Below are 108,456 nucleotides of genomic sequence, written 5' to 3'. Positions count from 1 at the left end.
ATTCTGAACAACAAAGAGATAAATGACAAAAAGATATATTTTGGATATTGGATTGATGAAGAAAAGTTACACACAAAATGGAAATAAAAAAAAAATCTATATAAAAAAAGACAAATTAGAAAACAATTTTTTTGGTGATAGAATATATATATATATATATATATATATATATATATATATATATATATATATACACACACTTATTTATTTAAAAAAAACAAAGCATTAAATTAATATCAGAAAAGACATGAGAAAACATGCCTTGTTCAAGTTCGTATTAATGTATTGTTTTTGAAATTATGTTTTTTAATTCCTATGAAAAATAATTTTAGTCACATGACCACAAGTGGACCACCTGTATTTAAATGTAAAGACATCATGAGGGTATTATGGGTGCTTCCATTTTACACCAGCCAATCAGAACCTTCCAAAGTTTTCCTGCCATTTTCAGCCAGCCAATCAGCATCAAGCTTCTTCAGCAGCTCACCTGCTTTGCGTTTGCTCATTACTCTCTTGAGTTTGAAGCCACCACAGCCTCTGCTTGACTTGTGGGTTCTTTGTTTCCTTTCCCACCTGTCGTGTGTTTGACCTGACTGGACCGAGCTCTCGAGGATCCCTGGAAGCTGAGCTAAGTGCTTTGTCTGGTCAAGCTTTTCTCATTGTGTTTGTAGCTGCTGTGTGTCGGAGTGAAGCTGAACAAAGTTGGTTCATGTTCCTCAAACTTTCCTGCTGAAGTGTCTCTTAAACTGCACTTGACTGACTGACTGAAATGACTCATCATAACCTCCGTTGACTCGCAACACTCGGTGTGAACGTCAAACCGTTACCTACACAAGCGAAATATCAAATGAAGCTTCATTTGTTGTTAGTCACTTGATTTCTTCCGCTTCGACTCGTACTGTGAAACCGTGCTGCGCTGTCACTGGTGTTGATTCTTCTTCATCCTGTTTGTGTATCTGCTGGAAGATGTTGGCTAGTCTCACTCTACTCCACAGCTGCCAGTCTGCTTCCTGAGAGACCAACTGGACCAACTCTCCCCTGCCTCTGGACCACCAGGCTCTGACGGTCACGCCGGACAGCTCACCTCACGCTGGGTTTATTGTTAGAATTCCTCACTGAGTCTTCCTGTGAAGCTAATCTGTGCTTCACTCTCTAGATCCTGAGGGAGCTGGACACTGAGGTGGGGTCAGTTGGAAAAGACCTGGTCCCATCAAGCTCCCCCTCCTCACCAAGCTTCTTCCACAGTGAAGTATGATGTTGCTGCTGTGAGAAGTTATTCCTACTCATGCTGATGTCGGCACATTTCAAATGCTAGATCTCCACCTTCTGTTCCTTTAGTGACCCTGGACTACAGCCAGTCCTGGATTGGTGACCTGAACCTTGAGAACCTGGAAGTTCCCAATGCCTTCAACGCCATCCAGGCCCTCACTGCTGAGTGTGGAGGGCAACAATGTGGTGACCTACAGCTTGGACTCTTCAGGAAACACTGTTCATTTCCACTCTGATTTGAGCTCATGTTTATTTCCAGTTCTTGGACCACTCGCTCTACTTCTTAGCAGTGACCCAAGTCTCTCTCCTGGCCTACACAACTGCCAGTCTGCTTCCAACCACAAAGTTCGATGCTGGATCTCAGCAGACTCTGGACTTCTGAGCTCTGACTGGAACATGGTCTCACCAGGAAACTGGTCCCTGCAGCTCTGCTGCCTTCACCCACACACTGAGTCGCTCTGTAGAATATCACTCAGATTTAGCTTAAACCTTGACCTTAAACTGATTAGTGTCATTCTCTAGCGACCTCTAGATTCTATTGGGGGAAATGTCCTGGCTCCACTGGACGTTCTTCTGTCTAGCATCCCAGGAATCAAGGCAACACTTGTCTGGTCCTGTCGATGCTGAGCACCTCTGTCCTGATGGTTTCTCCTGCTTCACTTTGGTTCCAGGTTTGGAAGGTGAGTCCATCCTTGCTTCCTCCACTATTCTGTCTCATGTTACTCAATATTTGGACGGTGGTCCACACATGGCTCCTCTCACGCCTCTTTGTCGTTACAGAGGAACAGGTGGATCCAAATGGAGTCCTGTTTGACTGCCAGCTTCAGCAGCAGCTTCTGTTTTTATCTCCAACCACCCGGTACTGGAGTATAAATCCTCACTGCAGTTGCTTCTGTACTCCAGTACTGTTGTGACAGAGTTGGTCAGGTTTTTGGTCCACTTGAGATACTACTATGATCCATCCAGAGAGGATGGACCACAGTAGACACAAGATAATCTTCAAACCTTCTGCTGCGTGATGACCCGGGTCACTGAGCTCTCCCAAACATCTCTTTTATATCCAGTGATTCATTACTGTGTATCAATGATATCAAAGGTTTTGGGCCCAAATACTGAGCCTTGTTGAACTCTGCTCTCATAGTTCTGGTGCTGTTCCATCTGCTTCTAAGGTTGAATACAGTTGTAGTTCTGCTCTGTTCCTCTTGAGCCACAGCAGCTTTCAACACAACGCATGAGGTCGACCTCTGGCTCTTAAAGGGTTTTCACTGGAGCTTCCTGGTCTGAGACCTTGAGCAACACCGCAGTACAGCAACGCCCTTCATCTTCTCAGGTTCAAAACACAAGTCACCACAGCACATTGAAGTCTTGCTCTGAAGACTCAGTACTGCATTCAGCATTTCTCTCTCCTCTGTGGCAGGATTTTTTCTAAGATGCTTCTTTTCCTCTGTAATTTGAATATCAGTCTCTCTCACACCTCCACATCATCAGCAAACCATGGTCCATGAGACTCCTTTAACCATATCGTCACAGCAAACAAGAGCTGAGCTCTGGTCTCTCTCACCTCTGTCCTCATCCAGATTCTTCACTACCCTCACATACTCCTCTCTGACTGCTGACATAGACTTTCTGGACAATGACAACTGCTGCAGCTCTCTGACCTCCATCCTGTCTTCAGTATTGTTCAACAGTGAATTAAGCATCTTTTTTACCCACTTCATCACAAAATTCTCAGAGCAAACTGTGCAAGTTCTGTATTAATGCTTGTGGCAGGTGGATGTTTCTCCACCATCATCCCCCAAAGCTCAAACTGTACCTTCCCTTCCCTGTATTTCATGAAATCTCACCTATCTTGTTTGTAGATCTGAGTCACAGGTGGTCATAGTCTTGCTCCTCAGAGCTGAAGGGAGCTTCTTGTTTGTGTTTTCTATTTCCCTGTTTCAGGTGCTTGTGTGTTCTAATGACGTGAATCTGTCTCTACAGAACACAACTAGCTCTACTGCGTCGACACAGTTGAAATATATTTATTCCCTTCATCCTCACAGTGAGTTACACTATACTAACTCATCACGATTCACTGAAGACTTGACACCACACTCAACACGTCCTCTGTATTTCAGTCACACTCTCTCCTACTGACTCCACTCAGTTCCCATTGGTCTGGTCATGTCTTGTGTCACTGAGTAGTCTGGCTGTAGCTTTGTTTGATGCTTCTTCCTGGCGCTGTTGTGTTCATATATGAGCTGCTTTGTCCTCCATAGTTTGTCTCACATGCTTTTGCTGTAGGTTGAAATAAAAATGTGTCCTATAATGTTCAAACTGTACTCTTTCTTTGTTAAATAAATTCAAGTTTTGAGTCATGTCTTATTTTTGGGACACTTCTATTTTATTAAATCATTCAGATTCTTTCCCTACATTTGGGTCAGGGTTTGTGATTTTCGGGGTACCTGTGTGATCCTCTTCTACTGTTTGTCAGTTGTTTTTTTTTCTCTCCCCACATTGCTTTGTTCTCAGAGCATCACCCTGACCGTCCTCCCAGCTGCCCCTCCATTCCTGCATCATCTGCCTGCTCAGTCATGTTCTCGCTGTGGAGGTGAAGGATCCACAGGACATGATGGTGTGAGGTGTTTCTGCTACTGTTGCAAGGGTACTGATCATAAATGGCAGCTTCATGAAACAGATATGAAGAGACACTTCTGCTCTCAGTTTCCAGGTCTGATGGAGGAGCAGCAGGTGTGGTTCTGGTGTCTGAGGTTAGGATTTGAGTTCAGGTTTTGTTCATGTAAGATTAGGATTCAGTGTTTCTACCCTGTCTGTATGAGATGGCAAAGAGATGCAGGACATCAGTGCAACTCTAAATTGAATGAAGCCATCTACCTCTTGTGTCATTTATGTGCAGCGCATCTCGACACTGCAAACATGGTGCAACATGCAAGGATGAAGATGGTCAGCAGAGTCGGCTGGTAGAGGCATGTTGGTGTCCTGCTTTCCAGGAGGGCAGTAACTGACTGACTGAGCATGTGAGGGACCTTTACGAGCATGTTTTCACTAGAATCTATGGGTGGCAAAAATAAGCCTTATGTTACGTGTTATGAAACCTGCAGTTCTCCCAAGCGTTTTTATCAGGATTCCAGAGTCCATTAGGGTGACGTGGCTCACTGGGGAAGATGCACGTGTCTGAGGCTCAGTCAGTGCATGGACCTGGGTTCAACTGCACCACAGTGCTCAGGTTTTGGATGCAGAGTTGAACTGGTTCACAGTGCAGCGGAATGCGAGTCGAGTCCACATAGGAGTGACCTTTCCAAGGATTTTGAGTTTTCCCTCTGACACTTTGTTCAGCTGATGACGATAGTTGCAGCCCGAGTGAGTTGCTCTGTGTGGCCAACTAGCTCACTGGAGTAAACAGGTCTGATGCAGAACAGTGCAGTCGACACCTGCTCAGGTTCAAGTCCTGTCTGGGACACTTTTAGATGAGAGATGTTTTCTCTTTCAACCCAAATGTCTATGATAAATGTGCACAGAGCGCAGGACCAAATGTGACAGTGAACTGGTGGAGTGGATAGAGTCAGTGGCAATGTATAAACGCTCTGACGGGTGAAGCGTGGGTTCAAGTCCCACTCCCTCCCTCACAAGCTGGATGTACAGTGAATTAGGGCAATGTATAAACGCCCCCCGTGTGGGTGGAGTGGACCTGTATTGTATAACTGTATAAATGCCCTAAACATTGCCACAGTTCACTTCTACTCAAGCTTGCAGGGAAGGGAGTGGGACTCGAACCCACGACACATCAGGGCATTTATACAGTGCCACTGACATGGTCCACTCCACCCACACGGGGGGGGCGTTTATACATTGCCCCAGTCCACTGTATATCCAGCTAGTGGTGGAGGGAGTGGGACTCGAACCCACGCTTCACCCATCAGAGCGTTTATACATTGCCACTGACTCTATCCACTCCACCAGTTCACTGTCACATTTGGTCCTGCGCTCTGTGCACATTTATCATAGACATTTGGGTTGAAAGAGAAAACATCTCTCATCTAAAAGTGTCCCAGACAGGACTTGAACCTGAGCAGCTGTCGACTGCACTGTTGTGCATCAGACCTGTTTACTCCAGTGAGCTACTTGGCCACACAGAGCAACTCACTCGGGCTGCAACTATCGTCATCGGCTGAAAAAAGTGTCATGGTGAAAACTCAAAATCCTTGGAAAGGTCACTTTAACCTGGACTTGAACCCATGTCTATCAGGGAAGACAGATGACTGTGGGAAGACTTATCTCAGTGAGCTACTTCTCCAGGACATCAGGCTGCATTTGTCCCAAATATTTCATGAAACACTTGCATTCTGCTCCACTGTGAACCAGTTCAACTCTGCATCCAAAGCAATTACTTCAGCACTGGGGTGCAGTTGGACCCACATCCATGTGCTGATGACAAAAATGAGACAAGTGGTAGAGAAGCGTTTTCATTTATTCGCTTTAGTGTTCCACTGATGTCCTGCATCTCCTCTGTCACCGCAGTGGTGGAAGAGAGCCACGGCACCAGGAACATACAGGCCTGTGACCCGATTACAAGAACAAAAACCTGGATTCAGATTGTAACCTGAGATACCACAACTACACCTACTGGTTCATGCAGGTCCACTGCTGCTCCATCAGACCTGGAAACAGAGCATCTCTGAACAGATACAACTTGCGCATTGACTCATTTAAGAGAAAGTACCTCCAACAGCCAAGGTTTTTATTAAAAAAAAAAAAAAAAGAAAAAAAGGGAAAAAAAAGCAATGACCAACAGGGGAAGAAGAAAAAAAAACAAAATTGAAGAAATGACAAAACACTCTTTATTTCACTCCAAAGCATGTAGCAGCTTGAACAAACCAAGACTATCTGCTCCTGATAATCTCTACATAAAGTACATTACATACAGAAGAAAAAGTCAGTACATAAGTACCAAGACATCGACCAAATGCCAAAACAAAGGTCACAGTTAACACTGCAACTTCTACAGCTGAACTTGAACACCCTTCAATGCAGTGAAGCAAAAATCAAAATGAGATGAGAATCCTGGTGATCTAAACACCATCACATCAAAGTAATTTGTGCTTCGTAGGGGAGAAATGTGGACAATGCAACATGGTACAAAGATCAGTGGACAAAGCAGTTTATGAAAACTGTAACAGACACCAGGAAGATGCTCTGCTAAACTACTCGGTCACAAAAAATCAAAGGGAACCGATGAGTTCAAACTCTCGTGTGGTGGTTCTTTATCAAAACAGATTCACTTTATTGATCCCAGGATGGGAAACAAGAGGAGCAGCATTCAAACAGGTCAGAAGAGTCATAATGTACTGAATGTAAAGGACAGGATGATAGTGTTTTGAATTCAACAGGCAGATTGAAGATCACATGAGATGTTTTACATTTATTTCAGTTTATTCTACTGCATAGAAGAGAATGGTCAGAAAAGGAGCAGGATGAAGAAACAAGTGTCTAAATGCAAGGAAATAGAAAACAAGAGGTGACCATCAGCTGAAGAGCAGTGGTCCTCAGCTGGTCTGGCTATAGGACCTTTCATTCACCCAAAATGACAAGACAAAGTTCAGTTTGAGCTTCGAACACGACAAGACTTCGAGAAAGGTGCAGCATAGATGTTGGCATTGAGGACATAGATGGTGTGCTACAAGTTGAGGATGTGAGTGTAGTGTATGAAGACATGGGTGAGGAGCAAGAGACAAGAGTGCTAGGAGAGTCATGGACCATGATGTGGAGGATGCAAAAGTGTTCATGCCAGTCACCTGACAAAAACCATTTCAGAATACTGAAGACAGGATGGAGGTCAGGGAGCTGCAGCAGTTGTCATTGTCCAGAAAGTCTATGTCAGCCGTCAGAGAGGAAGTTACTGTGGGAGGAAGTGAGGAGTATGTGAGGGTAGTGAAGAACATGTATGAGGACAGAGCTCAGCTCTTGTTTGCTGTGGTGATGAGGTTGGAGAGGAGTGTCATGGATCATGTTTGCTGATGATGTGGAGAGGTGTGCGAGGCATTCAAACAAAGAGCACATGAGTAAATATTAGTTATATTACCACAGAGGGAAGAGATAGTGGACATGGTGAATGCAGTATCAAGTATACAGAGCAGGACTGTCAAAACAAAAATAAATAAATCACTGACACCTGAGAGGATGAAGAGCATGGATGTACTTCAGTGTTGCTCCAAGTCTGAGACCAGGAAGCTGTTGTGAAAACATGTTTAGGAGCCAGAGGTCATCACCTCATGAGTGTGTTGAAACCTGCTGTGACTCAAGTGGAACAGAGCAGAACTGCAACTGTATTGAACCTTGGAAGCAGCACCAGAGCCGTGAGAGTGGAGTTCAACAAGGCTCAGTATTTGGCCCCCAAACCTTTGATATCATTGATACACAGTAATGAATCATTGGATATAGAAGAGACAAAGTTATGTTTGGAAGAGCTCAGTGACCCGGGTCATCACGCAGCAGACGGTTTGAAGATGGCAACCGGACCAAGGTTCAGACCTGCTGTTAAACAATGAGAAATGTTGAATGAACATGGTTTCAAACGCTGACTCAGCAGCCAGTTTTGCACAAGACATCAATGTGAATAAATATACCATGTGAAACAGTACCAGAGTACAGAAGCAACTGCAGTGAGGATTTATACTCCAGTACTTGGAGGTAAAAACACATGAAGACATTTGACCACAGTAACAGACCTGTGCACCTCAGAATCAAAGTCCTTTATTCAAATAGAAGCTGCTGCTGAAGCTGCCAGTCAAACAGGACTCCATTTGGATCCACCTGTTCCTCTGTAACGACAAAGAGGCGTGAGAGGAGCCATGTGTGGACCACCGTCCAAATATTGAGGAATGAATTGAAATTGAGGAAAGAATAGTGGAGGAAGCAAGTATGGACTCACCTTCACTTTTTGGAAATTCTTAGTCTACTGGGGCAGGACACAACAGGAGCAGAGAAGACAAGACTTTCACCACAGGAGATTCAATGACAGAAGAACCACAACAGCAGTTTCAGTCTACTTCAGTTCTTGGTGGAAGAAACTGGTATGTTCTTCAAGACCACCCGAGATGGGACTCAAACCTGGAACCAAAATGAAGCCGGAGAAACCATCAGGACAGAGTTGCTCATCACAGCCAGGAGAAGAATGTCACCAGAAGACGGGATTTCACTCTGCAGCATTGAGCAGTGACCTACCTGACAGATCTTGTTTTCCCCTCTGACCGAGTTTTGGCTGATGAGAAGGAAATGCTTGTCTGGAGCTCAGCCACTCCAGTTTTGACACTCAAGTTTCATGTAGTCAGTCCAGACCAGGATCAGTGCTGCAGTCTCTGATCCTCCTGGGGTCCACTCTGAGGCCAACATCATTATTCGTCACCATAGAAGGAGAGGTCTACATTGGCTGAGAAACACCAGGTCCATCACAGAAGCAGCCCACAGTTGAGATGCTGAGCAGGTCCTAGGAAAGATGTCATGAACATTTGAGTTTGAGGTCGGCGAGATAGGAAAGGATGGAGTCAAAACAAGTGGACCGTTGATTCCTGGAATGTTGGGGAGAAGATCCTCCAGGTGGAGTCCAGACATCAAACAGAAGCTCAATCAGGAAGAGTCCATGATGCAGGCCACTAGACTGTTGCTCTCCACACTCCGCAGTGGTGGCCTGGATGGTGTTGAAGGTGCTGGGAACTTCTGGTTCCTCAAGGTTCAAGTCACCAATCCAGGACTGGCTTTGGTCCAGAGTCACTGGACTGGAATAAAAGGTGAAGAGCTAGTATTTGAAATGAGCTGGAAGAACTCCTTATAGTCACCATCATACTTCACTGTGGAAGAAGCTCAGTGAGCAGGTGGAGCTAGACGGGACGAGGTCTTGTCCAACTGACTCCACCTCTGTGTCGCCAGTGTGCAGTAGGTGGCGCTCCTCACTCCCCATCAATGTCAGACTCAGGACATCCAAGAACTCCTGGAAATAGATCAGGTTGAAACTCAATAGTTTCACTGTGGAAATGAACAGAATGTTGCCCCAGGTGGCTCCACATCACTGCAGACGTCCACTTTAATGCCAATCTGGCGGCAAGTCAGTACATCAAGTCATCTCCCAGCAGTTTGGTCAGCTGAACTTTGACCTGGGCGTCTGCAGTGACAGAAGAGGGAGAGACCAGTCTGCTGCTACGACACTGGTACTGGTTGTGTGTGAAGGATCAAACCACAGTGGATGCTGAACTGCATCAGTGTTGGGTTCTTCCAGCGTGCTCTTGAGCCTGCAGGTTGAAGGATACTACCGTCAGTACTTATACTTTACTACCCCTTCAATACAAGTTTGAAGCCAGATACTCAACTGTAGCTACAGATGGACCAGATCTCAGCTGAGAGCCATGGAGGATGACCTTCAGTTCATCGGTGCAGCTGTGCAAAGAAAAGCAGTTGGTTCGTTCGCTGCAAAGGAGTTTGAGGAAAGGAAGGAATGTAAAAGGTGGACTCACCTGTGTTAGAGTCACTGAGGAGAACAAGTGGAGTGTTGATTCCTGGGATGTTGGAGAGAAGAACCTCCAGTGGATCCAGGAGGCTTCCCCAAGGATCTAGAGGGCAGTAGAGAGCAGCACAGATTAGCTTCACAGGAAGACTCAGTGAGGAATTCTAGAGATAAACCCAGCGTGAGGTGAGCTGTCCGGTGTGACCATCAGAGCCTGGTGGTCCAGAGGCAGGGGAGAGTTGGTCCAGTTGGTCTCTCAGGAAGCAGACTGGCAGCTGTGGTGTAGAGTGAGACTAGCCAACATCTTCCAGCAGATACAACAGGATGAAGAAGAATCAACACCAGTGACAGCGCAGCACGTTTTTACAGCACGAGTCGAAGCGGAAGAAATCACGTGACTAACAACAAATGAAGCTTCATTTGATATTTCGCTTGTGTAGGTAACGGTTTGACGTTCGCGCCGAGTGTTGCGAGTCAATGGAGGTTATGATGAGTCATTTCAGTCAGTCAGTCAGTCGAGTGCAGTTTAGGAGACATTTGAGATGAGAAAAGCTTGACCCGACAAAGCACTTAGCTCAGCTTCCAGGGATCCTCGAGAGCTCGGTCCAGTCAGGTCAAACACACGACAGGTGGGAAAGGAAACAAAGAACCCACAAGTCAAGCAGAGGCTGTGGTGGCTTCAAACTCAAGAGAGTAATGAGCAAACGCAAAGCAGGTGAGCTGCTTAAGAAGCTTGATGCGGATTGGCTGAGAGGGGAAGCAGGGGACGGGAACTGAAAAAATGGCGGGAAACTTTGGATGGTTCTGATTGGCTGGTTTGAAATGGAAAGAAGCATCACTGGTCAATAGATGAGAGACGCTGCAGAACCCATGACGCCGCTGATGGCTGATCTTTTAGCGTGTGAATTACACATATAACTTCTTTTCTTTGGCTGAAATAAGTTAAATATTGTGGCTTTTATGATATAAATTTTATCATTTTAGTGCACAATTGAAGAATTAGACATACAATAACAAACAATAATAATTATTATATATCTAAATGTATCTATTTCATATTTTTTGGATGAAGATTTTTAGTTATTCTTCAGTTATATCTTTATTTTTTATTTATTTTTCTTCATTTGAATATTTCTATTTTATATAATTTAGATTTTGTGAAATATCTTTAATAACTTCCCTTTTTTATTGTTATTATGATAATTATATTGAGATTACAATATTTGTCATTTGTTGTTATATTTTGGTGATTTGTTCATGTATCACTTAATTTGGATTGGATTCATTTTTCCTACATTTTCTGTTATTTTCGTTTATTTTCACATGATAATTATTCTCCTAATTCCCCCAGGCCTCATCGCTCCTTATTTAAAGTCAACGCAACACAGTCGATCTCGACTCATGTGAGATGAATATGGAATTCAACAAAGAGACGCAAACACTCACTATTTGCTTTACTTCCAAGAAATACAATATTGTGCACAATAATGTTTCTACATTCAGATGAACATGAATATTTATGTCGGTGGATGGTGCACACCAGAGATTCTCCCTCCAAGGAAACATAATGAGCGAAAATCAAACAACGCCGCGACTGGTTCTCTTCCAGCTTTTGTTTCTGCTCTTGTTTACCCCACTGAGTGTTGTTGTGATATTGTTTTTGATCATTTCAGGAAACAAAAAAAAACACTGCTTTGCTCAGAGCTTTTGGGCGCTTCACTTGAGCTTTGACTCATGTTGCTTGATGGGACACAGACAAGAAGGAGGAGGCAGGGTTGAAGGCACCAGGGGTCAAGCTGGGGCCACCTGGCCGGATGACAGTGATGAGGTCTGGGTTTTGGACACGGTGGAGGCGTCTTCGTCTCCGAACGGGTTTTTCCCACAGCAGACCGTTGTGATCATGCAGTTTCGGAACTGGAGGAGACACACAGTCACATCACAGGCTCCGACATCGCGCTCGCCTGGAGGCCACCACGCACCTGTTTGTTGAGCAGGATGTAGATGATAGGGTTGTACAGGGCTGCGCTCTTGGCGAAAAAGGCCGGCGCCGTCATGAACTCTGGTCCGAACTCCGTGCCCTGGTTGGCGAAGATGTACCAGGCCACGCTGGCGTACGGCACCCAGCACACCAAGAAGGAGATCACCATGACGATGACCATGCGAGTCACCTCTCGCTCGGCTCGCTGGGTCGTTTCAGACTCCTGCTGCTGAGCCGCCGCCTGGAGACACACACACACACACACACACACACAGACGCTAATCTGTGATCCGAATGCAAACACAGAAGTCAATGTGACACAGGAATGTAAACGAGGATTACCGCGAACAAACCTTTTAATCAGCTGACTAACACCCAAAAGTTGACTCTGGCTGCTCTGACTATTCTGATCCTCTCGCTTGTCAAAGGTGCACAGTGGAGAGTGCGTTCCACAGCCATTTGAAACCTGCTGTAGTAACACCATCAACCTTGATACACAGACCTGATGCAATGATCGGACCAGGCGGATTCTCCAGTTCTGCTTCAGTCACTGTAAGAACTGCTCCTTTATTTAAATCTCTTCATGGTTATGAATAAATGATGTGAGCTCCATTATTAATGAGGTCACAGGGCGACACAGTGAGTCGGCAGTCTGTCTCCAGCTGGAGGTCGTGAGCCGCCATGTTGGCACAGATCTGCCCTCCTGAAGCGTCCTTGAGCCTCTAAATCCCTCAGGTCTCCAGAGACTCGCTGCCCCCCTCTCCTTCGGTCGACGCGTGATATACAGGCTCTATCTTCTTAAAGATAAACAAGGTTCAGCCCGGCTGGTCGTAATACCGGGCCGGTCTTACCGCTCGGACGGTGCAGAGCAGCCGGCTGTAGCAGAAGAAGATGATGAAGAGAGGGATGCAGAAGTGGAGGACAAACATATAGATGACGAATGAGGTGTTGTTGATCTCCGGTTTGGGAGTGTAGTAGTCAATTCCACAGGAGCACTGCATTCCCTCCGGGATGTACCTGCAGCAGCACAGCAGAAAATAACGGAATAAAATTGTAAGAAAGTTCGACCCTTAATGTTGCTGAGAAGGTTACAAGCAATGAGGCAGTACCGGGACCATCCAAACAGAGGCGGAGCAGCACAGGTCAAGGCCATGATCCAGGTGAACGCCAGGCCTGCGATGGCATGCTTCTCTCCAAAGCGGAAGTTGGTCATGGGTTTACAGACCACAATGAAGCGCTCGATCGCCAGCACCACCAGAGACCACAAGCCGATCTCTCCTGCGTCAGAAAGAAGTTGAACCAGGCCAGAAAAAAAAAAGTTTTTGAATCATCTCTTACCTCCCAACGTGGCGAAGAATCCCTCAATGTTGCAGCCAGTGACCCCCAATTTGAAGTATCCATGCAGGGCCGTGTACAGAGTGACCGTGAAGCCGCCCACCACCATGAACAGATCAGCCACCGCCAGGTTGAGGAGCACGTAGTTCAGCGGTGTCCTCAGCTTCTTGTGTTGGACGGTGACGTAGAGAGTGAGGAAGTTGATGGGGAAGGCGGTGACGATGAGGAAGAGCATGTACGCCGCCACCAGCGAGTACTTCCAGGGCTCGGCCAGGTAGTACTGAGGGAACTCGAAGGGGCTGCGTACCAGCCCCGTCTTGTTGGACATAGGGACATAGAAGTTGGGTCCTTCTGTGCCATTCATGGTGAGCTATCCTCCGGGACACACACTTCACAGAGGGGGAGAGTGGATGTGAGAGTGCAGCCCCCTGAGGGAGTGAGGCACCTTTTAAGAGTCCGGCGGGATTAAGATGGAATTAAGACACACACAGAGTCGCCCACACTCACACAGCCTCCAGAAATAGCAACAATACGTTCAGCATTTTCAGGGTCCGGGGTTACAGCTGCGGCGCCGGCCAAACCCATCATTACTGTCACACGTATCAATGCATCATCAGCAGGAGATGAGAGCAAGCGGCCGCTGATTCAAGGCCGACAGACTGCAAATGAAACTCGGGCTGCAATTCCACTTATTTGCATCCATGGAGCTTAATCCCTTAAAAAAAACACATAATGAAGAGCTCCATTTATACCCTTAAATGTAATCAGAACCACTGAGGCATCCTGCTGCTGCTGCCGACACAAATCCCAAAAGTTTCAACTCAGAGGGAGAAAAAGTTTAACAGGGAATTTTAAAAAAATGTTTATTTTTTTTTAAGTTCATAGCAAATTTTAAAAAGGATTAAAAAGCAACAATGACTTTACTTCAAGGTCACAACAACTGCAGCTGACTCACACATAATAATCTGTTTAAAAACACACTCCAAATGTACACGGTTATGAACGGGGTATTCTTTAAAAGGCAGCCGGTGCCGATGTAAACGTTAAAAACTTGAGAGGCTAAAAACAGTCTTCATATATTAATAATTTTAGTTGTTTCATGATGAAATTGACGGCGGCGTGAGGTAATCTGATCCCAACAATCCAGTTGGGTTGATGCGACGTGTGCTGGTGTCAGCACAAACACCCACTTCACCGACGGGGTGGGTTGAATTGATGACCGTCTTGTTGAGTCGCCCTCAGCTGGGCTCGTCGATGGGGCGCCTGCAGTACGGGCAGCAGTTGTGCTGCAGCACCAGCAGCTCATAGTCCTCACTGTGAAACATCTGCGACAAAACAAAGAGTGAGCTTGACCCCGGACGCTGCGCATGCCACCTGTGTGTTTACCTTGAAGCAGGTGGGACACATGGTGATGCTGACGTCGGGCAGCAGCGAGCGGAAGTACTCCCACTTGAGCGGCCGAGGCCAGCGCTTGATCAGGACGTCCCGGCGGCTCATGGAGCGCAGCACCGAGCGGCTGACCTTGACGGGGACGAAGGTGGAGCCGCCCTGCTGTTGGGGACCAGACGTGAACATTCTCAGTTCCATCACAGTCCCCGTCCTCTGACCTGCTCCAGCTGCCTCATCTGCCACTTCTTACCTCAAAGCTCATTTTGGCGGTGAAGGGATCTTCCTTGGCGGAGTCCGGGCCGTCGTCCATCCGCAGCGCCTGCAGCTCTGGTTCACGCAGATAAAGAAGAACAGATTGGAACTATTCGGGGGTTCATCAATTATTCCTTAAAGCGGGCGACTCCCACATGTTCAAGTTGATAAGTGTCAATCGGCCGCAGCTGTCAATCACAGGCCATGGAAATGGCCCTTGACGCCCTTGAAAGTCTGAACACTAAAGCAGGTTAATCCCCACGCCGGGGCTCTCGGTGTGTTAGTGTCATTAAGCAGAGACAGGAGAGCTCCTCTAACCCTATTATCTGGAGAGCTAAGATGACTTAGCTCTGACAGCTTTACCAGCAGCACTGAATCCAGACTAAACATCTTAGACCTGTCACCAGGCTGAGGAGGGGGCTTCCTTCTGCAGAGCCAGGGCCGCGAGGTAAGACCGGCAGACGGCCGCGTTAATAATTCATCCGCAGCCTATGAATCAGAGGTGTCGTGCCGGCGGGATGATCAAAGGATACCACCATTGTCTATATCCTGCCAGCGTGGCCCCCCCCTCTGCTCCGTGTGAGGAACTTCCAGATCAATCAGCGACACCGCCTCCTCGTCGCCGACGCCGTCCTCCAGGTAGAACTGGACCAGGGGCAGCACTTCTGCACACACAGAGACGCCCAGCATGAGCCGCGGGGACAGATGGAGGCTGCGGCCTGACACCCACCATATGAGGAGGCAGAGTAGATGAAAGGCTGCCGGCAGTTGATGCACACGCTGCCCTGGCTGTTGAGCAGCGGGTTGTTGGTGGAGCAACGGTAGCACATCATGCCGTCGATCAGGTCCTTGAAATGAATGTTTTTTTTTCTTTCATTTGCAAAAGAACAAAAGAGTTGCGGGTTCAATTGCAGCGTCTCGGACAAACCTCGCTGTCGTGGAAGGGTTTGGAGCGAATGCTGAGGCTGCCCAGCTCGATAGACTCCTGGAAGCGCGAGGGAACATGCAGCTCCTGGAGCTTCTCGTAGGAGTAACGGGCCAGTTTATACGCCCGCAGCTTTCCACTCTGCTTGGCCAACGCGTACAAGGTGTTCCTGACCGCCTGGTTAAGGAAAGTCCGGAAACACACCAGCCCACAGGACACTTGATGACACTCAGGGAATAAATAATTACAGAAAAACTGCAAATAATGCTGAAAGTTTTGGTGGAAAATACTTGACAAGGCCCTACATTATACAATATAACGTCATAAAAAAAAAAAAAAACCTCCATGATGAAAGAAACTAAATGACATGGAATTACTGAGGGGGAAATCATTTATAAAAACTTCAGAATGAAAGCCGAAACACATGTTCGAGACAGTTAGAGTTCCCCCATAAATGGCCACTAGGGAATCAAATATTAAAATGTGATTAATCGTGATCAATTAATCATAAAACATGTAATTGCTCTGGTAAATTTTTAATAGAGTCCCATCCCCATTATTAAACTGTCTTCGGACAGACGGCTGACCAATAAAATACGTTAAAATGAGACCAATTTCAAAGCCTTATGAAATCAAGCCTCAGGTCATTTTGCTGTTGTTGCTGTAGGACTCTTCTGCTGCTGTGGATAATGGCCTCCAAAAATGAGGTGTCATGGTGCTGCCTCGCGTGAACACGGCGGGTCTCAGGAGGTTAAAATGGAGATTAGAGCACGTGTTTTGGAGGAGCCGAGGATTATTGGCTCCATTCTTTAGCAGCACTTCCTGCGCCCCTTCAGTCTATCACCAGCAAATTGTTGCTTATTTGTATTTATTTGGCAACAGATTGTTAGGAGCGGCGCTCCGTCATTGGCTGTGACAGGGCCATGATTTGCAGCTGCAGCCGCTCCGTTCTGGCAAAGTGATCTCTTGTGCTCCTCTCGACTCAGCGCCTCTTCAGCTCCTCCCACACACCCAGTTCTGCTTCACGGCTCGAGCTGGTGATAAATGCGCGTCCTCTCATTGTGGAACTTGTTTAGCGCAGCTTTTCTGTGACATTGTGTTTCATTGTTTTTAGCCCGGTTAATAAATCCACACGGGAGGAACGTGTCAGATTTGGTCAGAGTTCAGGGCGCCGCCTGCAGGGTGTCCTCGTGTCTGACTGAGGTGACATGGATGGGGTTGACTTTGTGAAGAGTTGAGCACAAAGTAACACACAGCCGTCTGTTAGCAGCAGCAGCAGCAGCAGCAGCAGGAAGGATACACTTTAGAGATGCCTGGTGGAACATCTTTGGTCAGATTGTTCAGGAGAAACCTGCAGATGTTGAACAGCGTCTCAGGCATGTGGGAGCTGAAAGGCTCGTCCTGAAGAGCAAAATAAATAGTGAGCAATGTCATTAAAATGAAAGTTGACATCAAAAACCGCCAGATGTTTCAAGCGATTCTCAACAGACAGAATTGATTCCCTCCACGGGGGCTGCACATCAACATGAAATATGTAGCACTGGCTAGCATCACAACGTTGCCCCTATCGCTGCAACAACAAACACCCTGAGACCCTGACACAAGCCAGGTCACCCCAAAAGTGCTCCAACAGACAGTTGCTTGTTTTCATAAAGGCCATGCTTTATAGAGCCCCATTGAAAGCACAGCGATCAATTAAGCAGCAGGTTGCCATGGCGATGGACGCCAGAGTGGATTTCAGATAAAGGGTACATTTTGACTTGCAAATGAACGACAAAACACACAAACACACTTCAAGTTGACCAGTTGCAGGACTGGCTGTATGTCGTCGATGCTATTCAGTGTCAAACAAACCAGGGACTGAGGCGTGTTTTGGTTAGGCCTCGACGCTGAAAATGATCTGAAAGTTGACCCTAAATATAACACACAGTTCAAAACACAACAGAGAATCGTAATGTATGGGGGACACCCCACTTCCTGCTTCAAGTGAAGGAGGTGCTGAACGAACCCTTCACCCATCAGACGATGGAAAGAGAGCAGATTGATGCAGACCACTGCAGAACAGTGTGGGCTCATGATAAAGAGCGCCACAGCCAACGCAGTATCAGGTACCAAAACTGAAGTACCAGACTGGAAAAACAGCTCCCCTGATGTATGGCAACAATAGCAAATGCCAGGCGCGTAAAAACAGCTTCCTCTGAATGATTCCAAGAGTGAATTGGGTATAAAAAAAAAAAAAAAAAAACAAAAGTCATCAGCTGACAATCACTTCTCACATGCATCTTTGATACGTCTTCGATGACAAACAAGCCTTTGCTGGTTCATTTATCACCCATAGTGTCGCAGCCATTAGCATACATCAAATTCCCGAGTGGATTTTCAGACACAGCTCGGCCCAGGAATGTGATGTCTTTTGTTCTGTCACATTACGTTTCCTATCTGCCGACAATGAAAGGACTGCTTTATAGATAATGAAATGCAGCTGCTGCTCTACTCCACGTGTGCACAACATGTCTGGAGCAAACTGAAGGATCAGGCTTTCCTACCGCCTGAGTTATCAGCCTTAAAATGACTTCACTTAGTAGGAGCCATTCATCAAAATCAACTTCATTCAATTGAGCGATATATCAATCTGGAGCACCTTGATATGATTATAAATCCAGTCCCTCCGTTTCAACACTTACAGTGTAGCGCTGGATGGACCGGTAGACGTGGTAGAGCTCGGCGAGGTGCTGGAAGCGTTCAAACTTCTTCAGCATCTCCTCTCTCTGATCTTCATTCTCTGCAAAAAGCAAACGCATCAATGCAAACAAGCCGCTCACCCCGGAAGAGCAGGGCAGCCCTCACCTCTGGCGATGTCCAGACATTGCATGGAGAGCATCCAATAATAAAACCCCGCATCGTTGAACCTGTTCTCCACCACGGCATTGTGGGTAAGCTGTTCCAAGACTTTCACAGCCTCAGTTTGCCGCCCGGCTTTGTGAAACGCTGAAGAAGCGAGAGGAAGGAGGAGGACTGTAATTATAAAAGCTGTCATGTCGCGTTACTGAATTTAAAGTGGGAAGCTAACACTCGGAATTATTTTGGTATTTCTCGCCACGTGCCAAGAGATTGTTTCACACTTGGCGGCTGTGTCTCTCCAAGGAACAGGACGCAGCAGATTTTTTAAAGTAAATGATTGTTTGTGTTTGACAGAAAAAGTCTTTAAGAAGTTGTCTGTGATTTTTACCATCCATCAGTTGGAGCTCATTTGCTAGACAGAGAGATAAACTCAAGAGAAATGATAGCAAAAGAGGGGAACATAAAACCTGCAACACCTCTGGAGCACCCCCCCCCCCCCCCCCCCCCCCTCGAAATTACCAAGCATCTAAATATCAAAAGTTCCTGTTTCGAATGCACAGCGGGTCTTTTATTAGAGAAAATCAATAAGGTGGATGTTAATCCGGAGTGACTGCATCCTTTTGCATCAGAAGCCACAACAAAGCACATCGACTTTAAATGCCTTAATGGACATGAGCGCTATTCTTTATGCTATCGGATGATAATTGGAAACAGCTTGGAGGAGCAGAACCCACCAGCGGCTCGACCTCGAAACCACAAAGGAGGTCAAAACATATCACTGCGAGAAAAAATATATATCAACAGCCCAAGCCCAAGAAGAAAAATGAGTTGCAGCTCTGAAGGAGCGTTACACAAACACTGGTTTGTAGTGTGTTCCAGGCAGACCTCATAAACACCTACATGATGTCATGGAAAACCCATTTTAACCTCATCCGATAATAGATACTGGCCATTATGTAAGTTGCAATCTCTTGACATGGAGCAGAACTGTTATGGGAGGCTTGTGTTCTCCAAAATGGACTCAAAACTAATGTGGCTGCGATTAGGTTTCACTGTTTATAGAAAGAGAGACACATGGGCTTCAAGCTCCTCACTTCGCAGGCAACTCCAAAATGCACAGTATTGTCACATGAACTTTGAAGTTTTTTCCAGAAAGTTTCCCTCCAAAATAGTTTGCAAGCAACTCAGCGTTTCAGTCACAGTATGTGATAATGTCAGGGCAGAATGCTTTGACCACAACTGGTGTCACTGGTGGGATAGAGTCCGGGGCACCAGCAGAGGATCATGTGAAGAGAAGCAGCCTGTCAGGCTGAGGATTTGGCCTAAATAAATGTTGCAATTCGTGGGCCAGAATGAGGTCTGGAGGCTGTTGCAATCTAGCAATATGGTGAATCAGCAATGAGAGGCTGCGATAAGGTCAGGGCAGAAACCGTTTCCCTCTGTCTCTCTAAAGCTGTTAGCAGTGTGTGTGTATATGCTGTGTGTGTGTCTAAACATGTCATCTATAAGGTGGAAAATGAAAACTTCCACCAAATCTGTTGATAAAACCACGCACTCAGCAAGACACATGACCACCAGCATATTCCAAAAACAATCAAGCCTGTTCAGTCATGTATGACATGTTGAGACAGGCGGAGGGAGATTATGTGGCGGGGGAAATATGCCTGCTGCGATCATAATTATAAATCTATGAGCTGATTAGAACAAGGGTTACAGTTAGTCATCATCATCAGAGCTGCTTGTAGTCCTGGTGATTAGAGGCGAGCATGCATGTCTCTCCGCTAACAGCCGTCTCAGCCCCAGCAAAGAGGATCGTGTTTTACAATAGATGCCGTCCAAGAAGCCTCGCAAAGTGTCTCTGCTTTTATCGCTTCCAGATGAAAACATTGGCTGGCGTTTGTGACTCTGGCTGACAGCAATGGCTTTGGACACAAACAACAACACAGGAACCGAGGTATTTCATATAGAATAATGAGAGGCGACGGCTCGATACCGCCTCACCTTTCTGCGCCTCTTCGAAGCGGTCGTTCTCAGCCAACCACTGAGCGTACGGCACGAAGACGTCATTCCGGAACTGCGGGTGCTTGTCCACTAGCGAGAACGCCTAGGAAACAGAACCAGGCAATTTCAGACCATAAAAGTGACATGCTGACATCGCCACTTTTTTCAGCCCTGTAGATTGTAACAACATCTGAGCGCCTTGGGCAAACTTCAGGGAGTCCAGCGTTGGCATTCATTATTCAGAGAGACGCACATTACCTCCAGTCAAAACATGGCTGCAGCATTATTAATTACTGGTGAGCGGAGAAAGAGTGAGCTCACTTGAATCTACACATAATTAAAAGCGCTGTTTCAGTGACAGCATAGAAAGAAAGTCCCTGATGTGCCCAGAGGACATGTGCCTGCCGTCAGAGGGACTGATTCATGCAAATGACAGCAGCAAAATCCTCAGCCATGAAAACCACTCTTGTCAGCCCCAACTGGGGAAAAGCCCGTGTGACATCGATGTCTCCGGCCATGTGATCCACTGTTTAGGTCAGTGGAGCCTCCTCAGCCTTTTTTTCCTCTCCCTCCGAGGCGCAGATAAATATCCACTCACTCTCTAGTAAAAGGATTTAATGTTCTGTTTCAGAGTGTCCATCACCATTGGGTCCCTCCTTAACTGGATTACAGGCTGCAGATGGATGAAATAAATATATTTTCTTCAAGTCTCAGCAGCTTGCTGTGATGGAGGAATTTGATCGAGTGTCTTTCCCTGTGTAGGATCATTCGCTCTGAAGAGTTAACATTCAGCAGCGGCTCCTTCAGCAAACACAAGGCACGCTTTACAAAAATGAGGAGGAATAAAAGTGTTGAGCACAGTAGCAGTTCACACCCTATTGCACACCTGGAGGGTGATACGTTACTGTCTAATGACCTGCTATATATATATATATACGCTGTCCTGTGCGGCGCAGGTGAGACGTGCGGGTGTGCAAGTGTGTCGCACCTCTTCCCAGTGCCGGGTTTCCACATGCAGCTGAGCCAGCGCCAGCAGGTCGCCCATCTTGGAGTAAGTCTCTGAGGCGTAGCCGTGGTGCTCCAGCTTTTTAAAGTAGAACGCACACTTTGCCAGCAGCTCACGTTCAGCCTTGTCCAACTTACGGGCAATGTCAATCAGCCTGGAGGAGGAGGAGGAGAGTGAGAGGAGCAGAAATGGCGATCCAATGATCCCCAACAGCAAAGTCGCAGGTGACTGACGGTGCCGCTAAACAGAGGGTTATTAATCAATTTGACTGGTGTCTTCCACTAAATACTCATTTCCCTTGCACAGACATGTCTGCATAAATGAGAGCTAATGGACAACTGAAATCAAGTCTGCTTCAGCTGATGGATGCTGAACCGTCATGAGCGTTGCTCAATTAGTGCAGATCACAATGTCATTTAAATTCCCTTTCCCAGGTATCCTGGTCGTGAAGGAGGTGAAACAATCGGACAAGGGCGTTACATTGAGAATACACCTCAGAAGTTCCATGCACCAAAACAATACGGTTTAGAGTAGGGTTGGCCGATATGGACAAAAGGACGTCACACTGCAGTGTCTCTTGAAACTGTTTTATGATGAAACTTATGAGTGGAGTTTGTCTCCTCCATATATAGTTATATAATAGTTACCCAAGTGTAGAGATGAGAAATTCAATGTGTCACGTCTCTGGTAGAAGCCGCTGGTGTCTGACAGACTGTTCTGCCAGTTTTATTTAGGGGTCAAGTTGAGCTGTCTGTCTGCTGTATCTCATGTCTCTTAACAGTTGACTTAAACTATGGACCAGTCTGGATTTCCTTGATGATATTGAAGAAATGTACGAAATAATGTGAATAAATGATCATTTAGTCGAATTCTATTCTCCAAATCATGATACCAAACTGTCATTTGTCTTGTGTGATGAAAAAACGTTTTGCAATTCTCTCTCCTAAAATGGTTGTTTCCCATTGCCTTATTGAAGATTTCACTAATACTTTTACCGCTTTAGAATTTGTTGATGGTCCCTAACTGATGCCAGGTTGTAGCATTAGTGCTGCCTGTGAGAGTGTGTCTAGTATCAATGAACCATAATCGGGGATGCAACTATTTTCACCATGGCGTTTGGCCGAGACGCCAGCGCAGCGGGAGACCTGCATGTGTTTATATGAACCAAGGCAGACGGCCATGTCAAAGAACCTATGCGGACCACTCCATAATAAAATAAACACGGATCCGGAGACTCAGAGTGGACCAGTGTCATTATCAAAGGTTCCTGTATTAAAACATTTTCAAAACTACGATCATGAACCAAAGTCCACCACACTCTCCGCACTAACACATGCCGGTGTCGGCTGTCAAACGCTGCAGAGATGGAGATGTTCATGTTCTAGTGTGCAGGTTCAATGCAGCGAGTGAGGTATCGTGAGATGCACCATTTGTCATCGTGGAGATTGTGTTTGGTGCTGTAGCACATTCTGGTTACATCTGAATGTATCATTTCACTAGCAAGATATTCACTCCCATCCCTCTACAAGGCAACGGTGGTCCGGAGCTTTGCCCAGACAGGTCGCAAGGTCACAGATGAGAAAGATTCTGTGCCATCAATTGAGTGTGGAGTGTGAAACTCCACACAAAAATAACACCATTAGGTATCAATAATATTCATCTCAACTGCGCCTCAAACTTGCTCACAAAATACATCCATCATTTTTGGAATAAATTACTTGGTTCTATTTATCACTATAACAGACACTCCAAAGCTTCAGAATTCTTATGAATTGGCTTTTATCTTTTCCTTTTACTGCTGCTGCCGAGCCAAAGTTTGACTGTGTAGATTTATTTAAATCAGCTTGGATTTGCATGCCGACTAGAGGAGCCGTGTCTGAAAAGATAATTGTTACCATCCTTTTTCATATTATCCTCCATGCAAACCTGCTCATTTAGAGCTATTCTCGTCTTGCGCAGTTAGGTACAGTTGTAATTTGATGTCTAAAACATAGATTGGGAATAATGACTGGTTCATCTGAATGGATTTGTTTGCCGGACAAAAGAGGAAGACACCTACATGTCGACCCAGCCGTGCTCCCCGATAATGTCGATGGCCTTGAGATGCTCTCCTGCTGACAGGTACATCTCCGCCGCTGCACGAGGCTCTTTGCTGCTTTTAGCCCAGTCTGCCTGCTTTGTCATCAAGATCCGGGAGCTCTTTGGGTCTGTGGCACCGACAAAATCCTGCAAATATCGTCAACATAATCATAAATCACTCATTACGATCTTATTTAAGAGTCACAAACTTCCCTTTTAGAGCAGAAAACCACCGAAGCAAAACAAGGCAGCCGCAGTGTTGCCACATCCCCAGACCACCAAGGCTGCTTCCTGCCTCGCCAGCTGCTCTATTGTGAGTCTCTCTTGCACGACAAAGCTCCTCACCAGGTGAGCTTACTTATTATAAATCAGACAGCATAAATGTCAAGAAGCGGGGAGAGAAGCCGGACCTTCTCCAGAGTCCCAAAGCATAAATGTTGACCAGATGTCCATGTAAATATACAGCAGCCACATCAAACACTTCCACAGCCACAAATACAGTTAAAAAAAAGTCATGGATGTCTCATCTGCCTCAGAAATGTGAACAAGCTGCTGGTGATCAAAGTGTCCCTCCACTTGTAAACAAAACAGTGTCTCAACTCCAGCTGACCCTGTCATCAAAGTGTTCAGTTGAACACAAATACTTTCCTTGTTTCCCTCCAGTTCCACAGGCACTGCAAGTGCATGTGTTACAGAAGAACATGTGCATTAAAGCATGGTGCTGATCTGGTGATATATGTGGAGATTCCACAGCGAAGAGATGAAAGACAGACGGCGAGGGGCGGCTGTAGAGGGCCCCAACTTGGCATGGAAGCACACAAGGACGAAAAACACATGCTCCCAACGCTAGGAAACACCTCGGAAGTCTTTCAGTCGATCGCGGTATAAATGCACATCTATGATTTTGTCAAGTGAATCACCTTGGCGTACTCGAACATACGGAGGTCAGTGTACATGCTCAAGGCTCTGGATTCCTCGCCGGTGCGTTTGTAGAGCTTGGCTGCCTCGTGGAATTTCCCCTGGTAGGCATAGACGTCTGCCAGGAACAGCTCATTGTTGCTCTCACCTCGCTTCTTCCTCTCCTGCAAATCAATCAACACAATCACTGGCAGCAGTATAGTCACACAAATCCGGGATAAGCAAGTGAAAAAAAAAAGTTTTGTTTTCCGCGATATCTTTAAGGAGAAGAAACTACAGAGTGTTTACATTTGGCCATATGTTCAGAAGGAAGTTGGTTAAGGTGATCTCATGCTCAGTGACCAAGTGAGTCCCAGACATTTGCTCTTCAGTCGGTAGAGAATATGACATTTAAATAGAGTCACATAATCCAGGGACATCTCTAGACCAACGGGTGTGATTTATATTGTGCTCGCCATATAATACGTGTAATTACAGCAGCTGCCTTAAAATTGATCAATTCTATCAATTCTATTCTGGTATTCAGACCCACCGGCTGAAGCTCTGTTAAAAAAAAAAAGCCAGTATCCCTGACATCAATTTAGCGCCATCATCACTTTCAAAGCCTCCCTTTTCCAACACTACTTAAATCATTACCTCAATGCTGTTGATGAGCTCCAAGTAGCGCAGGTCTCTGATTCGAGTAAAAGCCTGATGACAAAAGCCAATAATTATAGTTGAATTATGACATTTAGGCCTTGTTTGGGTGAAGAGGAGCACTGCACTGGCCTTCTTAGCCGTATCGAAGTCGAGTCCCTCCAGGGACTCTGTGGCCAAATCCCTCCAGTTACTGTCCGTCACACCCAGACAGGCGATCTGATAGGCCTCCTTGAACATCTTCTTCTCCAGATACTGATACATTGGTGCCGACTAGCAACATCAGAACATAAAGAGTTATGTAGTAGTGGACATCAACAGGTGCAACAGCACAGAATAAGAGAAGTTTGACATGTGAAAATATGACTGGGACGCCCACCTGAGGCACCTCTACCGCTGACATGGAGTAGACGTGCAGACAGAAGATTTTGGAGCCGTTGTATCCAACCATAAAGCCCTGCATCTTCTGCTGATGAACAGGGAAATTGCTGGCCTTGATATTAAGGTAGCCATTGCCAGAGAAGCACAGCATGTCCTCACACTGGGTGTTCCAGGCCACGCTGTTAGCGTTGGGCTCCTACAGGGAGAACACAGAAGCGGAGGCGGATAAAGGAGTGTAGATGAGGAACAAGGGCCAGAGGTGACGCAGCAAAATAGACCTAACAAGAGGAAATAATAACCTCTGTTCGAAAGGCTGTACTTCATATCTTTCCTTGTGTGAGCAGAAACTACAGCAAGAATGGTCTTATTTTCAACTTGGATCACTCTGAGTTCTCTGTGTTTCACTTTATCAGGAGCAGCTCCTTAACCCCACCCGAAAAACATAATCCACCGGTCGCTGACCTGAAAAAGCAGTTCTTTACTGTTGATGTCATAGACAAGCAGAGTATTGTGTTCATCCACCACAGCCAGCTTATTGCGCGAGGCGCTCATGTCCAGGCAGCGCACAGATGTCGTCAACTTCAGCAGCGTGATGGGGAACGGGTTGTCAACGAATATCTTCAGGATCTAAAGTAAAGAGAAGAACAGCAGGGGCATGGATGAATACTAATGTTCGGTATTTTCCCACAAAACTTCAGCAGCACTGGCTTACTCATCAGAGTGAAGGAGTCTAAGTTTACTCCATGTGGGAATGTGATTTCTTGGAATACTCACAGCTCCATTCTTCAGCCCGACTAGCAGTCCTTCTCTGCCTTGTGGGCCACCGATCACTTTGATATAACGAATAAGGGACTCCATCACCCATTCTTTCTCTTTGACACTGTTGAAGGACAGACACTGAAGCCTCTTCTCCTGTACATAGACAGACACAGATATATAAATATTTAGAAAGACTAGACGGACAAAATGTTCAATCCTGGACATACAACACCATATTTCGCATCAGGATCCATTGGTTAAAGAGAGTGGGAGCCACGTTGAGCTTGGTGGCAACGCAAGACTTAAATTATGAAGTTCATTTGTCATTCAGTCTGCACCACAGAAAGCAAATTCTAACTACAGAACATGCAGTTTGACATAGCAGTACTCCTTATCTGCTGTGAACTTCCGATTAGTTTGTACCAAATGGCGATAGCTGAATTGTGACAGGGCACATTTGTTTGAGAGAAAGAGAAAAGACATCTCTCCATGGGCCAAACACCTTGTTAAACACCTCACTGCTGCCTTCCTAAGTAGCTATTGCAGGTGGTTGCAGCAATGAAGAGGCCTGGGGCGAACCCCATCACATCTGCACTCCAGTTTCTTGGACAGAGACATGCACTGAGGATCGCGGCTGAGGCGATACTCAAGTCCCTTTACTGCCGTATTTATGCTTCAGCCTGAACTGTAGTGTAATGTCGCACGTAGATACTAATGTGTTCTGAAAACCTTTCGCACTTGGTGAAAAAAATACTTGCTACTTGATATGCAGTAAGGCACAAAAGAAGAGTGCAAAGCTATTAGGAAGAGCAATGGTTTGATTTGACACAGCCCATACAACCACAGCTCATTCATATAAATGCCGGCTGAGGCTTGAAACGTGAGCACGCATGTTACAAAGAGATCTGAAACACCTCTGTCACACACAGACAGATTTAAAAGGAAATAAACCCGGTGTTATGGCTGCTCCTCCTCCCATGCAATGTCTGTCAAGCAGACACAGACAAGATCCAGAGAGAAAGCCCGAGAGACACCCCGTGGTTCGACACACACTGGTCCTCTCTTCCTTCATTAAACAGTCTCGGTTTATTCGGTTGAAAAGGGCGGCAGTGAAGCACAGCACATGAAGAGTTGGTGTAATAGGAAGCATGTTTCTAAGCCTTACTGAGTTCCGTCAATAAGAGGGCAGAAAATCAGTTCCACACCTGACACAGGATGATGTGCTGAGAGCAGACGACAAGCAGGTTGCATTCAAACCTCCTGCAGATCTTCTCCTTGACCCGGTAGTGCATGTCCGAAGAGTCATCCGAGTACAGTTCGTAGATGAGGATCTTCTCAGGGAGCTGAATGGCCAGACGATTCCTGTAGATGGCGATCTTTTTCACAAGCTCCCGACACTTGATCCTCACTAAAAAAAATACATACATAGTCAGTCCTCTCAGAAACTGAAAATGAACTACAGGAAGTCTAAAAATGAAAAGTCTATCCATATCGACTCACTTAATTCTAAACTGTATCTGCGGAGACTTAGCAACGCTGTGATCTGGAGCACGAAACAGAGCTTTGGCTTTTAAAATCCGATTATAGAACTTTCATTATCGTAGTTTAACTTCGCTGTAGTTTAAGGAGTCGGCATGCCTCACACACTTCATCACATAGTAGACTATGTGGTTCAGTCCAAACCCTGTGAAACTCAGGAACAAGCTGTCAAGTATTCCCTGATGCCATGTAACAGTCGAAAGCACCATAGATATTCCGAAACTCTGACGGACAGAACGCCTTAAAATGCAGAGACTGAGACACCAGACAAGAGGAGAAAGTAGCTCCACGAACATGAAGGAGTTAAACTTTCTATTAGCATAAATGATGCACAAGAAATGTATCTGAAAAAGGTTCCATTAGCATAACACCCAACCAAACGGCACCTTTTTGTTCCGTGATGAGATGCTGGACGATGACATCAGTCATGCTGTCTCTGTAAGCATAGCGGTCCTTGTAGAGGCCGTGAACTGTACTGAAGATAAGTTGGTAGCAGCAGAGAGTCCCATCCTGGCAGCCCAGCACCTAGATAAGACATCACAACGTAGCAGCACATTCTATTAGCACCTTTAAGAAAGTGTGGGAGAATGTGATTTTACAGCATTTACATTCACAAGTGAAGAAAAAAGAGGAGTTCATCACAGTTATAGTGAGGTTGTTACACAAGTTTTCGCTCTTAAAAAGGCAGTTGTTTATATGATTTCATGATATTTTTACATGATGCCGATGGGACTCACCACAAAGTTGGAGTCAGGCTTCACCCGACACGTCCACACCCAGGAATTCTGCTCTCCGATGGTGCCGAGCCGGACTCCATCTTTGGTGTAGAGCGAGGCCTGCTTATCAGAGCCACCCATGACAATGTACTCTCCCTTGGAGAAGTAGCTGACGCAACAAGGGTCATAGGTGAGGGTTCTGTCCTTGCCGATCTAAAAATGACAAATAAGTGGGCCAGATTAGATCAGGAATTCCTCACATAACCCGGGGGTCCGTCCGAAAAAACCCTGGCTGTCTGCTTGGAAACACTTCAAAGCTCCCTTTATGTACATGAAAAGATTATTTGTTTGAGAAATGTTCTTTATTAGGAGGCGTTCAAAGTCCACATGGACAGCAGGATTTTCTTTTTCTGCATCTGTTTCTCTTCACTGCCTCACAACCAACTGTACTGGCGTCTTCATGGCAAACACTTTACAGCATTCTAATCAAAAGAGAATGTTCAATTAAAAAGATAAACAGGCTGACAACAGAATTTGAGTCTTGGCTGTGATGGATGAGTAATGAACGGAGTACTTGCGTTTAATTACGAAACAGCTAATAGAGAATTAAGAAGGGTAGGGTGGGGAGGGGGAGAAGCTAGGTCACCAAGATATGATCACAAACAGATTCTTAAGAGCAAAGCAAACATTCAAATCAGTTTGGTGATAGAAAATGTTGCACAAATGACTGGTGAATACACGCAACAGAGGCGAGGACTTTGCACAGTGAATTCATGAAAGAGGAAAAACTAACATGGAGGAGTTTGATCCTCTGAAACTTTGGAAGTTTAAATATGCACAGTTCCATTCAAACACAAAAACACAGCGGATAAACACACTTGCCAAACAGAGTGGATCAGAATGTACAGCTTCAGATTTGTAACTTCACCTGCTTCCCACTCAACTGGTAGAAGGACAGCTTCTGACCCCAGTCTGCCACCGCCAGAATGTCACTCTGTTCGTCTCTAGGATGATAAAGCAGAAAAAAGACACTGTTTTTGACCGCACATCACAATCGGGTCTGGAAACAAATTGGGCTCTCATATTTCTCCTCACAACAAACTCGGTCATTTATCAATAAAAGCTTTACGTGATCATTCCAAGGATAAACGATTTGTGATGCTGGATTTTTCAATCACTAACAACCACAGAATCTTCATAATGCAATACCTTGGAAGACCTCTCCCATGGGTATTTTCTGAATCATCCTACCTGAAAAATCATTCAGTCGTGTATTGCAACAGCTGAGCGCCCGAGTTTGGCCGACAGAGGCATCAAAGAACAGACATAGATGCTCCAGGGCATAATAATCACCATAATGATATTCGCTGTTCTGTGATGCTTCCATTGAACCAGGCTGAAGTCCAATGCTGCCACCTGCTGCCCATAATTGGTCACTTACAGAGGAGGCAAAACGAATGCAGCCTTTTAAGTGAAGCATTCCAGAAATAAAATATGGTGTAGATTAGTGATTCTTAACCATAGGGCCGGGGCCCATGGTTGGGCTGCAAGCGCCTCCTAGAGGGCCACTTAAAATGTTTGGGGTTTCACACCTTTGAGCCGTGAGACGCTCAGTTTTAATACATAAGCCACATGAGGTGGCAGTAGTGTGTCACTGAATTGACCTGACAGCTGCAAATCTGTGATAGTTGACCACAATGGGAAGTTCTTGAAAAGAAAAATGATAAAGAAAGTGATGACACCGTCCCCGACTGTAAAAACTGTTCATGAAAGCACCCGTTGAAGCGGTTAGGAAAATTAATTAGCACATTTTATGGCAATACTTTCATCGACACTTTACTTACATCTTCTTTGGATTTTAAACAAATATATCATTTATATTTTATGATATTTAGTCATGGTTTTATTTTATTCTGAATTTTATTCAGTTTTTCCAATTTTCTAAACAGTTTGCATCAAGTGTATTTTTTTTCTTCTTTTATCCTTTCGTAAATTTGATGTATATGGCTTGCACCTGGTTCAGCTGTTGGTTGGCCTTTTCAATGACAATATTTTGCGATGATCAGATGGTTTGTCATGTGACTTCACAAGGCTTTGTTTACGTGTCAGTAGATTAAATATGATTGTTGATCACAAATGAAATCTAGAGTAATATATATATATATATATATATATATATATATATATATATATATATATCCTCATGTTCACCAAGATAACACAAGTGTGACTAACTTTGAGGGGTTCCATGCAATGGACCAGATGGGTGATGAGGAGCCTCCTGGTCGTTCTATCTTAACTTTCTCTTCGCCATTTTTGTTCCGAATGCTGACCACTCCATTCATCATGCCAAGGGCAAGATACTGGCCATCGTTTGTCCACCTAAAAAGACACACAATTCAAAAATGAAACAGTAGCACACCAAAAGTAAAATAGATACTGCTGGAATAGAAGTGTCACCCACCCACAACATGTTATTTTGCTGTTTACTTTATGCTTATTCACAGACTTCTGCTCCGGAGACCACAAGCCTGAAACACAAACACAGCCAAATCTACACCACCTGCATTATATTTGACATGAAAAAAAAAAAAAAAAAAACCATACCGAAGTCCCCAGAAGAACATGAAGCAAGTTGATGCGTGACTGGATTATAGGCGATACACTGAATAGAGTCGTTGTGACTAAATGAAAAAGAGGCAGAAAGTTACGAACTAGTCAGAGCCTCAAAAACCATTCGTAAGAATAAAAATAAAAATGGAAAAATGACATTGAAAAACATTACAAAACGTACGTATACTTCAAAATTCCCTCCAAATTTGAAGTCCATATTATAATGCTTTTGTCTGCGGATCCTGATGCAAACCGTTTACCTGGTAGAAAAAGCAGAGATGAAACAGAAAATAACAACTGAAAATAAATGTAAAAAAAAGAGAGAGTAAAAAATATTCACCATCTTTGGCATAAGCCACACAGTAAACAATGTCTTTGTGCCCCTTTAGGGGATAAACCATGGCTCCATCTGATGTATTGTACACCTGAAAGAGACAAATAAACTGTCAAAATGGGCGACAAAATGAAATGAGGAAAAAAAAGGTCTTACCAGAACCCGAAGGCCGGCTGCAATGATAACTTGGCTGCCATCTGGCTTGAAGGCAAGGTCATAAACGCTGGAAGACGAAGTTATGATACGGTATTTTATGGACGTGAATACAACATTCTAGTTGACAATACATGTGAAAATAAATACATGTGACAGGTTGGGCGGAGAAAACAAACGACACGCAAGGTAACGCAGAAAAAAAACAATAGAACACCGTGGATATTTAAAGAGCGAGGTTTCTCGATAGCAAGCGGTGGGTTTAAGTCCAAAATTCAAAATTCAAAGACACGTTCCGTGAAGATGTGAAGCATCGGAGAACAGTGCACACGCACAGTGCAAACGCCCATAAAAGGCATGAAGCTACGCCTTACCCAGCACGCAGAATCACGAATCTTGAATGTTTCTAAACTCGTTGATAAAGACAATGTCTGCTTGGCTTGTTGTTTGAGACTATAACCGCGTGTACTGTGATTTGATGCTAATGCTAGCTAGCTGGCTGCGGGTAGTTTACATAGCAACCGCCGTTGCTAACCAGCTAGCGTCGCTTAACTGAAGTAGCAAAGTAAGCGCAAACATGCTGCCCCTACCATTGATCTCGAATTGTCTCCTTCCATGCCAGGACAGCTCTCATTTCCTCTGTTTAGCAACAGATATAAAGTGACATTTATATCAACAAGTGGCTCATAGTGCAGCCAGCCCGGTGGTGAGGACGCGCACCCACTGCGCATACTCCAATAAATACTTCCTGTAGCACTTCCGCCATATTTCACTGTTTACGTTCGCTACGACATGGAGGCAACGCCAGCAAGCCTTCATTCACCAATCAGATGATGTTTTTCTGCTGATATGTCAGCCGGTAGTTTTAGCACCTCTCATTGCCTCGTTGGTTTAACCTATTGAATTGCTGCTGATGTGAATTTAAGAACAAATCGAGGGAAATGAGTCAAACACAGCCAGACCGGACGCAGTTTCGGGTTCAACCTGCTGACAGTGATGACCAGTCTGAAGCTGAAGGAGATCAAATGCCCCTCGGCTGGACTCGAGAGGTGAAGCAGAGGAAATCAGGCAAAACTGCAGGCAAACTGGATGTCTACATCATAAGGTTGGTTTCACATCATTACAATGTGACACAGTATTCAGTCTTAAAACCTTGTTTATATATTCTGTGTCCTGCTTTCAGTCCTAATGGGAGAAAGTTCAGATCAAGAGCGTCGCTCCAAGCATTTCTCTCAAAGCAAGATGATGGAAGTATCAACATTGACCTCTTCAAATTCACCACTCCAAAGCAGAGGCCATCAGTGGAGTTACCGTCATCCCAAAAGAAACAGAGGCGGAAGAATCAACGACTAGTCAAGGAACATTGTGCAGGCGCCCTACATCCAGCTGACATCACATGCTCGAATGACAGTGACTGTCCTGGTGACATGAAGTCTTCAACTGTGTTGGACATGAGCCATGACCTTCAAACACGTGGTGCTCAAAACCTGCTCATGACAACAGAGGACAATCGCAAAACGCAAAGGAGCCCTCAGAGAGTGGGGCTGCTGAAAGAGAAACTTCTGAGACTTGCTGATTCTGTAGCCCAACCGGAGAGCTTGGGTAAAGAAACACAGCCATGTGATGTCGTGGCTTTGGAGAGTGAGTGCGAAGAAGGTGAGATCCAGATTCACACTCCAGGTAACAACAATTCTGATCCGGCGGTTGGGGCTGACAGCCGTCACGATCTGGAAGAGGAGGCAGCATTACCTGACATCACTGGGGGAAGCGGTACACTGGAGAGGAGCAGCCAGAATAGTAAGTGTGATTTTCACTGTCTTGACAGCTTGTGAAAGAAACACTTTTATTTCCTCTGCTTATATTTTATCACTGTAGTGATAAATAGGTTGCATTAAACAGACAGCAGGCCTCTATTTATTACAAAGAAATATTCAATGATTAACAAATAGATAATGGATTATAAATAAAATGGATGTTTTTCATTTGTTTACAGAGTCCAAAGGCTTCAATGACAAGCGAAAAACAAGTCCATATTTCTGCAGAAAGGCTCACCAAGATGGTAGGTAAATATCAAAGGTATGTAGTCGAACTTAAATATGATCTATATTCGGGTCGTGTCTTAGCTCTTAGCCCGCCGAGAAGGAAGGTCTTTAAGAAGTGGACCCCACCGCGCTCACCTTTCAACCTGGTTCAGGAAACCCTGTTCCATGACCCATGGAAGCTTCTGGTGGCGACTATATTTCTGAACAAGACCAGTGGTGAGTGGTGACTGGCACTTTAAAACAGCACAGGAGTTTTAAATGTTTCCAATATTTCTACAGGAAAGATGGCCATCCCGGTTCTTTGGCAGTTTTTTCACAGGTACCCGTCTGCAGAGGCGGCCCGACAGGCGGACTGGAAGCCCATGTCTGAACTCATGAAGCCTCTTGGCCTTTATGAGCTCAGAGCCAAAACCATCATCAAGTTCTCTGGTGAGTACCACAGAATCATGTTCCTCTAGGTTATTTCAAATCTGTGCCTTGTTTTCCTCTGCACAGATGAATACCTGACTAAACAGTGGCGTTACCCAGTCGAGCTGCACGGGATCGGGAAGTATGGTAATGACTCATACCGAATCTTCTGTGTGGAAGAATGGCGAGAGGTGAGTCAGTTATGATTTCATCGTCACGTGACTGTAGATTTAATGCATTTAATCTGTTCAAGGTGACACCAGAGGATCACAAGCTGAACAAATATCACGCCTGGCTTTGGGAGAACCATGAGACACTTGGAATCTGACGCTGTTGCCGAAGAAACCAATGCCACAGTCGTTTATCAACATTGCATTATGATGGAATTTAATATACTGTTTTAAAATACTGTGGACGCATTGGAACCATAACACTGTCATGTATGGTTGTTTTACTGTTTATGTAATTAAAATATTTTACATATCAACTCAATAATGTTATTTCAGTATTATCACAAAGTAGGCTAACACTCCAAAGGAAAAGAAAAGCAGTGGGCCGCACATATCGATGCCACACCTCCCATTTCCATACATTTTTTTTCTACCTAATATTGATGCTTTTTTTTTACATAATCTGTACTACATGTACCGAGCTCAAATGGACAGCAGGTGGCAGTAGTGTCACATAGCTCCTATCGAGACACATGAAAGACATGAAGAAGAGAGTCAGCATTTTAAAGTGAATGAAAACACATTCAAAACTAATGTAAATCCACATTTTGCCAGCATACGTCACATGGAAGTTGGTCTATTAAAGTGTTATTTTGTGTTTTCGAAAGGTTTCTGCCTGAAAGTTTCAATGAAAAGTTTGGGAGTCATTGTGCTTACAAACACACCAGGAAGCGTTTGCGCGCTCACTGACTCTGTTCTTACAGTAATTCAGGCCAGTAACTATTGAAGAATTTCACATCCGTCATTGAGATTAAAAAAAAAAAAATGAGTGAGTTGAGTTTGTTGGTCACACCCATGTAGAAGCCGGAAAATCTCCTCAGCCTAAGTCAAGTCAAGTCAACTGCCTGTTCTGGAGCAAAAAAAAGAAGAACAACCAATTCTTGCGGATTATTTAAATAATGAACGTGCTTCAGTGACGTGCATCTGGCTGCTCATACACTCTGGTCCTTCCATGGTCACAGCTGAGCGGTCTCCCTTTTTGAGTGCACTGATGCATGGCTTAACTCTCCACACTGCAGCTTTCTTTTGGTGACCTGACTCCCACGGCAACTGTTACTAAACACACATTGTGCAAATTCCGAGCCTTGAGGGACGAACCGACTCATTTATCGATGAAAAGGTAAGTAATAATTCACTAGAATTCTATGTACTGGCAACAGATTGACTGGAGAGATCCTGACTCAGAGATAAGGACCTGGCAAAATGATACTCCGTGAGTAAGCAGCTTGGTATTCAAGTGCATCTACGCTGAGTTGCTTTTGTTTATTTTGGTTTTTTACATCACAGCAGCCATCACTGCAGCTGCCACACCCGTGTGTGCACCATCAGAACCACGATGCCCTTGTGTTAACCCCCTTAGGCTTCCACTGATTTCCCCCTCTGACCGTTTGTGGAGCAGTACACGGGTATGATGACAGCAAACATCAGTCTTACTACTTGACTGAACACAATCCTTCTCAGAGCATCCCCAGACTGGACCCCTTACATCCACCTTTAGTCCACAAACGCACCGTCAGTCTGGAGACTCCAGCTATTCACCACCACAACCACCAGAGAACCCTCATCATGCAGAAGAGAGAGTATAACAGGTGGATCGACAACCGCAGTGTCCTGAATTCCTCGAGCTTAAACCAGTTCTGTTTCAGGTATCATCAAGTGTGGAGGAAACCCTTTTATGGGAGCAGCGGTGAGAGAGAAGAGTACAGGTACAGATGAGACACCAGGGTTTGCTTCCAGCGTGAACAAAGAGTTGCCTTCTGTCTGCAGGAAAGAGCTGCGTGAGCATTTAAAGAAGCAGATGGAGGAGAAGTGCGCAGCCATCAAGCTGCAGCTGACAAGCAGGGTCAAAGAAGCAGAGCACCTCCGAGAGGTCGACCGCCTTGACCTGTCCAGCGACAGACAACAGAAGGTCCAACGCAGAGGAGCAATGTTCATCTACAGGGATGAAAACAAGAAAGTAAAACCCTTTTTTTAGCCTCATAATGGGGGGGTTATCAGGTTACCAGAACAGCCACTTGAAAGTGTTGAGGTTTATCTCTTATCTCTGTGGTTTGTTTAGCTAATGGAGCAGAGCTGGAGGGACAGAGCTCTCACACGCTCACAGGAGGTCCTGAGGGAGAGACAGCTGCTGCATCTGAACCCCATCAACTGGAGCGGGACACTAAAATAAGCATCTGAAGATTTCACCAACGTCGTTTTAATATTGCTCTCATGTAGAATTGAGAGGAGCAACTGGAGTTAACATGTTTTGGAGGAATCTTTTTTGTTTTATTGGATAATCATCCACAATAAAAATTAACATTGCAAAATCTCCAATTAAAAAGTGACATTTTTATTACGATCAAAACAATCCATATCCCTCATCTTCAACTTCTGGACAATAAAATGGCTTGCATTTCCATGACTAGATGACACACAAAATAATAAATAGTGGTGATGTGGGTGGAGTTTTGGTTTCCCATGCTAAGGAAAATAATAGAGTCCATAATGCTAACCCAAGTCTTGCATGCATCCCTTCATGAAAGATGGAAAACTTTACACCTGGCCATTAAAAAGCATAAATAATGGGCGTGAAGAAGGCAAAGTCTTTGATTGTGAGCTTTAGCATTAACACATCCAAATGCATAATAGACTTCAACAATCAGCCGTCCTCTCAAGTCACCAGCAGGAAGTCAGTGCTAAAAATGACCGGAGCCCTTCAAGTCAAATCCCTGATAGACTCAGCCTCCATTATTGTCCCTTCAAGATTCCATCCAACATGTCGTCCCCTTTCTCCGTCAGCCAGTAGCCCGCCATGGCTGCTACGCCGCCAATAAAAATGGCGGTAAAAACCATGTCCCCTTTAGCCGCCAGAGTGGCAAGGGCGCAGATGACGACGCCGAAGAACATCTGCTGCAGTACCAGGACCTCATCGTCCGTCATGTCGTCAAACAGGCCCTTCTCCGGACCAGCTGCGAGGTGAGACGCGGTCAGTTAAACCAGTGGGCTTCATGACGGCATGATAATGTTGAGTTGCTACCTGGAGGTTTGTTCTCCACACAAATGCTGTCTCTGCGGATGAAGCCGTCGGCACAGTCGCAGTGAAAGGAGCCCACCTCATTGATGCAGGCTTCATTGAGTCCGGGGCAGGCTATCGCACCTTCACTACATTCATCGATATCTGTGGGAGGAGCCAAATATTAAATCAACACCAATGATATCTACTAGTGATGGGTCGATGAGGAATCATGAAACAGTGGTGCAGGGTTGTAATTTTCAAAGGCCAGTAGATGGCGCTTAGAAATGATTTGGTTGTATTAGTTCATGTCCAAGCATTTTACAGCAGACAGTGCCATCTGAAACCTCATCAACCCTTTCATGCTGTTTCATGAAACCTCATCCACCTATCAATAGTATTTACAGAACACAAAAACCTACCAAGACACTTGGCTCCTTTTAGTTTATAGCCCCGTGCACACTTCTTACAGCGGGCGGGACCACTCCCCATACAGCCCACACAGGCCTGGTCACAGCCTGCAAACACAGATGGTTACACTTGTAGGGACATTGTGAGGTTTCTCATTGCCATCACCCTTTCCCCAGCCTTCACCCAAAACCTTACCATCAAAAAGAAATGGCTAACCATAACCATGACTCTGCACCAAACCTAAACATAATTATAATGACCCAGTCATTTTGACTGGTCCTCACAGGGTCATGCCAAATGTGCCCAAGTGTTTTTGTCAAGAATTGGTCCCGACAAAGTAGGATAACCAAGCCCACACAAGACATACCTCGGCATTCATAGGACCCGTCGGTGTTGTGACAGTAGGTGTTGGAAAGACAGCGAGCCAGTTCAGTACCACACTCATCCACATCTGCAAGACACAACATCGATCAAAAACACGCCGCACAAGACGTGTTGTCGACACACTCACCGACACACTTGTTGTCATGAAGGAGCCACCCGGGTTTGCAGTCAAGACATTTATAGTCCTCCGGTCCGGAGCACTTTTTACACGAGTGGTAGCAGGCTGCAAAAGAAAATAGCACTTTTGGAGTCAGAGCTTTGAATGGATGATGTCAGTTTAAACAGGTCGCACCTGAACAAACCCCGGCGGAGTTATTCACGCTCCTCTCTCTGAAGTAGCCGTCAGCACAGCTCTGGCACAGATCACCCGAGTACCCCGGGTCACAGACACACTCGCCATCGCCGAGGCGGGTCCCCTCGCCTTCGCAACGGCCGAGACCACCACAGACTCCACCGGAACCAGATGGGCATTCTGTGAGCGTAAGGTTATCGGTCTTCACTTCAATGAAACGGAAAATAAATCAGTTTTTGAATCTCACCTTTGCATTCAGGTCCGAAGCGCCCAGGTGGGCAACACAGTCTCAGCTCCTCAATGCAGAGCCATTCAAACAGGTCAGGTGCCTCCTGCTGCCTGCAAGACACACTCACGCTCAGACATCTCCGTAAAGAGGTCGCTTCACAGCGACTGTCAATACCTGTGGAACCACCACGTCTCCACCTGATCCTCTATCTGCTCCAGCAAGCGGTTGCATTCAAAATCTGCTTTCTCACACGCTGACTCCACGATCTCAAGGAGACGGGTTTCACTGAAACACAAGGGCACGTTACCAAAAGGCAAAACTCCAATGCTTGTAAATGATAGGTGTTTATTACCTTCTGGCATACTTGGCGAGCTTCTCTTCCTCCCAGGCTGTGTTTCCTCCACCAAAGTTCTTGTTGGAGGTTCTCTCTAACCCCTAGATATTGTGGTAAACAAACCAAAAAAAGAACAATCTATACCAAGAAGGAGACAGGGGTGAAATGTATTTGGTACCTTGAGAAAACTCTCAGTGAGTTTCTTGCAGGTCTGGCATGGAGCTGTGTGAACGTTCCCCACAGCACTGAGGAACACCATGGCAGGCAGGAAGGGGGAAGCCCACCACATGATGCTACCGAATGACACCCACACACACACAGTAAAGATTCATTTATCCCCTAAACATGTGATTACTTGAGCTGGAAATTACTTCTTATTATTACAAGCTTTATTTTTTAAGCAAATATATCACTATTGTCGCCAAAAAACAGTTATGCCGCGCGTTTTAAAGGCAAACAAGAATGGATGCTCTTTAGCTCAGCATCAGCACCAGGCTAATTTAGCTCATGCTACAGCTAGCACGTAGCTGAGTGACGTTGGGAACAAAAATGACACAATCTTTACAAAGTTTTTACGCGTGACTACAACGACGACATGGTCCAGGCATAAATAATATCCGCGGAGTCCTGGAAATGGTGGTTTGAGCCGATAGCTAGCCGAGCACTACCTCGTTGCAAAGCTCCTCTGTTGTCCCGTCCTGACTCACAAGCTGCAGACCAGAGTTTCATATTTCGGGTTTCAGCCTAACACTGCGCCATTCTGGTTCAGCAAGTCACCGCGGATACGAGGGAAGGCTGACAAACAAAAAGGTACAATACAGAGGCGCTGGAAGAACACGGGTGAATGGAGAGCTCCCCGGTTGTTTCTCTCAATCGGGATCCGAGGCTCCGCCCAAACCATCTGGGTCTGAACCAGGTCGCGTTGATCAGAATTAAAGAGGGAGACATTTGACAAAAGATGCTGTCACTTCAACTTCCCCTATAATAAATAAGGAGACCACGATTAGTCTCCAAACAAATAACATAAATAATTCAAATAAAACATTCATATATATATATAATGGTTCAGGTTTATTTATTTTTTTAACGCAAAACAAATGCATAATAAAACATATTCACACATGTATTGACTTGCACATAGTGCTTACATAGTATAGTGTAGTGTGTTGAGACCTTCTCACAGATGACTGTTTACACTTCAATACACTCTGACCTGAAAATATTAAGGTGGAGCTACATGCTGAGTAAGATTTTATGAGTGTTCTAATAAAGAAGAGGCGCTGATTTCCTGATGTTATGATCAAATATTTCCAATATTTTCCTCTCTCAGCTGTCTCAGTGTCGTCCTAGGGGCTTGACTCTGGACTGGAGGAGGTTGAAACTGAAACAAACTGCAGAGGCACACTTTCTGCGGCATCTTCCAGTCCGACCCCGACACAAGTCTGGGGCATGCCTGCCATACGCAGCATGGTGCCCCCCGCTGTGAACCCTGACACTGATCGCGCCAGTGCTTGTGATGCCCTCCGGATTCCTCCCGCTCTCTTCCTCCTGGCTGAGGCGGTGGACGTTTGTCGGGCACCAGCCAGCTCCGTTAGAAAACCCAAGCTCTGGGATGGAAGACTGTAGACGTGAAGTCCACGGAAAAGTTCTGGGATCATCTTGCAGCCGCCTGGAGGCTCCGGTGGAAGGGATTCAAACTGCACCAGCATGAAGCGCTCCCCAGCTCGGCCTTGGAGATAGTCCGCCAGGATGCAGCTGAGAGAGGCGCTGAAAACATCCAAGCACGGAGATGTCCCCGCGTCCAGGCTGCTCCTCTTCTCCCTCGGTGTGCTCCTCTCCCAAGCGCCCCACTCTTCCGCCCTCACCCAGGCCGCCTTGGAAAGCACCACTACGACTTTGCCTCCTTGCCTTCGCAGGCGATCCAGTCGAGAGTGCAGCCACGGCACCGGGCCCAGTTCACTGAGCTCTCTCTGGCTCCACAGATCCAGAGACACACTGAAGCCCAGAGTCTGAAGGGACGAGCCCAGATGACATACCAGCTCACACAATGTCTGGTCATTGGCTGGTGGGTAGAGCAAGATCACATGACAACCACCCACGGCCCCTGGCAGAGTGGAAGGGATCAGTCAGCTTGAATAATTCCTTCTGCCTTCAGAGTTCATGGACAGCTTACCTTTAACGTCACTGTCTGTCAGCCACCGGCACATGTAGTCTGAGGAAAAACGCATAACAAAATGTGATTCTTTCCCAAAACAGAAACCAAAAATAAACTGACCTTTGAAGACACCCTGAATGAAATAGGCCACCAGTGCAGTCAGGCATATCAGGAACAAGCCCACCAGGAGGAGGAGACTCCACCTCCACCGAGTGACTGCAAAACCAGTGGAAAACAATGAGCGCAAAATGAGCGTCGCAGTCGTCTGAATAATTGTACCTTGGAATGGACACAGTGGCTCCTTGAACGTCTGCATGCCTGCCACTTTTATCTAAAATGGAGAAGTGGTTCACAGATCAAGTGACACAAGATCTCAACCGTTTAAGTTACCTGGACACAAAGCAGAGGGTGGGCAGTCCCATTAAAAGTTCCAGAAGTCTAAAAACAAATCAGTGTTATTATCAAAAAAGAGCCAAAATACTGGCCCATGCTGAGTGAAGTTTTACCCAGTGTCCTGTGCGTGTGGCCCTCCAGTCTGCCCGCAACCTCTGCCTGGAGCCAGTGACCTCCTCACAGGCACCATCTGATGGGTTTCTCTTACACAGCTGCAACTCAGCCTCCAGTCTGCATGGAGCAGTCACGTTCCAAATGAGGAGGAGTCCCTCCCCCATCACCTGAGCCTCCACCACAGTCACCGACACGTTGGCCAGCATTCTCTCAAGGGCCCCTAGAACAGAAGGTTTTCAGGGAATCTGACGACATCACAGAGGCACCCTGAACCCACCTGGATGCTTTCTGAAAGGGCACGTCTCACTTCGGATTCCTCTCCTCTCCCACCACGCCTGGAAATGTTATCACATCTGTCACAGCTCTTTGCAAACAAGATTACGAGAGACACATTACCTGGATACACAGACATGGCACGATGACGTCTGAAGAGATGTCGAGCACAGGTTCGCCTATAGGCTGCCAGACAACAATTATTTTATTTTTATTCAACGGCACTTCCTGTTCTTTTCTTCTCACCCATTTCAGAGCGCGTCCATGTATTTCATTCCAAACCATCTGATACATCAGCTCTTCTTTTCTGTCCATCATGTTCTCCACTTGTAGCCGCACCACATTCCTCTGTGGCTCCTTCACCACATGAATTCTTGGGACTAAAATTTATGACAAATATCACACAAAACTGATACAAAAAATGTACTTTTGTGTCTGACCTGACCTACCCTCACAGTCTTTGACATTCACCTGAAGGTTCATGGAGCAAACTGTGAAGGGAATGTGTGCACACAAATTATTATCTCACTTTGTGGAACTACTTTTATCTCTTAAAGTGCGGTGCACATTCCACGCAGCGGTAAATATATCTGTGACGTGATACTTCATTCAAAACAGACAAGAAAAACTGGAGTACAATGGAACTTATTCAAGAAGGAGCTATCTTTACCACGACTCAGGTCGACCACTGCACTACTGTAAATACATCTGTGAGACAAGGCTTATTCCATGGTTAAAGTGAAATCTGTATTTTGTTTTACTTCTGTCAATATTTATCCTTTCTCCTTTTACCGATGACTCGCATGAACATCGGCAGCATTTGCCTTGGATTATTACTCTCTGCAACAGCATTAGAATTAATTTTGATTATAAACTGAAAGTAAAGTAAGAAGCTGAAGCTTGATATTATATATATTTGTTCCAGTATTGTCAAAGATCAAAAGCAGTATTGATATTTATATTTTATTTACCTTCTTCTAAAGTTGGAATCGTGATGTTTCTTATGTGCTGCGTTGTTTTCGAGTGAGACACGGAGATCACCACTGGACTGCCAAAAAACACTGTCTCTTTAAGGTGCAACTGAAACCAATAAAAACAAGACGCGCATCAAAGTTAAATCAGAATCGAGTGACATCATGCCGCCCGTACCTGCTGAGCCTGCGCCGGCTGCCGTAAACCCGAGTCGCTGGTCTTAAATTCCAGAGTCTTGCAAAATTCACCGTCGCCCGGAGAGCTGCGGCAAACTTTCACTGTAGAGAAGAGGACGTTATGTAACAGTCAAGGAAACCTGAGAGTTTTTTGCTCGATACCTTTCGGTTCAGGTGGCACCCTATGACTGCTCCCTTCCGACCTTTGACCTTCCTCATCATTCCAAGAGCTCTCCACCTCTGCAAAACATGTTTTTTAAGATGCAATACTATGTGGTTCCACGCAGAACCAGGAAGTAAACATGAAAAGAATGCCTGGCATTTGTTTAAGAACTAATAAAAAAATGTAAGGTTTGGTTGAACACCAGCTCTTATGAGCAATTTAACATTGAATTTATCAATTATATCTACAGCAATAAGGTCATAATGCAGTCAGTTTAGACATCACCACGATAACTAGCCATCAGTTCTAAAGCAGAGGGATTATATTTTCCCTGCTCACCTCGGACTGTGATGGTGATTCGCAGACAGGGCTCACAGTTTTGTCGTGTCTGGCAACACAAGATGAAATTCAGCTCCACTTGCGTAACTTCCACCGATTCATCCAGATCCAGCACGGGGACATTGTACATGAATTCTGCAGACGGAACCAGACGAGGTTACTCTCGGTGGAGGCTAAGGTTGACATGATGAATTGTTAATGTACCTGAGCTCACATGGCAGTCGGTCAAACCCTGCAGTTGAAAAGACAAAGGAAAACACGTCAATGAACCCCAGAAGGGTTGTAATGACACAAGTTAGATGGATCATAAAGCTGCTAAATGCAATGAACGCAACACAATGAATCATTAAGAGGTTCAAAGTGGAGTGTGAAGAACCCACTGTCTTGACCCAAGGATGACATCATGAGCAAGAATTGACGTGAGCGCACAAGTGTTGCTGTGTCATGTTATGTGGTCTTCATGTATGAGTGGCATGTTTTCAAATGTGTGCGGCAGAGTGTGTCGGTCATACTTGTGCGCCCGTCAGTATTGTTTTCAATGGTGCATGACAGGTTTGTAATTGTGTTTTCATACATGCATGCACAAGAGATGTTGGGGTAGAGCTTTCACTGCTGCCTGGTTTGTGTTTATACGTGTGTGTGCGAGAAGAGGTATAAGTTTGTGTTTGAGGTTTCAAGTGTGCGCAAGAGAGGTTTAAACAGAGGATATGTTTGTCACCTAAGGGTTTGTGATCCACACATAATAAGATAATGCAGTTTTTATTATAAAGTAAAAGTCAAAATAATGCTATTTTCACCTATTATGGAATGGATTTGGAGTTCTAATTTGGTCAGATTAGGTTGTGGTGACTGAAGAAAGTTCTTACCTCGGTACAGGTGAGAGTCCGCGGGTCGTCATCAATGATGATTCCTCTGGCTGTGAGCAGGAGCAGGACTAAAGCCAGCAGGACCCTGAGACCCATCTCCAGGTGATCCTCATCAGAACCACGCACTAACTGCCGGAATATTTAGTTCCACTCACGTTTTGCCTGTGGAGGCGAGAGGGGCCGGATCATGTTTCGCCTCCTCACACCGTCTCGTGTGTCGTGCGACTCTTATCAGAAGATGACTGAGTTGGACTCATGTCACGTGTTTATCATTAACTACTTGTCCAGCTGGATGTAGGTCAGTGACAGCTGCTCCATAATCCAGCAATTATGTTAGTCATTCACTGAAAAATCAGAGTCAAAATGAAAGAGGTTTGGATGAGGTTGGCAGTGTGAGCAAACATGAAGTGATAATCCAGGTTTTTCTTGTTGAACTAGACCTGCCAGGTCTGTCATGGCTAATCCATCTTGATACGCTGTTGCTTCTTGTTCAACTACATGCATGATGGAGTTAAATAAATCATTTGACTGCAAATTTGGACCAAAGGTTCTACTGAAGACAAACTAGAGCTCTCAGTTCTTTCAACAAGGTTTGACTGTCACATTGCGGTGAACACAGATTTCAATTCAACCGTGTATGAATGATAAATAAAAAGCCATATGAAGTGCTTTATATGAGCATAAAACTGAATAAATAATTTCTAATAAAATATGAAAAATAAAGAGGTGTTTTCAGCAGGACAAGCAAGACAACGGTTCGACTCTTTTGAATATGTAAAACACTGGGACAGAAGAGAGTTCCTGCTCTCATGTTTCCACACGTGTCCTGCTGAGATACGAGATAACAGGCGAGAATCCGAGAGTCTTTGTTTTGGCCACTGTTTCTTCAACATCAATTTCAGGCGATTGCGTTTTCAACCTGCGCTCCAGCTGACGCGAGAGCTTTAACGACAGCATCTTCAGCAGGAGTCTCGTCCAACAGCGCCCCCTGCTGCTCACGTGGCTTCTTGTCCCTGCAAGCTCCTGAAGTAAACCACTGAAATGCTGCGGTATGCAAAAGCATGGGAAACTTCGGAATAGTTTCGGGATGTCCCTCCTGTGCCCGAGACCTTCAAAGTAGACAATGGAAACTCGCTGAGATTTACTCTCTTGTAGCGCCCCCTTGAGGCAGGAGAGTGCAGCGGTGAACACCGGCCTGATGACTGCGGTGTCAGTAGCTTCATCTTCTCCTCCACACTTGTCCTTCTCCACCTCCTTCCATTTCTGATACGCCTGTTTGGCCTCGGGACTCCAGATGATCAGGATGCTTCCATCTGCTTCCTGGACTGCATCCCACTGGCCGTACAGCCAGGGAAGAGGGCCCAGGTCGGCCACTCCAGCTCTACTTCCTGATGGGCTTGAGGAATTTTTGCTCCACAGAGTCATGTGTACCGTCGCTCCCAGCTCCCCCTCGAGGACGGAGGCCAAAGCGCACACGGCGGAGATCTGCGGCAGCTGATCTGATGAACACACCAGCAACACAGGCTTCTGGATGTGGAACCAATCTGGAAGCACAGAATATAGGACATAAATATTCAGTAACTGAACCATAAACTTTCCAAAGTGGACTGGCCTGCGGTGCAGCCGGCAGAAGAGCGGCAACAAGTCACCAGAAGGACTAGGATGGTGAAGGCAAAAAGAGCTGCCACTGCGAAGAGGCTACGTTTGCTGGGTGAGTCTGGAAAACAGAGAGTTTCTCACCCTACGAATTGACACAATAAAGCTGTTAAAATACTCACAGTCCGGACACAGAACCCGCCTCCCCTGGAGTGCAGGGTCGGACCGCCACACCTTCAGACACAGCAATGCTTTAGGGTTGAATTGCACGCCATGGTGATGGGAATCTCACCTGCACACACGGCTTGTCTGCTATAGCGTGGAGAGGAACCACCAGAGTGTCCTTTCCTTCCTGTGAAAAGAGCGACTCTGGTGACTCCTCATAGTCACCGTGACTCCGACACCTACCAGCCGGACTGTGACCACCGCTCCTCTTGCTGCGCATCGTCCGCTTCGGAGGACGCACAGTTGCGCTGAGAAGGCTGCTGAGGAGGGCGACCTGAGGTGCACAGACACACTCCGCTGGCTGGGCTCGGCGGAAGCCTCCCAGGTCGAGTCGTCTGAGGGCAGACACATGTTCACACGGGAAACAGCTGGAATCGTGCTTTTGTTGTCTCACCAGCAGTGAAGTTGCAGAAGTTTCTCTGGCTCTGGTGCAGAGACAACTGCAGGGGAAGAGATTAGAATCAACAGATCTGGACTGAATAATCCAGCTCTCACCTGCAGACACATCTGAGGGTGTTTGTCCACGGAGGAGGTGTCGTACGTCTGTAGGGACGATCTTTTAGCATCTTTCCACAGATCGTGGCCAACTCTGAGTCACTTACGATGACTGAGCCGATTTTCGTCCCCTTGAGGGTTGAGTTGGACACAAGTGTGCAGAGTTGTGCCTCATGCATCCAGCAGAGGGAGGCAGAGATCTGCAAATTGTTAGTAGGACACAGCGCCCTCCACCGTAAACTCGAGTCAAAGGGGGCAACATCAGAGGAGTGCAGAACATCTCTGGCAGCTGCGGAGACGTTTTATTATATTACTATTCAATTATTGATAAGTAGTAACAAACAATAAAACATATATCTTTAGATTTATATTTCAGTTTCTATTTCGTTTTAGATTTCAGATTCAACTCTTTTCCTGAACTCACCATCAGGACTGTTGACAAAAGGACACATGGAATTCCTCTTGGCATCAGCGTTGGTGTAGTAGACCTGAAAACACACGTGGCATCACAAAATACACACACACTGATGAAGAATTGCCGGCAGAAAAGTACCTGCACACAGATGCAGGGAAGCACATGGGGCAGATGGAGCAGGGTGGATGTGGCGTTCGCTGGATTCAACTGCAGAACAACATCAATTCTGATCAATTTAAAAATATTCACAAGACACTTTCTATTTATATGAATGCAAAAAAACAGGAAGTCAGTTGTAAAGGAGAAAAAAATGGGTCCAGTTTTGGCATCCACACTTACAGTTAAAGAACGCCCTCCGGCACAAATTCCATGTTGATAACACCAACGTATTTTCACCTCTCTCTCTGTCTCCACGGTAACCAAGATTGATTTGGATGTGCCATTCACTGACAGGTGGAAGTTCAACGGGGGAGCTGGGAATATCATTTGAGATAAAGACATTAAATAGGATTTTTGTTCAGCCGGACTCCAACGACAACAAGGTTTGATGGGGCATAGATAAGAGATCGAGACTTGAGAGAAATGATTCAACTCACCTTTCGGTTTCTCCCTCTAAAACCAAGAGAAATAAGGAAACAAAACATTAAAAATCTGTCCACCCTCCTCTATTTGTTCAACCAATGACTCATTATTAGAGGCATTTTCAGATCGAAGAGGAAGCTCCAAAAGAAAACATGAAAATGTGAAAAAATAAAAACAGAAATAAAAAAGTTGCCTCTTGCATTTCAACTCACCTGAATGGCTTCTTATAAAACAGCAAAATGTCATGTCGCTTCATCTTATCATTATATATATATATATATATATATATATATATATATATTGAAGATAAATAGAAATAGGCCCCTTTGACATATGACAGAATTTGGGTTTTAAAAAGGAAAACACTGCAGTAGTATATTAATATAACTGTATATTATAAAACAAATAAATAACGCAATATTTATCGTAAAAATGTGAGTCATCCAAACATCAAATTTCACTGTACACAAATTCACCGAACCTTAACTTAACCATTACCTACCGGGTTGGTGGACTGAAGGGGATCTAATGTAGACAGAAATATCACAAGTGCGAGTCCAACAACGAAAAACATCTTCAAAAACGCGGTTTTCATACAGCTTTTGGTTCAGAAAATAGTTTTCTGACGTGTTTGCCAACTGAGCCGCTGTTCCATCATGACACCGAGTTTAGCCCGGAACTTTTAAAGAAGAGCACTCAAGTCGGTTTACAGTGACGCAAGAGTTTCCTCAAGTCATTTCTCGTGAGCTTTTTTTTTTTTGTTGTTGAATACGAGTGTTCATGAAGAACATCTGATGAACAACCGAACTGAGCCTCCAGCTAATTATTTTAATTTTGATATTGTTTCTGGAAGAGCGTTACCGGAAGGTGCACAATGTCCACTTCCTGTTAATCCCACTGTTTACATAGCAACGATTTAGCAGGTGATGGTCGCCTCTCGCATTTTAACTAACAAAATATACTGAGCTAAAACAGAAAAGTTACATTTAACGAAGGGCTCTATTTTAAGTCTGTCTATAGTACACGACAGCAGTCACTTGCTTTTTTTTTTATATTATTTTGATGATCACCCGTGGTCAAGTGGTTCAAAAATAATAATATTATAACAATATTTCTCACTAATATTTGTGTTTACTTATAGAGTAGTACTATGTGAAATATGACGCGGAGCTACCTTGTCTGGTTTGCCTGTTTTGGGTTTTAAATGAGGTCACTGCACAGCGGAACCCACTGACGGAGGTTTTCCACATCTATCAGCATTTCTTCTGAACAGGAAATGAGTCAAAGAGATGGGTTTTTCCGATCTGGGGGAGGAGCGATTTTCTGGGGGATGGATCAGGTGAGCTAAAAGTGTTCTCCAACCTGAGCTTACCTTTGACTTCAGACCTGCAGACACGCATGTGCCAACTATGCGCAAATAAACTCTGAAGAAGCATAAAAACAGACTTTAGAAAAAAACTTTTTTTTTATTAAAGTTCTATATTTATGCAATCTGTTATATAAAAAAATTCTACAGCCACCAGTCTGGAACTAAAAGACAGTGTTCAAGTGTATAATCCACAGAGTCTGTGTGGAAACGTTAAAAACTGCCATGATCGACTACAGAGTGATGAGAAATGTGATGTCCACAATGAGTGTTAAACAACTAACTGGAATAAATAGAAAAAACAAATATCTCACCCACTTTTTAGGCTGCAACAGTTTCTGCTTTCGGTCATGATCTGTTTGGGTGATGGCGTTCGCAGCTGCTCCCAAAGTGTGTGTGTGTCGGCATGCATTATCCAGTTCGTCAAAACACAGGTCATGGTTTTTGCGCATTACATTGCTTCCAACTTCTGAACCGTCTTCTCATTTAAACATCTAGACGCACATGCGAGGAATATTTTCTTCAACATTAACTTCTCGCAATAAAAATGGAACATTTCAGTTTTACTTAAATACAATTTTTCACATGTCAGATTAAATACAGTTTCATGAGTTGGGCCACTTGTTTTGGATCAGGTTGTGAAATCCTCCGATGTGAGAGAAGTGCATTTGTGTGAGTGTGAGACAGTGCTCAGTCGCTGTCGCTGGTCTCGCTGCTGGGGTCTCCCTGGACTTTGCTGCGGTGCTGCATGGCTCTGTGATAGGCCACCTGAACTGACTTCCGGATGTTGGATTTACGGCCCTCCAGCATTTTCTCGTTGTCCAGCTCCTGGTTCACCCCGAGGGGCACCAGCTTGGAGCGTGGCAGCCATTGCCTGCATGCACAGAGACAATGACACTTTGTTATGCTGAGGTGCACAGGTGAGGCACTAAATTCAGGGTGTATCTCAACTTTAAGCATTTCAGGAAGCATGAAAAAAATGAAGTGGACAGAAGGTGCAGATTTCAAGCAGGTTTCAAATCTGGAGCAATAACAGCCGGCAAAGCAACTACACCACAAGTGACAAACCACAAGTGAGTTTTTTTTCTCCTCAAAACACATTTGCTCTACTTTTACAGAAACTTCTCAGCAGTGAAGCTATTCCTTTTCATCTGTTTTCACTACGACGACAAAAGAAACGGCATCTGATCACCTGATAAATGTCAAGGAGCTGATGATCACTAGATCAGCTCCTTGACATTTACTTGAATGGGTCACAGCAAGCACCACTCACAAGGTTGGAGATGACTCACCTTTGACGTCAACAAGACAACATTCAAACACACCTACCTTCGCAACTCAAAGTCACATGTTCTGTTCAACTTCTGTCCTACAGAGACTCCAGAAGTCTCAAGAGCAACTCACCAAGTTCTCTTGTTGTCGAAGAACAGAACCAGGAACAGGTGCTCTCTCGCCTCCTGGGTCATCTGCTCCCCGAGTTTCAGCACATCTAACGGGGGTACAGGGATGGGGACCCCACGGTGGAACACTCCCTCCCTTGGCATTTTGGGGTCAATGATCTGTTGATGTGGAAATGTCATCAGTTGTGCCTTCCTATGTTGCGTTTCCTGGATATTTCCAGTCGTTCTCACCAAGGCTGGATACGATGGATAACCTCTGCACTTGGCCCACACCAGGTCCAGGGCTTCCAGTGATGAGTAGTCATCAGAGGTCATCCAGCATCCTGACCTGGACCGACCACGGACCACTGCAGAACACAGTGCAAAGTGTTATTCTACAAACGCATGGCATCTTCTGCTTGGATTGTAACACGCTAGTGTTTTAGACACGTACAATGTGTGACTCCGCGTGAGCCTCCGACTGAGTAGGAGTCGTTCTCAGTTCCAGACGTTTCCTCGCTGCTGTCCTCCTGAAAGGCAGACCGAGGGAATGACGTCTTTCCTCGGCTCTGCTTGGATGGTGTTGTGCTGAAAACAAACAATGGTTAATATCAGAAGTGGGTTGGGAATGTGGGCATCGGCGGATGAAGACGCCGACCTGGTTCGGTCGGACGCAGCGCTGCTGCTGCTGCTGGTTGTCGACTCGGAGTCGGAGCTGGAACGAGGAAGACGAGCGTCGTTTCTGTAGACGCGAAAGCTTGCGGGCTGGTTTCCCCCGTCGAAACCGTTGCTAGGCAACCCTGAGGCAATTGGAGGATATCAGTTAGAGTGGGTCCAAATAAAACGGCTGGCGATGGAGTGTAAACCTGGTAGCATGTCTTCGTTGTCGCTGTCGCTGTCCGAGCTGGAGCTGGTGTGGGGGCTGCGGGGTCTCTTCCGCTGTCTGGACGGCGACATCAGCGGGAGCTGTGGGGGGCCGATCGGACTGGGGCTCACTCTCGCTCCGGCGTAGGCTGCGTCGCGGTTTTTGGGAGGACGCCCGGGTCTTTTGGGTGGGCCAGCTATTTTTGGGTTCTTTTTGGAGAAGAGGACAGACGTGCGTCGACCCACCTCTGGAGCCAGAGCAGACGATGATACACTCATGTCTGCGGGAAAAGAAGGCGAGCAATAAAGGCGTTTTCGTCATAAATAATGGGAGCTTGAAACCTTTTAAAATAAATGTCAATATGTTGGTTCTGGTTTAAATTCCTATTTTTAGAATGGAACACATATGCAACTGGTTGGGAATATGGCGCCCCCTGCTGGTAAAATGATGTCACAGCACTATCGCTTCAAAGTCTAACACTCAAGAGTGTGCTGCGATGCTGGAAGCTCCTGAGCGTCTCACCTTTTCCCCCAGTCTCCTGGCTGCTGCTCTCCCCTCCCTCATCGTGGTGTGCTGAAGAGGACTGGTGATGTGAGAGGGATGAGTTCCGATCCAAACCTCCCAGAGATTCCCTGGAACCCCCCATGCCGGAGCCCCCTTCTCTCTGGTTGGCCAGCTTCCTCTTGATGACACTGATCTCCTTCCTGAGAGCTTTTGCTCGGCGCGACTGCCCGATGCTGTGCTTCCCAGCATTGACTTCGTCCAGACACACCTGCATGCAGTGCAGCTGCTCCTCCAGGGGGAGGCGGCGCCTGTTTTCTGGCATGATCAGCTCTGAGGGAGCAGTGCGCGTACTTCAGCAGGCGTCTCAAAGTGAACACATCACAGGCCGACTCACCGTCCTCATTAGAAGACACCTGCCGTTCTCTCTCCCTCTCTCGGTCCCTCTCCTGCTCGCGCCGGGTTTCAGGGCTAGGCTCGCGTGGGAGGTGCAGGCCGGTCTCGTAGTCGAAGCCGATCCGCTCGGCCTGGCGTCTGGCGGCTCGCAGGACCACGCTGCCCATCTCTCTGAGGCGCAGCGCAGCCCGGTAGAAGACGGTGTCCTTGGCGTTGTACTTGAGGCAGTTGTTGACAATGAGGCCGAAATCGGCTTCGAAGGCCTCGAACGTGAGGTAGCGGTGGGATTTCAGCAGATTCCACATGGTCTGGAAGTCCATAGGTGTGTCGATGTGGTCCAGGTAGTCTGGTACCTAAAGAGACCGGAGAGATACATGAGGACGAGCTCAAGGCGACAAGCTAAGTTGAGAGTTTATCTGACCTCAGCCAACGGCACCGGCTCTGTGAAAAAGTTATTGGTGTCTCGCTCCTGCAGCTGCTCCAGCGTGCTCCTCAGCAGCACCAGGAGAGGCGTCAGGTGCATCTCCATCGTTAACTGCTGCACTTTGATCTACAAAAAAATATCGATCATGAAAAAAGACTGTTTGCGATCACAGAGGTACTGCCTCACCGTCTCCCTCTTCAGCTTCTCCCTCTTGCGGATCAGCTCCACCAGCAGCCGGGCCCGCTCCAGGTCATGTCTCAGTCTCTGCCACGCCTTCAGCTGCTCCTTCAGAGCACTCTGTTTCTCCTCACTGTCTCGCTGCAGCACCAACATAGCGAAAAAAACACAACCAAGTAAAGCATCTAGAGTCTCAGGTGTCAGGTTGACATGCAGCTCATTTGAGTTCAAGCTATAAACCGAAGGTGTGAAGTTAATATCTTTAAAGTTACCGGAGGGATTTGGGCGGTGGGAGTCGCCGGCAGCGGGTCAACGTGTCGCTGTGACTGTAGGTGTGTTTGCAGTCGTCGCAGCAGAGGAACACCGTTGCGACTTTGCCTCTTCAGGGTCCAGTAGCTGTGTAGCCGCTGCATGAACTGACTCTTCCGGGGAACCGTCAGGTTACTGGTGATTTTGCTAAGCCTTTGAATCAGAAAAAATAATCAGTGTGGTTTCTTTAAAGTAACAGAAACTTCATACTCACTTGTGGGGTGGAATACAGGGAACAGATACGACAGGAGCGGCTGCTCTCCTCTCCGCTAGGATCTTCCTCGCCCTCTTCATCTTCATCCTGGATTTGGCCTTGGCCCTCTTGGAACGTTCCGAGCTCCAGCCTTTGGAGTCTTCATCCTGACAAATACTGGGCTCATCGTCCTCCTCCAGCTCTCCCTCGCTGTTCGATGAACCCATGCTGGCGCCACCCACTCCTGCCAGCGGTCGGGCGGAACCGGGCGGTGTGTGGATGTCGCAGTAAGCCGTCTTGCGGACACTGAAGGAGGTTCCGTTGGCCCCGGTTTCTCTCACCGGCTCCATCTTCATGTAGAGGCCGGCCTGCTGGGCGCAGGTGACATGGAAGGCGGTGTAGCAGTTGGCTTTGTGGCACTGGATGCAGGCACCAGAGCCACGCTGCTTGCAGATGTAGCAGGTGAGTTTCCAGCGTGCAGGGGGAATGTGCTCGATGCTGTCGATGGGCTCCAGGAACACCGTGTTCGCAAAACAAACCTAAGAGTGCGGAAAACAAACTTAACTACTGAAACCTGTAGTTCATAAAAGTTTCTCTCGCTTCTCCACTCACCTCTGGTATCCAGAGTGCACACACCACATGGGCCCAGCGAGAATCATCCGTCTGTTTAAAAGCTCCTCCCTTGTTCGGACACAGCGCACAGTCCACGGCTCGACTGGGTGACTGCAGGCAGCGGCGACACAGCCACTGCCCCTCTGGTATGTAGGGGACGCCATAGCACTCCTGGTGGACTGCTAAGTTGCACATGTCGCAGAACAGGATGACGTTGCTGTTTTGGCATTCGCCATCGTTACAGATGCAGCACACGGCATCTTCATCTATCAGGGTGTTGGGGTCCGCCTAAGAGAGGGAGCAGGTATTGGATCTCATTTGAGGACATTGGTGACATAAAAAGATGAAGAGGATTTTTACTCCTAACATTGATAGAAGGTGAAACTTCTTTTTCTTTCGGCTTCTCCCTTCACAGCGGATCATCTTCCTCCATCTCACCCTGTCCTCTGCTTCCTCTTCTCTCAAACCTACAAACCTCATGTCCTCCTTCACCACCTCCATAAATCTCCTCTTTGGTCTTCCTCTCCACCTTCTGTCTGGCAGTTCCAACCTCAACATCTTCCTACCAATGTACTGGCTATCACTCCTCTGTACATATCCAAACCATCTCAGTCTAGCCTCTCTGACTTTGTCTTCTAAACACCTGACATGTAAACTTAATAAATCTTTTAAACATTTTAAAATGAAAACAAGTCAATATTGTCTGTGATTGCTGGATTTCAATGTAGAATAAAGATGGAGAGAGAGATGGAGATCTTGCAGTTTTTAGTTCATTACAACGCCATCATTTTCACTGTATCTCTTTGCTTTTCTTAATTGTCTCAGCTCTAAAAATCTTTGAAAACCAAACCATGACTTGGCTTTACATCGAGTTATGATGATTATTATAATAGCGTCCTGTGTTATTACTAATGTATTACCTTGTTATGACTCTCAAAGTAGGACTCCTTTTCCAAACGATCCATGAGATACTCAAAGACCTCCTGAGGGATGGGTGTTACACCATCGCGTCGCCGCTTGTCGTTCATGATGTCCAGCCAGATGTAGTCTTCTTCATCAATGTCATACTCAACCTCTTCGTCAAGCTCCTCCACAGACTTATCAATGTACCTGAAGGTAAGAAGAACAACAAAGTCAGACATTAGAATCATTTGTGTCTCGACAACTTAAAATAATTGTGTGTGAATGACTTAAGGATTGTGAAGCAACGAAAATGGTACTAACTTCTGTATTCTGAAAAAGGTGGAGATAAAGCGAGAACATAATTTAGATTGTGAGGTTCAAATCACATTGTTTTATTTTACAAAATCAATGCACACATTTAATCACCCTATAACAAGATGAGATGAAGTAAACAACGTTTAATATTTCAACAATCCCACCTGTAGTAAGACGAAGGTCGTGGAGGGGCATCGGGCCGGTCTTGGTCCAGCTCTCGGAAAACCACCTCCGGCAGTTTGACTGCAGGCCCCTGACTGCTGTGATAGTGTGACGAACCATCTTTTTTCTTTTCTTTGCTCTTGTGTTTCCCCGACTTCGGCGTGGATTTCCCACCATTAGAAGAAGAAATATCAGTCCGATCTTTGCAGCTTCCTCCAAGCTCGCCTCCACCAGCAACGCTGTCACTACCGTTGCACACCCCGGAGCCGCTGCCGGCACCCCCAGACTGAGGGCCCTCCTCCACATCGCTGTCCTCTTCTGACACCACATCGATGCTCTCAAAGATGTTGATGCGGTGGATCCGGCCTTGAATCTCCAACTCCACCATGCGTTGTGCCTGTGCATAAGTCATTGTGTCTCTGGTGGGAGATTGAGAGACATCTGATCGCGCTGGACTGCCAGGAGTATTCTCCTCATTTCCCATCGCCCCGCCATTGCCGCCATCATCTGTGTCTCCTGAACCAGCTAGAGATACACGAGGCGGTCTTCCTTTTTTCTTCTTCTGGGGCACAGCCGGTGCAGGAGTGGGGTTGTCATGATCGTAGTGATAAAGGTGGTACTCGATGCCACTGTAGCTCTTGTAAACCTTTCGACACGTCTCCACAGGGCACTCGTACGGAGGCTTGGTGGCCCTCAAATTGTGACAGTACGTCTTAACATCAAAGTCCAGCCCCATTGTGCCAACAGCCAGGGCTGGGTGAGATCCTTCTGAGGCTTACATCTGAAACACAACAAAACAATGGAACCACTTGATCAACATCATGTGTGGAGGCGCGTGTGCGCACCTGTTCTGTAAAATCACATCACTTAAACTAAAACTATTCGTCTCAGACGTTATGAAAATGTTACTCTGGTTTCTTTAACTACATTTAACGCAAGCTAAACCACAACTGCGGGTGCATTCACCATCTATCGGTCACTGCAGCACATACAGTACGTTCGTTATATGTCAGCCAAAAGCGATAAAGGAAATCGGCTTAAAAAAAAAGAGTCAGCATTTCAAGCACAAATGCTATTTCGATTTTAAACGACGAAAGGTTGCAGTCTGGAGCCGTGAGCCTGCATGCTAACACTAGTTAGCTCGCAAACAACAACACACCCCTTTCTAATGTATTACAAAGACAAAACAAATACTTACAAACACAGCATATTCGCCGTTTTATCTACCGTCTTGGGCTACAATATCTATCTTTTTCGCAGCAAATGGTTCGACATTTAAACACAGATTTACATGTAGCGCTAATTTAAAACGGGTTGACACAGGTTAGCGCCCACGAACAAACGTTATGGCTACGATGTTTTCATACAAATGATCAGTATTTAAGCTTAATAAATGTACTTAACGGCAATGTTTACTGTAGTAGAAACATAATACTCTCCGGTGTTTCCCTCCACAATTAGCTCAACCCGCACATACTCAACAGCAATGATGCATTAGAACGCGTCTGTTTTTAAGACGTTTGTAGTTCAGAAAGCGAGCCTCATATTACTCCAGAACACCACATCGATTTTATTTTTTCAAATTGGTTTCAAGCGAATCACCAGCGGTACACAAGAGATCTGCTAATAAACACTTACTACTCCACGTTCCTCCAGATTCTTCACCTCGCAGCGGGGTCCTAACGCTTGCTGGTCGAGTTCACTTCATGAAATAATCCAACACGGGATAGTTGAAAGAGTTATACTTTAATAAACAACCTCGTAGCCCGACCATTTCAGCGTGTTTGGCATAATTCGGGAACTCTTTTGAACAAAAGAGGCAACCATTGTCGGAACGTTTTCACCCGGGACACGGGTCGACACTTTCGCCACGCCAGCATTAATAAATCAATCGCTTTTAAAAATAAACAAACGGGAAACCTAAAAAAATATAGCCACTTTACGATGCGTTGCTCAACAAACAGACGTATTCTATTGCTCTTTTGATTTTAATTAACGGATTAAAATGTGGCGAATCTGCCAACGCAGAGTTGCGCTTGAAAACGATACATGCAACATGATGGATATTTTTTTTTTTGGGCGACGTTTTATGCTGCTACATATATTACACAGATTATTTTGCAAATATAACTTTCAATTTTAATTTCCATCTGCCTGGTTGACCTTTTAAAATTAGACGCCTTTTTACACAGAAGCGCTGCATCTACTCAGTCTCACCAACGACCTCTCGACCTCCCGAACCCAAGTGATTGATAGTCATGACGAACTGCTCAATAATGTACCAATTGCAACTGTAAATATTTTAAACATCACTACTAATATAATTGACATGTGAAAAAGCATCACAAGTTTCTGATAATTTGGATCACAACGTCACGCATCACCTTGCAACCAACTTTGAGGATGTTTGAATTGTTGTATTCCCTGTTGCTGTACAGTAAGCTCAACACATCACGTAAAAAAAAAAAAAAAAACAATGAGACAAATGCATCAAGCACAAAATAATATTTATTTGTCAACAGTGGTTGAGTGCAACAGGGCAGTGCAGGGGAATTGCACCATGACAAACAGCAGGCAGAAGCAATCCCACACAAACTTTAACCCAAGATTCCCAATGAGTTGAACCATATTCACAAGGGAGCAATGTAGTCCAGAGAGCACAAAGTGGAAATGTCAAACTACACCCCTGTCCACTGCATCCTAATGAATATGCCCAAAATTGTCACATCCCCATTGACCATAAGGCTGAGGGGAGGCGGGATACAAAACACCAGTTATTCAGGACAGAGAACAGAAATCTCTTACTATAGGAAGTATTTCACCCAAGCAGAAGACTCTGCATAATATCCTAGAAAAGTCCAATTCAAACCGAATTGACGGAATAATATACAGTAAAGCAACCCCTCTGCAACCCTCCAGTTGGAACAGATGTACAAATTTAAACCATGATAAAACTGTACAATTCACAGCTTGGTATGATTTCTGGGGTGCGAAAACCTTTCAAATGTGTTGAGATCTCAAGTCAGAGAACTTTTAGTTTGTGCAAAATTAAACGCTGGCCATGCTGGAAATAAAACATACAGACAGTGAAGCCAACTATGTACAGTGCTGTAAACTCAAAAGCAGAATGATAGGAGAAAATATGTTGTGCAAATCCCCTACATCAAGTTTATATCTAAAGACAAGAACAGAATCAACAAGGCAATAACACTGCGCTGGAAAACTCAAACTGGGCAGCACCGTAGCAGACCTTGTCATGTGACTAGAAGCTGAACAGTGAAATCACAAATATAGCAGCGTCAAAAACGACTGACCACTGGGTCATTAAAAACTGGAGACTGAACTGCGAGGGTTAGTGACTGCAGAGTGAAATTTTTATTCTCAAACGTGTGTCCTTTGCTGTGAGGCTTTGTAACATTGGTAACTCAACTTCTGTTGCGCACATCGGAGATAAGGCTAGTGGCAAAGGCCACCATCAAAGCTTTGTGGGAAGAATTGCACTTTAAAGCCTCAAGCCTTCACCATATTATTTGCTACATTCTGATCAGAGCACTGACTGTGGACTAGGCTCCGGACACTTCCAACACACTGGCTGCATCCACCTGAACCGCATGACCTGAAAGACGGGATCCTGGCTGACGATTCTTAAGCTTTCCGTTCAGTCGCACATCAGCTGTTTGTTTCTGCAAGGCAACAATAGCGCACACCACTATGGCATTCCGCTCCGATGGAGCTGGAAAGTAATTAAGGGGTTAAAACACAAGTTTATTAGTTAAATAAGAATGTCTATAGTGCAGTACTGCAAGTGCATTTGTATGTAAACCCAAACTAAAGTGTCTGTTATGCTTTATAAAAGATAGACTGCACTAAAGCCCGCATCAAATAAAAACAATGTCGATGCAACAAATGTCTTCCACAGAAAGAAAGAAAACTATATAGACAATGTTTAAGGCACTACATTCCTTCAACGGTGTTCACCATAAATTACGACCAGATGACAGTTTCTCAAGCCACTAGAGTTTGAATTCCTATGTAGTGTTTATGGGGAATAAAAGAGTAACATAAGGCTAAAACTGCGGTGGTAAAGAAATCTCTGGGGAACTTGTCTGGTATGGCTGACGATCGGACGCACACACACAGATATAAGAATAGCAACAGTTTGCCTTATTTACAAAATGTACAGCAGGATTCATATCCGTGTGCGACAACACATCAGTGATCAGAAAATGAAGTCCAAGAGGTTTTAGGGCCATTTTCAGTGTTGTGCATAGGAAACCCTTGGATTCCTTGTTTCGCCATTGCAGCCACTGGCATCCTTCCCGGCGCAACGGTCTGACCGCCAACTGGACTCGGCAGTCGGACCCACTGTTGTGGATAGAGAGGGCCCCGAGTCATCCGACCATAAGAGCCAACAGGCATCAGGTACCTAGGAGGGAGTGGGGAAGATGAGCTTGCACCCCTTTTTGGGGACATGGTGGGGCTAAAAGACGCAGTAAGGGGGCACGGAAGAGGCAGCTGGAAATGACTGCGTCCACCTTGGCATTTCACCTGGAACACAAGACGGTAGGAGGAGTCAAAAGACCACCACTCATAATCCACTGAAGCTGTTTGGATCAAAATGTGACACTTTCATTTTCAGAAAATTCAATGCGTCTGAGAGCAACAGCGTCCTTTCCAATTCAATATTCACCTCATGACTACAACACTCACCTCATGCGTCCCTGCCCGCTTGGTTTGAGCTCTACACTCTAGATCTTGCAGGCGTTTTTCCTGCTTAATCTGGTTCAGAGTGGGTCGCGACTGATGCGCCGCCGCCATGGTCTCTTTGGCCCAGTCATCGACCAGTTTGTGAAGGTCTTCGGTGAATGTGCCCCTCTTGTTGTTACTGTTGTTAGTTTGGACCTGAGCAAGTCTCGGGATGAGGTGTGCAGAGGGCGCAGGAGACGACGCGGCGATTGATGGCTGTGCTTGGCTGGAGGACGTCTGAGCCGCGGGGCTGGCGAGGGATGACCCTGAAAAAACAGGAAACAAGTTCAGAAGTTTTCGAGTCGAACAATGTTTTGCTCCACTGAAAGCCTGGCTGACACAATGGCTCTATTGATAAACACTATAATGTGACACCATTAATTGAAGAGAACATGTTTTGCAAGCAATTCCAGCAAATGGCACATCTACACACGACTTCATGCCAAAGAACCAAAGAAAACAACAGTTCACAAGAGCGACAGCTTCAAGCCATCAAATGAAAGGTGTGCACAGAAAGACTTGTAAGTACAGAAGAGACAGAGTGTAGGAAAGTAAATGAGATAGTTACTACTACGACTGCGCTCTTTGCCTAGACAAAGTCGTTTCAGAGTGGACCCTATAGAGAGGTAGAACAGCACAAGACAGAGAGAGTTAGGCCAGACAACGCTACATGAATGAGGACTGGCTGCTTCAAAAGCACATTCAGCTATCAAAACATTGGGCAGGGAGGACGAGGAGAGGAAGACAGAGGGGTTTAAAGTGTTCTGGAAGACTGGAGATAGGTGGGCTGCTGCCTACTGCCTGATCTTAGAATAGAAAGGATCAAGAATAAACACACTTGAGCTGTTTCTATCCAAAAGTATCTCATAATTTTGCCACTGAATGTGAGCCTTCTGTAACAAATGACAGAATATAAAAAGATCTGGAAGACATGCAGGAGGAAGGGATCAAAATAAAGGAGTAGGAATTATGATGATACAGCCCTTCATATGGTGGAGCAAGCGTCCCGCAGTGCCGAGCCTGGCTGCTGCACCATGCACCTCTTCTCCATCCAAACATGAGACACGGTGAGTGTGTCTGCCCCACAAAGAGCTCAGGAAAAGGAGGAGGTGGTGGGGAATGTTGTGAATGGAGACACCCAAAAAACAGAATATAATCTACAGACAGAGGGACCTCAGGCCCATGTTTGGAGAGGACTCGCCTCACCCAGCTTCTAAGGTATCTAAAGCCAGCAGTGCTGCATGGAGCATAAGATGATGGAGGAAGTGGAAGGAATAAAATTGTTGTTATGGATGTGGGGTTCACTTGAGGGATGTTTCCTTCATCTTCAGGCAAGGTTAGTTAACTCTATATCTAGATGCAGTTGGAGCGCTATTATTCTGTATTTTGCCCAATCTGATAACAAAATGAAGTGCGTTACACATGCCTTAATGCAATGAGCAGGATATTGACTGGCCTGAAGAAGAAAAGAAACATTTACTGAATATAAAGTAGAGGGAAGAAAGAAAATGTTCATGACAAGGTTGTGAGATGAAGCGGGGGGGAAATGACATTCTAATAAAGAGCATCACTAAGCAAGATAGAGAGGAGGCTGGTGGGGTCAAATTAAAAGGTATGGTAATGGCTGAGTGGAAATAGAAAGGAACAAATACAAACAGATGGACAGAGACACAGGCCCACTGAGGAATCTAGTGCGTGGTTTGCTACTAGATTTATAGGTGACTCTCTCTGACGTTTGGTGGTAAACCGTCCAGCCTGCGAAAACGAATACAGGAGGGAAGAAGAGGAGAAACAGAGAGAGACACTTTGTGAAAGGGCACAGCGACTGAGATGAGAAAACCCCCACCAACAAAAGCACCAGAAAGGATCGTACGGGAGAGATCATGTGGTGAACAATGAGATGGAAATCAGTTGTCTGAAACTACGATAAACAAAGCTTGCAAACACATCTTAAATACAGGTCCGCTTTAAATACAGAGTAAATAATACAATTTATTTTAAATTAAAAGTTGGTTGAAGAAACTACTCAACTTGTAAAAGGCTATTCTGGGTCTCACCTGGTGCCGGAGCACAACAGGTACTGAAAATTGTTTTAGGTCAGGAGGGCGTAAATAGCCCTCCAGAACCAGCTGTCACGTCTACCTTGAGCAGGGGCTCCATGGTGAGCCGTCCCATCACTGTGCCGGCCGCTATAGATGTTGTCTGAGGAGAAGGAGCCCTTCAAAGAGCAGGGCTGCTGGGTGTGAACCTGCTCCGGCCCTGTGTTGGGCTGACTGCCAGAAGTGGAGCCACCGCTGGAGTACACAGAGCCATCGGACAGGACCGAGCTTTTAGCCGGAGAACCAGAAGAGCTGGGGGCGCTCTCACCTTAAGGCGGAAAATGAAATTTGTAACCACTTCACGACTAACACATTCTTGTGGTTTCGTGAATTTGAGGCTATTTCTGTGTTTGTGAGAGAAGAACTCGCTCCTCTCACAAACAAAGCTACTTGTGGTGTCACCATCGCAGCCCACGCACCTTTTCTCTCGGCTGAAGTGTTGAGATTGTTTTTGAGTTGCTGCACCATTGGATTGAGTAGTTTTCCAGGCTTCAGCTTGTGTTTGCTGGCCCTCCGCCTGCGGCCACTGGGAGGAGCTGCGTGAAGCAGGCCAACATTCGGGGGAAGAGTTTTTCCGAGTTCTTTGTACAGATGCTCAATCTCACTCCTCTGAAACGCTTGCAGCTCCGAGATCTCCTTCATGTGTCTAAATAAGAAAACAAAAAGGTCAACTCACATTAAATTTAATGTTGATCTTATTAATCTATTTTACTTTTCTCTTAGTTTCTGTAGCTCCTTCTTCATATCGATGTCCTCAAATTCAGAATCATTATCACTGCTGATGTAGGATGAGTGTGCTTGTCCTCCAGGGGGCGACGGGATGTGACCATTCATTGCCACAGGGTGTCGGCTTGCTGAGTCAGAGCTCTGCTCACTTTTGCTGCGACCTGAGCGTCGCAGAAACGCCACTGCCCTCTTCATGAAGTCGCTACCGCTGTGTTCTGACAGGGCCTGAGCTGGATGGGGTGCAGGGGGGGCCACACTGCTGCTGTCATCGTCGGCAGAGTCGGAGTACAGCTGGGCAGCGTGTTGATACTCGAGTTGGGTTGGCGTGTCGATGGTCCGGGCCCTCGGTATATGATGGGGAGTGACGTCTGTGCTGGAAGTCGGGGTTGTTGGGTAGAAATTCGGAGGAGCAGAATAGCGGTTGCTTCCAAGTGGTTTGGCTGCTTTGGCTTCAGAAGAGGTGGCCACTGTGGTACAATCCTTCCGGGTGAGGCTCTGACTCCTGACGTAGGACCCTCCAGAGCCACTAGACGGTGCTGTGGAGCTGCATGTGCTGTGGTTTGTCCTGCCTTTTTCCAAACTACAGATATCCGATGAGGTTGGTACAATCTGGAAGAAATAATGTTGGCTTCAATTCAGGATTCTTCGCCCCAAGGGGCAGGGATGAGCATTCTAATGCCTTGGTGCCATGGAGCTGCACAACAGCATGTAAAACCAATGCTGGGTGAGCTCAGTGGAATTTCCATGTTTGGGTCCAGAATTTAAATGAGTAATTTGCTTTGCTGTTTGTGCATGTTCTCTTGCAAAAATTAAGACAGAAAGTGTTTCTCAGACTAAGCAAACTGCTGTTTTTGTTTTACCTGAAAACGGCTTTTAGAGCCAGCTGATGTCGCGGTGGCAGACAACTCCCCTCTCTTGGCTGTAAAAAAATACATATACACATAAGTTAATCTGTGAGAGATATTCAAGAAAACACTGCATATATGGAAGCTCACCAGCCACAGCAGAGTCTCTCTGACCACTTGAACAGTCAGAGCCTTCGGGAATTTGAGGCTAGAAAGGGGAAAAGATTAGAAGTAGTCATGTCAGCAAACTCAAATAATGAAGGAGGAGATTGTATTACCAGTGTCTCTCCCTTCTTCTTGGTAACCGGTCCTTCACTGCTCTGACTATCCGAAACTTGTGGAGATCCAACTCCCTCTGTGCTCGAGCCATGAGGGTCCACTCCTACGCTTGAGGGCTGGGATGGAGCGTGCTCCTGATACAAAAGGTTTCTCAGCTTCTCATCCAGAGTCTTGATGGTCCGGTCAACAAACTCCACTCTTCGCGGGCCCTCACTGTCTGACTCGCCTGGGACACTTGCTGGCTGAGGATGGCTGGATGTCTGAGAGCTCTGAGATGAGTGATGTGCTGGGCTCTGTGGTTGGGAGGAGACAGCGCCGTGCTGCATGGACATGGAATAGGGTTGTTGGAGAACCACGGGCTGATGGGAGCCCGGCTGAGGAGGCAACTCTCCTGTGGGACTGGCCATTTGAGTCACCTGAAGTGAACCCAAATCACTGGCCTTCCGCTTATCGATGAGATTCACATCCAGGGCAGCAGGTGGCACAAGCGCACAGCAAGGCATGTCTGTCACCATAGAGACAGCTGGGATGCAGGGCTCCTCCACAAGGAGGGAGTTGGGAACGCTGGCAGGAGCCTTCTTAGAAACACACAGCTCAGGCTGCTGCAGTTTGGCTTTGCCTACTGTCGGCTCTTGAGGTTGGGCAGCGGTCTGAGCTACAGGCAGCTTTGAAGGGGTGGGTGAGGCGACACACGTATCCAGCTTGGACTGCGCAGCTGCGCTGTCAGTCCTGATTGAATGTGCTGAAGAAGAGTCTGCGTGAATAAGACACGACTGTGAGAAACATTTCAAGGCTGAAAAAAGCAACATAGAGAAACGTTGGGATCTTAATGCTGCATCATTTGCCGTCCTTTCTCATCAGTCTGTCAGCCAGTGTCAGCCAACATATAAATCCGGCCCCTTGTTTGTGCCTGGAACCACTGCAGAGGCGCCATTATATAACTGACCCCAACAGATCGACCACACAGACATATTCTTATTGCATTTGAGGCAGCTGCTGTCGTGTGACCCACAGGCACACAACTGTGAGCACAAACTAGTGAGAATCACGTGGGTAAAATACAGGGAGTAATTAGCCATGCATCTGGGTAGAGGAGTCCACAAACGTACCCAGTGATGTGGAGGCGTCAGGTCCAGTCTTCTCCTTATCTTGCATGGGCGTCTCAGCCACAGGGCAGATGATGAACCAGCGCTTGCCAGTGTGGAGAACTGCAGAGGGGAGAGACGCCAGCGACAACATTTTAATTAAGTTAGAAATGTCTGTATTTCAACATCAGTCTCATCCCACACTTCAGTTTTTCTTCGGTCATCTATGCTTGTTTTCGGGGGAACCTTCTGAAAATTCTAGTATCTTCACTGTGTGTTTCACTATTCAGTAAGGTTAGCAGAGTATAGATAGGGAATTACAGGCAACAGGCCATTGTCAGTTCACCAGTTGGTGAAAGGATGAAGCACCTGAGAGGACAGACCCCACCCTGCACACACCATCATCCAGTGTGTATGGATCACATCATTACACATGATATTTGTGCATCAACTTCAGTTAGGTAACAATAATGAAGCTCCATACCGTTTTGCTGATAGACAAGCTGTGGGGTGCTTGGAGCCGAGCTCTTCTCTCCCTGGAACACAACAGGTTGACAGATAAAGGATCGATCACAAGTGTTTGAATTAGAGGCTCTTATAGCAGATCCTTGAAAATAATGCCGTGAAAAACACCCCCTCAGCAATAGCGGTTTACTTGGCAACACCGAATGCAGGGTCATCTAAAAGCAGTGCCAGGATGACAAAGCACTCAAAGACAATTTGCTCCATCGACGCTGTCACCAGCTGTTATCTCACCTCCACTCCTGGGGTGCTTGCTCCATCACTCCTTTTGGGACTGGAGCCCTGAGCAGAGTCTCTCTCACCCTCTGTGTCTTCACTCAACATGTCTTCAGCTTTGTCCACGATGTCCTTGAGCTGCTCGATAAACAGCTCTTTCTCTAATGTCAGGATGAAGTCATTTTCCACCTGAGAGAGTAAAGATAGACACAACACCTCACAGCCTTGCTATTCTGTTTTAATGCTGCATTCAAAAAAACCTCCCACAAAGATGCCCTGATTGAGTTGTGAATTGCATTACAACAAAGAAATGACGTTTGGGCTGATGATATATGAAAGAATAAAAATGACTCGTATGTATACAATGTGTATCAATACCATGTAGGTTGCAATCTCCTCAGGAGCATCGCCGTCCAGATCAAACTTGAAAGTGACAGTTTTGTGATTGTGAGTTTCCAGCTGGCATTCCACCATCTTGTCCCCAGTGTTGCAAACCTGTCAACCAACAATTGTAATTCACAGTGTTGGACAACAACAGTGGGAGGAAAACCAACGAGTACCCACATTGAGCATGCTCAGCTTGGGTCTGCTAATCTTCTCCTGCCGAGAGCGGGTACGCGTTGACCTGCGGTGGTGTTTGCGAATCTTTGTTTCACCTTTGGCTCCATGGGTCCCTTCGTAGCCGTCACTCATTTCTTTCCCCGATGTAGCATCAGAGTTGACACTAGTTCGAAGGAGGAAATAAAGACTTTGCAAGTTAATCCTCCACAGAGGAGAAACGGGTCACAAGAGCATCGCCTCCGTGTCAAATAAATGATTGACTGAGTCCAAACTTTGAAAAGGCTTATAGTTTTAAGCCTCTGAGGTGAGTGAAAGGATTTGAAGTTTATCTGTGTTCTGGAATGCGTATTAAAAGCCTGATTTGCATGCTGCAGCCACACTAAACTCATTATGATCTTAATAAGGATATAAATAAGCAGAGGATTAGAAATCTTATCAAGAAACAAGAGATTTCTGAAGTTGTAAATGACCCCAAAATTGCTTTGCGATGACGGTAAAACACACTTGTCAACAATTTAAAAAACACCCCGTTTAGCGATTTAATTTCCTCCTAGTTTAAAACAATACAATGCGAGGTACCTGTCATAGCTTTGTCCACTTATGTGTTTCTCTGCAGCATGGTCCTGCACACAGAGCACAATAAAGAAACTAGAAAAGTCACATCTCAAACAGGCTTTCTGTCCCACACTGGCTTCTCTGCAGCTGCCAGCCCTAACTCTAATGGATCAAATGGAGACTAAAAAGCATCATCGATTCACTGTGTACTATTGTTACTGCCTTCAGTATCCAAGTCCATATGAAAAGCTCCACCGATTTAAAATATTAAAACACAACGGGTACCTCAATAATCGCATCATGTGGACCTGTGGCTCCTGCGAGTGGTTTCTGCTGTGTCAAACCAGAATTAGCAGACGCTGATGATGCTTTTTGCGACTCAGAGGGTGGAGGAATAGCCACGTGGACCTGATCCTGATTTTTTGTCAGCTCGTGATGATAGGATGCGCTGTGAAGAGACGAGGGGAAACCTGCAGACTGGGAGGACTGAGAGGGCTGTGGAAGCTCTGCGTGAGTAAATGTGTCCTGCAATAGAAGAATCACAATTTCATCATCAATATTTTTGCTTTGACTGACTTCATAAAGTTAAGTCACATTCATTTATCGATGCCCACATCCTCAAGTTACCTGTGTCTGGGGCTGCAGGTTGCCATTTGTGGATGCATGCGTGTGTGTATGTGAAGGGTGTGTGGCTGGAGTTTGAGATAGAGCAGTCTCGGTTCTGATTTGCAAAGGTGCACAGGGCTGGTTAAGTGGCGACGTGGCTCCCATTTTACCAGTCGCAGTGCAAGCGTTTGGGGAAACCAACAGATTTTCAATGTGGATCGGGGAGAGTGGGGAGACAGAGAGAGGTGCAGAGGATGCCGGTCCAGGAGAAAGGAAAATGGAGTTAAGAGAAGAGGAGGCTGGGTGAGGGGCAGTGCAGGACTGAGAGTGAGATGATTCACAGTCTGTCACAGCTGCCAACACCTGGACTGTGGGATACTGTGAGGGAAACTGAGAGGAAAGGGAAAAAGGAAGGAGAAAAATCAAACAATCTAGAGCAATGTTTCAACAGGAATATTAACGTAGTCCGGTTGACATCAGAAAGCTGAGGCAAGCTGGTGAGAGAATTTTGATCATCACAACAGTCAAACAATACCTGGGATGGTGGCAAGGTCTGCAGCTGCGGGTGAACAGCTGCTTGGGTCATTGCCTTCTGAGAAGTCTGTGACGGGAAACTGGACAGTGACTGACCAAGATGCTGGCCATGATTGTTCCCCTCTCTGCACAGCTGCGACATGCTGTGAGTGTCCTACAGAAAAGCAAGATAAGATGTTCCTTGTCATTGATTCAGTTCACATTTACTGGCTGAAGATCTGGAGTAACTCTGCTGCATTATGGAGGAGTGAGAGTGAGCATGGGGAGGAGCAGCGGAAGCAGCAGCTAAAACCACTGTTATTGTTTTTATTAGTTTTCGTTGTCTTGTTTATCATACTGTTTACTTGACATCAACAAACAGCTGTACAAAATTCTGCAGCAACACAATACCTATATTAAATACACTATATTACCAAAAGTATTTGCTCACCTGCCTTGACTCGCATATGAACTTAAGTGCCATCCCATTCCTAACCCATAGGGATGCCAATATGATGTCTGTCCACCTTTTGCAGCTATTATAGCTTCAATTCTTCAGGGAAGGCTGTCTACAAGGTTATGGAGTGTGTTTATAGGAATTTCTGACCATACTTCCAAAAGTGCATTGGTGAGGTCACACACTGACTCTCAGTCGCTCTACAGTCAAGCCGTGCTTTACGCTGCTGCATCTGGCGCTTTGCATTGTACTTGGTCATGTATGGCTTGGATGACCCCTCTCCACCAGTTTACATGGCCTACCACTTCATGGCTGAGTTGCTATTGTTCCCAAACTCTTCCATGTTCTTATAATAAGGCTGATACTTGACTGTGGAATGTTTAGGAGTGAGGAAATTTCACGACTGGATTTGTTGCACAGGTGGCATCCTATGACAGTTCCACGCAGGAATTCACCGAGGTCCCGAGAGCGGCCCATTCTTTCACAAACGTTTGTCAAAACGGCCTGCATGTCTAGGTGCTTGATTTTATGCACCCGTGCTCAGGACAAGTGATAAGTGACTCTGATCATTTGGATGGCTGAGCAAATACTTTTGGTAATATAGTGTATACTGAAAATGTTGTCTATGCATGAATGACAATGAGGAGTCCGAAGCTTACCTGTTGGAAAGCATGAGCAGCCTGGCTGTGGTGTGGCGATGCAGGGAAGCTCTGAGGAGCCGCCCCTTGGTTAGTGTAGGTCAGCGGGTTCACTGACTGAGGAGGAAGACCCTGCAGGATATTCGTGGTCGAATGAGTTGTAACTTGTTCTTTGGGGGTCAAGGAGTGATGAACCTGGGTGACTTGAGTGTCAATCTGCAGTCCTTTAGGGAGACATGCTTCATGGCTTTGTTGGAGAACTGCTGAGTAAGCGTCGGTCTGATTGTGCAGTTGCAGAGCAGGAGTTTGCGCCTGGTAGGAGGAATGTTGTTGGTGACTGGCGAGCACTGGATCTTGGCTTTGCTGGAGTTGAGGGGGAACCAAAGCAGAATTTGGTATGCGGGATTGTACCAGAGGTTCTTGAAATGTATTCTGTTGGCTGTAAAGTGCAGATGACGAGGACAAGCTCAGACCAGTCTGCTGACTCAACAGTTCAGTTGCAGCCTGCCCCTGAGCCGTTTGGTCTGGGTAACATTGGGTTGCAGTCGGGGCCAAGGAAGTCAGAGGGTAATTAGGGGTGTGTTGATTGAGGGGCACGTGGTTCTGATGGGTCTGCAGAACCTGCAGGGGAAACGCTGAACTTCCTAACTGCTGTTGTTCACTCAGAGGTTGGTAGCTCTGCAGGTGAGAGGATTTCTCCATGCTGGCCTCAGCGATGTTGGACATGAGGGGGGGTGCTGCAGGGTTGGGGTGGGAGACGTACTGCACAGCATGATGGCTCTGCCCAGGGGGCAGATACTGGAGAGGCACGTGGACCGGTGCACTGGACGACTGACCTGAAGAACTGGCCTGGGGGAACAAACAAAGCTTTGAATGAGTTCAGCTGAAGGACGGTAACATGAAGATTATAGTTCAATGAACATGCAGGAGAACAGTAAGCTGAAGCCATGATTATTTGGATTGTTATGAGAAAATGAAAAGATAAAAAGCAGAGAGGAATTACACATTATCCCTCGACCAGAAGGAACTATATCTGTCTACTTTGTCAAGCAACTGGAAAAGTGGACCACAGGAGCAGAAAGGAAGATGCTTGAAACCTGGATCATCAGCAGGGAAACGTGATCAGTTGCAGAGTGACCCACTATCCTCCAGGAGAAGCAAGCGCAGGATTTAGAAGTAAGGTGGTTATATTTGGGAGCCTAAGCCAGAGATGTTACGATTGCCTCCATGCAGACTTTAACATTTCTACAGGCTTGGTGTTTTAAGTGAAGCAGGATTGGCGAAGATTACTTGTTAACTGATGTCACCTACCACTCGAACAGCACTGGTTACTTGCTGCCCTCTCATATTTAGGCAATCTTCTTGATCTTGGAGGATTTTTGTCAAGCTGCCACTCTGGCAGTGGCTCTTCATATTACCATCTCCAGCGCTGGATGCCTGCCTCTGTTCAGCTGAGGAGTAGAGCAAGGGCGTGGAGGTGCTGTGATATGGTGCCGCTTTACCGCTGATTATATCCAGCAGAGACTTTTGTAGCACTGAGAAATCTGAACAATCACTTGAACCTTTGTGTCGCCCATAACCAGGAGGAGTCAATGTTCCCCCTGAGGCCCGGTGGTACCTAGAGTGGCAGGGACAGTGGGGCGTGAGAGAAGGATTGCGGTGGCTTCCTTCTAGTGACTTAAGAAGAACCACGGAGAGGCACGCCTGGCACAGCTGGCCTCTGTGCATAGACACATGGTGGTTGTGGTGACTGGTAAGACTTGGAAGACCGTAAAGGTCAGAGTGTCGGCGTCCACTTTGTGAAGGGAGAGGCAAGAAATTAGTGGCCCCTAATGAAGATTTGACGCTGGTTTGACCGCAGTGGTCGGACTCAGAGGGCGGGTACGAAGGGGATTCTTGCAAAAAAGGCAAAGGGCTTTGAGAGAGAAAGTCATCCATAGTCTCTGAATCATCTTCTGAAGGACTGAGCTCCATCTGGTTCTCCTGTATTACAGGGGTAGGAGTGATGGACCGCCGTGACTGAATGAGAGCATGGAGTTGTGCAATGTGCTTTGCCCTATGAGTGTCAATAACAGGAGCACTTCCTCTCCGAGTCGCAGGTCCCACACCAGATCTGAGCTCTTGGCTCAGCACCGCCCCCCAAACTTCACCTTTTTCACAGGAGTGAGGCCGATCGGTTTGAGAATGGCTACTTCCCTGATCGAATGACTAATCAAGGAGCAAACAAAAAGCAGTTATTTAGATTGGACAAAACATAAAAAAGGAAATGGTATGTGCTGGGGTGAGATTGCATTTACATGTTTTCTACTCAAAGAAGCCAAAGTTCAGCCTCAAGGTCGTTATTTAATTGATAGTGAATTTGCACGGTCAACGCCTGAATACAGACCTGCTGCGTTGCCATGGTAATAGGCTCCAAGAGGGACTGGTAGAGGACACTATGCTGACTGCTGTGGGAGTCCGAGTATACTGTGGAGCCCACACCACTGTCAACAGTGCAGTCTGCTGCAGAGACACACAAACCATACACTTGAACAAAGACTGAAACTGAGAGGCTTCAAACGAAAGAGTGGAGAATCCCTTACATGTCACCGACGTGGTGCTGGTGGGGAGGTTGTGTAGGCGATTGTTCTGGTCAGACTCCAGCTCATCTGGTTCGAGCAAGAGAGGTTGTCCCATTTGTGTGCCCCCAGCAGCGATGACCTGAGAGCCTGCCATCTGGACCCCATGCTCCATTTCCCCCTGATCCGCTGGAATTGTAGCCGACACGGTTCTCTCTCGCCTCCATTTGATTAGTGCCACGCGGTCTTTGATTGACTTCCCAACAGTTTTGGTGTCACTTTCATGGAAGAAGCCAGACTCCACCTGAAGAAATAAAAAGAGAGCTTGACTAAGAGGATTTTCGACTAGTCTACTTCTTTGTTTGGACCTATTTTGAATTTTGGTTTGACTTAATGTTGCTTAAATCATCGCACTGTGATACTCATCATACACCATAGATTATTAACCAAGTATATTGAAATCATGACACATAATCCAGGAACATGTATTAACCCTGAAACAGTTGACAGAGAGCTCCAGTCCTTTAAAACTGAGGTCTTTATCGGTCCTTGAGAAGAATTTAAAATCATCACAATACACATATGTATCCCATATAAAATAGTTGATCAACACCCACATCAAAAAGTCTTATTTTTAGTGTAGCTCCCTAGTTGTCGACTTTGCAGCCCAACTCCAAACTTAATGTGGCCATCAGATTAGCCCAAGTACAGTCCGCAGAAGTTCATGGAATGGGTTTTCCATGGTCGAGCAGCTGCATCCAAGCCATACATCACCAAGTGCAATGCAAAGAGCCGGATGCAGCAGTGTAAAGCACGGCACCATTGGACTATAGAGCATTGGAGATGCCTTCTCTGGAGTGATGAATCACACTTTTCCATCTGGCAATCTGATGGATGAGTCTGGCTTTGGATGTTGCCAGAAGAGCCGTACATTTCCGACGGCATTGTGCCAAGTGTGAAATTTGGTGGAGGAGGAATCATGGTGTGGTTTTGTTTTCCAGGAGTTGGGCTTGGCCCCTTAGTTCCAGTGAAAGGAACTTTGAATGCTTCAGGATACCAAAACATTTTGGACAACTCCATGTTCCCAACCTCATGGGAATAGTTTGGAGCAGGCACCTTCCTCTTTCAGGTTTCCAACCTTTCCAGAAGAGTTGTAGCTACAATAGCTGTAAAACTTGGACTGACATCATGTTGAACCCTATGGGTTAGGAATGGGATGGCACTTATGTGAGTCATGGCAGGTGAGCAAATACATTTGGCAATACAGTGCAAGGCAATTTATCCCAGAACAAATGACAGCCACCAACTTTATAAAGGTCACTATAGCCATTACATCACTCTTATGGACACAGAGTTATGGCACAAAGGTCAGCAACGACACAAAACGAAAAGCATCAAACGTCTGAAATCCATTTACACTCACCATCTCCTGGGCCACAACCTCTGGAACGTCCTTTTCCAGGTCGAACATGAACTCAATGGCTCCTGTCTCCTTATACTTCCCCTTAAGTTTCTTGTGGTCCTCCACCCACAGTTTGAGAGCGATGGATGACTTCTTGCCGTCGTCCTCTTCTGCAAGCTCCACACGCACACCTGTGTCCTCCGCAAAGAAGGCATGATTGAGAAGGTCCTTGATGGTGTACCTGGTGAAGGCATTGGCCAAGTTAAAATCAATTCTGATTTAGATACTGGCTGATTTCCAGCATCATGATATCAAGGGGACATCAGCGCTGACGTTTGACTGCTTGATAGTGATGGATTTAGTTTCTCCTGCCACCCAAAAGCTTCTGACTCATTTAAGCGACGACACATGGACGTCACAGTTAATGGCTTAAAAATGGTTTTGTTGAATGTTTGCCAAGAAAATGAAATGACTGCTTTATCCAATTTAAAGTTAATTTGGTGTCTAAAATAAACTACAATGGGTGCAATCACCAGACAACAAATGTAGTCTTAAGACTTAGGACAGACTTAAAAAAGAGAAGAACCAGTCTGTGTTTTATTTAGGACAGAAAGGGAGCAGAATGAGGTAGAGTTGAGAAGAGAGGTAATATGAATGATTTAACAAGGGGAGAAATAAAATAGTCTCCTTGTTCATAGCTTGAGATATTAAATGAAAAAGAGGTTAGAGACAAAGATAAAGCTTGTGTACCATTCACCTCCTGAAAACAAAAAACATCACTTCTCTATTACCATGTCGTTACATGGGGCAGTTTGGGAATTATTATAGCTCAACTTCTATCAACTATTAAACTAATGAAGAACTGACAGCTTGTCTGAGCAATCATGAAAGAAGTTACTCACCGCTCCTCTTTCTTTTGGCAAATGCACTCGCCAATGATTTCCTTAATTTCTGGATCCACAACCTTGTTATAGCTGGCTGGCTTCACTCCCTGCAAAAAAAGAAAATGTCAAAAAATGTATGACAAAATTACTAGGTTAACAGAGGAAAGGATTTTTGCTAATTCTGGTTTTAAGCACAAGTAGAACAACATACAAACAACACAAAGACACTATGAAAAGGTTCAGTTGACAGCAGCTTCTTCAGCATGAGTAATAGCACTATTTCACATGACCTATTTTCCAAGGATGTTTCTTTTTCTTAAAACTTCCCTCCTTGGTATTCTCCCACTATATATATATATATATATATATATATATATATATATATATATATATATATATATATATATATATAAATAATGGAGAGTGAGCACAGATATTCTGCACGCAGTTAAAAATATGAACATCTTCCAGTCATACTATGCAACTACAGGAAGTAAGAGCACAGGGAATAACTTAAAGGTATTTGGCTTTGATCAATACCCTATTAATATCCTCCAATGGTCCCCGTTGCGGACGATATTAAAATGAGTATTGAGACCATGGGGGGGCTGCCGCGTAATATGAGCATCAGATTTTTTTTTTATGACGATTTCTAAATATTATCAACCTTAGCGAGCAAAAAAGAGATAATTTAAGTGGAATGGAACACAGCCTTCAGGCCTTGTTCCATCTTACATGTAGATTTAGATTCCCTCAGTGCTGCCATATGGCTCATTAGAATCTTTTCCCACTGTTGACAATCTTCTTTTAGCAACAAGGAAGCGGAAATGGTTGTTACTTAAAAAAACCCACAAGGCTAATAATGACGGCCTAGAAGAGAAATATCAAACCAGTCTTTCACTTATTTCCCAAAAGTATAGCACAAACGATGGTTTCTAAGATCTTTATTCACTGTGAGATGAAAATTTGGTTTTCATTGTTTAAGCGAATGAGAAATAATAAAATAAGCAACTTCATTTTGATCCAAAATCATCATGTTTTTACTCACACTTGTGACTTTGCGGTAGATTTGAGCAGCATTTTGGCACTCTGCATAGGGGTACTCTGATGTGGCCATCTCAAGCATGCACATGCCAAATGCATAGACATCCACTGCTTCGTCGTAGTGCTCTTCATACATCTCTGGAGCCATGAACTCCGGTGTTCCTGAAAACAATAAGCGCTCCATTAAACCGATTTGAGACACAACTACGCAAAAATACTGGAGATCCTCTTACCTATGACACTCTTGGCAAAGGAGGCCGCCTTGAGTGTTGCCAGGCCTAAATCCCCAATCTTCACAGACCCTGTTGGTCCGGTGATGAAGATGTTATCACATTTGAGGTCACGATGGATGATCGGTGGAGTCCTCGTGTGCAAGAAGTGAAGGCCTTTTAGGATCTGCCTGCACCAGCTTCGTAGTACCTTCGGCTTCATTACTTTGAAGCGCTTCAAATAGCTGTGTTGAAGGAAGGAAAGATAAACATTGACAGTGTACATAGCATAAAAAAAACATCCTTGATTGTAACTCACGTTTTTAGCGTCCCTGATGTCATGAGCTCTGTAACCAACACAATGCACTTCTTGCCTTTAAGGGGCGACTCCCAGAAGTCGTAGAAACGAACGATGTTCGGATGCTGCAGACCTTTTAACATCTCAGCCTCCTCTTTGAATCTCTGACGTTCCACTTTGGACAATTTGCGATCCTGGTGGAGGCAGAAATAAACACACAAGTGAGACTTTCTGACTATGATGGGCTTGGGTAAAACTATGTAACATATTAGGGGATGTGAATAGAGGGGCAACAGCATTGCAGAGCAAACTTTATCAAGAGACCTGCCATTTCTCCACCCACTTGAACAACTCAACAGAAAAGAATTAAGATAGAAGATCCAGACACTTGAATCCGGGGGATTACCTCACAATCATGTAGTGCAGCCTCTTCTGTTTTTTTTTTTTCTTGTTTTTTTAGGTCACCTTATATGTTGCGACACAGTCGGGGGCTAGCAAATCCGAGTTCATGAATAAATGACTTGAGCTTATGTGTTTATGTTTTCAGTATTAATATTTGGGAAACATCAAGACCTCTATTTGCAGCCAGAAGCGTTCAGTATTGAAGCACAAAATCACACACTGATTCAACAGACGACGAAACTCTTGGTGTAAATTGTGCACTTTAATAAGGCCATATGCCAATAAAACCTGACAATTAGTTAACTGCCAGAAGGATGGGGGGCGGCAGCAGCGGTGGGATCCAGATGGGTAGCTTTCTAAATCAGGAAATAAATTTATCATGTGTAATTAATAACCAATAACCTCTGCATCTCATCTGAGTGAAGCGAGGGAGAGCACTCCCAGACATTGCCATGGTCACACCCTTTACACGCTGCAGCTAAATGCTACATGTCATCGATCGCACACATCTATCTTCCTTTTCCTCGCCTGCGTTCTCATCCTCCTGCCTTTTCGCTCTCCCCCTCCCCCACATCTGCAATCCATCTCCCTCTTTGCACCCCTCAAACCAACCACTCCCTTCTCCATCACCCCCCTGCACAAAGATGCAGTTCTGTTGCTGCCACCGCTGACAATTCACTCCCCACCATGTGGAGCTAAACATCCTCCACTTGCAAGTCGAAGCTTGTTGCACCAGATCTCAGCACTTGGATAAGGAAACCGACTCTCATTGGAAGTCTAGGACATATGAGAATTGTTGAAAACAAACTAATCAGATTCAGAAATTAGATTATTCAAACCTTGTTGAACCATTTGGGTTTGGACCAGGCAAAAACAAAAACACTTGAAAGGTGGTTTGTTGTACTGTGCGCGAGTAATAACCTTGTGATAATGACGGCATGATGTGCACATGTGATTGTGGCATATCAGGTTTTCTGTGCAAGTATGTGCGGGGGGTGGGGAATTTCGCAGCACTCCTCTGAAGTCCCATGAATAATTCACTTCTGCAGTGAACCTTTTCTGAGACACGCAGCAGTGAAAGGCAGAGGCCGCCCAAGTTGTTCAGGGTTATCCCCAAATGCTCTCTTTACAAAACAGAGGCAACACTGTACATTTGAAGCACATGGCTGATATATTTAGGTGTGAAGCAACAACTGAGATTAAACCTTTGTGGTTTGAGTTTTATTTAAGTATTCTGAAGCTAACACAGACTCTCCATCCACTATTTAAATGATTATTCATCCCAAACCACCATCAAACTCTGCCCTCTAAACACACATCCATTTCTTTCCTATTCTTTTGACCAGGCTCCTGCATAATTCAAAGTCACTGGTAGTTTTCGATGTGTTGCACAGAGCATGGCATGATACACACACAGAAAAATGCCAGAGGAAAAGTCACTTCCCTGACAGGTATACAAAAAGGATCAGCAAACCACCTACGGGCAAGACATGTGAATGACAGTGGTAGTGTGATGTAATCCTATCAGGAAATAAAGCTAGTTTATAAGCATTTACTTAGAATAGAATAGCATTTATTGTCCTTGTACAGTGTACAGCGAGATTTGAGCGCTACTCCCTTGTTGCAAACAATGTAAAAAGAATATCAAAACAACGAAGCAAGCAGAAAAGAAAAGTAAGTAGGTACTAGTTAAATGATGACACCACACTAAAAAAGATGCTCTCACACTTGCAGAGGAGACACCTTGTTCGAGAAGAAGCACCTTCTGTTCAGCTGCTTGTCTTGCAATGGTGCCTAACCTGTGACCTAAAACTGTCATCAGGAACCTCATAATACATATTTCCAAGGAGCTCTTTCCAGGAATTGGGTTCAACCGACCAGCCTGTTTCTCAGGCTTGATTTACACGTGTTCCACCCAAGGAAGGAGTCTGTCTATGGGAGGGCCATTTAGCGAAGTCTCCGACAGCAACGAAACACACACTCAGTACTTCAATAATTGCACTAAAATATATTGCTCTTCTGCTGTCATGAGGCAGAAATATCAAAGAATGGCGCATCTTTGTTGAAGTCTGCATGGGTGATATGCATCCATGTTGCATTGAAGCACCCAACAGTCTAGAGAAAATAGTGCATTCTGACTGAAACATCTTCATTTTATTTTATATTTTTTGTGGTGGGGATATGGGAGGACATCACTGAAGGCCCAGGTCTGAAATGCACAGCCTGCCATCGAACGTCCAGTGACAAAGTGAGGGCCTATATTCTTTATTTTTAATCATGAAGAGGTCAACATGAGGTCCAACAATGACAGCTCTAGGTCCAGTGGGTCATCACCATAATAGCAATTTTTGTGAAACACCGCCTGATGTGAAGGCAGGTGCCATGATTCATATGTTCGGCCCCTTAAGTGGCCTTCACATCCCCAAAATCCTCCACACCGACATTACCCTTTGAGCTCCTCATTCCTGGCTACGCTGCTACATTAGCCATGATCCTTTATCAAGAAAAAGCACATTAGCGACAATAACGTGAAGGAGATTAGGATTCAAACACCATGTCAACAAGCCTGAGTAGCGTATAAAACCCTCGACAGCTAAGCCAACAAGCAAAAACACAAACGTGTCACAACTGACTAAGACTGTTTATGCACAAATAATTGCCGCCTGAATGGGCTTCAACAAATGTCCCTCTGTTGAGATTATTAGGTTCTTTCAATTATCAAATGATAGGATTTATTCAGTCACTATAGAAAACTACCTTTCATGTCCAAAACACAGCAATATAGGGTCACAGCCTTTTAAGAAGGTAGTAGGTTTTCGTCTGGTGGTCAAAGCCGAAGCAGGTACAGCTCACCCTCTCAAGCTTGACCTACTTTCCAGATGTGATACAAGTATATTTGTGTGCACCCAAACAGCAAGAGACCTCAGGATTTATAAGCTTTAAAGCTGCGACAATGTCAATCTTAAATCTCATACAAGCAAATTGCAAAATGAATACTTTCTCGCGATTCATTAAAACATCTTGTTGTGCAATGGATATCAGTTCAGAATCAAGACAGAGGAGAGACAGACCTAACTTTACTATCAGCTGCTGGGGAAAACAAACTAAATGATGTCACTGGACATGTCCAATGTCAAGTTGGCCTAGTTACACTGAATAAAGGTGTGCTTGTAGTCTATAATGTGTCTGGCTGACTGTGACTGCAAGTCAGCCAACATGGATTAAAGCAAATAAACCTCCTGTAAACCTCTTTTCTTTCAAAGTCTTGCGATGCAAGCAAACAAATCTTGCAGTGACACAGATAAAGGGAAACAAAAACGTGTTGCTTCAGACTAATGCTTATTATGTAATGGACAACAGACTAATGGAGCAGGCTGAGATTAAAATTCTGTGTTACTGTTTGCACAACGAGACTTAATGGTTTGTCCAGCAACTTTCCTGGAGGATAGGAATACCAGTGCATTCAGCAATTTGTTAATTACTCCATTTATGTTAAGAATAAACGGATTCCCTCATTAATGTTTCAACATGCACAGCACTTGGAATGTAAGGTTATTGAGAAGGATCCATGATTCATGTGAATATTTCATCTGCATGACGCTACAAATTACTTTATTGATGAAACCCAAAAGCAGAAAATTATAATTACACAGACACATGAAGACACTGTGCAACTGTTGAAGTTCCACATTTTCAAAGAGAATGGTTAGATAAATAGCGGGTATATAATAATATAATATATAACACTATATAATCCGATTAACAGTCTTGCAATTGGTTCATGAAATGTGTATACGTATAGCTATCCTTGTGGGGATGTATCCTTGCAAAGACACATAAGTCTCAATTTGAGAAAGAAAAAGTAAAAAAAAAAAACAAAAGACGAGTCCTTAGGTTAAGTTTGGCTAAGGATCCTGGTTAAGGTTAGCCATACGTTTTGGATGGTTAGGTTTAGGGTGAGAGGCTGAGGAAAGCGTTACAGCAATGAGAGGTCCCCACAAGGTTAGAGACACAACTTTCTCTTTTCCTGACTAACAGCCCATTAAAACTCCAAGACCCTTACATGATCATAATTTATCATTCCCAACCCTTTATCTCCACAACGATCCTAACTGTCCAATGCCCCGAGCTGAATGTTGCAGTCTGGTCATTCCTCCTGAGAGCACTCCATCAGCTGCTGCAGTGGGGGCACCGAGCCAGGGACAGACTTGATTCAGCAAAACACTCTGACTCCACACAGGCAAGAGAAGGGTTTTTTTTTTTAACTCCAAAAATCTGGGGATTCAAAGGCAACTTCAGATTTTCACTGCACGATTGTAAAACCTTTATCATAAAACGAAGAACACAGTGATCCATGAATTACTGCAGGCCCATCACTGTTCAGGTTGGGGTTGTTACATAAGCACAGTGAGGGTGCAGTTAACCAAACAGTGACTCCGCAGAAAATGCCCAGTCTATGAGTAGAGAGCGGCAGCGATGCCAGTTCACCCGCTCTCCCTCTTAAACAGACGTAAACAAGCACAAAGCAAATCAGCGCCACAACAGCATCCATACAAGACGAAAAGCAGGTTAGGCTAAACTAATGTTCTTATTTTCACTCACCGTTGCATAACTAGATTAGTGTTGAAGATAACAAGAATGTTTATGAGGTGGAGACCTCATACCACAAAGTTTAAGCAGGAAGCCGAGGTGCTGCAAGTTCATTTACAAATTACTTTCTTGAATTCCGAGAAGGATTACGGTGGCTAATGAGATGTTGTGACACTCGTATTGTTCAGGGGGAAGACAGAAGCCATTAGGAAAATTTCACTCCCCAGCACGTTTGGGAAATCAATGATATAAGTTTTTAAATGAGCAATGGGGAGTAGATGTAGGAAAGACAATGGTGTGCAAGGAGAACTTTGGCCACAGATGGAAAATCTTGTTCAGAATAAGAAATTGTGTTTCCACTTTCCATGGTGAGTCACCTTTCCAAAATGATTGCTGAAGCGCAGGAGTCATGCACAAACCCAAAACTGCTTTAGAGTGATGTTCCAGTTCTACCGACCTCAATATTTGAACTGTGAACAACTCAATACCCTTCAAAATACATAATTCATGGAGCCTGGCCAGCTAAATAGAACGAGACACCGGGGACACACTGGACAGGAGTTTTGTTGCAGAGCACTTACGAACAGTCAAATACTCTCTCTCGTACAATTCAGAGTTGGCACACTGCGAGGAAAACGGAGAGCAAGAGAGAAGGAATCAAGTGCAACAAGCTCTGAAGAGAATGATGGAACATTTCAGAAAGAACACTCAAGTTCATTCAATCATCGATGAGCAGTTGGTTAATGTGGGCCCTAAGAAAGAGGTTTGCTACAGAGGTTTTCCCACAGTCTCAACAAATGCATTCTGATCTGCGAAAGCATGATGTGAAAGATTCAGATGTGCGTGCTTATGCATCTAATCGAAAGCAAACTTCTCTGAAATGTGCCGTATAGTCAAACAAAAATAGCCTGAAGGACTGAATAACAGACTCTTCCTACACGCTACTTCCTCTATCCATTGGCAAACAACCATCTGGAACATTTTTAAATGTACTTTGGAAGGACAAAAATGACTATAAAATATCTCACTTGTACAAGCAAAGGGCCGCATTTGGCCCCAGGACTGAAATAAATACAGCTATTGACTGACAGCGGCAGCAGAGAAGATAAGATGATTGGTGCCCTCTATTTAAAAGGGAGATTACGCCACTTTGAGTGTTCTGTCCCTCAAAGGTTAACAAATATTGATTCATTTTCAAGTGGCGAGGACACATCAGGCCACATTACATATTGATAGCATTGTCTGATCCTCATGACTACAGCTCAAGTCAAGATTGCTTTTCAATGAAATCCAAGCGACAGTCTGCTCACGAAGACAAATTAATGTGATTGAATCTGATCCAACATTCAGCAGCAAGTCAAAACCTCCACCAAATGGTATGAAGAGGACAGATGCATATCCCTGCCGTGATACCCTTCCTGGATACACAAGCTGAAACCTGAACTTAAACTGCCGCACTACAACCTGCCCACTGAACATCATAACAAAACTGAAGTCTGAAGTAAGCCCTTCAGAGAACAGTCGGCAGAAGGACTCCATTGAAAGATTAGAATCAACAACCAGCACACAATGATCCTCAAAGAATGAAAACATTGCAGTCCGACACTGGAGATGGGATGGGCGGAGGGAGGAACAACACAGCATACTTTCATCTGAACGAACACCATCTTTACCCAGGCGGTCCGGTTGAGATTATTGATCAAGATATAACATGGCTATTTTATTGAATAACCACATTTACATTCAACATTCAGCTAGCAGATTAATCCCTGAGCAGCTTTACAAGCTTCAGCATACCTCTTTCGGCCGATCAATCGAGGCTACTTCACTGCGCCAACATAAACACGCAATGGCATGTAAAAAGGAAGCAGAAGAACAGGTTTCATATCGAATCAAATAAAAACATTTACTGTTCGCTAAACTCGATGTCATTAGAATCCAGGTGAAGCCTCTGATCTTAAATGTATTGTGCAACTGATGTCGATAACCTCTGTATTTCAACCACTATATCCCTTGGTCGTACATCTCCAAATAAGACAAGATTTTCAACAACAAACACGTGACGCTAACCAGCTATAAATGTCACTGCAAAAAAAAAAAAAACTTCCTCTCTGCTGCAAGCAGGAAGATTAAAAAGGGGATAGCAACAGTGACTGAGTGTGATCAAAAGTATCAGGAAAAGTGCTGAACAGGAAGGCATTTTAAAAAATGTACTGGCCAATAGTGTATATTGTAGAATTGATTGAGGTAGGTAGGTAGGTAGGTAGGTAGGTAGGTAGATAGGTAGATAGATAGATAGACCATGGCAATAAAACTGATACTGACATTACTTGCTGAAGCTGATTTAACTGAATGGAAAAAAAAAACCAAATGCAAGATGTAGAGGACGAAAACGGGAGCGTTCCCAGTCTGTAACGCAGTGAACCAAAGTTGTTTATGGACAAGTGAAAACCTGCAACATCATCAGTAATGTTTCAATAGGGGGATGAACTGGAAACCCAAACTGACAGTGCTGCAAACAAGAAGGTCAGGCGGCTGCTTCAAAATAGCCTCTTTATCTCGCTTTGAGTCCTAACATTTTTGAGAGAACAACTTAGGAAACGAATAAAAAATAAAAATATATTATATATCACCCCCACGAAATGTAATTTTATGAGGTATTTAAGTGTCAAATTTTGACAGATTGACAATGACAAAACTATCATTAATATCTACCATTTGTCAAAACTCCAAAAGGAGTGGTTGAGTTGTGATTAACATCCATTATTGGCAGTCCACTAGAGGGAGTTTTACTACGGGTCACTGGGGAAGAATAAAAGACAGTAAATTGCTTCCTGCCTCACATGCTTTCATCTTCTCAGTTCAATTGGAGCCTGGTGTTATTATGCTGACAGACACTGGATTGCTCACCACTACTATCACTCTGCATGACATCATCAAGCCAATGAAGTCATCCAGCGAGCGTCGGGACCATGATTCAAAGTTGTGAGGAGATTTGAGGTATGAAAAATGTGATGTTGCAGCAGAAAAACATGCTGTGGGTGGTATGTGAATTATCTCGGCTGACTGGTTCAGTTGCCCAGATGAAGCATCGTTGAATCCTGAGGACAGCCACACGGCTCCCAGCAGGCGACAGAGCAATTCAGCTGCTTCCTGTCAGGCAACCTCCTGTTGCACAGGAAGGGGGGTAATAATATACTCGCCTGTTCCAGAAACACACAAGAAGCTCCTGCACTGCTTGCACCTATAAGTCTGCCCACCATCACTTGAGTATCAGCTGAGCAAGGGACAAAAAATGCTCAAAGACTTTCATCTGAATCATAAAAGAATCACAGCACAGGTTTTCTCTATTTCAAAGAGGGCCAGTCATGCTTACTGTGGTCCCCCTTAAGCTTCCTGGGAGAGAGAGAGAGACAGATAATCCCCGCTGTAGTCTCAAATGGACGAAAATAATTAGTTAATACCTGAGCGCCGTCTAAGCTGATGATGTTGGTGCGTATGAGCACTGCCTTACAGGACAGAGCGGGGAAGTTTCTGGTCATTAGATTTCATTGTTGACACCGCGACCGTCTGGTGTTCAATGTTAGCCAATAAAAATGTCCGCCACTCACAATTGCCTCAAGGGAGTCCTAATGATGGACAGCCTGCTGAAGACATCACCATTACACAAGAGGGACTTAGGAAGTCTGAAAACCACACCATCAATTCAGCAAACACTGACAAGTGCAGCAATAAATAAAACCTTTCTTGGACAGAATTCAATTGCCAGTACTACTTGGCTTTGTCACTGATAATATGTTTGGGTAACAAGTTTCAGAGAAGCGCACTTGCATGACTTATCTAGCTCAGACATGACGTCTACTGAGGGGAGGTTTATCTGGCTATTAGAGAACAGCAGTGTCAGATAATTATGTCACAAAAAAACATGCAAGGAAAAGATATGCTGTTTCAATTCCAGAAATGTCTATTTTCAAAAGTAAAGCTGCAAAACTATACAGATAACAGTAGTTTGGAGGCAAAGCGTTCTTGTTCTGCTCTCTCGGATGAGTGGTTCACTGAAGTGGAAGGCAACATGGTGTCAAAGTTAAACCTTAAAAAAACAACATATGAACAGAAGGGAGAAATAATAGAAAAGGGGCCACAAAAAACTTCCATAAGGACTAGTTATATTTTGTGTATACATGCCAAAACCGGAATTTTAATTTTTGATTACAACTTGTCGCATATTTACCTGCAACTCGCACCAGGCCACCTCCACCCAGGTCTCCGTATCAAGGCCCTTGTAGACCGTCTTAAAAGACCCTCTCCCCAGCTCAATGTCAAATTTGAGGAAGCGTCCCCCTGGAGATGTGGACACAGCCTTCATCTCGGCCTCCTCTTCATTCTCCTCGCTCACAGCTTTGATGGCAGTTTTCCCGCCATCACTGCACGACGCGTTTAAGGCACCTCCACCCTTCACCCTGGCTTCATCTGCACCGGCACTTTCAACGGCACCATCCTTTTGCCTGCCCTGACTTTCAGTGCTGGAGCTTTGCTGTAGGCCACAACTTGTCTCCCGTGTTCGATCCACAATCGTCCGCAGGTTTATGTTGAAGACTTTGCTCTTGTCCTCACATTCGGCCAGGTCAAAGGCCTGCTCGTCGTTTTCTGAAAACCACAGGCTTCTCCGGATGAATCTCTGGTGAACATTCCCCTTGTAAGAAGAGGACGGGTAGGAACTGGGGTCACTCCCACCTCTTACAACGGAGTCCAGAAGGCTGGCATTGACCTCACCCCCAACCTCATTCATGCTGACAGTCAGTTGACACTGAGATTTGCGGTTGTGGGCAGCATCTGAGTAAGCACTACCCTCCATGTTGAAGTTTACGGTTTCCAAGTCACGTGGTCCATCATCCAGAATTGACAACGATGCCTGCTTTGTCCACAAGGTGACGCAGTGTGAAAGTAGAGGCCTCGAACAACTCTTTCATGGAGGGATTTCCAATAATAAACACCTGCAGATGAAATGTAAGCACAGAGATTAATTAATAATTCAAAAGAAATGTCAGGTCTGGCAAAACCTGCTCGTCTACAAGTCGAACAGCCCGCGTTGGAGGAGTTTACACAAAAGCAGGTGCATGTAAACACAAGTAATTAAGCCAAAACACTGTTAGTTAGCTCACGCGAAGCTAACTCTGCTCTGGATTTGTTTAGTGGTCCTGTTAAATACACGCACGAATGTCTGTGGCGTTTAACTGCGGTGGTTGTTCGCTTACCTTTGGGCTGGAAAAGAGGAACCTGGTCTCACGACACACGAGCCAAACTGGCAGGTTCCGAGCCCCGCTAACGCTAACCCGCCTGCTCACGACAACCAGTGGACTTTATCACGCCCTATCTGCCGACTACCCTCATTTTCATGGAGGGGAGCCACTCCGAGACCTCAAACGAATCGATATTCAGCCCGCGAAAGCCACATAGTTGAGGATATTAAACGACGTTTGCGTCCTCCAGAGTCATCGCATCCCTCCTGCAGCCGAGCGTCCCTGCGCCTGCGAGTTGTGCTCGCGTCAGTGGAGCACGAAAACGACGCGTTCCAAACGGTGTTCTTAATCGAGACGGCGTGGCCCGCTTGTCATCCTCGTCCCTCGTTTGGTTCGCGTACCGGTGTGGCAGAGAAATGTGTCTCATTCAGCTCACTGGCTTCCACGCCCATAGAAGTGGCTGCAGCCTGCGGGCCAATCAAAGCTCGCGCTGCCACAGCGCACACATGCTGCTGCACTGGGAGTTCTGCTGGGAAAACACCCCGGTCGCTCAGTTCCCAGCCAAGATGGGCTGTTCAGCCGATCAGCAGCGGATTTACACAGGAGGACTGGATATTAATATTCACTCATGCGCCTACTTTCTGTCTCTTATTCCCTTTGCGGGGTTTTAACAGTCAACAATTATATATTTTTACTAACAGAGGCAGCCTATTCTGAGAAGCTCCTATTGAAATTTGCTTTACATACTAGTTCAATAAAATAAATAAATCAGGGGTCAGTGTTGCCCTGTCATCCTGGACTTGGAGTAGATCCTGTTTTTATTTCTTATTTATTTTGTCGGGAAGTACTTTCCAATACAGTTGGGTGGAATTTACTGAACTGGACATTTGAAAACAAATACAATTAAAATCAGAAAAAGTTTCAGCCTTGCTCTTTGCTGAATAAAAAGACTAGCATGAAAGAAAATAATCGCTTCAGAATCAAATTTAATGCCATGGTCAGTGGGGATCCCACCAACTAGGAAAGTGTTTTGGAATAAAGTGCTGACAGAAAATAATATAAAATAAAAATTGGAATAAAGTGCTGACAGAAAATAATATAAAATAAAATAACACACAAAGTTAAAACATTTCATCTTATAGTTTAATAATGAAATATGCATTTCTCTGTTACTCCATAAGAGTGTTTTCATCCTGCAGTGAATGATGAGAAGCAGCAGGAAGAAGACGAACACAAGTCCATCCATTTAAATTCACTTTTATGAGGGGAAAAGAGGTCAGCTCTGTATTCTCCAAGACTCTGTCGCTGCACAATGGAAAAGCACAGAAGAAACGTCAGGAATTAAACCTGCATGCAACATTTCCATTCCTCCGAACAATAGAAGGAGGTGGACAAAGGCTGAGATAAATACGTAATGGAACCAGGAAAGTAAAAGTCACACACGTAAGACTTTGATACCTTATCTCGCAAGTGTTGTGCTCGGAAGGTTTGATTCAGGACCTGAAGGTTATGTGCCTTATCACAGTCACCTTAATTTCCAGTGCAGTTTGAGTAAAAGAGCTGTGCTTTCCCACCTTTGCTCCTTTATGAGGCAATTTTGTTGGGTGAAAGGGATTCCAGGACAACGCTTGTAAATAAATAAAGGTGTTGGAGCAACGTGAAAACGGCATCTATTATTTTTGCTTTCTAACGGAATCCCTGCAATAAACAGCCCTTTAATGACTTTATATTAGAGTGGAAAGTGAATTTTATGGAGGAAACAGTGGGCAAGAAACTGAAATAAAATGACTGGAGGAGCCTATCGACTTATATAGACGGCTCTCATCAAATGTTTGCACACCTGTCGGAGTCATCCTCATTTTTATTAAGATTTCTCTAAGTTCCATCAGTCCAAATGATAATCCGGTGTGAGGGTTTTTAAACATGTCTGCGGGTCATATGGAAGGAAGACACAGCACAAGTGCTAACAGTGATGGTGCTCTCCACAACAACACAACGCTGAGTCTCTCAAGACTGACTTAAAAAGGTTTAGAATGGACGACAAATCACTCTGTATGTGCCTTGTTTTTCATAAAATCAGGGGTCAAAGCCCTCATAATGATTACGTGACCCCCTCACACAATGGATTTGTCGATTATTAGTGTGAAGAATTATTCCCAAAATATCGGGGGCTTGAAAACTTCGTAAAAGTAATCATTTTTGTGACATCGATTTACAACTTAAGGCGTTAAAGGATCATAGATCTGTGTGATCACTGTCAGTTACAGTGCAGAGCCAATAGGATCAGCACCAGTCTGCCAGTTGAGGGAGTACAAAGACTCTCCACCGGCTTTTAATATCTCTTCCTTTGTTGCATTGAAACCTTAGACCCAGACTCAGATTACACCATCAGCACACTGTCGAGTATATTTTTGCCTTTCTTATTAATCAGTAAGCGCCGCGCTGCAGCGTTCCCGTCCTGACCAAGACAGCGTTTTCATTTTCTGAGTGCCACGGTGCCACAGAGAGCCCTACCAAACAGACATGTTTGCTTTGCTGTGTGTAAGGCTGTAAAACTAAAAGCCCTACAGAGAATCATGGAAATTAGATTTACAGTTGGGTCGATCCAGATCTGGAGGACGGCCAGAGTTTGAGGTGAGAAATACGCAGAGAGAGGGAGATTTCTCATGGGATGTGATGGATTGAAAGCAAAGAAGTGCTGATGTGTAAGAAAAAAAAGCACAATAGGATGGGAAGCACACGTGTGGGTGCACGGTGAGCATGTTTTCAAGCTACTGAGTTGCACTTTACATTCCTTTAATATCATACCATTTACTTTATTTTACTTCTGCAATGGTGGGAATCATGTCTTGTGATGGGGCGTTCAAGTTCACAGAGCTTATCGCTTTTTCTTGGCTATAACCCAAGCAGCCATTACGTAATTAAAATCTTTGGCTCCTTTTCAGTCCAGTCAAAAATGATGAATGAATTGCAGAATGATCAAAATGGGCCACTCTACTCGCTGCTGGAGGTGGCACTGCAATAATCAGGCTAACAAGTTGGAATTCCTGCATCATCGAGGCAATAGGCGTCAGTTTAGAAGTAGTTTTGACCTAACCCTAACCCCGCCACACTTTTTTTGCCAAGGGGCACAATGTCCCCACCACACACAAAGCCTGTAAACTATCGTAACCCCAGTTATTTTCGGACACTATTGAATGCATCAACCACACGCAGCCAACTAGCGCTTTACCTGAGAGCGAGAAAGAAATTCATAACAGCAAAAACTGTATCGGAAAAAGCACTCCCGCGGACCACCTGTGTAAAACAACCATATTTTCTTGTTTACTTGATAAAGTCAAGCAGGTAGCCTGAGTAGCAAAAAGTAAGTCTCAGTAAAGAGGGATTCTTAAGTAAGGATATACATTTACAAGTAAAAAAATATATATATCTTTCTTTAAAAAAAAAAAAAAAAAAAGCATACCAAATTTTGAAAAATATAAGACTGGATAAAGCAATAGTAACAATGACAGAAAAAGAAAAACAACAAGCAAACCCCTAAATAAAGCTGAGAAATAAATAAAATCAAATAAACCTCTACACCCCCAACATGTCTTCATGCATACAAATATATGAAGGCGTATATTCTTATATTATTATCATATATGTAGTAAGAAGATGCACAGTGTTTAGGACTGATGGAATCGCTATCATGGGGTCGCCTATGTCAAGAGATAGATCTAGGGCCATGTTGCCACCCACAAAACCTTTGAAGCTTGGGAGTCAGAAGTCTGGTTATCCAGCAGCAAATCTGCACATATCACATGTTGGGAAGAGGGTTCTGGACAATAGGAGGTCTTTATGTTGCCTTTGTGATCCGAACATTGATGAGCTGAGGGGAAGTGAAGGATGGGAGCTTGAATCTCATAGGTTCCTCTCCAAACAGCATGTTGAGGTCAAACGCCCTTCTCCATGACTGTGTTACTGTGAGTTCGAGCGAGGGCCCCCTTTATCACACAGCAGCATGATAACAGTGTGTGAGACTGCAGCTGAGAAACGTGCAATACGTGTCAGTGGAGGTGGAGAGAGAATGTAACCATGCGAAGACCATATAAAAAGTGAAGCACTCATATGACTAAGCCACTTAGCTGCGGATAGCAGTATATTTTGTGTCACTGAGTATTAATGAGCTGTTGAAACATATTCAACCCTCCAGAAAGTATTAAAATGAATACATAAAAAATGCAAATAATGACTCAAAGCAAATCGTGCAATCCTTTTCCCTTAAGTTATTATGATATTTCTTGGTCAAAATAGAGCTAGAATTTTGTTCTTTTTTTTGTTTACTATCTCCGACCCCGGACGTTCTTCTCAACGTTTGTCTCATAAATAGGAGTTAGAGTTCACATTTAAATTTGTTTCTTTTCAGGAAAGAACATGATGAAAATAATCTGTTGAAGCAGCCACCAGTGAAGTTGTGCCCACTGATGTTATAAATCCTCCAACAGATATTATTATTCAGCTGTAGCTGGCCCAGCCGCAAATTACAGGGTGCACATTAAACACTCCTCAGGAGGAAGGCAGTTTGTCCCGGCACTGCTCGACTCATCCGTCAGACCGCAGCTGCGACGACTGTGTTGTGAGAAAAAAAGGGGGAAGACGGAACATCACGACAGGGAGTGCTGATAATTTCATGTTCACTGGGAGAATTCTTCGACCTTGACCTGATGAAAACCTTCATTGCGGCTTGTGATCGTCCTACGGCTCTGTGCTATTGCTATTGTCTTCCTCTTTCAAGAGCAGAGTCCAGAGATTTTAGTGGCACAAACTCTAATCTCTTTATTACATAATCACTTGCGCACAAATCTGTGAGATTGTGACTTTTATTTATGGCAGTGACTCAGCAGACCATGTCTGAAGATACACAAGCTCACAAGCAGTAGCTTATGATGAGAAAACACAATGAACTTATGTCTTTGTCCATAGAACGTGCAGACGAAATCGGCATTTGCTATGCTGCACAAATGGTGGTATATGGAGGTTCATGCAAGCATGTGACCTCCTTTGTAGGTGGCAAGTCCCCCCAAAAAGAAGTCAACATTTTCTCCATTGCACCACATTATACACGTGATTTCATCACTAACACATCCATGATGATGGAAAGTAGATATATGTACGAATGAATGGAAAATTAAAGCTAAAAAAACTTTAGGATAGACGCAGCTTATGCAGTAAAAAGACTGCAGCACGTCCACCCTGATGATAAAGCTGATGTGTCAAATATTAAAAACGGAATTTAAACCTGTTATTCAGCGTTTTGAAGATTTTTTTTAACTTTTAATGTAATATGTTATATATTATACATAATGTTTTTTTAACCACAATAAATATTTAATTTTTATATTGAATTTATTTAATTAAATATTTACATTTTAAATATAATTAGTTAATTTTTAACCGGATATTGTTCAGTTACAAACAAAAAAAACAAAATTAAATGAAAGAAAACATTTAAACTCGTGCACTAGTTCTGACATTTGGCTATATCGCTTGACTCTTCTCCCTCAGAGGGATGTGACAGAATAATAATCTCAGCAGAACAAGCAGTGAGATGTGCGCAGCGGTGTCAAGATGCCGACGTGCTGGTGTTCCTCATGTATTTGTGGGTGTGTTACAAGAGTCTTGTCGCACCGCTAATGCTTCCGTCTTCAAAGGTCACTCCCATGTCACAGCTTCTGCATGTGCTCACGAGGTCAGAAAGATGATCCATGTCCTCACCGTCGCTGCTCTGGAAACACTCTCACTAACATGCCAGTCCACTGCAGAAGTTTCCTCCCAAGTGCTCATCAGTTTTTGTCTTATTCACATTGTACGCTTTCACACTCCAAGCTATAAACGTTATCGCAGCGGTAATTACTTCATCGCCGCTCATTAGCCGCCTCCTGAGGCCTCCCATCCATTTCTGAAGCCTTATTGAGGGAGAGAGAGGAGGAGCTCTTCTTCCATAAAGCTTTAGATTCTCGTACGTCACACTCTGCACTCGTCTCATAGCAGGATTGATGTCTCCGCAATGCTCACCCCATCACCAATGTCAAGTCCATTGACTCCTGACAAACAAGCCTATAACCAGCAGGACTCTAAATGTCACCATGACGACCGGGGGGGTCAGAGTTCACTTGGTCAGAGTGCTGCTGTCAGCACTCCTGGGACCTGCATGAGGGAGGTTCACTCGTGTCTGCGTCACGGGAAGCATTTGTCTGCATGAAATAGAAATGAGACAAACTGGCTGACTCAAGATCAGTCGAGTTGGGTCTATGGTTTGAAAATATTTGTGATTTTCTTTGCAACTTTGCCATTTGTCATCACCTTTTCTCAGACAAATAAAAAATATGAAAATAATAATAAAAAACAAATATTTTATTTTTACATTATTTTAAATATTTTAATAAAAAGTACATATAATACATTGTATAATCTATTTGATATTATATATTTTTAAAAGAAAAATATATGTATTTACATTATTATTTATTTAATCATTCATTTATTAAAAAAAAGAAAAAACGAAAACTGAAATTATCTATGTAAAACTGTGAGAAAACACTGTAGCAGGTTTACATGGTCCCTTCCATAGCTTCACACTGACCTCAAGAGGTCAGGGTAAATAGAGAAAAAAACCCCATTTTATTTACAAATACAACAGTCCCAAAACGTATATTTATATTCCCTTTGCAAAACAAGAAGTCTCCATTAATGTGAGGAAATTGCACCGGAGACCAAAAGGCAATATTAAATGGCTTAGTCGTGCACAGACATGTTGGCGGTCCAGCACGCAAACAAAGCAGCGACAGGCCGGTGACCCAGACTGTTTTTAGAGGAGGTAAATATTTGACAGGGTCTATTTGGGATGCAGAGGATTGACAAGCGCTGGATTACGTCTTGGTGTGTTGAATAAACTCTCAGGAGCTGTCACACATCAGTAAAAGCCAGCTCGGCCGTCCTCCTCACTTCCCTTGCTATTTTGAACCCTCTCACCCTCAATCCTTCAGCTTTAGTAGTGTCTAATGGAAGCAGTGGTGCGTGATTTGAGCGGCCTATATACTTCCTTCTGCACCAAACCTCAGGCAAAACACACAGATGCTCATGGAGCTGGGGCGGCTACTTTACGCCGCTTAACCTTTGGCAGCAAAGACGACAAATGCAGAATAATAAAACAACAGCGGTCCACCTTCTTAATCTGGTTGTTGAGAAGCTGCGTCAGTTGAGGTTGTTCAGCCCAAGGGCCAATTGTGGCCCTTGAGAAGGATGCGTGTGGCAGCCTCTGTCACCAAATGTGTCACTTGCTGCATGCTTAAATCTTGAATTTGAAACATGTTGCTCAACAAATCCAGGTTACTCACCAGTCAAACTAAAGACTGTACTGTTGTTGTGTAGCTTTACAAAAGGTGCTGTGTGAGCTGCAGAACTGTGCAGTTTGCATCCCCGCCGTCAGCATGTTCCGGCATCTCTTGACCCGACCTGACCCTCCCTGACCCGCGACCATCATTGACCACACCAGACCAGCAGAGAAACTTCCACCGGAAAACAACTTCCAAACATCTATTACCAGAACGCCCTTTGTCCCACACGGACACAAAAGTCTGACAGACTAACAACACACAAACAGAGGAGACATCATGTGACCCTGCAGTCGAGTTTAGCAAGAGAGCGGGGTTTTGTTTCCTGCCACTCTCTGAAGCCTTCCACCGCAGGACTCGTGGCTAACATTCAATTAGGACAATCTTTGGTTGCACCACGACTCAGCAGCTGTTGAGTCAAACACAACTGTGAACCTGCTTGTTAAATCTAATGAAGCCTCTTCGATGTCGCTAAAACCCCAATTAGTCAGCTGCAAGTGCCCTCACACTTCATCGCTCTTCCTTTCGGAACAGATAAATATTTGGGCCAAAGGACATTCTTCCTCCAAAATAATCTTTTCTAAGAACTTCCCTGACGTCACTCCAGGCCCTTTCCTCCCCCACAGCTACGATTGGTTACCGTGGTAACAGCCAGACTGGCAGATAGATGACACACACACACACACACACACACTCACAGATCCACTTAGGGCTCATCTGTCGATAGATAGATATACATAATAGATGTCTGCGGCTCGTGCGGTGGCTCAAACTTGACAGGACGCTCTCAGGTGTTTTTGAAGAGGCACACTTCAAAGAAGCAGAGCAAAATGACTCCGCAGAGATTCAGCTCTGATTGTTGCTTTTTATCAGCTCAAGTCGTCCCACGCTACTGAGACCGATTCCAGCAGTCATGAGAGAAAAGAGCAGTGCTCATGTTATTGGGTTTGTCTCGCTTACAGGAGACATTCCTCAGCCAGAGTGAGGAGAAATCACTGACGGAACCGATCCAGGGTCAGCACTGAGGTCTCCTGTTCTGTTATTTATAGTATTTATTACTATTTTATTTATGACCTAACATTGTGCTGTTTCAGTAATTTTTACTTTTCCTTTCATATTTTCTTGTAATTATTTTTAGTATTTTTAACATGTCACAACTATCACAAACTATTATCTCAAACTTTATTGCACAACTTTATTTTACCACCAAAATTAATTAAATTGTGACTCGGATTTGTGTACAATAAAACATATTTTTCCCAAGATTTACGTTGAATAAATATTTTTATTAGACTTTTAATAATATATTTTAGGTCAATGAAACGCAGTACAAATTTTGTTTGAATCTTTTAAAAAAGCTGTAAACCAAAAAAAGTAATGAATACGTCGCAATGCCGCTATCTGGCGGTTATAAATACGAACTTCGCACACAAACCATTTCTGGCACGGGTTGGTTCTGGTGCCCAAATAGACAGTTCTCGCACTCCTATACTCCAAAACACCGGGTGAACACTGTGTGCAGGCTGAGAATCACGCTTATGCTGAAGTGATACCATGACGACAGAGCAGGTCCCGCTTGATACATGACACCAAGAACAACAAGGAAAGTGATCAAACAAAGGGCAAACATGGGTTGTACAGACCAAACTGGACCGTGTTGAACTGCACCATGAAGATCATTTAAATGCAGGCTCACAATTTATTGTTGCATTCAATTCATAATTCAATTTGCCTGCCTTGTTGCGACGGCCCTAAAGCTGAACTCACTAGTTTGTGTGAAAATTGTTGAAGACAAAGCGCCTGTGAGGAGCTTGTTGAAAAGAAAAACAGCTTCAATAACAATACAATTTATTTCAAGATTTACTCTGAGGTCGATCATCTTGCACATCAGTGTCATCTTTGACAGTAAAGCAAATAAAAGTCGATTTGTTCGAGGTTATAGGACGTTTCTTAGCTGACTATATCCAAATTAAAATGACCTATTTGGATGCATATTGTAGAACAACAGCAGGTAAAGTTTGTAGTGGACTGGATGATGATGTCACACAGAGAACCTGTGGTAGATTCAGGGCACTGTTTGGTTGAAAACAGGTCACATTTTGGAATGTGGAAACACTACAGGAAACTGGTGACAATCGGTGTCATGACTCCTTTTGATTCAGAGCTTTCACATTTTTCTTTTCAAACAAGAGTTTTGGCAAACATGTCAGCACCAGTTGGTCAAGTCTTCCCATTTTCAAGCATCTGAGTAGTAGATGAATACTTTTTTCGAGCCTTTGCTGAGTCTTGCTGCAGAGCAGTGAAGAAAAAGCCCGGTGGATTTGAACCTCTCGTCATCTGGAAGCACGAGCAGAGAGAAGATGCAGTGAGAGACAAGGCCTATTTTGGGACTCCTGGCTTTGACTCACCGCCGCTGTAATAGAGGATGGCAGTGGCGAGAACAAAAGTGAAGCAGCTCAGGAAGAACAGTGGACCTGCACAGGAGGCAAACATAGATGAAATGTTTACATCCTTCAGCTGGATCACAGATGACCCTTGTTTTGTTGTTGGGAAACCTTTGGCTTACTGGACCACACGAAGGAATGCATGGGTTGTACACGTGAGCTGGACTGACCCACAAAACCAGAGGCGTGGATGTAATGGGATGATAATAGATGAGCGGAGGGGGCCACACATTTTTGTTTGGAGGCCCTCTGCTGGTCCAGACTCACCTCTGCTCTTCTCTCGGTGAGAGTAAGTGTCCGGCTCCGCCGCGGTCTCTAAAGAAGAACAGTTGTTGTTCCCAATAACTTCCATGTGAAACAAAAATGGACGTCTAAGCTCCACCTTTCAGTCTGAGCCTGGATGGAAGGTTACAGTAGATGTTCTCCGCGTGGATGTGGAGGCCCCTGTAGAACTCGTGACACGCCTCTTCCCCCTTCCAGTGCAGGTGGCTCAGCATCTCAGCGAGTCTGACCTTTGAGGGCACAGTCAGACTCCTGAACTGCAGGAGAAGCCTCAGTCATTCACTCGTTGTTTCGATCATTTCAACTCCGCTAACCCTCTGCGCCTCCTTGTCGCTAAGTATCTGCGGATAGATCCTGTTGAGCTGCAGCACCAGTGTGTCCACCATCTCCGAGTCCAGCCGCCCGTCCGAGCACAGGAACAGGAAGTCCCGGCGGAGCTGCTCGTGGTAGCTGCTGACCTCTGGGCGGGAGAGACACTTCAGACGACCTCCGAACTGCGGACTCATGTCAGAGCGCGAAAGAGAGGCGCACACTTCATGTCCTGCTGTAAGAAGTTACTTGATAAGCCGGACTCTGCAGCTGAAAATAGAGGTTTAATCTACCTGAAAGGTGAATACACCTCCGACTACTCTTGTGCTTAAGTGGCTTAAGCGAGCTGCGTACGATTAAAACAAGAAGAACAACAACGTAAATAAACAACTTCGATTTCATAATGTTTTAATTTCAAGTACAATGAATTAATATTTAATTTCAAGTCAATATCACTTGTCTCCTTATAGGTGGGAAATTCAATGTTGCATTTACAATTATTTCATTCATATTTTTCAAGTTTTTAACCATTCTTATGGTGCAATGTATGTTAAGTATCGCATTTATTTACAGAGAAAAGTATTAATAGTGCTGAGAATAATTTCAAAATATATACTTGGTAACACTTAGACTGGGCAACACATATTAGTTATTAATATGCTACTTACTTTATGATGCTATTCACAGTGAATTCACTCTAACTATATCGGGGTAAAATACAATCAGGCTTAAAAATAACAACATTATAAATTGCATGCTAGTATGTTGTGAATACACACATGAATACACAATTTATTTATGCTAATATATGTTCCCTAATCTGAAGTGACACTAGTGATTTAATCCTAACTTGCAAAGTAAAATAAGTTGCCTCAGTTAGTGAAAAAAAAGTAACATATTTGAAAAGTTTTACACATTAACTTCAATTGTTTATTACATCACACAATAAAGATTAAGTCTGTTATGTTAGGTTATTAAATATATAATGCTAAATATGACGATATAAAGCTACTGTAAACAGGCCCAAGTACAGTTTCCTCCCCCAAAACACACAAGCAGCTTATCTGAGCCATCAAAACTGGTGAACTGGTGGTGCTGGCTCCATCTGATGGATCTTAGTGGCACCAGCGCCAGTTCAAATTAGCTGTGCCCCAGCAGGAACAAATAGCGAGACCCCAAAAATAAAGCTATGAGACCATACATCTTACCCGTGATTCACAGACCTGCCATGCCGGAGGCTCGGAGCTTCCTCCCTCTGCCACCTCCTCCCAGGAGGATGAGTGGTGGTTGTCCGAGCGCTGTGCCAGTCTGGATCACGTGACCTTTGAGTTGCAGGAGGATTAGCGGTGACTGACTGGTGAAGTCAGGCTGCAGTTTTGAGGAGAACAAATTTCCTGTGAAGTGAAGGGCAGCTAGAAAGAGACATGACCAATGCAGCTTTCTGGTGACACCTTAGGTTCCCATAGGGGTCACGTCCAGGCAGGAGGCAGTCTGACTGGTTTCTGATCATTTATTCTTTCATTTACATGTCACTTACAGTGTTGGATCTGGACCTGATGATGAAGCCAACCAGCTCAGAACCTGACCACCAGTACGGCAAACATTCCACCACAGACCTTCAGTGCAGTTCAGTAGAAAGCCAATAATAACATTTAATGACAGACAACAAAAAGATTAAAATCTGTTTTCATCAGCTGCCTTCTGTAAGCCGTAAACGGTCTCCTTCTAATCCAATCTGTCAGCGGGAATCTCCATGAAGGGCAGGGCAATCCCCCCCAACAGTCTGAGCGGGCCAGCCCTGTGACACGAGCCACTTCTCCAGTGTTCCGGCAGAGGGCAGTGTGGAGCCACTGTTGACACAAAGGCACCGCATACTGGCCAGTTTCTTTGAGTAAAGCGTTCCAGCAGGTCCTCAGACTGATATAATCCGAATGGAACATTGTTTATTTCTCACACCGGCTCTGCCGGCTCCTGAGACTCTGCCTTGCTCGTACTGCCACTCGGCACCACGGCCTGCCGACACATGGCCGCCTCCGGGTGTTTGGTCGCAGGACGGAGGAGGTCTGAAGTTGGACGTGGAGTTTTGTGGTATGAGTGGTTGTCCACGTTCCAGACCAGGGAGAGAACGGAGAGGAGGGGGCTCATATCTGTGAGGGTTAAATTGTATCAGTAATATATGTATAACATATGTGTATACTGTATGTATAGCGCATGTGTAATACATGTATAATACATGATTAATATATGTCTAATACACGTGTATAAATGAGGAATATTTGAGCATTACGTATAATATATAAGTGTAGTGAAGTTGATGTATAAGTATAAAACGTGTACACTACAAGCGTACCACTTGTGTAGTAAATGAACAGCAGTAATAAATCATGTATATACATGTGTAATACCAAATATAAATATGTAATACATGTATAATTTAAGTGTAATGCATGCATAGTACATTGTGGAGCCCTACAGTAATTATTCACGTTTGAAATATCAGTTTGCAATGAGCACAATCAGACTGCAGGTGGCAGTAGCGTTCCAGATCTCAAGGAGAAGTTGCTGTACAGAGTACCTGTCAAATGAGTGACATATTTACACAGTCAAGTTTGAACTCACCTGCAGTTTGCCACGCTGTCACAGAAGACAGGATCGTGAGCGTTCCACACCGACAACTGACTGTTGTTGTTGTTGTTTCTGCCTCTGTGTCCCTGTCGAGGCCTCCTGGCGTCCTCCTGGTGGAGGGGGGACTCCTCCCACTGCCACAGATCCAGCTCCCTGCGAAGGATGAAGACATTTAAAACAGTCCACTGACCACTGCCACACGTCGCCTCCTACCTCTCCTTCTGTTTCCTGTCGCTCTCTTTGAGGCAGTCCAGCCAGCAGCAGGTGATGAACACCATGGACATGAAGAGTATGATCCCTGAGCTCACGATTGACGCGAACACGGCCACACGAAACCCAAAGTCGCTCAACATAGCTGCAGAGCGACAAAGAGAGAAGTGAATCTACACACTTCAGTGATTATTTTTCACCTCACTATTTGATTAAGAAGAGAGATTCATTTCAGGACTCTTTCGTCCACTTACGTTTACACAAAGGGGCTCCGACCCACGCAGTGGTGTTGCTGGTCATGACGCACTTCAGCTCACTCCCCACCAGCTTGTGCATGGCCGGACACTGCAGGGAGATGACAGTGCCCACGTTGGTGCCGTTGCCCTGGATGATCCGCTGAGTGCCCAGGGCCGGGAGAGGAATGGGGGAGCACTGGTTTTGTGGGAGACCTGGAGCGACAGATATTTTGGTAAGACGAAATATGACTAGCCCAAAATGGATTCCTCAGTTTAAGATGGGATAGGCTGCCTTCTTCTTTCAACTTTGTTTGCTTAGAAGCAGGAGGCATATGTACATACACGGAGGTTATCTGAGGCCAGGCCAAACACGCTGCTAACAGGAGAGCAGCATTAAGGGAGAGCGTTTTGTGTTGGTCTACACGCTGCTGGGATGCACTCGCATCATAAGAGGATCACTTCTTCATGACACAATCTGTCGGGGGCTGGAAATAAACAGTGGCATCAATTTGGTGATTTTCCAGCAGCAGGGCTACGATGGGTGCATCAATAACAAAACCTCTGTGGAGGAACTGTCGCGGTGTTGTCTGAGAGAGTGACTGAATAATTCCCACACAAGCATAGAAATGACAGAAGATCATTTTGCGGTGTGTGTTGGAAGAAAATATGGACTGACAGATCTGATCTGTCGATAAAAGTACTGAAAATGAGTGCTTTACATGAAAATGAAGATGGAAAATCACTCAACAGAAAAAGTAAGCAGTACTTGATGAGTACTTTCAGAAAGGACTGATAAATATATTTTACATTGCATTACCTCACCAGTCCTGCCCTCATGCTGTTCATTCATTTTAAACGCAAGTGACGAACTTTATTCCCGATAAAGGGATTTAATTATAGAAATTACAATGAATAAAACTACGTCATAAAACTACATAAAATACATCTCATGGGAATATCAACAAGCTATTATTTCCGCTTTATTTGACTTGCCTAACATTTTAAAACGCATTTTTCTTTTCAATTAAAATTATAATTTCAGTTCAAACGGATATTTGTCGACCCCAAACGTGAATTATTTATCGAAGAAGTGTCTCCTAAACTTCAACGACCATTGATATTTTTAAGTTTAATGGAGGAAATAAAATAATGACAGCGGACTCACCCGCATTATTGCGCTCCCAGCTGTTGTTCCGGATCAAGTCTCCTCTGGGCACATCTGCCACAGGCGCTGTAGCCGCGAACATGGTGGAGGAACACGAACACACTGGCGTGAAAAGCCCAGCGCACCTCAGTTCGGTAGCACTTCCGTCTTTCTCCGCTGGGAGTCCGCTGTCGTCTTGGTGACTTGACCCCGCCGACCTCCGACTGTGGGGTCTGACATCCACGCAGTCCACGCTCTGTGTCTCCACAGTTCCGTCTACTTGTCTGCCTCTTGCAATGCGCGCTCCCTGCGGACGTGCACGCGGTTGAAAAGCATTATGAGAGTTTGTGATTGGTGGAAACTTTGATGACGTAATAAATGGCTGCGATTTCAATTTTACGTTTTGTATTTTTAAAGATGAAACTTTTTAGAGTAAATTATCAGTTCATTCATAAAAAATATCAGTTTTTATATAAAGCCAACTGGCATTGCGTTCTCTTCCCTAAATTAGTTTAGTCTTTTATTTCAAATAAACATAGTCTTGTTGCACATGAGTGTTTGTTTTTTCTCCTCTAATCTTCACATTAAAATGGCAGACTTGTTTATATTTTACTGCAAAGTCAGGGCACGCTCAAGTCTGGTCTGCTGGTGGGTGATAAGTGTCTCCACGGAGCACAGGTTTCACCTGAGCAAAGCAGCTTCACAGCCCCCAACTTATCTGCACCGCTGAGTAAAAGCGCTTGGACCTGAAGAGTCATCAATATCTCACGAGTTTTGTTCTTTCCCATCGAGAGTTTTTCTTTGGTAAGGGGGCCGTGTGGCTTCATTTGACACCAGAGAGGAACTGGTTAGTGCTGGTTTTGCTATATGTGAAAACTAGTGAGTTTCACTGTCAGGCCATTCAAGTGTGACATGTTTTTCAAACCTAAAGTACTAATCTAATCTAACATTTCATTGCTTTTAAAAACAAAATACTGTATTAAACATGACGTTTGTATTATCAACTTTTAAAGGTTGCTTTAGAAACGCTTCCTGTACTGTCAGGAAATGACATCACGAGTGTGATTTCCTCAAGTTTCAACATCAAATTAGATGTGTACTTTGCTGAATATGGTGGTAAATATACTCAGCTGTGGAGAATCAGTTTAAAAAAACAAAAAAATGGATGGAAGTAGAAGATATAGAACCAAACTAAGATGATATTCTTGTTCTTCTGCTGATAGTTTATACTCCCAAAACAGAGGTGGAGTTTACCTCAGCTACTTGGGGCGGGAAGGAAGGGACACCTGGCCTCACCTTGGTGGAAAATAAGCTTGTTTTAATGTAACAAGTGCAAGACTTTCAAGCATAGTTTAAATCTAAGACTTGGAGCAGATCAACCCATTTCAGTGGCAATGACCACCCAGCATCTCTGGTGGCTAGTAACCACCCTCTGCAGGAAGAAGACGAAGAGGGGCACGGGACACTTTGAGGGATGACGCCTGCTTATATGTTGTGGTCATCCTCTGATTAAGAGGCGGTTGCCATGGCAACAGTTCATGTGCTCTGGTCTGGGAGGTATTTATTCTGGATGTTCATGAGCCATCCAATAAAGACCACCAGCCAGCCACGGATAATAATAATTCCTCATGTTGTGCATTAGGGAGGCCGCGGAGGGCGCTGGGTGGGGTGTGGGGGGCTGCGTCCAGGAGGCTCGCTTTTATTGCACCTTGAAAGTTGACAGCAAGATAAACAATAGGTGAGCTGGCTTTGTTAATCAGAGAAGAGAGTGAGTGGGCAGAGGGCGGCATCCGCTCTAACCCTGGCATGCCGTGACACAGCTGGAGGGAAACTCTCCATCACACAAGCAGAGCGGAGGCAGGCCACGCTTTCTGAACGCCCTTGCTACGCTTCGAGTGAGCAGCTGCTCAGCATCAGGAGGAAGTGAAACTGTTGCAGGATGGAAACAAGAATGCAAGGCGCGATCTTGTTTGCATTTTTGAGCGACAACCTCACCTATTTCTCCTCACCACATCCATCAAAATAAATAGAAAAACGCTCGCTGAAGTCAAATACGCTGGTCCCAAAAACAAAACATCATCATTCAACGCACTCCCAAGTGACTCAAGAGACAAATGGAAGCCAGAATGAAAATTCTGTCACGTATCTATATGTTAGCGCCACGCCGCGTGACAGGCAGAGACAATGCAACCAGGCCGTGGTTCATAGGAAAAAGAACACAACAGCCAGGAACTGGTTTCAACCACTTCCTGTACACGCAAGTGTCTGGCTCTGTTGAGCAGGAAATGTCTCAGAAGGGCTTCGTCATCATCCATAGCCAGAGAAGTTATCTATAACTGATTTTACTGGGACTGATTTACTATTTTTGTCAGATTTTTTTCACCTCCAATTTTTGTTTAGTGTTAAATCAATTATTTTTGTTCATATAATTTTAAAGAGCTACAATGTAAACTTCAGTATCAACCTTAAATACTGAGAGATACTGCATGTGTTGCATCCATGTTCGACTTCATGCCTCTCTTTCACACTAATCTGCTTTGTAATCTGCGATTTAATAACTTGAATATTTAGCAATCGTGTCAGACCGATTTTTGCATTAATATTATTCAGACTCTAAACTACAGAGAGTAAGAGGGTGATTGAGGTCAGTTGAAATTTGTGAAACCAGTCACAAAAGGAGGGTCGGCAGGGCGGAGTGTTCAAGAGATTTGGGAATTGCAAAAATACAAATGTTTTCCAGCCACACACACACACATGCTGACATACACACACACACACAGACAGCTGGTAAGAGGCTTATGCTTCAGCGGCGTATGACAGATTTCCCATTATAACCATTCTGCTCAGCTGCAGTGGAGGAGCAACAGAACCATCACGTAATCTTGGTCCAAACTGTGAACCAGAACAAATAACTCCATCTGAAATCCCTCTTTGCAGCCAAAACAAGACACAAACGGCTGATTTCTAGCGGCAGCTGCACCTCTCACTCTGACTGAGTCACTCATGTTGTTTCAAATGAAAGACACACTCCTTTCATTTTACAGCTCTTACCTACGGATAGTTTTAAGTCATGAACTAGCTGATTTATGTTTCTGAACTGTGGGAGGAAAATGGAGTTCGCCGATTCAAAGGCTTCACACCTTTGAGTCACTAGATATTTTTCAGTAAAGAGAATGACTCCTCACATAGAGAACTGTTATCAGGGGAGAAACCGCTCCACACTCTCGGAAACGTTTTCAGTGGTGTGAACTCTAGGTTTCTAGAGGACATGATGAAGGTCTTATCTCCCTGCTTCACCCGGCTGGACTGTGACAGAAGGGAGCGGTCAGCAGTTTGCTCTCTATCTCCACAGCACCTCTCCACAGAGACCCCGGACCCACAATCCATCATCCTGCATGAGTGTTGAGTCGCTGAGGAATGTTTCCCAGGTCCCTCCATCATCTTGTGAAACTCCTCCCCACATGTTACGATCAAACCACAGCAGAGTAGGATGAACATGGACACAGATTTCCCATCCAGATGTGCTGATCTTCCAGATTGAAAAAGCTTCTTCTTTGTGAGATTTGCCGCAGCTCTGGAGTCGACATCTGCTCCACGACAACCGCGTTTGTCAACCTCTGAGTTAAGCCGCGAGGTTGCAGAAAGAAAATACAATAATAAAACAGTACTGGTTGGACATCATGGTGCCGGGAGGACCACGCTGTCGGTTTATTGATGATGATATGCTTTCACCGCCGTCACAATCCAACACACTGAATACTGCTCACAAGATTCGGGGAAGATAGAAAAGCTCAGAGGGGAACTTGGGTCATAATACAGTACATAAATATGGGTGAGTTTACATGCATTTTTTGCTATTTCAGCTGGTGCTTGTAGGAACCTGGGGGGCAAAGGTCAAGGCAGATCGTACAGTACTTTGTTTCAGACAGGACAGAAGCTCGGAAATATACTAAGCGTGTGTTTAAGTATAGAGAAACTCCGGCTGGACCTAAAGGAAATGACAATAAAAGCAGAGGACGATATCACTTATAAACACGGTGAGGATAGATATTCCATAGTGGGAGCGTCAGGTGGCCAGCCACAAGTCGACACGTCGGTGTCTCTTTAAGTTAAAATGTACTTTTTTTTTACTTCGACTTAATTGTAGTTTACAAACTGTACAAGAACTGCAGAGACTGCAGGAGGAGGCTTTTACACACACATTTGATCAATACTTAACACACTCTCTCACACACACACACACACACACACACACATCGAGTTAATGCTTCACAATGTACAAGGATCTTAAAAAAAAGATATTTTACAAGTAAATCTGTGGTTCTCAGTGGGGAACACTGAGAGGAATAAAATAATCCCACAAGGTGGCGCCGTCCTTCATTTCTTTTAGACAGAGCAAGGAGACGGAGGAAGCTGGCTGAAGTGGAAGGTAAAAAAAGTGCCAAGGTCAATGTGAATTCAAGTAATGTGTGCTCTGTACACAAGGAAGGGGCTTCGCAGATGGTGGGGGGGGGGCTTCAGACACTACTGGCTCTTCCTGTGCTCAGACAGATTCGGGGGATCAGCGGGGGTTTCAGCTCGGGCAGCTTTGGAGAGAAAGTCCAGCCACTTGGCCTGCAGATCGGCGTCCGGGGCACTTAGAAGTAAAGTTTGCTGGGTGTTACTGAGCCGGAGCACGTGTCTGACCTCTGACCTCTCGCTGGACGGTGGCACCACGCTGACCTCGAACCCTGGGAGAGGCACCGCGCGAGCACCTTTCAGCTCCTGCAACAGAATGGAAGTGCTTTTATATATATTTGATATTTCGTAGAGGAGGAAACAACCTTTATTTCTCCACCAAGTTCATTCTAATCTTTGTAATAGCAGCTGCTTACGGCAGCGACTCAGACTTCCTCTCTACCAGGAGCTTCCTCAAACGCTTTTTAGGAAATCTCTCAACACAAACTCTTGCTGTCAGGCAGATTATAAACTAGATTCTCGATCCATGTGGCGCTTCAGCGGTCTTCCTCTGCAGCAGGAAACATGATGTAAGACGAGTAAATCCTCCTGACCTAAACACAGACGCTCTGGCACGGACAGATCGGCTCGACCGGACTTACACGTGCACGCCCGCCCCGACAGACTGGCAGAATATCAAACTGCTCACATGCAACCATCTGATTGGTTCATGTAGCTACATGGATATACTGGTTAAAAAAACAGAACTTTGCATTTGAAATTTTCACTCGTTCTTTCTTACCTGTCCACTGTTCTGCAGGTACAGCACCAGCGGCTCCGCCTTGGTCATAGCTGCCCACACCTTCGTCCAGCTCTTGCCTTTGTCTTGGACTTGTAGGTGACCGCAGAGGAGGCAGTTCTCTCCAGACAGAGACGCTTGTCTCTGATGACAAAGAGGCGCAGCAATGATCACAACATGAAGCTTGTGATGTGGATGAGATGACAACGTTGACTGCTCAACGACTGACCCTAGGATTCCGGCGCCAACTAGTGGTCGGCTTCAAATATTTTTCATGTGAAATAGAACAGTTCAATTCACATATTCCTGAGCGGTCAATTGCAAAAACTTTGAACTTCATTAAAATTCCAAATTGCAACGTTAAAAGCGTGTCTATAGCGCCTTCAAGTGGCCAATATTTGGTGTTGCTGATTTAATGCGCCATAAACACGTCTTTAAAAAAGTAAATATCAGAAACAATTGCTCATTAAATGCTAATAATATAATATAGTAATAGACGCTTGAGCACACCTTCAGCTGAGTCAGCAGGGCCCTGCTAATCCATAATTCACATCTTATTATCATATTATAAATCAGAGCAGGATCAGCCGGTAAAGCCGGCTGGCTGCAGACAGATGACTTTGATATAAGTAGGCTACTGTGATGCTAAGATTAGAACACATCCACTTCTTCACTGACTGAGCCTTGTTGCTCTTTAAACATTTCTGTTCACTCTAGATTCAAGACGAGTGTCTCACCTCCGGTGCAGCTTTCTTCCTCTGCTCTCCGGCGCTGTTACTCTCCAGACTGAGACTCGCCTCAAAGCACTCCGGACACACGCGACTCGTCTTGTCTAACGTCTTGGAGCATTTCGCGCAGATGGCCTGCGGGTCAAAGACAGTTCAACCCTCCGACCTCGGGACCCACACCGCCCTCGGCACTCACCGCTCCACAGGACTTGCAGTGGTGTTTACGTTTGGTGAAATTGAAGCTCTCGCTGCAGCCTTTACACGTCTGCTTGTCCTTTTTCCTCGAGCTTTTCTGTGAAGAACATTGAGGACAGTCAACTGCAAGCTAAAGATCAGTGTGAGGAATAAGAGAAATAAAGACGTACTCTTTCATGCAGTCGTTCACCATCTGAGTCCATAGACGTGTTTGACCACAGACCCTAAAGGCGTAATAAAAGACACAGATGTAGTGACACAAAACCGCCACTGGATGTCAGTATGAAGCAGCTAATTCAGCTACTGTCACACTTGGAGGAAGTCCAGCAGAGGCAAAGTGGGTCAAAGCAGACCCACAAGAGTTTGGTGTTAACTTTGACTCCGCATCCCCTATTAGGTCACGAGAGACCCAGACGTGTCAGATACAAGGAGCTTCTTTATGTCTGAGTCAGCCCACCAAATATGGAGACAAAGGCTCCAGTGAGTCAGCAAATGATTCAATGATTTACAGGAGAATTAACTGAATTTTGGAGGACTCACCGGTGACTCCGGCGGATGGTCATCCTCCCGGGAGAAGGAGCTGTTGAAAGCTTTATTGAAGGTCTCGCTGTTCTGCTTGTGTCGCTCGATAGTGGACAAGATGACCTGGGATTCAGAAGATATTTTACTCTTATTATTCTTTGTTCTCATAAAACCGCATTTAGATTCTGCTACAGTGTGTGAAGATACTTGCCTGGATCCAGTCTTCCTTCTCCTCTGCCGTCCTGTGAACACAATCATTTCATTTGAATCTGACAAACAGTAAAGGTTCCTTGGGTCACCTTCCCCGCCACAGACTCACTGAGGCTGCCGCCCCCTCACCTCCAGGCTGCTCTGGCACTGAGCTATTTTGGGAGCGAGTGAATTCTCCCCATCTGACTCAACCCTAGAGACGCCACGATGGATTTAAGGCCAAGTGTCTCTGTAAAGAGCAGCTCTCATTTCATCAATATTTCTGCTTTTAACACACAGACTCTTCACCTTTCTCATATCACACTTACTTCTGATATCACCTGACATTTACTCTTTGATTATTTAAACTCTCCTATTGAGAGTAATAATCAAATGACCTTCCTGTGAGGACCAAATTCACTTCTATAATGTTGCTACAAATATTTCAACTTCACATTTACCATTTTCAGTTATTAATGACCAATGAGGGAGGAGGAGGAAAGTAAAGAGGATGGAATGAGTACTGAAGGAGGAAAGGAGGGAGAAGAAAGATGGAAGGGAAGAAGGCGGAGGTAGCAGGGAGTAATGAAAGAGGAGGAAGGATGGAAGAATGAAGGAGAAAGGAGGAATAAATGAAGAATGTAAGAGGAGAAAGGAAGGAGGACAGAAGGAGGAAAGAGGAATAAAAAGGAGGAAAGGTGGATGAATGAAGGAGAACAGAAGGAAGGAGGAGGAAAGGGGGAGTGAAAGAGGATAAATAGAAGGAATAAAGAAAGAATGTAAGAGGAGAAAGAAAATAGAATAGAAGCAAGTGGAAGGCAGTAAGGAAGGAGGAGGTGGGAAGGTGTAATGAAAGAGGATGGATGGAAGAATGAAGGACGATAGAGGAGGAAATGAGGAGTGAAAGAGGATGAATAGGAGGAATACAGGAAGAATGTCGGAGGAGAAAGAAAATAGGATAGAAGCAGGTGGAAGGCAGTAAGGAAGGTAGGAAGGAGTAAAGAAAGAGGACATATGGAAGAATGAAGGAGGACAGAAGGCAGGAAGGAGGAAGTCAAGAGACAGTGGGAGGAAGGGTGGAAGAAGTAGGAGGTAGAAAGGATGAATGAAAGAGAAGGATGGCTGGAAGAATGTAGGATAGAAGCTGAGCGGAAGAAGAACGGTGAGAGGAGGAAG

At 44.9% G+C, this 108,456-nt stretch overlaps 12 protein-coding genes across 27 annotated transcripts in view; 2 read left to right on the top strand and 10 right to left on the bottom strand.

The window, feature by feature from the left end:
- Positions 1–11,064: 11,064 nt before the first annotated feature.
- LOC128749129 (rhodopsin-like) lies at positions 11,065–13,661 on the bottom strand. Its single transcript, XM_053848394.1, has 5 exons — positions 13,080–13,661; positions 12,851–13,019; positions 12,593–12,758; positions 11,743–11,982; positions 11,065–11,677 (listed from the first exon to the last, which is right to left on the bottom strand). Exons 1-5 carry the CDS (start codon positions 13,438–13,440, stop codon positions 11,555–11,557), a joined length of 1,059 nt encoding a protein of 352 aa, XP_053704369.1. The 5' UTR covers positions 13,441–13,661; the 3' UTR covers positions 11,065–11,554.
- Positions 13,662–13,944: 283 nt separating this feature from the next.
- Positions 13,945–32,422, bottom strand: ift122 (intraflagellar transport 122 homolog (Chlamydomonas)). Its single transcript, XM_053848388.1, has 29 exons — positions 32,209–32,422; positions 31,622–31,688; positions 31,472–31,556; positions 31,313–31,391; positions 31,126–31,202; positions 30,983–31,049; positions 30,754–30,900; positions 29,447–29,522; positions 28,540–28,731; positions 28,189–28,327; positions 27,469–27,671; positions 26,279–26,416; positions 25,967–26,131; positions 25,503–25,700; positions 25,256–25,396; positions 25,124–25,177; positions 24,490–24,651; positions 23,550–23,716; positions 21,473–21,644; positions 20,485–20,587; positions 18,490–18,630; positions 18,327–18,424; positions 16,943–17,043; positions 15,646–15,811; positions 15,448–15,565; positions 15,251–15,382; positions 14,716–14,792; positions 14,463–14,627; positions 13,945–14,401 (listed from the first exon to the last, which is right to left on the bottom strand). Exons 1-29 carry the CDS (start codon positions 32,250–32,252, stop codon positions 14,315–14,317), a joined length of 3,561 nt encoding a protein of 1,186 aa, XP_053704363.1. The 5' UTR covers positions 32,253–32,422; the 3' UTR covers positions 13,945–14,314.
- On the top strand, positions 32,360–34,534 carry mbd4 (methyl-CpG binding domain protein 4). Its single transcript, XM_053848392.1, has 7 exons — positions 32,360–32,723; positions 32,802–33,415; positions 33,612–33,677; positions 33,742–33,876; positions 33,940–34,089; positions 34,156–34,259; positions 34,322–34,534. The coding sequence occupies exons 1-7, from the start codon at positions 32,560–32,562 to the stop codon at positions 34,394–34,396; spliced, it is 1,308 nt and encodes a 435-aa protein (XP_053704367.1). The 5' UTR covers positions 32,360–32,559; the 3' UTR covers positions 34,397–34,534.
- LOC128749128 (protein disulfide isomerase Creld1) lies at positions 32,916–39,820 on the bottom strand. Its single transcript, XM_053848393.1, has 11 exons — positions 39,612–39,820; positions 39,122–39,236; positions 38,962–39,044; positions 38,784–38,894; positions 38,628–38,719; positions 38,381–38,560; positions 38,216–38,311; positions 38,072–38,155; positions 37,716–37,811; positions 37,318–37,458; positions 32,916–37,249 (listed from the first exon to the last, which is right to left on the bottom strand). The coding sequence occupies exons 2-11, from the start codon at positions 39,230–39,232 to the stop codon at positions 37,029–37,031; spliced, it is 1,215 nt and encodes a 404-aa protein (XP_053704368.1). The 5' UTR covers positions 39,233–39,236; positions 39,612–39,820; the 3' UTR covers positions 32,916–37,028.
- Positions 35,180–36,697, top strand: LOC128749130 (uncharacterized). Of its 2 annotated transcripts, XM_053848398.1 has the most exons (6): positions 35,180–35,511; positions 35,586–35,704; positions 35,760–35,887; positions 35,945–36,004; positions 36,066–36,255; positions 36,358–36,697. In XM_053848398.1, the coding sequence occupies exons 1-6, from the start codon at positions 35,502–35,504 to the stop codon at positions 36,466–36,468; spliced, it is 618 nt and encodes a 205-aa protein (XP_053704373.1). In that variant the 5' UTR covers positions 35,180–35,501; the 3' UTR covers positions 36,469–36,697. The 2 variants fall into 2 exon arrangements, with proteins under 2 accessions (XP_053704373.1, XP_053704370.1); XM_053848395.1 differs by having other exon boundaries at positions 35,760–36,004.
- A 190-nt stretch (positions 39,821–40,010) lies between the features above and the next one.
- wu:fl23c11 (interleukin-17 receptor C) lies at positions 40,011–44,532 on the bottom strand. Of its 2 annotated transcripts, none has more exons than XM_053848390.1 (16): positions 44,395–44,532; positions 43,743–43,760; positions 43,529–43,577; positions 43,189–43,266; positions 43,028–43,128; positions 42,850–42,958; positions 42,328–42,369; positions 42,125–42,258; positions 42,002–42,064; positions 41,883–41,940; positions 41,605–41,825; positions 41,489–41,536; positions 41,378–41,429; positions 41,219–41,314; positions 41,117–41,155; positions 40,011–41,047 (listed from the first exon to the last, which is right to left on the bottom strand). In XM_053848390.1, the coding sequence occupies exons 1-16, from the start codon at positions 44,488–44,490 to the stop codon at positions 40,290–40,292; spliced, it is 1,962 nt and encodes a 653-aa protein (XP_053704365.1). In that variant the 5' UTR covers positions 44,491–44,532; the 3' UTR covers positions 40,011–40,289. The 2 variants fall into 2 exon arrangements, with proteins under 2 accessions (XP_053704365.1, XP_053704364.1); XM_053848389.1 differs by having other exon boundaries at positions 40,012–41,047; positions 43,529–43,663; positions 43,733–43,760; positions 44,395–44,504.
- A 669-nt stretch (positions 44,533–45,201) lies between these two features.
- Positions 45,202–48,367, bottom strand: LOC128749125 (interleukin-17 receptor E). The gene is made up of 13 exons (XM_053848391.1): positions 48,210–48,367; positions 47,722–47,737; positions 47,465–47,598; positions 47,264–47,332; positions 47,135–47,198; positions 46,818–46,999; positions 46,711–46,758; positions 46,610–46,655; positions 46,399–46,550; positions 46,283–46,342; positions 46,173–46,224; positions 46,007–46,111; positions 45,202–45,938 (listed from the first exon to the last, which is right to left on the bottom strand). The coding sequence occupies exons 1-13, from the start codon at positions 48,300–48,302 to the stop codon at positions 45,202–45,204; spliced, it is 1,758 nt and encodes a 585-aa protein (XP_053704366.1). The 5' UTR covers positions 48,303–48,367.
- An 822-nt stretch (positions 48,368–49,189) lies between these two features.
- On the bottom strand, positions 49,190–57,150 carry brpf1 (bromodomain and PHD finger containing, 1). The gene is made up of 16 exons (XM_053848742.1): positions 56,948–57,150; positions 55,312–56,090; positions 54,850–55,039; positions 53,930–54,217; positions 53,339–53,856; positions 53,088–53,277; positions 52,825–52,956; positions 52,636–52,764; positions 52,216–52,567; positions 51,840–52,151; positions 51,319–51,597; positions 51,111–51,252; positions 50,907–51,040; positions 50,705–50,820; positions 50,478–50,632; positions 49,190–49,947 (listed from the first exon to the last, which is right to left on the bottom strand). Exons 2-16 carry the CDS (start codon positions 56,043–56,045, stop codon positions 49,764–49,766), a joined length of 3,855 nt encoding a protein of 1,284 aa, XP_053704717.1. The 5' UTR covers positions 56,046–56,090; positions 56,948–57,150; the 3' UTR covers positions 49,190–49,763.
- A 649-nt stretch (positions 57,151–57,799) lies between these two features.
- On the bottom strand, positions 57,800–86,259 carry LOC128749327 (serine/threonine-protein kinase WNK2). Of its 8 annotated transcripts, none has more exons than XM_053848813.1 (30): positions 85,800–86,259; positions 84,776–85,538; positions 75,574–75,746; positions 75,279–75,499; positions 75,050–75,207; positions 74,020–74,108; positions 73,139–73,358; positions 71,740–72,019; positions 71,544–71,659; positions 70,469–71,365; positions 69,179–70,006; positions 68,085–68,237; positions 67,571–67,939; positions 67,229–67,468; positions 66,968–67,011; positions 66,392–66,551; positions 66,206–66,322; positions 65,846–66,016; positions 65,574–65,625; positions 65,114–65,212; positions 64,004–64,758; positions 63,876–63,933; positions 63,741–63,799; positions 62,867–63,489; positions 62,574–62,800; positions 62,198–62,422; positions 61,712–61,810; positions 60,624–60,671; positions 60,020–60,321; positions 57,800–59,857 (listed from the first exon to the last, which is right to left on the bottom strand). In XM_053848813.1, the coding sequence occupies exons 2-30, from the start codon at positions 85,397–85,399 to the stop codon at positions 59,522–59,524; spliced, it is 7,743 nt and encodes a 2,580-aa protein (XP_053704788.1). In that variant the 5' UTR covers positions 85,400–85,538; positions 85,800–86,259; the 3' UTR covers positions 57,800–59,521. The 8 variants fall into 8 exon arrangements, with proteins under 8 accessions (XP_053704788.1, XP_053704789.1, XP_053704790.1 ...); XM_053848814.1 differs by having other exon boundaries at positions 71,544–71,656; XM_053848815.1 differs by lacking the exon at positions 60,624–60,671.
- Positions 86,260–94,468: 8,209 nt separating this feature from the next.
- Positions 94,469–97,554, bottom strand: LOC128749629 (caspase recruitment domain-containing protein 19-like). Of its 4 annotated transcripts, none has more exons than XM_053849395.1 (6): positions 97,404–97,548; positions 96,201–96,427; positions 95,987–96,143; positions 95,872–95,919; positions 95,569–95,634; positions 94,469–95,497 (listed from the first exon to the last, which is right to left on the bottom strand). In XM_053849395.1, the coding sequence occupies exons 2-6, from the start codon at positions 96,390–96,392 to the stop codon at positions 95,397–95,399; spliced, it is 564 nt and encodes a 187-aa protein (XP_053705370.1). In that variant the 5' UTR covers positions 96,393–96,427; positions 97,404–97,548; the 3' UTR covers positions 94,469–95,396. The 4 variants fall into 4 exon arrangements, with proteins under 4 accessions (XP_053705370.1, XP_053705372.1, XP_053705371.1 ...); XM_053849397.1 differs by having other exon boundaries at positions 96,201–96,346; XM_053849396.1 differs by having other exon boundaries at positions 96,201–96,346; positions 97,419–97,548.
- A 137-nt stretch (positions 97,555–97,691) lies between these two features.
- Positions 97,692–100,694, bottom strand: LOC128749628 (sushi domain-containing protein 3). The gene is made up of 5 exons (XM_053849392.1): positions 100,432–100,694; positions 99,285–99,479; positions 99,034–99,175; positions 98,815–98,973; positions 97,692–98,342 (listed from the first exon to the last, which is right to left on the bottom strand). Exons 1-5 carry the CDS (start codon positions 100,511–100,513, stop codon positions 98,108–98,110), a joined length of 813 nt encoding a protein of 270 aa, XP_053705367.1. The 5' UTR covers positions 100,514–100,694; the 3' UTR covers positions 97,692–98,107.
- Positions 100,695–104,058: 3,364 nt separating this feature from the next.
- The window catches only part of fgd (faciogenital dysplasia), a 34,780-nt gene continuing 30,382 nt past the window's right edge, over positions 104,059–108,456 (bottom strand). For all 4 annotated transcript variants that reach the window (XM_053848650.1, XM_053848648.1, XM_053848649.1 and 1 more), the window contains exons 14-20: positions 107,303–107,333; positions 107,110–107,214; positions 106,740–106,793; positions 106,571–106,666; positions 106,384–106,509; positions 105,650–105,790; positions 104,059–105,174 (exon numbers count right to left, since the gene is read on the bottom strand). In XM_053848650.1, the coding sequence (XP_053704625.1) occupies positions 104,935–105,174; positions 105,650–105,790; positions 106,384–106,509; positions 106,571–106,666; positions 106,740–106,793; positions 107,110–107,214; positions 107,303–107,333 (793 nt within the window). In that variant the 3' untranslated portion in view covers positions 104,059–104,934. The remainder of the gene's footprint in view (positions 105,175–105,649; positions 105,791–106,383; positions 106,510–106,570; positions 106,667–106,739; positions 106,794–107,109; positions 107,215–107,302; positions 107,334–108,456) is intronic.

The sequence above is a fragment of the Synchiropus splendidus genome, chromosome 18, assembly GCF_027744825.2.
Source record: "Synchiropus splendidus isolate RoL2022-P1 chromosome 18, RoL_Sspl_1.0, whole genome shotgun sequence".
In the NCBI taxonomy this organism is placed as follows: domain Eukaryota; kingdom Metazoa; phylum Chordata; class Actinopteri; order Syngnathiformes; family Callionymidae; genus Synchiropus; species Synchiropus splendidus.
The sequence above is the reverse complement of the archived record's forward strand: the minus strand, read 5'-3'. Positions and strand labels throughout refer to the sequence as shown.

Coding starts and splice junctions, on each gene's coding strand:
- LOC128749129 (XM_053848394.1), bottom strand. CDS start 13,440: ATGAATGGCACAGAAGGACCCAACTTCTATGTCCCTATGTCCAACAAG. Junction 13,020..13,079: donor ATTCTTCGCCACGTTGGGAG/GTAAGAGATGAT, acceptor TTTCTGACGCAG/GAGAGATCGGCTTGTGGTCT. Junction 11,983..12,592: donor TGCTCTGCACCGTCCGAGCG/GTAAGACCGGCC, acceptor GTGTGTCTCCAG/GCGGCGGCTCAGCAGCAGGA.
- ift122 (XM_053848388.1), bottom strand. CDS start 32,252: ATGAGAGCTGTCCTGGCATGGAAGGAGACAATTCGAGATCAATG. Junction 23,717..24,489: donor GTATGTTCGAGTACGCCAAG/GTGATTCACTTG, acceptor CGATATTTGCAG/GATTTTGTCGGTGCCACAGA. Junction 21,645..23,549: donor GAGCACGGCTGGGTCGACAT/GTAGGTGTCTTC, acceptor CTCCTCCTCCAG/GCTGATTGACATTGCCCGTA.
- mbd4 (XM_053848392.1), top strand. CDS start 32,560: ATGAGTCAAACACAGCCAGACCGGACGCAGTTTCGGGTTCAACCTGCT. Junction 33,877..33,939: donor ATTTCTGAACAAGACCAGTG/GTGAGTGGTGAC, acceptor ATATTTCTACAG/GAAAGATGGCCATCCCGGTT. Junction 34,260..34,321: donor GTGTGGAAGAATGGCGAGAG/GTGAGTCAGTTA, acceptor AATCTGTTCAAG/GTGACACCAGAGGATCACAA.
- LOC128749130 (XM_053848395.1), top strand. Junction 35,705..35,759: donor GTTTGTGGAGCAGTACACGG/GTATGATGACAG, acceptor AATCCTTCTCAG/AGCATCCCCAGACTGGACCC. Junction 36,256..36,357: donor ACAGGGATGAAAACAAGAAA/GTAAAACCCTTT, acceptor TGGTTTGTTTAG/CTAATGGAGCAGAGCTGGAG.
- LOC128749128 (XM_053848393.1), bottom strand. CDS start 39,232: ATGTGGTGGGCTTCCCCCTTCCTGCCTGCCATGGTGTTCCTCAGTGCT. Junction 39,045..39,121: donor TCACTGAGAGTTTTCTCAAG/GTACCAAATACA, acceptor CACAATATCTAG/GGGTTAGAGAGAACCTCCAA. Junction 38,895..38,961: donor CTCGCCAAGTATGCCAGAAG/GTAATAAACACC, acceptor CTTGTGTTTCAG/TGAAACCCGTCTCCTTGAGA.
- wu:fl23c11 (XM_053848389.1), bottom strand. CDS start 44,490: ATGGGTCTCAGGGTCCTGCTGGCTTTAGTCCTGCTCCTGCTCACAGCC. Junction 42,370..42,849: donor GATTCCAACTTTAGAAGAAG/GTAAATAAAATA, acceptor TTCCCTTCACAG/TTTGCTCCATGAACCTTCAG. Junction 41,537..41,604: donor CCACACGCACAGGACACTGG/GTAAAACTTCAC, acceptor ATTTGTTTTTAG/ACTTCTGGAACTTTTAATGG.
- LOC128749125 (XM_053848391.1), bottom strand. CDS start 48,302: ATGAAAACCGCGTTTTTGAAGATGTTTTTCGTTGTTGGACTCGCACTT. Junction 46,759..46,817: donor CGAAAATCGGCTCAGTCATC/GTAAGTGACTCA, acceptor TCGTCCCTACAG/ACGTACGACACCTCCTCCGT. Junction 46,225..46,282: donor CAGACAAGCCGTGTGTGCAG/GTGAGATTCCCA, acceptor CTGTGTCTGAAG/GTGTGGCGGTCCGACCCTGC.
- brpf1 (XM_053848742.1), bottom strand. CDS start 56,045: ATGGGGCTGGACTTTGATGTTAAGACGTACTGTCACAATTTGAGGGCC. Junction 51,253..51,318: donor CAACGAAGACATGCTACCAG/GTTTACACTCCA, acceptor CAATTGCCTCAG/GGTTGCCTAGCAACGGTTTC. Junction 49,948..50,477: donor TTCGACAACAAGAGAACTTG/GTGAGTTGCTCT, acceptor CTGTGCATGCAG/GCAATGGCTGCCACGCTCCA.
- LOC128749327 (XM_053848813.1), bottom strand. CDS start 85,399: ATGGAGGGTAGTGCTTACTCAGATGCTGCCCACAACCGCAAATCTCAG. Junction 75,208..75,278: donor CTTTGCCAAGAGTGTCATAG/GTAAGAGGATCT, acceptor TATTGTTTTCAG/GAACACCGGAGTTCATGGCT. Junction 60,322..60,623: donor CAAAGAGCGCAGTCGTAGTA/GTAACTATCTCA, acceptor CTGTTTTTTCAG/GGTCATCCCTCGCCAGCCCC.
- LOC128749629 (XM_053849393.1), bottom strand. CDS start 96,392: ATGAGTCCGCAGTTCGGAGGTCGTCTGAAGTGTCTCTCCCGCCCAGAG. Junction 96,144..96,200: donor GCGACAAGGAGGCGCAGAGG/GTTAGCGGAGTT, acceptor CTTCTCCTGCAG/TTCAGGAGTCTGACTGTGCC. Junction 95,635..95,871: donor TCACCGAGAGAAGAGCAGAG/GTGAGTCTGGAC, acceptor CCTCCTGTGCAG/GTCCACTGTTCTTCCTGAGC.
- LOC128749628 (XM_053849392.1), bottom strand. CDS start 100,513: ATGTTCGCGGCTACAGCGCCTGTGGCAGATGTGCCCAGAGGAGACTTG. Junction 99,480..100,431: donor CTGGGAGCGCAATAATGCGG/GTGAGTCCGCTG, acceptor CTGTCGCTCCAG/GTCTCCCACAAAACCAGTGC. Junction 98,974..99,033: donor GACAGGAAACAGAAGGAGAG/GTAGGAGGCGAC, acceptor CATCCTTCGCAG/GGAGCTGGATCTGTGGCAGT.